The sequence below is a fragment of the Cynocephalus volans genome, chromosome 7 (genome assembly GCF_027409185.1).
Source record: "Cynocephalus volans isolate mCynVol1 chromosome 7, mCynVol1.pri, whole genome shotgun sequence".
NCBI lineage: Eukaryota > Metazoa > Chordata > Mammalia > Dermoptera > Cynocephalidae > Cynocephalus > Cynocephalus volans.
In genome coordinates this window covers 91,857,568-91,991,650 of record NC_084466.1, presented here as the reverse complement: position 1 = coordinate 91,991,650, position 134,083 = coordinate 91,857,568, and the positions used below count along the sequence as shown (strand labels likewise).

At 45.7% G+C, this 134,083-nt stretch overlaps 2 protein-coding genes, 1 long non-coding RNA gene and 1 pseudogene across 4 annotated transcripts; 2 read left to right on the top strand and 2 right to left on the bottom strand.

Moving 5' to 3' along the window:
• Positions 1 to 16,204: 16,204 nt before the first annotated feature.
• Positions 16,205 to 16,659, bottom strand: LOC134381691 (NEDD8-conjugating enzyme UBE2F-like; annotated as a pseudogene).
• Positions 16,660 to 25,938: 9,279 nt separating this feature from the next.
• Positions 25,939 to 68,665, bottom strand: POLR3A (RNA polymerase III subunit A). 2 transcript variants are annotated; one of them, XM_063101937.1, is made up of 31 exons: positions 68,509 to 68,665; positions 65,688 to 65,823; positions 65,274 to 65,411; positions 64,638 to 64,809; positions 64,206 to 64,360; positions 60,393 to 60,632; positions 60,054 to 60,216; positions 59,752 to 59,888; positions 58,527 to 58,630; positions 57,632 to 57,773; positions 55,187 to 55,327; positions 52,835 to 52,904; positions 52,270 to 52,397; positions 51,951 to 52,089; positions 50,466 to 50,630; positions 48,052 to 48,224; positions 45,928 to 46,039; positions 44,952 to 45,070; positions 44,099 to 44,236; positions 42,165 to 42,335; positions 41,138 to 41,251; positions 36,849 to 36,935; positions 36,681 to 36,763; positions 35,911 to 36,081; positions 34,880 to 34,973; positions 34,614 to 34,706; positions 33,207 to 33,371; positions 32,647 to 32,811; positions 32,268 to 32,399; positions 31,021 to 31,153; positions 25,939 to 28,865 (listed from the first exon to the last, which is right to left on the bottom strand). In XM_063101937.1, the coding sequence occupies exons 1-31, from the start codon at positions 68,550 to 68,552 to the stop codon at positions 28,717 to 28,719; spliced, it is 4,173 nt and encodes a 1,390-aa protein (XP_062958007.1). In that variant the 5' UTR covers positions 68,553 to 68,665; the 3' UTR covers positions 25,939 to 28,716. The 2 variants fall into 2 exon arrangements, with proteins under 2 accessions (XP_062958007.1, XP_062958008.1); XM_063101938.1 differs by having other exon boundaries at positions 41,138 to 41,233.
• On the top strand, positions 46,740 to 56,729 carry LOC134381974 (uncharacterized). Its single transcript, XR_010024037.1, has 3 exons — positions 46,740 to 46,820; positions 47,599 to 47,667; positions 56,671 to 56,729. It is a non-coding gene; the product is annotated as an uncharacterized LOC134381974 (long non-coding RNA).
• A 1,918-nt stretch (positions 68,666 to 70,583) lies between the features above and the next one.
• RPS24 (ribosomal protein S24) lies at positions 70,584 to 77,313 on the top strand. The gene is made up of 7 exons (XM_063102104.1): positions 70,584 to 70,602; positions 72,119 to 72,184; positions 72,273 to 72,482; positions 74,218 to 74,328; positions 74,965 to 74,982; positions 76,802 to 76,823; positions 77,229 to 77,313. The coding sequence occupies exons 1-5, from the start codon at positions 70,600 to 70,602 to the stop codon at positions 74,968 to 74,970; spliced, it is 396 nt and encodes a 131-aa protein (XP_062958174.1). The 5' UTR covers positions 70,584 to 70,599; the 3' UTR covers positions 74,971 to 74,982; positions 76,802 to 76,823; positions 77,229 to 77,313.
• Positions 77,314 to 134,083: the final 56,770 nt, after the last annotated feature.

Here is a 134,083-nt window from a genome sequence, read left to right as displayed (position 1 = left end):
GCTGTTTGAAGGCTCTAAGGTTGTGGAAACTTTGTTACAGCAACAATAGAAGGTTAACAATCTTCAATGACTATGACCTCTGCGGGGCAGGAGTGACATTGACTTGTTCAGTGTTGCACCCTGTGTGCCTACAATAGTGCCTTGCACTTGATAGCACTCAAAAAAAAGCCTATGAATGGGTAGAAACCTACCCTCCCACCTTGCTTTGTGGGTAACTACTTATGGCAGAATCTAGTATTCTATCAGTGATTGGAGAGGATGTTTTCAAATAAAGACACCTAGAAGTGGGGCCTTCTCTGCAGGCTGAGTGAGCTGAGGCTCCAGGGGCTTCTGACCCTGGATTTTATGTTCTAATGGATAAGCAACAGCCCTGGAGAAACAGATCCTGGTGCTCTGCTCCAAGTGTGCAGCTCCTTTGGAAATAAACAAGGCTGCCTGCAAGAGTATGTATGCATGGGTGTGCATGGGTGCGTGTGCAGCACTCACAACATGAGTGTGAGGGCATTGTGGGCAGGAGCGTGGGTGTCTGTGAGTGCAAGCTGCATAGGTGTGAGAGTGTGAACACGTGGATGTGTGTGAGCAGAGAAGCAATCCTTTCTAGGGTCAGTTCTCCGTCCCACCTGGTATCTCTTTGACAGAAACCAGTTTGAAGTCACACTTGGAAAGGATCTGACACTATGGGATCATATCTTCCTGGTTGCTTCTCCCAATGGACTGGCAGTTTAACATCAATGGAGCTGAACCTAAGGTCTGATCAGCCTTTTCAGTAGACCCTGGAGGGCCAAACAGATCATCTGTTGACCAGCCTGGTCTTCCATCCATGCTTCACTCATTGCAGGATTCGCCTCTTCGGAACACTGTGCCAACTCCCTCAGTTTCCCAAGTCTTCACTAGCTCCCCATTGCCCACAGGACAAAGTGCAGTTCCTTACATAGACATCCCAGTCTTGCTCTCTTCCAGCTTCATCAGCGCCTGTTATCCCCCTCAACGCTCCAGCGACTGACCCTGTGTCCTCCACCAGCACAACGTTCCCCTCCTCCCCTCGGAGCCCACCCCTTCTGTCTCCTCTTTGCCAGGCCAAACCCCTCTCATTCTTTTATTTATTTATTTATTTTTGGTGGCTGGCCAGTACAGGGATCTGAACCCTTGACATTGGTGTTACCAACACCCTGTTCTAAGCAACTGAGCTAACTGGCCAGCCCTCTCTCATTTTTAGGGCCAGGAAACCCTCCTGATGACCTCACCTTTCACTCCCCAGAAGTCCCCACGTGCTTATGCTCTGAATCTCTTTTCCCCCTTTTGCCATTATCTATTGTCTTGCGTTGTTTGGGAGTTTTCCCTGGGATGTGCTTTGCCTCCAAACACCCTAGGGTCAGGGACCTTGTGCTGTTATTTTTCTCATTTTGCTCACAGTGCCTACAATAGTGGAGACCTGGAGTGGATGCTTCAGAAATATTTGATGGTTGAAAGAACCAATGGGAGGGGAAGTGGGCTAAGGGGAGCTAGCCCTTTTCTGTCCTCTAGGCCTCAGTTTAGTGGTCATTTCTGCAGGAGCCCACCTAGTCCCCACCTCCGTCCAAATGATCAAAATTGGCTTCTGTCTCTTTGAGCAGTCATTTTCCCTTCTGGCTCTCATTACATTTTATACAATTTTTTTTTAATGTAATTCTGTGTTTAGTAACTGCCTCCCCCTGGTCTATAAGCTCCATGGAACACCTGTCCGACTCACCTCTGTATCCCCAGCATCTAGCCTGATGCATGACAGGGGCTCAAAACTATTTGTTGAAAGAGTGAATTATGGAGGGAGAGGAGATTTCCTGTTTCTGGTGCTTGTAATTGCACTCAGGAACTCTCAATAAGAATACCTCCATTTCTCTAGTCTAGACCAGAGACTCAGGTCATAGAGGACCAGTGTCTCTGGAATAAATACTACCCAGCAGCAAAGTCCTTTCAAAGTCCTTCCACACTCCTCCTCTCAAATGTCTCTCCCCTCCACCGTGGAGCAGAAACAATGCCTCTATTCCATGCTGAGGCTCAGAGAAGCAAGTCACCCTGCTCATGATCCAAGCTGGATCCAAGACCACCCAAGCTGGAAAGTGAGGGGATCAACTGTCTTAGGAATAGCTACCCACAGGTGTCAGCAAAGCTACCCCCTGTAAGCAGCAGCTGGAGAAACAGCTGCCAGGTGGGACACTGGCCTTCAGTTTCCAGCCGGGAACCATCAAGCTCTCTGCAGCTTTACTGGGATTTTTCCTTGGAGAGAAAGCTCCTCCACAGGAGGCCTCCCTTAGGCAAAGATAGGCACATAAGGTGCTCCTGCAGCCACAGGTCCCCGCAGAGGTAGCTGCTTGGGTGTAGGACAAAAAAGACCTCTGAAAGACTGAATATACAAATGGACAATGTCCAGACTATATATCAAAGTAGGACTCTGACCCACAGTATGCAGCAACCAGTCCAGGAAGCCAAACAACAACCCCTGTAGCAATCAGCCCCAAATGGCCAGGACTTGATCAATACCTGCCAGCTTGCCTAATTTCTGTCCCCACTTGCAACTTAGAACCAAATGAAAAAAGCCAGGTATGATTCCCTAACCAATTACATAAGATGTCCTGCTTCTGGTAAGCCCAAGGACAGACTCCCCATGCCCACGACCTGCAAACAGGAGCACCTGAGCCTTCCTTTTCTCCACCGTAAAGCTTTCCCACCCACCCCTCGTCTGCCTTTGAGTCTCTGCCAAGAGCAAGTGACAGTGACTGACTTCCTTGCTATAGCAAGCTCGGAATAAATAGCCTTTGCTTGTTCTCATTTGGGTGGTCTTTGTTTATTTCCGTACCTCCTAATTGCCTAAGTGCTTTGTGACTCAGTTTTCTTATCTGTGAAATGGGATAATAATTCTGGGCATAAATCCTTCTGGAGGAAAATGCCTTGGATTGTGAGGCAGCCACCTGATACCTCTCCACTCCCTGGGTCACCTCTGGTCTCAATTCGACTGCCACATAACCCACTTCCCTTTTGTTCTGAGCTCCCCGGGGTATATCCATATGTCTAGTTCCTTCATGTTTTCAGAGGAGGAGCCTAAAGTTCAGGCAGGAAAGTGCTTACTTACCCAACGTCCTCTCCTCCAGAAGTATCTAAGAAGCCAGTCCTGGTCTCCGGTTTCTTCCCTCCTGACTGCCAGGAAAGCAAGCACATGGGCCTTTTCAGGAACTCCACAGGTTAAGGCTCAGATCTATGGTGAAACTGAAAAGGGCTAAAGACAGCAAAAATGGATGCTGGAGTAAGTTACCAGGAGCTGTGGAAGCCTCCCAACTGGGAAAAGCCTGCAGCTGCCTGCACCAGGAGCTCTGCCCTCCACAGGGACTTTTTCCTCCTCAGCTTCAGGGAGTGCAAGCCCCACCCAGCCTCTCTGAGCCTTTTATTCAGGGAGGCTGCTGGCTTGGGAAGAGTCCCTTCTCCTTCCCTGGGCTTGGCTCCACCCAAGACAAGCCCCACCTTCTCACCACAAGGCAAAAGCAAAGGGAAACACAAATGACAGCAGTGACAGTTCCTTGTCACACTGTGCCATGCAGTGTTGTCAGCTCTTCATGCACCAACCCTTTCAATCCTCAAAACAACCCTCTGATGTATGTGTCTTTATTAGCACGTCTATTTAACAAATAGGGAAACTAAGTCACAGATAAGTCAAATGATGTGCCCAAGGTCACACCCAACTAGCAAGCAGAAGAAATGGGGATTAAAATCCAGGTCCAGAAAGGAGCTCTGAACCACCTCACCATATCCCCTCGAAATGTTTTGAAATGAACACGAATCTTTGGGGTGTTCAAAAGTTAGGAGCAGGCTGGCTGGTTGCTCAATTGGTTAGAACATGGTATTATAACATCAAGGTCAAGGGTTCAGATCCCCTTATTGGCCAGCTGCCAAAAATTAAAACAAAGGGTTAGGAGCAAGATTCATTTCCATTTCAGAAAAATGCTGGGTTCTCTCATTTATTCTTAGTTCATTTTGGTTCCACAAACATTGATTGTCCCCCAAGAGAGGTAGTGGGAAGGCGGATGAATAAGGCCTTCTCTACCTCAGACCTCGCACTTTCCTGGGGACAAGGAGGCCACCCTGCTAACCCCCCAACCAGCCACTGCAGGACTTCCCAGATGGTGGAATCCAGCTTACATTCAGAAGAGAACAGAACGTGTGTATCAGTGCATAACACGTGTCACTCTGGAGGGGCTGGCTGGACATCCAGATTCCTGGGCTTCAGCCCAGACCTAACAGCCAGGCCCTCCAGGACCAGGGCCTGGGAACCTGAATTCTTGACTGGTGTCCCAGGTGAAGCTTATCAGTAAGTCTGGGAAACAGTGAACCAGGAAACTCTGAAGTCCCTTCCTAGGGGCAGGCAATGAGGCTGGAGATCTAAACTTGCATTTTAAGCTTGGAGAGCTTCACACTGACTTGCACACGGGCCCTAACTAACACTGGCCGAGCGCCTCCATGGCTGTGCTAGGCAGTGAGGACTACAGAGCTGCAGGAAGTCCAGTCCCGCTCGCAGGTAGACTGGTGCTGCCACCTCTATCAGAACCAGGCCCTAGGGCGCAGGGCCAGATCAGGCCACGTGGCTGCAGACCTGCCTGCCTCCTGCCTAGACTGCGAGCTGCGGGCGGAGAGAGGCCCGGTTTGTTCATCTTTATTGCTTCACTCCCTTCAGTCACCCCTCCCTCCTGCTGACACTTTGAAGACTTTCAGTAATTGTCAGCTGAATGAATAAACTAGTGGCAGAGGGAGACAGACGTGTTAACAGCTAACAGTAATTCAAGCAGACTGGAGTGAGTGAGGAAGGGTGGTGGAATGCGTCACCAGCGCTGACAGGAAAGGAAGGGAAAAGGCTTTCATTCTGTCCCCTCCACTGTCACGACAGCGCCTTCCCTCTTCCTCCCTTCCTGTGTCTCTCACATTCAGAAGAGAGCACAAAACACACGTGTACAGTTTCCAGAACAGTTCCAAAGCAAACACCCATATAGTCACCCCTTCCCGCCTCCTCCATGACAGCACCATCTCCTGTCGTCATCCTACCTCGATCCTGCATCTGGGGGGAATGATTTTCTTGCTTTTTTTTTTAGTCGTCTGGCCATGAATGTCTATGTCACTAGACAGTACATTGTGTAGAATTGCCTGGTTCTGCAAGTTCTGTGACTGCACGTTTTCTTCTGTGCCTTGCTCCTTTTGTGCAACATGATTTTTTGGAGTTTCATCTATACTGATGCTTGTGATAGTCCCTTCATTCTCATCGCTGCGTGGTCGACTCTATTGTGTAAATATGCCACGATTTACTTGGCCATTCTCCTGTGGATGGTCATTTGGATTGTGTCCAGTCTCTGGCGATTACTAAAAGTGCTGCTATATGTGACCCCTAATGTATAAATCTTTTAAAGATATTTAAGAGGAATTGCTGGGCCATGGGGTATACAGGTATGATTTTCAACTTTACCAGGTAATGCCTAACTTTTTTCTGAAGTCATTGCACCTGCTTCTGGGCCCTCTCATGTGGAGTTCATCTCAGTGGCACTAGGGTAGTCCCTCTTAAGTGGTCTGTAACACCAGTTGAACTCCCTTGGTTTGATCAGGGTGAGAGTTTGGGGGACGATGAAGATAAAAATGCACAGAGAGACCACTGATGGGAGTAAGCCCAAGGTTTATTGGCTGCTGCGACGGCTAAAATTATGTGTTGCTGTGAGTGACAGAAACCCCCAAATAACAGTAGATTAAACAAGATGGAAGTGCCTTCCTCTCCCACATACCTGAAGGCCAGAAGTCAGCTACCCAGGTTGGTGTAGTGCTCTGCAGTGTGGCTTCCTTAGATCTTGTTCCACTGTCCCCTGCATGTGCATGGAGCTGCTTGAGCTCCAGCCCTCACATCTATATTCTAGTCAAGAAGAAGAAAAGAGAAAAGAAACTTCTGCCCCTTTCCTTTGAATACACATTCAGAAAGTTGCACACGGCACTTCTTACATCCCAGTGGCCAGAACTTAATGTCACAGATGCAGCTAACTGCAAGCAATACTGGGAAATGTAATCTTTATTCTTGCAGGCTGTATGCCCAGCTAAAATCTGGGAGATCCATCATTAGGGAAGAAGAGAAAGTGGATCTGTGGGACAATGAACCATCTCTGCAGTAGATATCCTTGCTCTGAAGAGCACTTCTAAGCAGCTCTGTGTGATACACTCGCCACACAGACACACACAGATGGTCCCACAACTCAAAATGTTGACGATTTAAATACATATACACTATCTGTTCATTTAGAAAACTGTGGCGCCCACATGGCCAGTATTAAAGAAAGATTCTTCCCCCGTTATTGTCATGTCATCCTCCTCTTTGGGTCTTGCCCTCCTGGTTTTTTAAGAGCATTGCTTTTCTCTTGGTCTCTCCTAAGGAACTAGTACTTACAGCCCCTTTGATACATAAACACCAAATGGAAACCCAGGTGGAATGGCCTAGAAGTCACACGTTCAGCCTGGGTACACATATGAACTGAACTGCAAGCAAATCCATTTCTAACGTCCCAGAAATTCCCTGCCTCAGAAGCCTTCCCAGGCTCCTCCTAACTGCTGGAAAAACATGACCAAACCCTTGGCTGTTCATGTAGGGCACTTTGTAGTCTGACCCATCCTACCTTTTAAGCTTTAGCTATGACCATTGTCTGACATGAACTAACGTATAATAATGATAATAATAATAATATTGGAAGTTACTATCTAAACAAATGTTTATTTTGTGTCTGTTTCTGTGTTAGGCTGTTGACATACATGCTCTCATTTAATCCTCACGGCACCCCTACTATGCTGGTATTTTTGTCATTTTACAGATGAGGAAAGTGAGGCTCAAAGAGGTCAGGGAAGTTTTCCCAAGGTCATAAAACTGTTAAGTGTGAGAACCAGAATTCTCTGGGCTGCTCCAATCTTCTTGTCCTCCAAGGGTGCAGCTCAGATGTCCTTTTCTCTGTAACCCACCTGCTCCCACCCCCGACCAGACGAGATGCTTTGTGCCTCCTTGTTCTGCATTCACTCTTACTTATCTCACTTTCCCACAAGTATCCAACAAATTGACAATTGATGGCTTACTATGTGCCAGGTGTTATGTCGTGTGGCTGTGTTCTCTTTCTCTGCCCAGGTAGATACGGGTATGTCAGTGGAAGAAATTGTGTCCCTCTTTTTTTAAAGGTTTTTAAAATTACTATTCTTATTTTAATTGTGGTAAAGTATACGTAACATAAAATTTACCATCTTGACCATTTGAAAGTGTACGGTTCAGTAATGTTAAGTACATTTGCATTGTTGTGCGGCCAATCTCCGGAGCTCTTTTCATCTTGCAGAACTGAAACTCAGCGCCCATCAAACGCTAACTCCCCATGCCCCCTTCTCCCCAGCCCTTGGAAACCATCATCCTACTTTCTGGGTACCTCATATAAACGGAATCATGTGGTGTTTGTCTTTTTGTAACTAGCTCTTTCACCTAGTATGATGTCCCCAAGGTTCATTTATATTGTAGTATGTATCAGAATTTCCTTATTTTTTAAGGCTGGGTAATATTCCACTGCATGAATACACCACATTTTGTTTCTCCATTCACCCATCGATGGACATTTGGGTTGCTTCTACCTTTTTTTTGACTATTCTGGACAATGCTGCTATGAACATGGATGTCCAAATACTTCTTTGAGACCCTGCTTTCTGTTCTTTTGGGTATACACCATGAAGTGGAATTGCTAGATAATGTGGTAATTCTGTGTTTTAATTTTCTGAGGAACTGTCTATATTATCTCTGAGAGATGGGCATCCTGTCCAAGGTCATGGACCTGAATTTGAATTGTCTGACCACATGGCTGCATGCACTCTATGGAAGAGTGGCTTTCCTCTAGGGCTTGTTCCCACTTGCCAGACCCCAAAGGCCTGGGTGTGTTGTTTCTCCCAATGGGGAGGCAGCTCCTGCCCGGGAGTCACCTCTTCAATCTGGTTCCACCCTATGCAAGGCAAACCAATCCAGGAGAAAGAAACCCATTGGCATGCAAAATCCAAGGACCCCCAAACATCACCAGCCCACCAGGGATGCTCTGGGGGCCAAGTGGGGACAGGAACCCAGCTAGCCCTCCCTCCCACCTAGTGCTCAGTGGGGAAGAACGAGTCACATTTTAGCAACACTTCCAGGCCAACTTGAAAGCTGAAAGGAGCGGCTGTGCTGCCTCGTGAGAACTCCTCCGGATGCCTGCAGGCTTATGCTGGGCTGAGTCACTTCCTCACCTTAATACTCCCCTAATACCTTCCCTTTCTCTGCAGCTTTACTCCCGGCACCACTGTGTGGGTGTGGAATGTCTAGGGAAGTTGTGCAGGTGGGCTGGCTGAGCTGTCTGCTCCGATACTGCAAACACGGCTGGGATAGAGGATGTGGGGGTAAAAGTAGAGCCAGGTTTGTCTGCTGGCTCTGAAGCGCACGCATCCTAATCCCCTCAGCTAGCTCGATCTCTGCAAGCATGAGCACAGGTCAATACCTCTAAGCAGGAGTCCTGAGGGGTGCTGGGAGCAGGAGGCTGGCGGAGGATGGAGCAGAGGACGGAGAGGAACAGGAAAGTTGGAGGGTGGGAGAAGTGGCTGCTTTGGGTTCCAAGGACTCCATCTCATGCCACCTTCCCTGAGGAAGCTCCCACCTCCCATCCCTGGGAGAACAGGCTGCATGCTGGAAGGTCAAGTTCAAGGTTGTTATGTATCATGGCTTCCTGGATGAGGCTAAGGAGGTCTCACTGTTATCCTTGGCCTGCCTATTTCTGGAAGTTCTGCTGTTCTTGCCTGTGTGTACTCTGTCCTTCTCTGTCTACACTAAACTTTCCTCTTAGGATTCTAGATCCTTTGTCTAAACATCTTTAGCATTGCTTCCTGTGTTTGCCTGCCCCAGCTTGTACATTCTGAGATAGAAATCAGGTCAAAGTTTTAATTTTTATTGAAGTTATTCATTCATAGCTTAAAGAGCTAAAGAGTGGTGCAAGACTTATGAAAAAGAGCCTCTGCCTCTCCCTCACCAGAGATATCCACCTTCAATTTTTATAGCTCGTTCTTTTGGCGTTTATCTCCATTTCTCTCAATAATATTTTTTCAGTGCCGCTTCATGACCTTCAGTTGTAGGCACTACATATTACTCTCCAGCAATCCACTCAACCCTCCCCAACCCCATCTTCCCAATATGGTTGTACAATAATCTGGTAAGAGCAATAGTCAGTGTTTATATTACTACCACTATGTAAACACCATTCCCATGTTGGACTAAGACTTTCTTGTTTCATGCAAATTTAAAAAATTTTTCTCTAGAGTTAACAATTATCTTTTTTAACTCCCCCATTCACTTAGTTTTCTATATACTCAATGCCAAACTCTTTCAGTTTTTGAAGTCTTCCCTTAGTACACGCAGATGATATTCTACCAAATTTGTTTTCTTGAAGAAATCTCTCCTGGAACTTTCTGGCCTAATGCAGTCTGGGCTGGCTGCTCTGCAGGACAATCATAATGCTCTCACCCTGCACTCTCTCTCCGCTAACATCCTGGGGGATCCGCTTCATCTCTCTCTTGTGTCGGGTTCCTGTTTTCTGTTGTCTTTCTACTGCTTTAGCACCTTATTTTGGTGAAACACATCCTCCAACAGCCTCCTGATTATACACAAAATTGGGGAGGGAGACTTAAGTCACTAAAAATGCTTCTCTACCATCACACTTGATTGATGATTTGGTTGGGTATAAAATTTTAAGTCGAAGATAATTTTCCTTCAGAATTTTGAAAGCATTGCCTGTCTCCCCCCCCCGACCCCAAGAGATGGGGTTTCCCTCTGTCGCCCAGGCTGGAGTGCGGTGGCTATTCACAGGTGTGACCCCACCACTGATGAGCACGGGAGTTTTGACCTGCTCTGTTTCAACCTGAGCCAGTTCACCCCTCCTTAGGCAATCTGGTGGTCCCCACTCCTGGGAGGTCACCATAATGATGCCGAACTTCGTGCGGTCACCCGATTGGCATAGCACACTATAGCCCAGAACTCCTGGGCTCAAGTGATCCTCCAGCCTCAGCCTCCTGAGTAGCTTAGACTATAGGCATGTGCCATGGTGCCCAGACTGCATTTCTTGTCTTATAACTTCCAGTGTGCCTATCGAGACATTTGAGTCATTCTAATTTCTCATCTGTTCACCCTTCCATTTAGAAACTTCTAGGATCTTCTCTGTGTTCAGTGTTCTGAATTATAATGGTTTGCCTTGATATAGGCCTACAGTCGTGAGTTACTTAATGACAGGAATGTGCTCTGAGACATGCGTCGTAATTGTGTGAACGTCACAGAGTGAGTGCACTTACACAAACCTAGATGGGACAGCCTGCTACACACCTAGGCTGCACACAGCCTGTTGCTCCAACCACCGTCCAATATGCAGTCCGTTATTGCGTGGGTATGTGGGGCATGACCATATTTTTGTCCATTGTGTTGCACACTCAGTGGGCTCTTTTAGTCTGGGAATACCTATCCTTCAGTTTTGGAAAATGTCCTTCAAGTATTTCTTTGATCATTTCTTCCACTCTATTTTCCCTGTTTTTTTTTTCTTTTTCTTTTCTGCAACTCCTAATTAGGCAGAAAGTGGGCCTCCACATCTATGTTTTTGCACTGCCTTTTGAGAGATTTCCTCAACTTCATCTTCCAATCCTTGCATTGAGTTTTTTTGATTTCTGATGTTATATTTTTAATTTTAAAGGCCTCCTTTTTGTCCTTTGAATGTTCCCTTTTAAAAAACGAACAGTTCTTGTATTGTGGTCTTGTCTCAGGTTTGTATGTGCATGTATAGAATGTCCATATAAAATATGTCCATAATGTATTATACGTATTTTTATTTTCATTTTTATTTATTTTTTATTTTTGTCTTTTTCGTGACCGGCACTCAGCCAGTGAGTGCACCGGCCATTCCTATATAGGATCTGAACCCGCGGTGGGAGCGTCGCTGTGCTCCCAGCACCGCACTCTCCCGAGTGCGCCACGGGCTCGGCCCATATTTTTAATAGTATTTCGTTTTGTTCCAGGGATGTATGATATTTTTAAATCTCCCTAAGAAATATTAATGATAGGTTTTTTGTCCTATTCTAAAAATATTTCTTCTCCCTGATAAGCCATTTCCTTCAAGTTGGCTTTTTCTGTTTATTTGAGTCTGTGCCTTTCATGTTAGCAGCTGTGGTCAAATGTCTGATGACTATTGGTTATCCGAGTGGGGGTACTAAAAGGCTGATTGGGTAGTCTGAGTACATGGGTAGAGATTTTTGACTATGATCTTCACTGCAGGGTGATCTGGCTGAGCCATTTCATTGTGAGCATTTTTAGGTCTTCTTCGATTGGGTAAGTCATATTCCCCAAAGTAGAATCACTTGGCGTTATCAATCACTTGGCGTTACAGTGTCCTGGGAGCTGAATGAATGAAGAAGGCTAGGGTTCCACACTATGGCTGTACATGTTTGCTTAACCCTCTGCTTTAAGTCCAGAGCCCCCTTACCAGTTGTATTAGTCTGTTTCTGTTGCTTAACAGAAATACCTGAACTGGGTGATTTATAAGAAATGAGATTTATTTCTTACAGTTTCAGAGGCTGGAAGTCTGAAGTCCAGGGAACATGTCTGGTGAAGGCTTTCTTTGGTGGTGACTTCAGTGGCAGCAGGGTATCACCTTGCAGAATGGCGAAGCAGAGAGAGCCTAACCTCCTCATCCACTCTCCTTTTAATGCCCTCCCAACCACCCTCATGACCACCATTATTAACCCATTCACTACTGCATGGTCCTCCAATCTAATCACCTCTCCAAGTCCCCACCTTTCAATTACCGTAACAGGATTTCCCACCCTCAGCAGTTACAGTGGGGATTAAGTTTTGGGGGGACGTTCAACCCAAGTCACCAGCTGAACCCATATCCCATAATCTAGAGACGCTCTTGGTTTACTTTCTCTAGAGAACAAACTTTTAGTCTTCCACCAATTGTCTAAGTGGTAAAATAAAACAAGGCATGTGGGGTGTCTAATTTCTTCTTAAATTTTCAAACAATTCTCTTGTTCTTAGCTTTACCTTTACCCCTAATTCTGGTGCCACATATTCCTAGCCTTTCGCGATTCCGCAGAGTAAGTCTAGTGGCTTTTAGCGTCTCCCGCTGCCAGCTGAGGATTCGGCTGCCTTGGATCTGCTAACTTAGCTGCCCCTCGTTCGTCTTGCAGCTTCCACAGTTGCGTTATTGCTGTCATCTCCATTCCCAGTCCTCAGGCATGGCCGATTCTGCGTGTGCACGGCCTTCCCAGGGCCTCAGCTGGAAGCCTCAGGTCTTCACCAAGTTCTGTCCACTCTGGCTGGGGCCACACCCGGCTCTCGCAGCACTGGGAAGCCTCTGACATCTCAACTCAGCTGCTTGACTGCAGCGGCTGCTCTCTGCTCGGTCTCTGCTCTCTCTGCTCTCGCCCTGTCTGTGGGGCACTGGGAGTCAGCCAAGCCTCAGGGAGGGGAGTTTTTATTTTCTTTTCATTATTTAAAATTTTATTTAGATAATTGTAGATACCCATGCAGTTGTAAAAAATGATAGCGAGAGATCTCTAGTACACTTTGTCTCATTTCAAGAGGGGAAAATTTTAAATTATCAACTTTATTGATTTAAAATACAATATATTGGAACTTAAAATTAGTAATGCCAATCTCATAACATTTTAGCGTATTATAACCATCACTGTCTTTGTGAAGTTATGGGAAATAGTCAATTTTTTATGTTCATTCAGAGTGTTGGTGATGGTCGATAAGCTTGACAAAGGTATTCCTCAAAAATAAAAACAGGATAAAAATAAATATATTGATTTACTTACCGTAAAATTCACTCATTTTAAGAGCACAGGCCAATGACTTTTGACAAACATAAACACATGTGTAACCATCACCACAATCAAAATATAGAACATCTTCATTGCCTTAAAAGCTTCCTTGCGCCCTCAAGGGGGAATTTTATGTAAAATTTGTGGGTTCTTTCTTCTGCATCTCCTTCTTCTCCCCCACCGTCCCAGCTGCCTCAGCAGCCTTGCTTTAATCCGTTTTCCCTGCCCAGCGAAATTGCCATTCTCACCTTGGACACTATTTCCCTGTTTGGAAAATGTCAAATTATCTCAATGATCAGAGCCACTGGTTGACGTCCCATATCTGCAAAGAGTTGCTTAATATATCTTGTCTAGCTTTCAGAGCTGTTTACAACAGAGGCCAGAAAATGATAAATCTGATACCACCTACCTGGAACTGGAAATTTAAAAATATCTTTTTCAATCAACTACATATCAGACAAGGTCTAATATCCAGAATATATAAGGAACACAAACAACTCAATAGGGAAAAATAAATAAACAAATAATCCAATTAAAAAATGAGCAAAGGACCTCAATAGACATTTCTTAAAAGAAGACATGCAAATGGCCAACAGACACATGAAAAAATGGTCAACATTTTACTAATCATCAGAGAAATGCAAATTAAACCTACAGTGAGACATCAACTCACTCCAGTTAGAACAGCTATTATCAAAAAGACAAAAAATAATAAATGCTGGTAAAGATGCAAAGAAAGAGGAATTCTCCTGCATTGTTGGTGGGAATGTAAATTTTTTCACAGCCATTGTGAAAAAGAGTAGAGGTTCCTCAGAGAAATAAAATAGATCCACCTAGGGCCAGCCTGCGGCTCACTTGGGAGAGTGTGGTGCTGACAACACCAAGTCAAGGGTTAAGATTCCCCTTACTGGGCATCTTTAAAAATAAATAAAAATGAATAAATAAATAAATTAATTAAATAAAAATAAATAAATAAAAATAAATAAATAAATAAATAAATAAAATAAAAATAAAAACAGATCCACCTTATGATTTAGCTATCCCACTACTGGGTATGTACCCAAAGGATATAAAAGCAATATATCAAAAACACACGTGGTACTCCCATGTTTATAGCAGCACCATTCACGATAGCCAAGGGATGGAATCAACCTAACTGTCCATCAATGGAGGAATGGATAAAAAAACATGGTATATATACACAATGAAATACTGTTTAGCTATATAAAATGATATCCTATCATTTTCAGCAACATGAATGGAACTGGAAACCATTATGGTAAGTCAGGCACAAAAAGACAAATGCCACATGATCTCACTCACACGTGGAATCTAAAGAAAAAAAGTGGTTCTCATAGAAGTAGAGACTAGAATAACGGTTACCAGAGGTGGAGAGGAGCTGCAGAGCAGAAGAATAGGTGGACTAATAGGTACAAAACTAAGCTACCTACTCTAACTTAACCGTTGTGCAGTATATGCATGTAGTGAAACAACACACTGTACCCCACAAATATGTACAGGTAAATGTTAAAATATTTTTTGGAGGGGACCTAAAACTGCATGGGCTGTAGGCAAATTTTATTATTTATTTATTTAAAAAAATTTTATTAGCATATTCATTATTACAAATCATACTTATTTTTTATGCACATTATCCAATCTCTCCCTCCCCCTCCCCCACCCCCTCTAATAACCATAGACTTGTTCTCTCCAGCTGATAGACTAATTGTTCCTCTGTTGGTCTGTTGACTAGACGATCCGTCCAGTGCTGAGACAGGTGTGATCAAGTCCTCCCCCAGTATCGTAAGTCAGATGCTTCTTCGATTACTCTGGAGTGGGCTTTGTGGAGTGAGAGGACCTCTTCTTTTTTTTTTTTTTTCGGACTCCACGGGTGCCTCTCCTTGTGTCAATGAGGTTGGGAGTCTGGCGTGCCGTCTGCACAGTGGCTGTGACTGCTGCTGTAGAGCGTCTGCACAGTGGCTGTGGCTGCTGCTGTAGAGCAGTTGCAGTGGTTCTGGTGGGCTATCCGTGTGGAAATGGTGTTTCTGGTGTGCTCTTCACCTGGTGGTGGCTGGGTTCGGCTTACCCTGGCTCCATGCCTCAGGACCCCGGCTGGGGCCCAGGGCAGTGACCTAAAATACTTAGAATAAAAAAAATAATAATAAACTTATTCTTTTTGCCCTAAAATAGATAGATAGATAGGCATTTTATACATTTTCTTGACATGCTGGCTAAAACTGGGAACATGCAAAAAACACCTTGCCAAAGTCTTTTCCCGTGACAATCCGAGGGAGAGTCCTTATGTTTAAATCCCTCCTGGGACCCTGAAGAGAATCCAAAGGTCCTGATAGAATGGATCTGGAGTCAGAAGACAGGGCTGTATTCTGCTACCAGCTCACTTGGTGGCTTTTGGCCACTCCTGGGGAGGAACGGTGTTGTGACTGTAGGACTTTAGAGTTAGGTAAAGCTGCGTTTGCATTTTGGCTCTGATATTTACTGTGTGCCCAGGGAAAGTGACAGAATCACTCTGGTTTTGGTCTTCTTGTAACAAAACAGGGAGAGTAGTACCAATGTCAGAGGATCAGCGTAAGAGCTAATGACACAACATGTAAAATGTTCAGTGGGCGCTTTTTATATAACAAAACCCAGTAAATGGTGGTCATTAATAGCTGTTTTTATGGACATGAAGATGCTTTGTACCCTGTCAAGTACTTCATAAACTTGGTGGGCATTATCTTTTGGACAGCCCACCTTCTAAATCCTTGCCTCCAGTTCCCCAGGACAGGAATGACAGATATTCACTATCCCTGTCCCCTGGTTCCTGGTGGCGAGCAGGGTGGACTGGATTCTCCTGCAAAGGTAGAATGGAGAATCTAATTTTGGCAGTGGAAGCTGTGGCAGCATCAGGCCCACTGGCATAGTGCCCAGTGTCCTAAGCAGACCATGCCTGGGGTGTGACCCAGCTGGATTGTCTGCTGTCAGGCACCCTTGGTTTTTGCCCATTTTCTGATTCTGTGAATGGCCTGATATGCTTTCAAAAACAAAACTTTCCTGCGTCATTAGCGAGATTCTTTTCTCTCTCTTTTTTGTTCTTCACCTTTTCTTTCTGTATTTATGCTGAATTCTCTATCTACAGTGGGCAGTCATGAAGATGGTCTTCCGCAGGACACCATGGTCACAGGACTGGGACAATCTGTGGGACTGGGAGGGAGCGTGAGGACGGGGGCGAGGAGGGGCTACCTCTTGCTGTTTCACGTTAGACACAAACGGTGACACGCAGTGATGGGCCTGCGGTCATCTCCTTCTATCAGCTGGCATAACCCTTGATGCAGTCACCCACTTTATTCTGGAAGTACTGCTTGTCCCGCAGGTGATGTTCTGCAGCTTCAGTGTTCAGTGGATCATCAAAATTCAGAAGATCAGTAAATAAAGAATTTAATCACCAAACAACACCCTTTATTGTTCTCATGGGAGCCCAGCCAGTGCCGTCAATCGAATGTTCTCTCTGAGACTTATGTCCCTTGTCTCTGTGATGTTGGGGTGCCAGATCCTGGTCAAACACTTCATTTTGGGAGGCACCATGTTGTACGCATCGGGAACTTCAGTTTCAAACTGAAATTTTCCACCCTGGAAGTAACCCTCAGCTTTGACTAGCAACTTGTCACTCAAGGAAACCCTCCAAGTGGGGTCAGGTGCCGGGGCTGCTGCCTGAGGCCGTCTGAGACCATCATCCCGCCTCGGTTTGCTTGCCGGCGTTAGCATTGCTGTTACCTTTACCCTGGGCACCCGGAGGCAGGTGAGGCGGGCCCGGTGCCCAACCCCATGCCTGGCCCGGGTGGCAGTGGCGAGACGCAGCCCCTCACAGCCGCACTGGCTCTGGGCAGGGGGCAGATTGTTTTTCCTATTTCTTCTTACCAGGAACTCTGATTAATATACCTGGTGCCAGAAACGATGCAAGTTAACAAAAACAGGACAATGAGGTTTGAAACACCAGTAGGGCTGAGACACCAAGGGAACCCACTTGTCCTGTTCACCCTCTCAGCTTTAAGAGCAGGCAACTCATGGAAAAAAAAATAGCCAACAAAATGTTGAGCCTCAGGAATAAATAAAGAAGTATTCTTTATTTACTCTTTATTCAAAGAGAGAACATTTTTCTCCTGTCACATGAGCAAATGTACATATGTACATATATGTGTGTGTGTATAACGAGATGATTACAAATGGTATGGCAAGAGAGCAAAGTGTCCCACCAGATCACTAGCAGAGAGCCTTGGCCAGTCCCAACGTAATCCAGGTAAGCCTTGGGACCTTATTGTTGGAAAAGCTCTCTTTAAAGATTGCTTCCCATTGCCTAGAGCAGTTTTTCTACTGGAGATGTGCATGGATTTGCTAGGAAGTATGACTCGGCTGTGTCTTCTAAAAGTTGTGATAAAATATACATAACAAAATTTACTGTCTTAATCATTTTTAAGTGGACAGTTCAGTGGCATTAAGACATATTATTGTGCCTCCAATGTCCAGAACACTTTTCATCTTTCACAATTGCCTCTATACCCACTGAACACCGGCTCCCCATCTCCCTCCCCCGGCCCCAGGTGACCCCCATTCTACCTTCCGTGTCTATGAATCTGACTGCTCCAGGCACCTCATGTGAGTGGGATCATGCAGTGTTTGTCCTCTTGTGACTGGCTTACTTCACTTAGCATAATGTCTTCAAGATTCATCCATGCTGTGGCATGTCAGAATTTCCTTCTTTTTTAATAATATTCCATAGGATGCATATACCACATTTTATTTATCCATTCAGCTGTCGATGGACACCTGGGTTGCTTCCACATTTTGACTACTGCGAATAACCCTGCTATGAACACGGGTGTGTACATATCTATTCATTTATAGTCTGGGTGTCAGCTCAGGTCACTTTCCTTTGATAAATAAAAATTAGTTTGAAGTACACTTACAGCACCCCCCACCCCCTGCTGAAACAAAAGAATTGAAACCTTCTTTGAGATCATCACAGTGTCTAGGAGCCATCCCCCAGCCCCCTCCTGCCTCCTGGAGACTATGGTGGCGCCGTTTCTGGAGTGCTGCGCACTGTACCAAGTACTCCCTGATTCTTACCTCTTTGAGTCCTGACAGCAGCCCCATGAGGGGGTGAAGGTGACTGCTGGAAGATACCCATTCTTCCTGGTGGACACACGGCTTGAAAAGCAGAGCAGGGACCAGATTCGAGCTTCCACTTGGCATGGCCCCAATGCATAATGTGCAACCGACACAATTGTATAGGATAGCCCTGAGGCAGGCATGCCTGGTAACCCAGGTTTGTGGGTGAGGAAAGTGAAGTCCTTTTCTGGGTGGGGAGATTGTAAGCTTGGAGCCCAGGCAGGATGAGGCCTCTTTAAAAATGCAGATCTTATTTAGGTATGGTGAGGCCACCAGATTGGAAGATTGCTATTGATCAGATGGTTTGTTGCTAACAATTTCCAAGACGAGGGGGCACCGCACCAGGCAGGGCTACTCGGGGAAGCACCAGCGTTGGTCAGGAGGCAATGGGAGTGTGGGGGAAACGTGGGCCAGAGCCTTTGTTTTGGATTCTGCAGGAAGGAACAGGCGAGGCAAGGTAAGCAGACCTGAGATTTGCTAGTTTAAATAATCTCAGTGGGCTCTGGGGTGCACGGCTGTCTCTAGTTGTCCAGTACCTGGCTCTGCCTGGTTGATTTGTGTGGGGGGAACAGTGGCCAAGGGTGTGAGAACCCTGTAAGAGCCTAGTAATGAAGTGGTTGGAGTGTGGGCCCTGGATTGATTGGTTTGCATATGAAAGGCCCACTTACACGTGAGCCCTTTACTATCTCTAGGAATTGGCTAGCCCTGGAGGGGCAGTCCCTCCAGGTTCAGCAAGGCCCCAAGATGTCAAAGCCTCAGACTAAAAAGACATGCTTACTATGAGGCCAAAGCCCAGGTTCTTAATCACTTTGCCACCCTCTTTAATACCTTCTCTGGTCAGTGGCTTTCAAGCTTCCACTTTTCTTCCCCTCTAGCAGTCTACCTCTTTCTCTAAATGAAATTAGAGGTGGCCCAGTTTGTTACAGAACGCTGCTCTGGCTGAGGGGCATGGGGAGGACAGTGTGACAAAGCCCCCACCACTTGGCACCCATTCGTTTTAGAAGCAGCCTAGGGAGCTGCCCCATGGAGACCCTTCTAGCCGGCCTTAAAAAGAGCAGAAGGTGGTGAAAGGAGGCTGGGCAGAGGACAGGGCACCTTAGAGAGGCCACTCAGTGGTTGTGTGACATTGGGTCTCTCCTTTTAAAAACATGTTTATTGAGACATAAGTCATATAACATGCAATTCACCCATTTAAGGAGTACAATTCACTGGCTTTCAGTATATTTGCATATTTTTGCATCCATCACTACAATTTTAAAACATTTTAATCACCTTAAAAAGAAACTCCTCAGCTGTCCCCTCACCTCCATCCCCCCATTGCCCCCACCCTAGGCAACCATTAATCTACTTTCTGCCTCTATAAATTTCTCTATTCTGGATGTTTCATATAAATGGGATCATTTACCATGTGGTCCTGTGTGGCTTTTAGCGTCTGACTTCCTTCACTTAGCACAATGTGTTCAAGGTCAACCGTGCTGTAGCATGTGTCAGGACTTCCTTCCTTTTTATGGCTGAATAATTTTCCACTGTATGGATGTATCACATTTTGTTTATCCATTCATCAGTTGATGGACATTTAGGTTATTCCCACTTTGGGGGCATTATAAATAATGCTGTTATGAATATTTCTGTACAAGTTTTTACGTGGACTATGTTTTCACTTATTTTGACTGGCATTTCCCTGATGGCTCACCTACCCTCCTCCTACGCTCTCCTCCTCTGCTGCAAGGCAGAATCCTGAGGTTCCCCACAGGGCCCTGAGGGCTGTGGTCACACCCCTTTTTTTCCTGTTCCTCTCCCTGGACCCACCCCCTGATCCCTGCCCACAGCAGTGAATCTTCACCGTTCTGAGGCAAACCCCCAGTGAACTCAGAATGTCAAGCCAAAGGGACCTTTGCCTTCATCCAGTCCAAACTGCCAAACTATTTTACGGGTGAGGAAACTGAGGCCCAGAGGGACGAGGGTTATCTAAAGGTGCTCAGTGTGTTCGTGGCAGAGCTGGGTTGGGATCAGAGAATGCAGACCTGCTCAGAGGAGCCCGACAGCCCCGGGATTATTCCCAGCAATCTGCATGACTGTGGCCACTTTCTGATCCTCTCTGAACAGCAGTTTCCTCATCCGTACAGTGGAGATAATGCCTCCCATATGGAGCTGTTTTGAGGATATAAAATATTTAACATAGTAAATGTTTATAAACAAAATTAATTTTGGTTTTTGGATGTTTATTATTTTTTTGTTTTTGTTCTTTGGCAGCTGGCTAGTCTGGGGATCTGAATCTACGTACTGGGTGTTATATGGCTGCACTCTAACCAACTGAGCTAACCGGCCAGCCCTATTTTTATTTTATCATTACACAATGTAAACACTTTTTGTGCCCTTTACCAAAAAATAATTTTAATTTTGGAATAATCAGTAGTTTGGAATTCTATGACCAAACAATTCAAACAGTATGAAGGAGCCTACAGTGAAAAATAAGTCTCTTTCCTCCACCCCCTTCCTGGGGCCACTGCTATTACCAGTTCCTGGTCTTTCCTTTCAGATCTCTTCTCTGCATGTAACAGAAGTGACTTATCACGGGGGACCCTAGAGCTGGTGGAGATCATTAACTTGCCTGCCTCTCTAAGTCACTCTCTCCCACTTTGCCCCATTCAACCTCCCTTCTCGTGCCAGACCGTGGGGCTCTCTTATTTGCCCAGCTCCCCACTTCCCAAGCTCCTCCACCTGGTAATGATTTCCTAGAAAGTCTCCCAGGGGTTTCCATGGGGACGTTTCCTGCTCCAATCTCCATGGCAACTCTTCAGGTTGCCATGGTGACACATAAGTGATTATTTGGAGACCCTTAAATAAATCACCCGCGGTGGTATATGCTAGAAGCATTTGGCTCTGGCTCTTGTGTTGGGGCCAGGGTTGGGGCCCAGGCCTGCAGGCAGGAGTGGGGGGAGGTGGGGAGCTGGTGGTCAGGTCCGTTGCCCTTGGTCTTGCCCTGCTAGGGGCCCTCTCTGAGCAAAGTAAGAATTGAGCCTTTTGCAAAATGTGAGGACAAGAAGCAGTTGGGCTTATAGAGGCTTTGAATAGGGAGATCCTGCAGCAAGGAGGACACCTTAACCAGACCGTGGGCTCAGGATGAGGGCAACTGTGAGGGGACTATAAAGTGACCAGTCAGGGGCTCCAGTCCAGGCGTGCTGGGCTCCAGGGCCTCACTCCTCACCAATGTTTTTAAAGCAGATATTATGTGCCAGGCACTGGGCTAAGCACTGGGGAGATGGCAGTGAATAAAACAAACAAAAATCCCTGTCTCCATGGAGCTCACATTCTACCAGCAGAGAGACAGACGATTAGCAAAATAAGGAAGTAAAATGTACAGGTTAGATGGTGGCTTCAGTGTCAGGGAAGGGGGCTAGAGAATGCCCGGATCAGACACGACACACATGGACACCAAGGCTGGGGGCCCTAGGCACAGCCGTGGGGCTCAGCTCTGGGACTTGAGTAAGGTGTGAGAAGGGAACCAGCCGAGACGTGAGGCTGCCAGCAGTGACTGGCTCCCTCCACGTGTCTGGCAGCACTGCTGAGTGACAGACAAAACCTTCCAGCTTCTGGGTGCCTCACCAGACGCTCCAAAGCAGATGGCCATTTTACAGACTGGGAAACTGAGACCCAGAAAAAGGGAGGCAGCATGTCCAAGGCAATGCTGCTAGTGATGAGCAGTGTAGTGACTGGAACTTGAGTCTAGTTTCTGCCAGCCCAGCAGGTATATCACAAGTCTGCAGATTCATACCTACCCTGAGTGTGGTCTTACAGAAGGTTGTTACTTGTCTTGGACTGGTGTAGTCTATTTGGGGACAGTTTGTTCTGTTTTATGTCTAGCATCAGCCTTAGGTGATTATGTCACGGCCCCTGACTTGGAACTTCATCACAGTCCACTAGTGCCTAATGTGTGTGATGAATTGGTCAGGCCCATTTCTTGGTGTCAGGACAGACTGAAGGGCAAAGAAACATGGTTCTTCCAACCCCTGACTTCGCCAGCCCACCAGTGGGTACTCTTCCAGGAAATGAAGTTTGGAGGCATAGGCCTAAGGCCTGGGCAACCCAAAAAGCTTCCTAAGGAGGTGGTGAGACTTGAGTCTTTCTACATTGGGCTCTCTCTGACTTTTCTGAGTGTGGATTATTCACCTTTGATCAAGACATGGGTTTGGGGCCAGGTTAAGAGGCAACAGAAAATGCTTTTCTGGTCAGTTTAAGCCCTGAGAAGCATTTACTGGAAATGTCCTTGGATAATGAGTGGAGTTGAGCCACCAAACCTCGGGCCATGTGGCTATTGAGCTTTTGAAACTTGAGATGTGCTGTTAAGTATAAAACATACACTGGATTTTGAAAACTTAGTATGATACCGAGTGTAAAATATCTCATTAGTAATTCTTACGTCAGGGCCGGCCCGTGGCTCACTCGGGAGAGTGTGGTGCTGGTAACACCAAGGCTACTGGTTCGGATCCCTGTATAGGGATGGCCGGTTGCTCACTTCAGAGAGTGTGGTGCTCACAACACCAAGAAGTCAAGGGTTAAGATCCCCTTACAGGTCATCTTTAAAAAAAAAAAAAAAAAGTAATTCTTATGTTGATTATATGTTGAAATGATATTTTGGATATATTGGGTCAAATAAAAGATATTATTAAAATTAATTTCTCCAGTTTTTCTTTTCTTTCTTTTTTGGTGGCTGGCCAGTATCAGATCCCCATACTGGCCAGCCACCAAAAAAAAAACCCGTGGTGTTATGACACCATGCTCTAACCAACCGAGCTAACTGGCCAGCTCTTTTCAATGTGGATACTAGAAAATTGAAAATTACATATGTGACTTGTACTATATTTCTGTTGGACAGTGCTGTCACTGATTAATTCCGCAAGGAAAGGGGCCATGGCAATTTTGGTCACCACTCTGTACCCAGGGCCTGGCTGGGACGTAGCAGGTGAGCAGTAAACAGTGCTATTTGTTGAATGAATGTTTGGCAGTTACATTTTCCATCAGCCCAGAAACATTTTGAACAGCCTGCTAAGGGAATGTGATCTAATGTAAATGTCAGCTTTTAACAAACAAACAGTCATAAATCAGGCATAACATTTGCAAGAAAGGAAAAGAAAAAGGGAGAGTGAAGGGGTCAGAGTCTCAGTTCCTTTTTTTCTGAAGAGATTTTTTTCGGTCTCAGCCCACCCCATCAGCATTCCAGTTCTGAGGGGTTTTAGGAAGATATTCTGACCTTTGTTAAGCCAAAAAAAAAAAAAAAAAAAAAAAAGAAAGAAAAGGTCCTGATTCACCAGAGGCAGAGATATGCTTGTTCCCCAACTTCCCGTTCCCCTGTTTCTTTGCTAACAGAGGCCCCTATTTTTAGCCAGGCACATGGCCACCCAGAGTCCAACATTTTCCAGCCTCCCTGGAGCTGGCTAAGTAAGTTCTGGCTGAGGGGATGTAAACAGAAGTGTCAAGTAACTTCTGGGAACTTTCCTTAAAGGGAAGTGCGATGCCTCTCTTTCCCCTTTCTCCTGGCTGGAATGCCTGGAGCTCCAGCAGCCTCCTCGGACCATGAGGAAGGGACGGGGCCACAGCCACGGGATGGTGGAGTGGAGGACTGGGAGGGGCCTGGGTCCTTCCCCGACAACTCTGTGAAACTGTCCTATCAGCCCCAAACGCCTACTATGGACTTTCTATGTCAGAAAAGAGAGTCTCATGCACGTAAGGCTGTGCTAACTCGGATTCTCTAGTCCTGACTGACAAGAGCACCCCACCTTCCCGAGTAGCTCATGTCTACTGGCTTTGTGTTGCTGCCACTGGAAGGGACCCTCAACTACTTTCAGAACAGAACACTCAAGTACTTTCCAGAACAAGGTCTGTTCCAAGATGACTTGATTTCTTTACCATCAGGTATAAATTAGAAAAAAACAAACAAACAAACCACAATTGGCAAGATCTTCAGAAATACAAAATTAGAAAGGTGCAGTGTAACTCAGAGTGAAAAATAAGCCACTTCCTGCCTCTGTACTTCGGTCACCCAGTTTCTGTTCCCAGAGACAACTATTATTACTGGTTTCTTAATGTACTCTTTGCTGTCAACTTTTAAATGGCAACCTCTCTTCCGAAGTGAGAAAATAACCTTAAGTCCCCCCTCATGAGACACCCTCTAAATAAACGACATCAATATCTATCTCTTTATAAAAAACCTCCGTCTGTATGAAATATTCTGGTCTTACCACCTATGATGGTACATGACCCAAATTAAAATGTGGGAAGGTAAAAAGGTATTAAATTGTAAAAAAGATATGGCTGTAATTTCAATGTTCAAGCCCTCGGATACGACACTGCCAGTCAGTCGCCTTCCCTCTTCCTCCTCCTCCCTGACGAAAGATACTTCCCAGATTTACCGATTGAGCAGACAATGGCATAGGGAGGCCAGATCCCCAAGGCTCCTTGTGTCTAGGGAGGCCAGATCCCCAAGGCTCAAAGGACAGCTCCATCTGGGTGAATTAAAAAGGGCTGAAGGATAGGTTTTTAGTTGTGAATTGACCATGCTTTCCAGTAAAAATCATAATGGTCACCATACTTGCAAACATTTAACATGTACTATATGCCAGGCACTATACTAAGACCTTTCCATGAATAACCACATTTAAACCCCCCAATGACCCTGTGAGTTAGACATTACCAAGAGTATTCCTATCTTATAAATTAGTGACACAAGGAGAGTCATTTGTTCAAGGTCACCAGACAGAAAAGGGGATTGGGATTTGAACCCTGACACTCTGGTTATAGAACACAGGCTCTCAGAGATGACCTTGACCAGATGGTAAACTCCATTTATGCCAGGACCTCCCCTAGGGGCCCAAAATACCGCTCTGGCTCGGAGCAGAAGCTTAACAAATATTCTTGGATTTCAGTGTTCATCCATTGACACTGCAAGTGGGTTGGGGGTGGGGAGAGGATTGTAGCATCTCTTCCCAGTGGCTGCAGGCTTGTGTCTTCAGCTCAGGGCACATGCTCTAGAAGCCAAGCCTAAAGAAAGACAAATTAGAGGCATGAAAGGCCCTGTAGAGAGGAGTGGGACTTGATGTACTTAGCCTGATGTACTTAGCCTGCCCACAGGAGCAGCCCCTCGATTCCGCAGCTTTGACTCTGGAGTGTGCTGTTGTGTTCATTGCAGCATTCCTAATACCTAGAACATTGCCTTGGACATAGCAGGCCCTACATCTTTGTTGAGTGAATGAATGAAAGGTTAAACTAGGTACCTGGCCCTGGCCCGGTGGCGCTTCCAGTGCCGGGCTTCAGAGACTTTCCATCACTTCCTGCTTGGGCTGAATTAGCTCCATGACAGGGGGCAACCTTATCTCCCGCATTTCTGAGTTACAGGGGTGAGGGTGAGTGGGGCGCTCACTACAGAGAGGTGGGCTTGTGGCAGGGGATATTTCTTATTTTCAGAGTTAGAGCTCATACAAATCCCAATCTTCCTGTTTCACAACCTTCAAAGATGATTCTGCTATAGTTTTACATATAGTGAGCTTTTCCTCCTTTGAGTTTTGGTAGAAAAATAAAGAGGTCTGCCAAGAGACAGCAAAAATTCAAGAAAAATAATCATTATACAGTGTCAGGTTCAATCAGACATGAATCAATGTGAATACACACAGATAAATCCTGAAGTAGAAACACGGCACCATAATTTAACTGACACAGACACTGAAAGACTCCAGAATGTCTCTCCCACCCCCAAAGGGCTGAACAAAGCAGGGGGCTGTGGCTGAGTCAATAGCTATTTTAATTCCCCTTGTACAGAAGATGTAAAAAGGGCAAAGGACTGGATAGACCGCTAGTCAGAAATATACAACTGTTCATGGATGAGACAATTTAAATGTTTTTATTTCTTCCAAACAGGCCCAGAGAGTAAAATCTTAAATTTCTATTGAGCTCACTCTTGAGAATACATTGCTATGCTACCCTGTCTTTGAGCTCTGTGCTGGCATAAAGCCCAATGCCAGGGCGAAGCAGATGATCACGAGGGAGACTTTTAACACCCAGAGGCAGGACACAGTGGGGAGCACAGTTGGGCTACCAGGCAGTGCTGCCTATGTCAGTGGACCCAGCCAGGCTGGCAGTACCAAGAGGACGCGAGCCCTTGGGACACAGTGCTCCCCACTGTGATGGGCTCCTTCACGTAAGCATTCTGCTCCAGCATCAGCCTTGTTCCCAGAGTGCCACCACTGATCCGCACCATCCCAAGCACACACGTCTCAAGCACTCAAGCAGGATGGCGCTCCTCAGCGGTGCTGTCTTCGTGACTCCCAGCAGCACATCACTGCCGTGACCTCTCCTCCTCCGTGCCACACGCAGAGGAAAGCGGCCGCTAGTGTCCCTCTGCTGCTCCATCCCACCTTCTCCTTTGTATTCCAGTGGTCCTGGATCTGATCAGCCACCTTTGTATTCCAGTGGTCCTGGATCTGATCAGCCCATGGCTTACTTCCCAGGCAAGTTTTCAGCAAGGAGCTAGGGGCGGGGGTGCTCTGTGCCCCGCTGTGAGGCCTCAAACGGAAACCCTGAATCAGTGTTAACAGCCTTGAACCAGGCTAGCTCAGTTCAAAGATACAAGGGTGCTAAACATTAAGAAAAATGCCATTTCTTTATATCGATATCCCTGATCTTCACCCCAAATTTTAAACCTGAGCATTAGCCAAAAATAACTCAGGTCAAGAACCTCTAATCCAGGAATCACATCAGTATGGGAGAGAAAGGACTTATTCTACCACAGATCTAAGAACCAATGGCTACACTAAGTTATTTTAGCAGCATTAACTTGGAGCTTGGGAAATCAACTAGGGAACATCCAAAAAATGGAGGTACAATTCTATAAAATACGACTTGAATTCTTTGGGCCTCCTCTACTTTTTTCTTTTTTTAAAACCACATCCATCTCTTTAATCATCCAAACCATCATCTCTCTTAACAATAAATTCACATCTCTTTGGTCTGGGCTGTTATTTCTCCCAGCGTTTAATACAATCAGATGGGCTATGTCACTTCAGAAGCAGACCACCTCCAGTGCATGAAGCCAGAAAGCAGGGTCAAATCCTCAGCCTCCACTATCGTCTCAGCCCCAGCTAAGTGGCCTTGGTTTGGCAGGCCCCATCAGGGAGGAAGGCAGAGCCAGAACAATGGGACCTGGTGCTGGGCTGGGCAGGAGGACGGGCTCCAGTGTTCAGAGGGAGGGGAGCTGCGGCCACTGCCACTTCTCCCTGGCCCAGGGCCAACCCCCTGAGCAAATTCAGTACAAAGAACACATTGTCTCCAGGAGCAAACCCTCTTCTAGAAGACGAGCTACTTAATTTCTTTCCTCTGTTGCACGAAACCCCTTCAAAAGCCTTGAAAAACCCACCAGCAATGTGTACTCACTGTGCGGGAGCCTGGCAAATGATTAAATGTGGGTCTTCCTGGATACCCTGCTGGTTTTCTCCTCACAGCTTTGAGGCCTGGTTTCTATTGTCACAAATTTATACTCTTCAAGGAGCCTGCTGTTGCCAACTGGGGCACATCCCCAGCTCTAGTTGGCGCCCCCCTGACGCCCTCCGAGGGCCTCCTCCCTTCCCCTCTGTGGACTTTCTACCCCTTACAGCTGGTGCCTGCCTGTACCCAGGAGTGCCCCTCTCCCACCACTGTTCCAGGGCACTCTTCGGCTCTGGGAGGCAGGGCAAGGGCAAACACACAGACACCTCAGGAGAGGTGTGGATGCCAGCACCAGGCAGTGCAGGCAGCCTGGACCAGCCTTATACGCCATCTCTGTACCGACAGGCTCCAAGCCATCTTGTCCCCACCTCAGCAGGCCCCAAACTCCAGCTTCTGTAGGCCATGAAGAATAGGTCTGGCTCTTGTCACAAGGCAGAGCCCCCATGGGGATAAGAGGTAGATGAAAACATCAGGCTCACTAGGGGTGTCTATGGAAGACGTTTCAGAGCAGTTGGGTCTCGTGACAGTCAGCTAAGTTACGAATCCTAGACGGTCCTATTTGTTAAACTAGTTTTTCCAGTGATACTTCAATGCTGCTTTTCTTGGTTTCTATAGATTCTTGGCTTCAAGAGTAAAACCAAAATAACAACAAAAATTCCAAATCCCTCAAGTGGAACAAATAAATAATAGTAATAATATTTACAAGAGTATGTCACATTGAGAGATTCCAGCATTACCAGAGATTCTGGAAAACCAGAAATGTGTCTTGGCATTTGCGGGGTGTAGACCTGGCTCACGGTCAGGTGTGAAGACACCATTGGGAGCGATGGACAGGATGCAGCAAGGTGGGATGGGCAGTAACGCAAGCCAGGGCCTCCTCTTAATCCAGGGAGGCAGGGGGGCCAGGAGGTGCTCAGTTGTCCACAGATTAGGTTTTAGCCAAACAAACCAACCAACTCTCAGTTCTCCCAAGCAGCGTGGTGCAGTTAGGGTCATGGGTGTGAACTGTTGCCTACTGAAGGAGGAGCCACTCCTGGGGATGCCAGGGGCCTTCTCTGACCGCTGGCCCAGGTGGGGACAGCAGGGCCTCTGTCCAAGGGAGCATAGAGCATAAAGCTCTTCTAAGTCAGCTGCAGATAGGATAAGGAGCTGAGGTCAGGAACGGTCCCCTCTTCCCCGGGACTATGTGACAAGGGGGATGTGGAATTCATTTGTGTCAAAGATCAGAGGCCTCTTGGGAGGGTTTGGGTCCCTGTCAGCCTTGTGGAGCAGCTTGAAGAGTCCAGTTCCAATGTTCATCGGGATTCCCATGATGATGCACTCAGACACCCCTGAAACCAACCAGAACTGAGATCAGAGAGCTTCTAACACAAAGGGGGGTTTTCAGCAGGGATAGACTATTTTGACTTAAGTGTCAGATAATTGGGATTTGAGTCCCAGCTCTACTCCCCATCAACGGGTTGAACTAGGGCAAATCACTTCACCTCCCATCTACGAAAGGGATGGCTGTGAAGCACAGTCTTAGCCTCGCTCCTGGACAGCCGGAGGAAATTCTGTACCTTGGGGAAAGAATAGTGCCCACTCACAGCTTGGCAGCTAATAGGAGACTGAGTCAGCTCAGCCAGTTCTCCTCTGCAATCTGGGCCAAAGACACCCCGGGAGGGCTCTGCCCTTGAGAACACTCAACTTGGACAGCAGAGATACTGAATGATGCTCATAAAACCCTAAGTTTGCTACCCAGTGCTTCCTTAACTTAGAGCCCAGAGAAAAGCAAACACCTGGGGATGAGTCAGCAGACTACAATCCCCTCGGAAACTGCAGCAGACAGTTGATAGCTCTGTTCAGGGGAAGGGGCTGGGCCAGGCCTCACAGCAACCGAGCCTTGGAGATCCACGGCCCTAATCTGAAACGCTTGAACCTATAGAGTTGCAAGAGGAAGGGGGTGGTGCAGTTCCTTCTCCAAGCTCCATTTCAGCTTTTCTAAGATGCAAATGCTAGCTTCGCATCAGGCTTCTGATTCTACAGCAAGCAAGTGGCAGCTATGTTCTAGGCTTTGTGCTAACAAGGAACCAGAGAGGCAAATGACAAAACTAAAAACCAACACGCAGACAGGGCTAACACTGGCTTACAGTGTGCTAAAGGACCAGGAGGAGGGGAGAATTTCACAGTGGGGATGGGCTGGCTGATCAGAAGCGGTGGCAGGTGGGGCCACAGGGCTGCAGCAAAGGCCGTTTCCTGGCGTCAGGGTTGGGGTGCTGGGTCTTAGTCCAACTGTCAAAACTTGCCTTCTTTTTTGCCTTGGCTTCTCCCATGCACCTCCGTTCTCACCCCACCCCAGTCTCTGCTCCTTTTCCTTTCCTTTCACCCTTGTTTATCTTTAAGAATTATGTAATTTCTTTTTCCCTGCATCTCCGATCTTTCAATCTCTACATCCCTTTTGAAAGGAGAAAGAGTTAATCTTAGTGGCAAAAAACAGACATACACTCTGAATGGGGCCCCAGCTGACCGTCACCTGTTTGGCAAATCCTCCAAGAATAGGAGGTGAGTCAGGGAATGGCTACTGGGAAGTAGAGTTCTGGCTTGGGAGCGGCAGCCAGGCTTGGAATCCCTGCCTGGGCCTGACAGGCTGTGACCTGGGGCAGGTAACTGAATCTCCTGAGCCCCAGCCCCTCCACCACTCCCACTTGGGGCCTGCAGGGTCTTGCTGTGGAATCAGAAAGGCTAAAGCAAATCCCAGCAGTCAGCGCTGGCCTCAGGGAAGAGGTGGGTAAGCCTGTTGTGGCGGCAGTTCCCTGACACTCCCTAACTCCCAGGGCAGCACGCCCCCGTGGTGTGGAGAGGGGAGGATGAAGCACAGTGCTAGGTGACACTCCGCACTTGGACCCGATAGCAAGCAAGCTAGTCACTGTGGTCTTCTCACCTGTGAAAGGGTTTAACACCTACCCCTCACAGGGGCTCAAGAAATGTAAACAGCTCGCCTTCTGCCTTTCCCAGGGAGTCCAGATGGCAGGGTGACCCTGCCACTCACTGCTTGATGTGGCCGTGACACTGCCCCTGTCCTGTCCATCTTGGAACACACAAGGGATCAGGATCAGTATGGCCAGAAAAATTCCTCCATGCTCAGGGTCATTCTTTTCTTCTTAGACCAAAACCTGTCTGTACTGACAGAGAGAAGCCTCATTACAGACTAGGGGGTGTGTGTATGTGTGTGTGCAGGATGCCATATCCAGGCTTTGGAGATAAAAGACCAATCAGTTCCAATTCTGTGATCTATGATTTCATTCTTTAAAATATACAAGGGGTCTTCAAAAAGTTCATGGAAAGACCTGTGTTATCTTTTAATTCTAACTTTTTAAATCGCTAACTTTTGAAATGCCTCGTAAAAGCTCTGCCTACTCTGTTTGCTCACCCCAGGAAACCCTAGCCACAGCCTAAGCTGCAAACAATAAAGGTCTTCGGTGCCGCTCCTAGAAACATCAAGCCTACCACACACGGAGTCCTTCTGCCCAAAGTAGGCAGCGTCAAAGAGATGGTCAGCCGTCTTCTCAAAGGAAGCCAGCATCAGCACACTCTCCTTCATCTTGGCCAGGCCAAACCTGGTGATGCCCAGGACTTCGCCCTGCGTCAAGGGAGAAAGAATCAGAGTGGTACTCATGCCACTTAGAGAAGCTCACAACCAAAGCCCTGTGAGTCCCTTCAACAGGATAAACAAACACCAGCCAAACAGAGGTGCAAAGCAGCGCCTCAGGTTTGAAAAGGACCTTAACAGCTACTGGTCCAGCCCATGTGTCCCCCTGTGGTGGCTGGTCACTGACAACATGCAACCTTGCGCTTACTTGCACCTAGATGCCAACAGAACAAAGCGTTAAGAATTGAGAACTAGAATCAACAATCTAGCTTTGAAAAAAGGGAATACTTCTGAGGATGTTTATTACGGCTCAAAGAACTGAAAAATATAAACAATTTAAAAGCCTCAAATAAGAAAAGAGTTAACGAAATTTAGGTACTTCCATTCAAAGGAACATTGTGTCATTACTGAAAAGGCATATTTGTAAAAACTATGAAACAACATGGAAAACATTTGTAATGTTTTATAAAAAGTCAGGATAAAACCTGCATACACACTGTTTACTGCAACTATAGTACAATAGCATATGCATAAAGAATGAGACTGGAAAGGAAGACGTAAAACTGATTGTCTTTTCTTCAGATAGGAAATTGGTTATATCCCCACCTGCTTTCCAAACCAGGTTCTGTAATGCACTACAGGCTTGTTTGGGGAGGTGTCATGAAAACCTGCTGCCCTATGGCACTGCTAGAGGGAAAGAGGGAATACAGTTTCTGGGAAAAGAGAAAAAAGAATAACCAAGCAGCCTCAGCACTGCCTCCCCACTGAACAAGCCTCCCACTTCAGATCATGTTAACTTATTTCCCTGGAAATGGCCATGGCAAAGGTGTGGTAAATGGGTTTAACAGAGAGTAAACACCTCAGCTCGCCATGGGCATCCCTGGGCTTGTGGCAATGGCTAGAGTGGCTCTAGGATAAAACTCAGAAGGGGGACAAAACCCTGCTACATGCTCTCCTCCTCACCACACCTGCTGGGTATGAGTCTGCCCTGAGGTTGCCATCCTCATGTTGGCTTTGACCAGAACACCCAGGTTGACCACCATGCTTTGGTTTGTGGGTGATGTTAACATCCTATTTTCTCTCTGGAGCCACCCCACCCACAAACCTTGTAGGTCATCAGGTCAGAGAGCAGCATCACGTGCCTCCTGTCGATGCTCATGCCGTGGTTGACCATTGTGTACTGGATTTCGTTGATGATAGTTGTGCGGGCAGCCTCAATGCCCAGAGTCTTCTCCACCTATGGAGAGCTAGGGATGAGTGGAAGCAGCCCCTTCCATTGCTACCGCAGCTTCTACTTCCTCTTCTACCCTGCAGGCTCAAAGCAAACCCTGTGCCATCTTCCAGAAATGAATGCTGGGCAATTTTAGTGGTAGACCCAGAGCAAACAGGAGGGTTGGAGAAGTGTGCCAGGAACCAGCCGAAGGCCTACAGGGGACATGAGGGAGACAGCGCAACTCTAAGAAGACCCATGGGGTGAGCGGTACCTCATAGGTGTTATTGGAGGTGGTTCGGGTGCCCTTCACACCGTGGGTGGCCATGACTGCCCGTAGGTTATCGCCTTCCACCAGCAGCTTGTACTTCTCCTTTCCGCTCTGCTCGTCAATGTGGATGACAGCTCTGGACACCTCTGGGATGCCCTGCACCACCACCTGGACTCAGAGACACAGAAGGCTGTGACAACTGGGCATGTCATGCCCCGGGTTTGTTACCTTGATCACCTCAGCTCCTGGCTGTGGCTATGAGTAGCATACTAAACCTAAGAGTGCCTGTGTGCTGTTTTGGGGGCTAGGGGGAAAAGCAAAAGTTAGGGGACCATGCCCCACTCTAACAACAGTTTCATGATAGAGAGGACTCTAACAGGTGGAGCTGGTGAGTGTTAAGAAGAAAAAATTGGATGGATTCCTTACAGATGTGTCAAAGAGGAAATGAAGAAATGGGACGCCATCCTCAGTCTCAGTAGTGACAACGTCTTTAGGGTTCCTGCTTCTGGTGTTTACACTACAGGTTAATGCCATCTCTCCATTAGAAGCAACTTTTATCTCACCTTAGGGAGATCCTCTTTTAGGAACTGCAGCACGTAGTACATGGAGCTCTTGCTGTTCTCTCTGGGGGTGACACACACCACAGCCTCACCATGAACGGCCACGTCACCGGGCTTCACGCGGAGCTTGGACGTGCAGATGGAATACCGCACTGTCTCAGCATTCACCTGCAAGGTGGCATGTGTGGACATTACTGATGGAGGGTTAGAGGCTCCAATCCCAGTGTTTTTCGCCCTTTATTGTTGCCTCTTTTAGAAGCCTTTTTAGTCAATTTTTTCCCCTAATCACCCCCCACCATGATATTTTAATACCACAGATACACTACATAGGATACTTCAAAAAGTTTGTAGGAAAATAGAATTAAAAGACCATATAGATATTTCCACGAACTTCTTGAAGCATGTTCTTAATCTGTTTACATACTATATGTGTATCTGTGCTTTATTCATAAAAAGAGTAGATTCTTTTTATCTCCAAAGAATGAATATTTTCCCTGTTAAAAATCAGTGCTCAATTCATGGCAACACACGCAGCCTCAGTGGGGAGCTCTGGGGAGGCTGGAGACCAGGACGGTTTAAAAGCTTCAGTGGATGCCGCCACAGCTGTCTGTGAGCTACACTCCTGGATGCAACTCAGTTCTGGTAACAGGGCCACAAGGCAGGTGGCAAGAGACAGGCTAGAGACATTCCCAAATTGGAGAACTGGCTGCTAAATTTTGGAGTCAGCTGTCATCTGGGCAACACTTGAATTTGGTACTTGAGAGAATGGGCTGTTAAGTACCCATAAATGCCAGTTTAAGCAGGTTAATCTACCCATCTAAAAATATTGACCAAATTAGCCAGGTGCCATGCTGAGTGCTAGGCCCACAGATGAGTAAGACACAGCTGGCCCTTGGGTCCTGCAGACACTGAGAAGACGGACAAGGAGACCAATAATCCTAGTACCATGTCACACGGAACTGGTATTGTGGTCTGCTCAAAATTTCCTGGTTTCCTGTGTGTCTTTATTTTTTTTTTTTATTTTTATTTTTTTTGTCTTTTTCGTGACCAGCACTCAGCCAGTGAGCGCACTGGTCATTCCTATATGGGATCCGAACCCACGGTGGGAGAGTCGCCGCGCTCCCAGCGCAGCACTCTACCAAGTGCGCCACGGGCTCGGCCCATGTGTCTTTATTTTTTAATTTAGTTAATTAATTATTTTTCCTGTGTGTCTTTAGATGGCCATACCTGTGTTAGGGTCAGGTTTATTAGAAAGAGCAAATGCAAAGGTACGGAAATGCAAACAACAGAAACCGAACAGAAGCCTCTGCAATGCTTTCTCTGTCTTGCTCAGCTCCTGACCTAGTTTATCAGAATCAATCTTGGGACCAACAGGATGACTTCCTCTGCACATTTAATTACGTGACTCACTTCCAGTCTCAGAAGCCTAATCCGCTCCAGGGAGAGCTTGACAAGAATAAAGCAGTCATCAGGAAGAAACACTTCTTCGATATACTCTGAAATCTGTAGTGGTAAAAGATGAGAATGTTAACCAGTCACTTTCTCCTGCCTGCCTTTTTAAAGAGCTGCAGGAGCGTGGCCACTACTGACTGGACAGTCCCCTGCAGCTGGTTGTGACACTGCCTTGCAACACTCCTGATTGTGTTTTCTTGTTATCAACAGCGATTTCTTCTTACCTCCCCCAAGAGGGTTTTCTCAATTCTCCCTTTCACCAGGCGAGCATAATCCGCGTCGTCATCCTTGTCTAGCTGTGCTGTGATAATTGGAGTGCTGTGAGAAGCAGAGGAAAAATGATTACAGCACAACAAATGAGCTTGTTTGAAGACCACTGCTTTGTGACATCTGAGCACTATTTAGAATCGTAGCAACTGCAGTTTACTGAACATTTACCGTGTGTCAAGCACGCTACTAAGGGCTCCACACACATTCTCATTTAGACTTACTATTCTTGGAGCTCCCCAGGCAACCTATTCAATCAGTGAATGAAAAGACTTTCCAAAAAATATTTTTTTCCCTCTCTCACTCCCATCACCTCTTCTCCAGGAATGCCTCCAGCTCCTCTGACCACTGGCTATCAGCCTCCATCCTCACTATTCTGGATGGTGTTTCCTGAATACACACTCCTGGGACTGATCTGACCAGCCCAGAGGCAGCAGGCCGAGCTCTTTCTACCCCGGACGTCTACAGTTGCTATTCTACAGCAAAGTGCAGGTACTTTTCATTTAATGCTATTTATTGTTGTTTTGACAGATTCGGGTCATAGGTGAAATCATGATTTTTGTTACTAAAGGAATGCACTTTTCTTTCTTCCAGCTTCAGATCACCTACAAACCCTATCATGAAATCACCAGGGAAGTCACAGAATATGGCTGCAGGCCTAGCAGTAGACACATCGGACAGGTCTATTTAAGCTGGGAATAATGGCATCAAAAAGAGGAAATCTCCATTGACACACCGCTTCAATTCTCCTAGTCATTTTTTATATTCTCTTTCATGTGACTAATGGCCATAAAAAACCCACTGCTTCCATTTTGACTGTATCCAGTTTAGACTGTTTTTTTCTTCAGTGGCTGTTGTTTTAACTAAAATATAATTAACATAGCACGCATGCCCCCAGAGTTTGAGGCACTGTCTCGTTAGAGGATCACTGTTTCTTAAGGAACATGACAGATGCGTGTGAGAACGAAAGAGAGCCAGAGCCAGACACCTGATGGCTTTGGAAGCATTGATGATCTCTTTTATCCGGGGCACACCCAGTGTGATGTTCATGGAGGCCACGCCTGCAAAATGGAAAGTCTTCAGGGTCATCTGGGTGCCTGGCTCGCCAATGCTTTGGGCACAGAGCGCACCCACTGCAGAACCTGGCTCCATCTGCGCCCTGGAAGGAAAAGGCATTGATGACAATACAAAGTGACAAAGGAAAGTCCAGCAAAACTGCTGGGGACAGGCCTCTGGTTATTGCTTTACAACAGAAAAAATATAGATGCCATTAGGGTCAGGAAAGAACTGGCAACAGACCACGCTCTGTTTGTGACAGAAGAAGGGCCTGGCAGAGGCCAGGAATAGGTGCAGACAGGGGAAAGCGATGGTCACAGCAGGTTGACAATGCAACTGAATTGTGCTTGGCTCCTTGTGGTCAGCATGTGATGGATGGGCCCAACGTCTACTGCCTGGAGATCTAAATGGTCTGCTAACAAATGGTACTGAAAGTGCACAGAGCAGCTGGCAACTGCCATATATATAGTTAGTTTCTCCGTGGGGAGAAGACACTCAAGAAATTTCTTTGCAATTATTTCCACATCTTGGAGCATCCAGCCTAGTGAACTAAGAGTCCCTAAATAAGAGGTGACAAAATCTGCTCAAATACTGGTGGTTAATAAGTGGTGCTGCTACAGGATTTTGTACCCTTGGTGAAATAGGAAGGACGTGACAGACCTATGTGGACACCTGGCCATCGGAGACAATTAGCATCCCTACCTCATGTACTTGTCCCTACAGGTCTCCAGAAACTTTTCTATCTGTGTGGGGGTGATACGGTCCAACTGGTACAGCACACGGGGCTGGAAAAACAAAAGCCAAGTGCAGAGTTAGGGCCGGCAGCACCTGCGAATAACCTCGGTGTTCTAACACTGGGAAGGCCGTTACCTCAGTAGTGCCGTTATCATTGATGCCATATTTATCTCTGGTTTTCTTGATCTTCTCAGAAACCCCCTTAATAAATTTCTTTATTTCCTGAAAGGTTATACAGCAAAATCAGTTGCATGTTTCTCAGTAATTCTGATGACATGATTCAATTCATAAACTTCAGTAGCATATGACGAGTCCATCCTATTTTAGCGGTAGCTAAACAGATCATATAAAGGATACAATATGGATGCTGTACTGTCCAAGGAACACACAGCCACCCACACCCCGACACTCACTCCACTGGTTAAGCTCTTCCTGAGGTCTTTCTGCTCAGTGCACATGGCACTGCTATCCTCGGCCCTTACACAGCATGTGGAGCTTTCCCTACTGCTCCCCAGTACACCACGTGGCCCACATAAACACAGCTCAGAACAGGTATAACTGTACCATTTAGACTTTTCATCTCTGGATTGATTAATTTTGAGGGTTTCTTCTGAAGCCATTATGATCAATTTAAATACCACCAGCTAAAGCATTGCTATGCAGACACTCCATGCATTTCAAACACATGCTTTGAGCTTACCTTCATTTGAGAGAAAACACTCCCCACCCCCAGATTCTCTTTCCTCGTCTGACCCTCGCCTCTGTATCACAATCCAAGCCCGATCCAGCCTCACGCTCCTTTCCCACACACAATTAGAACTTTATGAGGATTCCTGGAAACCAGTCTCAAAAGCCAGATGTGAAACAGAATATACGCTATTTCCACTGTATTTAAGGATAACACTCTAAGCCCCAGAATGACGACAAAATAGAGCAAAGAAGGTGGTGAAAAATATATCACGCGGAGGATCAGCAGGGCGCAGCTAAGGACTACAGACCTGATGCTAAATTTCCTGCTAGCCATTCAAAGGAGAAAACCTGTTTTACAATTTACAGTTTATCCATGGAATAAACCCAGTGCACCATCACTCCTGAAGTGGGACCAGCCAGCACCTTCTCTTGGGGACTACTTCCACAGCAGCAGTAAACGTCCTGCTCATGCCAGGTCAAACATCAAGTGCTACAGGATTGGCTCTTAGCATGCTTCTCAGGGTGAGCTGCTGGAACACACCATGCAGTAGCAACAGCCCTTCAGAGGCCACTTTATCATGGGCCTGGGAGCCGGCAATCGGCTGCTCTGGTTTGACCTGGGGATGTTTTTGAGAATATGAGAAGAGTGGACAGACTGTGCCTCCCTTCAGCAGCCTCTGTACATATCATTTCCCTCAATGACTATGAACAAATCATGGTGGCAGTGAGGGTGAGTGAGCAACTGCAGGTGTCCTGAGCTGCATGGCTGGATGAGGACAGACCTACACACATGGGTGGACAAGTGGGCTGGCGCAAAGGCAGACTGCATACTGTCGTGGCCAAAAAGCCTCATGAGGCCCTGTTCCTTGACCCCAGGGTAACCTGAGGGGCATCCAGGGAGAAGGCCAGCATGCCTGCTCAGAGTCTACTCAAACATAGCTCAAAACACATACGCCTGAACGGGAAGCCCACTTTTGCAAAAATAAAATCCTATAAGGAGCCCCTAGGGAGCTCAAGACTTCCTAGCCCCATTCTCTACTAATCTTGTGAAAATAAATCTCTTTAGTCATAGACAACATTGTAATTTCTAGTTACTACCTTTCCTGAAAGCTAAACACCAGAACTTTACACTTTTATATTTAAGCAGCCTTAGCTCCTATGTCCACATGGGCCATGGCTTACATGCCTTTCCCAGCCACCTACTGCTCCACTTGGCCAGACCTCCCTGAGAGGCAGTGTGGCGTTTAGTCCCATCACCCTCAAGTGGAGAGCACTGAGGTAGGGGCTTGGCCGAGGCAATGGGCCTCTCCACAGTCAGATGCTTTCTCCAAAGTCTGCTCTCTGGGCAGGGGTTTTTGCGATGTCATCTTTGCCCAATGGGAAATTCAGTGTCTCCCAGGAGCCCAGGTGTCCAAGGGGCTACCTGGGAGGTCCATCACACCCAGCTGTTCCTCTTCCACAAACATGGCTTTCTCATGACTGCCCGTGTTGGCCAACTCTCTTCCCATTGAGGAAGTGTGGAGACACACATTACCCTGCAACTCAGCTATTGTTTATTCTACACAATAAGGACATTTATTTAAGAAAGGACTTTAATTTGCAAGACCTTGAAAATTCTCAAGAGTCTCTTTTTAATAAATTCTCAAGACTCACTTATTAATTATGAGTCTGAGAGCATATTTTCAGACACCGTCAGTGACTGCAAACCAGAGGTAAAAAAACAGCTGGAGAGGGCAGCAGAACAATCTCTCCTGGCATGCTCTGCCTAACAGTGGGAAAAATCAAAGGCATGCATACATGCCGCCACTGCATCTTCCCTCTGTGTCATTCAGCGTAAAGGGCCTCTTTTACATTAGTGATTTTTGCCCCCTGCCTGCTTGGCTGGCTGTGGCTGGGTCCTTTAGAGGAAGCTCCTGAAAGCCCACTTGGCCTAGATTTGCCATTTGACTGCTGGTGTTAAAGCCTACCTCACCTGTTGGCACAGGGAAATAGGAGCGAGACCTAAGGCCAAGAGGACCCAGGAGATTTTCATCTGTGAGGAAATCTACACATATAAGCAGTAAAAAGAGCACACACCTAAAACCATTCCCCCCAGTTGAGGCGCTGGCAATGACATCGCTTGGGGCCACCCCCATGGACATGCTTCCAGTGGCTTTGCTAAAAGGAAAGACTTTCCTCATACAGAGGTTAGGGCTGATATTCTGGAAGTTAGGTTTAAAGGAGGAAATGAAAATTGAAACAAGCTACTAAGAATTCAGCTGAATCAATCCATGCATGCTAGAGGGAACTCACAACATAGCAACAGCAGGTAATTAATCACAAGATTAACCAGTAGTTAGACTCTCATACTGCACGGCAAGTCTGTGAGCATGGGCATTGGCCTCTGGCAGGGGCTGCCTCTGTCGCCTCAGGTCTGGTATGGGCTAGAGCCTGAGAACATTTCATGGGCTCAGGCAAACCTACTCTGGCCAGTGGATTTTAAACCCTCTTGGCAAATCTGAATTCATCAGACTGTGAGCTACTGGAGGGTGAGGACATGTTTGTTATCTTTGTGTCCCTGGGATCTGCAGAGTATGTGACATATGGTGAGGGCTGAACCAGCGCTCACTGAATTAACATATACTGCTAGTCAGGAGGTCACCTATTAAATAAACCTTGTCAAAGGCAAGAAAGGAACTGGTCTAAAGAGAAGCCATGTCTGCCAGAACTGAGACAGAAATCTGTTGTCTCTGACGCTGACAAACAGCTGGAGTGCTGCTACAATTAACCCCTTGATGTTCAGCATTCACAGCACGCTGAGAACAGTACCTCGTTACAGTTCTCATGACCTGTCTCAGTTAAGGTCTTTGAGGATAAACAGAAAGATAAATAAGTAAACAAAATCTTGTAGAAAAACCACATCACAATTCTAATTTGTTAGTTTTTTTCTTTTAAAAAGAGGAAGAAAACCTCTGGGGAAGAAAACAAAACAAAGGTACTCAGCCTAGCCATACTATGATTTTAAACATATCAAGATCTAGAAGAGTCTCTACCCCTCAAAACATGATTGGAAGGAGCAAAGAGCTTCCTTAATGAAAACATTCTCATTTAAGTTTCACTTACTGTTTTTATTTTTGACATACTGAAAGGGACACATTCGTCCTTGGCCTGCTGATCTTGCCCTGCCTTTGAAGGAGCTGCTTGAGTAAGTCAGCACAATTAAAAAAACAAAAACTAAATCAACTAAAAAACCTTGAAAGGTTATCAAGGGAACAGCTCCCTGGAAGAATAAGAAAGGCCAACTCAATGGATTTCTGGTCCTAATATGGTGTGAGAACGACCAATTTAAAATAATGGCATTAAAACAATACTATTACTACTACCACCAGTTACTGGGATTAAGAACGACTGAGGGAAGAGTTGGCCTACGGGGTGAGAAAATGGGCAGTAGGCTGGTGATAGGGATAGGGCTTAAGAAAATCAGTTCTCTGACCAAAGTGCTTCTCTTCTAACAGGGAAATGCTTGTGTGAAAGATAATCTAAGAAAGACATGAGATAGATTCTTCATGTTGGCTGATGAGATTTTACCTAGGACATGCTTGAACTTTTTAACAAAGGAACCATCATATGTGTAAAAACAAACAAACCACAGACACAAACCGCGGCTTATAAAAATACACCTGTTTGCACTTGGCAAACCAAGTTCTCTGTGACAGCCCAGCTGGGTGCGACGGCCACCACCTGGAGGAGCTTACCTGCAGAAAGCTGTCCTGGCAGCAGAGGAATTCATTCTTCTTCATGATGGACTCAGTGGTCAGCACCAGCTCGTTTTTACTGAGAGCAGGCTCACTCTGACATGGGAAAACTGCCTTGAGTATCAAAAGGAAACTGAGTTATGTGCGTGCAGGTGATGGAAAAGGGAGCAGTATGAGATGGAAGAATTTATAAGAAAGAAAACAACCTGACCCAGAGTGAGCTTTTAGCAAACTGTGATTTTTCATTCAAAACAAAGTGTGGACTCTCCCTTTCACATGAAGGTAAAAACCAGATAAACGGATCCTCCATCCAGTACAGAGATTTCTGAGCTATTCAGTGGGTGTTGTTCCATTACTCCCCAACCTGCACCCCACCCCAGATTTGCATTAAAAATATAAGTTGTTTAGAAAAAATCCAAACATTTCAAGAGTGAAAATATCCTCCTACTCTTCAAGCCCATTGGATTTCCCAACGTTTTAATGGCTGCTTATCATTCTATTGTATGAACGGACCATAATGTATTTGACCTATTCTCTGCTGCCTCTCTTGTAAACAATCTGGAGAAACATTTTTGGCACATTTAGATCATTTCTGCAGGGCAAATTCCTGTAAGTGGAACTGTTGGATCAAAAGGCACACACACTAAATTCAGATCAATATTGTCAAACTAGCCTCCAAAAAGGTTGTTCCAAATTATATTCCCATTTAAAGTATGTGAAATGTGCCTGCTTTTCAACACCCATGACTTTTAAAACTGGTCTCTAGTATAGTCTACTAGACAAAGAGAGAAACTAAAGCCCTCTTCTGTTTGCATTTGATTACTACCAATACTAGACTTTCAATTGGAAAAAAGTTTTTTCCTTTTAATATTGGATATGCAGTGTAACACAAAGAGAAAAGATACTAATCCAGTATTTGGGTAGATATGACCCAAGTATTAACTGGAGTGATATTCTAAATGGAACCTCCATTCTAAAGAAACACACTTGAAAACACTCTAACCCCAGATATAATGCTAAATCTTACTTTGATGTTGTCCAGAACCCTTTTAAACTCCAAAGGTTCATCTTTTCCCTCCATAGCTGCAGGATCCAAGCCATCTCCCCCGTAAATGAACTGAATGATATCACCCGTAGAGCTTCGGACTGTCAAATCATACTGGGAGCAAAGATCTTCAAGAGATTTTACAAGCCTTCTCTAAAGGAAAAGAAGGAGAAAAAAACACAAGTTCAGTTGCTTTAAGACAACTAGTCACATGTGCAGAAGATGAGATTTGCAACTCAAAGTTTCAAGGTTACAAGCACTTTAATCAAATAAAAACACTATTTTAGAAATCCCTTAAAAAGAGTCCCATCACCACAAGAACAATAAGACCAAGAGTGCCTTGCTAGCCTGTATGGTGGGATTTATAATATGCTCCCACCTCTGGCACTTAGTGTATTTTAGAAACATGCAATTTAAACACCATCACCCCCAAAGGATGCTGCAAACACTGTTCCCCTAGGCTGTTTTGCCTTCACTTTCTTTCTCCCTAAGGTATGAGTTAATGCAATAGCTTTGCATTTCTAAACAGAACTTAAACCAGGATCCTTGCAGACTTCAACTTGAATGATAGCAGATCAGGTGCAGGACCTCTTCTAGGACAGAGGGAGAAGAAGGGAAAACAGCAACAGCACTGAATCTGAAACAGCAGGCAGCAACCACTTCTCAAATCTGCTTAGGGAGAACCATCCATCAGCACAGCACTCCAGCCAGCAAGGCAATGGTGGTTCAGTGAATTCAAGAAAAAGAAATCTTCCAAGCAACTTTGAAAGAAAAATCCCTCGTGGCAGAACTAGACTGTTCTAGGTTAAAACGCTGCTCTAGGAAAGTCATACTCTCTACCTCGAAAAGGGAAAGACAAAAAATAAAGTCAAAACAAGAGAGGTAAAAGCATTTCACAGTCTGTTGGGTTTTTGACAAAAGCAGCATGTTACAAAACTGAAGGGCAATTTCCCATCACAAGATGATTAAAAGTATCAGGTTACGATACTCCAGGTACAGAAGCAGTTATAGAAAGAGGTGTCTACTGACTCCGCTTTCACCCTAATCACCCTTATTGGTTGTGGCCCACCCTTCACATATCTGGTTTGTCAGTCCTGATTTCCCAGCTTGCCAAGGGCCAAGTTTCCACAAGAGGGAGGGAGAGGACAAAAAGCCACATCAAGTTCATGGCCCAGTGGCTTCAAATGTCGACGCTACCTGCTGTTGTAAGTAGTTAAATACATTAAAAAAATTTTTTTCAAACAAACATAGTAGAATTATAGAGTAGAGAGTAGAAATGATAACTAAAGACTGAAAAGAAATTCTTTGCCTGTGGTCTTATGGAAGAACACGGTCGAGATGTATTTCACTCCTCTGCCATTAGGGTAAAGTTTGAGAAGCAAAAGCATAGAGAACCCTCTAGTTTAACCCTGTACCCCAGAGCCTGTTATCCCAGAGCTATGCACTCACTGGAGAAACAACTTTCCCTCTAAGTGTCCAAGCCCTTCAGCGGGCACTGTAATAAGTTACTGGAGCTAATTAGAATGATACCAATGAGTTACATAAACAGTTGCAAAGTGAGAGGCAGAGTCCTCTCAACAACCAATCATCACATTTTCATGTATTAGGGAACAGGCTCAGTGAAGTTAAATGACATGTCCCAGAATATACTTCCAGCCACTGTTCTCCTATAATAGAGTTTTGATACATGCCACTCTGGCCTGGTCTTAATCATTTGAGTAGACAGGATGATGTGGAACATGCTTACTTTTCTTTATTTTTTATTTCCAGGGCAACTACCTTTCTAAATTTTTCTTTTTGAATACCAAGACCAGATAAGGTATAGCTCATGTGCAAACTGTGCAAACACTGAACAGTCAAAACCTGCAGAGCCCTGTCCTGCTCTCTCACCAATGGCCTACATTTCTTCAAGTTACCTGCATGTATCCTGTTTCAGCTGTCTTTACAGCTGTGTCGACTAGACCTTCCCGGCCAGCCATTGTGTGGAAGAAAAACTCGGTTGGTGTCAAACCAGAATAAAAGCTATTAGCCACAAAGCCTTTGGCAGCTGGGAGCTAAAGAGAGAGAGGAAAAAAGAAAAATCAAACAAAAAAGTTCAAGGTCCATAATTCTAAAATCTATTCAAATCAGAAAATGCCCCACCTTTAGGCTATAAATACCTGGCCAATGCATTCTCATGTAACAGTGGGCTTTTTATGCTCTTTCCTAAGGGAGAAATAATTTGGACAAATCACCCTTACCAGAGACAGGAAGGGTGAGGTACCAGCCAGGGCCGGCACTGGTGCCAGTGGTATGCCAACGGCAGGCAAGTGGCTCAGGACAGGGGAACCTAAGCTTGGGCTGTTATCCCTAAAACAGGCAAGCAGTCAGGGACCTCAAAGGGCACCCTGCTGACAGAGGCAGCTTGCTCATTCTCTGGGAAATGACTCCCTTCAAGATGCCCTTCCTGTGGACCAAATCTGCCCACCTCCAAAACATAACTATGTATTGCTAATTTTATGGGGTTGAAACATTGAAAATTTTCTAAAAGTAGATTGTGGGGACAGTTGCACAACTGCGGGTATACTTACAGTCACTGAACTGTATCCTTTAAATGGGTGAATATCATGATATATGAAGTATATCTCAATACAATGGCAAAAAAATATATACATATAAAAATTTTGCATGAAATGGCCCACGGCTTTGGATCTGGATAGGTCTGTGTTCCTTAGAGAACAATCTAGATAAGCAGGCCTTCAAAGTTCTACCTGATCTGTGACTGCTTACCTTTGAGTGTTTTTCAAAGTGAGGCAAGGACCTATTTTCAAAGCCATTTGGCACTCGAGAGCCACTGATGGCTTGCTGTCCCACACAGGCGATCATCTGTGATATGTTAATGAAGGATCCTGGGGAAATGGGGCAGGAATGTACCATTCATTTACTGGAATGACATTAATTGAAGTGCAAGCAGATTAGAGATATATAACAGGAACACAACATAGCACAGGTCCTTATCCTCGATAAGTTCATAGTCAAGGGACAGTAAAGGACAGAGCACAATAAATACAAGGCAGAGCTGTCAGGAACATGAGAAAGGTGAGGTGAGGGCGAGAGGAGCTCAGAAGCACATGTGGGTTTGTGGGAAAGCTGGGGAAGAACCAGGTGAGGCTTCTGGAAGGTGGCAACAACGAGGATGGATATGTGGAGGACATTATGATTTGGACATAGAGAGAGATTGGGGGTTGGTGGGGGAGGAGGAATTGCAAAGTGAGTAGAAGGGTAGGAAGCAAAGACAGAGGAATGGGAAAGCCTAGCTATGTACCAGGAGCAGGAAGTAGGAGAACAATGGGGAAAAAGGCAGCAAAGTTAAAAAGACTGGAGAAAATCTACAGAAATAGAAGCATGGAGGTTTTGAGTTTGAATGTAGTGTCATGAATCCTAATGCTTTAAGGGCCTGAGTAACATCCCTAAATACATTACTAAAAAATCCCTTTCTTTTTATTTTTTTAAAAGATCAAGTTTGCTCAAAGTACACTCAAACTCAGAAATCCACACAGATTGCCAACAAGTTCCTCCAAAGGAGTTAAACTTCGTAAAATACAAATAATTAAGTGTCCCTCTCTGTCTCTCTATGATTTAAAGAGATAAGCCCTAAGAGAAAGGAAATGTCTGTCTGAAGTTACGATTTACATTTTCTGGCACCAGAGCAGCCTGCCCAGATGGAGCACACACTGACAGCAGGCATGGGGACGGGCACACACACCTTTGGAGCCGCACAGAGCCATGGTGAGGGGGCTGTTGCTTTTGTCCAGCTCCCGGAGGCAGGCACTGCCGGCGTGGTCACGGATCACAGACAGCTCCTTCAGGATCAGCGCCTGGTGGGAAAAAAGGAGATCTGTGCAGGAGCGGGCCTCACTGGCTCTGCGGATTACAAATGTTCAACCTGACATGTAAAGAGATCTAAAAGTACTTAAGCAAGATGTCAGATTTTCAATCAATGAAGGTTTCAGAGCCTTAGAGGACCAAGCTATATAAATACCTGCATATTCTGGAAGATTCTAAAACCAGTGCAAAAGGGAAAAATTGGTAACAAAAACTTAAAAAATTCTTTAAACAGCTCAGAAAATAGAAGGTACATGGCTTTGTGTATAGCACCCTATGCAACAAAATATCTGTATATATGCAGCTGTGTGTATATACACACATGCCTCTGTATAAATGTATAAAGTATAAAACAACATGTGCAGTCCTGTGCTGCATAACGTTCCCATGGATGCATATAGGACAGCGGTCCTGTAAGATTATAATGGCTATACCATGTAGTCTAAGTGTGTACTAAAATAGCATCTAGGTTTGTGTAAGTGCACTCCATGATGTTCACACAGTGACAAAATCCCTATGAAATGCATGACTGTAGTACGAAAAGAAAACTGCTTACACTATTTATAAAACTTGACTGTCTACTTTTTCTTGCCAAGCACACATTTGAACTCCCACAACCTAAGCACGTGATGAGGTGACTCTACAGGAATACTCTGGCCCATGAGCTCATCCACAGATTGTCACTCCTCAACTCACAACATAGGATTCCGAATCAGTTAGGAGTCATGGTTCCACTAAAAATTGGTGCTGCTGAGGCCTCAGGTCATTTTTTAGGTAGGTACGACTGAGAAACATCCATTTATCTCCTTTTTTTAAAAAAGACTCAGTGAGATCAAGAATGGACTACTGGTGAATACCTCACACGATTCTGGTTTCTCCCTGCCTCAAAAAATCTATTTCATCAGAAAACTTCTTGATGCTTAAAGACCTCTCTTCCACACTTAGAAGAGTTAAAGCTTGGACCAAAAGCATCGAGGGAGGCTGAGGACAGCCCAGCAAAACCCTGCTGTGCTCAGGCCCCTGAGCTGGCTGCTTGAGAGAGACTTCCAGGCTCAGAGGCTGCTGGTGATTCTGATTTTGAACCATGCTGGTTGAGATCTCAGTTAACCTAGTTTTAAATGTGAGGTGGCAGCAGACTAGGCATATGACTATTAGACATGAATTTGCCCTCTTCTATGGCCAAGTCTCTTTCAAAGACCATCGACTCTGAGAGCTGTGGTGCTGGTTTCTACTCAAAGGATGCTAAAAATAGAAAGGGCAGAAGCACTCAGGTACCAGTTATAGAAGGGGCCTTCTGTGGACTGAATGTTCTCCCAAAACTTACTGAAGCTTGACTCCCATCATAACAGTGCTAATATGGCGGAAAATCCAATTATGGTAATTGAAAGGTGGGGCCTTTAAGAGGTGATTAGATTGTGAGGACTGTGCCCTTGTGAATGGATTGATCCATTCATGGAGCAGTGGGCATGGCTTTAAAAGGACAGCAAGTGGGGTAGGCTCTCTTGCTCAGCCCATTCTTGCCATAGGACAGTGACTCCCTGTGTCATTGCAGAGTCATCACCAAGAAGAAGGCCTTCACCAGATGTGTTCCCTGGACCTTGGACTTCCCAGCCTCCAAACTGTAAGAAATAAATTTCGTTTCTTTGTAATTACCCAGTTTCAGGTATTGTTATAAGCAACAGAAAAGAACTAATATGGGGCCCAAGTGTGATGCCGAAGTGAGCAGCCCCACGTGGCTGAATAAACAGATGGCCATGTTCTTACCACCTAGAACATGAAAACTGGAGGGAACAGAAAGAATCTGATCAAAGGTCCTGCCCTCAGTGAACAAATGAGCACATGCACAGCCAGCACAGGGCCAAGATGGGATGAAAGCCTCTGCCTTTCCTTCCCACTCTCCTTTGCTCCCTTCTCTTCATGGCGTAGGGCACAGCCCAGTAGACACACACCCTTTCAGCTGCTGTGAGCATGAAGTGGCTAACCTGAACCAAAGCGCCAAACTCACCTCCAGAGTCTCCTCGGCAGTGCAGCCAGGCTGCTGCTGCAGCTTGCCCGTGTTCAGGGCTTCAATGTACTCATCGCATTTCTTGTAGCCAGCATTCAGCAACTCATACTTGGCCTTCAGCAGCCCTTGGCCAGGTGTGACATCACCGATTCCAATTGAGAATCCCCGGTTAGCTGCAGATTTGGTGGGCCAAGTAGGATGAGAGAGCCGTAAAATTTACTCAGTAAACCTGCTATGTATAGTTTATACCTACTATATTACAGTTTGTACTATATTATAGTCTATGTATAGTTTGAAGTATAAAAACATTTCTATCTTCACAGAATTTGTCACAATCAATTTAAAAGCTTCCTATCTCAGTCTAAGGCTCGTTGAGTCCTCTCTGAGACCTTACAGACTAGTGGGAATACAATAATATTCCCATGTAACTATAATACAAGGCAGACCACAATTAAATACTAAGGAGTGGCCTGAGAAGGGAGCTATGGAAAGTAACCCATCTGACTTCTGGTCCTAAGATGGCATAGTAGAGGCCAGTCTGCCCCCATTCTTTTCCAGAAATCATTCCCAAACACAGAGAATAAGAAGTAAATGTAAACTCCATCTTTGATGAAAACAGGCACCATCAATAATCCTAACCATAATATGTGAAGAAATAGAGTAGGCGGGTAAGTGGCATGGGCTCAACAGGTAGGGAAGGTGACATCTAAAAGTGTCCTCAGATAGGAGGACCAATGAGCCTGAGAAAGCTCGAAAACCAGATCACCATGTTCTGCTGATGCAGGAGATGATGAATGTTCTGGAAACAAGGAAATCTGGTTGAAAGTCTGTAAAAGGAACAGGCTCCAAGCCCTTAACCCTGTGGGAGAGGGGAGTTTACCCCCTAAGAAATGGAATCAAAGAGGCTCTGGATTCAGGGATACGAGGCATAGGCAGACTGGACGACTGAAAATAAGGGCACTGAGGGAAAGTCTATATATTCTACGAGGGCCCTTAATCCCTTTCCCCATCCAGCTCCCAGAATCCTGGCAGTTAGGATCTTCCTTTTGTAGGAGACTGAGACTGGAAGAGCCGTTTCTGGAGAAATCAAGCTTCCCTTGAGAAGAGTGTTACTGACAGGCTTATGTGATAGTCCCTCAGTGAAAAAGCTGGCTCCTGTCTCAATCAAGGAGCTGAGAGGTCCATCGGCCAGTTAGCTCCATTTCCAATCATTGCTTCAGTGCCTCATGCCTAAAATATGAATGGACAGCCATGGACCACTGGCTATTTGAGGAAAGTTTTTAACATGAAAGAAGACAACAAATACACAGGAAGGAGAAACTAAAAGGAAACAGAAAATTCAGGGAGCAAATACAATAAAACTACGAATATTTTCAGAGTGATCAGAGAAGATATATCCAAGGATCAATAGAAGGAAGCCTTAAGAGAAAAAAGCAAAAACAAAAACTACCTGCAAATAATGAAAAATAGTATTGAAAATTAAATACACGATAGTGAAAAAATTTTAAAAATCAATACAGGTGTTAGGAGATAAAGTGAATTTAGAATAAAATAGAGAAAAGAAGATTCAAAAAATTAGAGAATCAATACAGGAGCTCTAAAATGTAATTAACAAAAGTTCCAAAAAGAAAGAACATAAAAGAGAAAAAAACTATCAAAGAAACACAAGAAAATTTCTAGAACTGAAGCACACAAAGTTGCAGATTAAAAGAGCTTACTGAGTGCTTAGCACAATGAATGAAAAAAGACCCACAACAAGGGTATATTACTGTGACCTTTCAGAACAAGAACAAAGACAAGATTCTCAAAGTTTCCAGAATTAAAAAAAAAATTAAAATACAGAAATTTGTGTATAAGAATGGCGATTCGCTTTAATAGCAACTCTGAAAACTAGAACAGAGTAGAGTAACACCTTTAAAACTCTGTGGGAAAATAATTTTCAATCTAGAATTTTATACCCAGGCAGAGTCAATCAAGTTTGAGAGTAGAACACAGATTCTCTGGGCATGCAAATGTCAGGAAACATGAACAAACAGAGGAAACAGGACAGTGGGGAAATGCTGAGTAATCTGGTGGGGCTGAATCATGGAAGGCCAGAGGGCAACAGTGCTTCCACAGGGACCTTGGAAGCAGCTCAGGAAGGGCCTTCTGTGTAATTCAACCCTATCTGGTAGGCAGTAGGGAGCTACTGCAGATTGAGAAGAGAACTAAAAAGCAAATTCAAATCTGCAAAGAACTCAGTACTGTGTTAATTTCAGTAATAAAACTATTAATGATTTAGCCTGGAACAAGCATCTTTGTTTCTGGTGTGTGTGGTGGAGGGGGAACAAAAAGAACAGTAAAAGAACAAAAGACCATAAACCCCTAAAACTCTAACGACAACAGCCATTAAGTGAGGATGCTGAGATACCCACAGAGGTAGACAGGAGCCAGCCTGGCAAGTCGTGACATTGCATCAGCAGCTTCATTCTGCCCCCAGTCTCGCAGCAAAATGTAAAAAATATTGTTCTTGGATCCTGACCCTAGGGTTCCTTTGTCCATGCTGCCACTCATCAACTCGCTGTTCTGGATGGTCACATCTGGAAGAATAATGATCATGCATTTAGACAATTATTTATTACTTTGCCTCATTCCAAAAGGGAGCTGAAGAAGTTGAAAAAATATGTGCCCGTACTGAAAGTTAAAAGCACAGCAAATAGAAATTCCCTTTAAAGATGCTTTTTGAGAGAAAAAAGGGAATACCAGGATCTTTTGAAAACTATGGAAGCTCCAGTTAGTTAACTGGGGGTCAGTCCTAACCCTGAAATGTACTAGCTGTCTTTTGCTCTCCTCACCCATGAACAGTGAAAGACAATATTAAGCACTTGTTACCTTTATGTCATAGGCTATTCTGAGCATCAGATGAAACCACGTACAGCACAGCAAGGTGCTTTACAAATTGTAAAGTGATTTGTTATTCACCTAAGATATTTAAAACTAACAGTGGCACCATCATGAGCAGCCTATACCACAACAAAATGAAAGTCATACCTAGAAAAAAACAGCACAATTGAAAACAAGAAGCCAAAATATCTTAAAGACCAGAGAGTACATTTTCAAAAAAATAAACCTGAGGAAAATCAATGCCCTTCAAAAACATTTACGCATTAGAAGACACTAGAAATCCTGACCCTCAGAGAAACTCTACAATTCAGCCCTTCAGTACAGAGTCCTGGAGATCCATTTCTAGGCAGAAGACCTTATTCTAAATCAATGCTACTCAAAGTGGCCTGCTGGGGAACTGCCTATGAGTCGTCTGGGGTAAGCTGAGGAGCTCATGTCAGAAAGTAAATCATCGGACAGAGGCTGAAGGACACTGGCCTACCGGCCGTGTTTCAGCTTGCACCGGTTTAGGCTAACTTGGATGACTCACAATTGATTCCCTCCCTGGTACGCCCAATCTTGATGTTACCAAAAATCTCACTGACCAGGCAAGACAGGTAAAAAACATTAGTCTTTTTAGTTATACTTTTTAGTCATGCTTTTAGACAATGAACACAAAATAATACACTACATGCCTTAAATAAGAAGACCCTATGGATGGCAAAAATAAATAAAAACTAAAAGACAAATTGCATTAACTGACAAAAACTAGTTATTTAAGACAAGACGCATTTAGAGAAGACCACCCTAACCATGGGATCATGTATCTACATGATCTAATCTTTTTGAGAAATGGGGGATTACACATGAGAGAAGAAACACCAACTACATTTTCCTGAAGAATAAACTTCCTGCCTAAGGCCTTCTAGAAACATTAGATTTGCTTGCTAAGTGAAGGGACGCAGCGAAGCTAATCACCAGCTATTTGCTTTTCCACCACGACCCTCCTCCTCCCTACCCCAGCCGCTCTAACTCACAGGAGTCATTGGCACAGAGATCTTCTCCTTTGCCGCAGTACTGCTTGCCCTTGGTCCGGAGGTTGGCCCTCACTGGGTTATCGTCACTAGGTCTGAGGATGACACTAAAGATCTGCTTTCCAGTCCACAGGGTGACAGGCTAGAAGAGGAAAGGAAGCCAGAGTCGGGGCTGAGCCTGGTCTCAACCACCCTTCATGGCAAGATGGTCCAGTAATCACACTCAAGCCCAGCACCAACACGATTACACATGCTCCACTGACCCACCCACACAAATACAAACATACACCTGTGCAAGTATGTGTACAGCTCCTGCACATACCTTTAATATGGTAGGGGGTGGGAGGCGAACTTTAATTTTTTCATCCTTGCCAACCAATATTGAAGCAATGATTTGGCAAGCCTTGGCTCGGTCAAAGAACGTGTCCTTAAGAGTGAGGAGATAGGCACCTGAGAATGTTAAAAATCAACACAAAACAAAAGGAATGAAACTGTGAGAAAACCACGAGGGTTCAATTTTAAGATAAATCGGCACTATCACAAACAGGGTGAATTAAAACATACAGCTGCTTATCGGCTCTCTCCTCCAGTCGTCTCTGAACTCCTAGGTAAAGCGACTTGTTCCACCCACTGCTGTGTCCCCAGATACAGGGGGGTAGATTCAGGACCAGATACTTGGCGTAGGAAATGCCCAGTCCACAGGAGAAACTCAGTAATTACTTGTTGAATCAATGAATAACCAACCAATGAAAAATACCTCAAGTAGGATTATCAAACTTAGTAAACAACAGAATTGAAGACAGGCCATTAAATAGCTCTTCAAGCCATCACGAGTCACTGTGTTCCACACTCAAAAGTCTTCTTTCAAGTGAATTTCACAAACCCACCTGTTAGAAAATCCTGAATAGCAGCAATCAGTGGTTCTCCATTCCTTGGCGTTACAAGATTAGCTTTAGTCTGAAGGAAAAACAAACACAACACAGTTAGCCATTCTTGGATGCACTAGGCAGCCTGAAGATCTGCCTCACAAGGTTTTCAAGTTGTTATGAACAAAATAGAGTGCCAAAAAGATGAGGCTGAGAAATGAAAGCCAGGAGTCTTAAACCCAGCTTTGACACTGACTCCTAGTTTCTTCATCTGTCATGGGAGAAAAAAATACCAGCAAGATCGACCTACCAATAACAAAAAGAAATACCCAGTGAAGCTGTTTTGGAGTTCTGTGAAGAACTCTACACATGAAAGACTTTATTGTTATTAACAAACCTCTCCTCCAAAGAAAATTCATTCTGTGAACCACGAAGAGTGCTGTGGTATTTTTGAAGTCAACTGCATACTTCTCTACAACGATGGCAGAACTGTTCAATTTCTCTTGGTTAAGACATTAAATTCTAACAACAATCAATTCAACAACAAAACTTAAGCATTTACTTAGTGCCTGCATTGGGCAAACAAGGGTACTAGCTGGTAATGCATAATTAACACGTTTCAAGAAGGTGCAGTGCATTTGCTCTAATCTTGATGTCCAGCTGCTCATGTGTTTGTGAGTTTTCTGTGCCTCTTCACCCAAAGTGAAAGGTCCTCCGAGGCAGAGACCTGCTGCTGCCCACTTCTGAACCACTACCCAATGCAGTGATCCTTCAACTCGGGTGGGAGCAGCTGTTCATCCAGATGTGACTATTGGTGTTACACTGGCCTGGCTGCTCCCCTCACTTCTGGTTTAGAGAATCTCTCTGAGTGGGATAATGGGTGGTCTGGGGGTAGGAGTGGAGGGCCTGGGGCTGAGATTTGTATATTTTAGCAAAATCTATTGGGTAATTTGGGCCTACATCCAAGCCTAAGCCCTGTGTGCTCCACTGAGAATAGGACTGCTATGTCAGGATAATTTTCTCAAATGAAAACTAGGGGATTTATACAGATGGTAACTAAGGATTCTTCCATGCCAACATCCTCAGAGTCTGTGTTTTACTGTCGTCATTTTTAACCACTGAATTACATTGTTGTCATTTTTTACCAATGAAATATGTTCTAAATGTTATATGAAAATGTCCACAGCATAGATCCTCAATGGCAAAGTGAATGGTGAAGTCTAACTGGTTGGCTGCAAGCTGGTACCTATCATCCCTATAGTAACATTCTAAACATTACTTTTCATTACAAAAATAACATATGTTCATTATAGAAAAAATAAAACCTAAAAATACAGCCAAGTTAAAACCCCAAAACTGTGTATGGAATACTAAAAGCCTAAACCAAAATAGGTTAGAAACATCACATCAGAAATGGTTAACAAGTATTTTTAGAGGCAAGAACACTTACAACCATAATAGTTAATAATGTATGAGACTGGAATATTGATGGGAAAAAGGCCCAAAGCTCTAAAACTCAATAGGTGGGGACCATAATGTTTAGGAGGGAAGAGCCCTATATAGCAGGCACCATGCACCACTGTGCTCTGGCTGGGTTTGGAAGTGAACAATACAAATAGCACAAGTTAGAGCCCAATGATCAGCTCCCTAAGAGGAGGCATATGCCTTACTCATGACTGAACTCCTGCAGCATATAAAGGGTGCTCCTAACTGTTTGTAAAATAAAATAGTGGTAAACGTCATTACAAATGATTGTTTAGTGTGTCCTTTAAAAAGACAAAGATGGGCTGGCTGGTTAGCTCTTTTGGTAGAAGTGTGGTATTATAACACCAAGGTCAAGGGTCTGGGTCCCCATACAGCCAGCCACCGGAAAAAAAAAAAGGGAAGACAGAGAAGCGTGTAACATATATCAGGAAGGTCTCTATTCAGTATGTTCAGTAAAATGTACTGGTGCTTAAAAAATCTTCTGTTGCCCCATTACTGGAAAGTCTACTTATGAAGGACCCACGACAACAAAAATTGGTATTGTTATACTCTTGTCTTTTCATGACTGGTCCTCATGTATATAATTTCTCTCAGAAATCTGAATTATTGGCCAGAAAATACACTCTCCTCTCCATGAGCACCTATTACAGACACTTACTCACTTATGACTATAATTCCCCAGGGAGATTGTTCAAAGGCTCAAAAGAAATCAATGAAAGAAGAGATGAAACAATACAGGCGGTGAGTGGGACATTTAAGAACAGCAAGAGCCTGGCTTCTCTGGCACTGGTAGTCGTGGTAGTGTTTTCAAACAGGATGTGCTCCCCTCCGCATCCCCTTCTTTCATGGAGCTACTGCACAGAAGGTGGGCCACGCTGCCCCACATACCCCCATCAGAACAAGTGCCTCTGCTTTAGCTTCTTCTGTTTGTGGAAGATGAAGGTTCATTTCATCGCCATCAAAGTCGGCATTATAGGGTGTACAAACACACTCATTGAATCTGAAGGTCCGGTGGGGCTTGACCCTGGCCTGTGGAACACAAAACAAAACAGAAAAAGGACTTAGGCACTTACCCAAAAGCTTTTCTGTTTCAAAACATTAAAAGGTGGCTTTCCAGAAAACCAAACACTTTAGATTAAGAAAGTAAATTTCCAGTATGTTCTGTCAAGTGAGGTATATCATTTGTAGGGAAATCATTTAAGAAGCTTTATCAGATCCAACCAAAGCAGTGGATCTGTTTTAATACTATGAGGAAATCCCAACATAGAGTCACTGTGAAGGGGCTCCTGCTGGTCAAGGATATCACTTTTTGAGTATCAAAAAGATTAATAGCAGAAGTTGACTAGAACACAGACAAAAATAAAAACTCAAGAGTTTATAATGACACTGAAAAAAGGGAAAGCCAAAACAAACAAACAACCCAAACCATCTAGTTGGAAGTAACTGACCGCCAACTTCTTACCCCCAAAACTGACAATAAAGGAAAAAGAATTAGCCATTTATGCTGCCTTTCCATCATGAACTGTACTTCTGGGTAAGCAAATAGCCCTAATTAGGAAAAATTTTTCATTATAAGAATTCTGGGTCACAAATATGAAAGAGGTGACAGACTAGAAATTGGGGCTCCATTGTGCAGCTCCAATGAGATAATGTAGGCAACCATCATACATGGACGAACCATTAGAAAAAGGTTGATGAGGAACTTTACAAGGGAGGCATCAAACTGAAGCGCTTGAATCCCCAACCTTCTCAGCACAACCAAAAGTGGGGTAGCCAGATGACACATACCTCCTGAAAGATGAGGGTACTTCAAAAATTCATGGAAAGATCTGCATTATCTGTTTTTGGGGGGTGGAGGGGTGGCTAGCCAGTATGCGGATCTGATCGTATTATCTTTTAATTTTCTTTTCTACGAACTTTTTGAAGTACCCTCATAAGGCAAGAGGAAATAACTAGCACCAGCTATGACTGATTCTCGCTAGAAAGTTGAACCTCAATCTGGTCACACCTTCAGAGCTTAATTTCTGGCTTACAGGAATCAGAGAAAGAGCGAAGAAACAATGCCACACATATACAGACAAACTGAGAACATAGGACATTCGTCGGGGCAAATGATCTGGCTTCTTCAACAATGATGCTGAAATTTAAAAAAGGAGGGGCGACTGCTCTAGATCAACAGACTTAAGACCGTATCAACTAAATGTAAATGTAAAGTGCATACTTTGCATCCTGACTCAAACTAGCTGCAAAAAGACACTTGAGATAATCAGGGAAATCTGAATATGGATGGGGCACTAGCGAATACCAAGAAATGACTATTAGTTGCATTAGGTGTGATTACGGCACTGTGCTTATGTAAGTTTTTCTTATAGATGTAAACTGAATACATATGGAAAAAGACATGGCACGTGGGGTCATTGAAGAAAGAAGGGAAAGATAAACAGGTGTGTCCAAATCTTGAAAATTACTGCATACAGAGAGTAGAAATATGTGAGTTCATTATACTATTCTTTCTACTTTTGTGTATATTTGAAAATTTTCAAACAAAATAAAATCTCTATTTTTAAATGCCCCCAAGGCAAGCAAAAGTTTCCAGAAAGGAAATGCTTTTGTTAACCCTCTAAATTCCCATAGTCATAAGCCCATGATAATAAACTGCTTCTTTGTTATTTGTACTGTTAAGTGAAGAGACTGACATAATGTGTTCATAAACTATCCAAAAATTGAATCTAGAAAAATACTATCATAAGAGCCTGCTTAAACAGTTTGCTCAGATTTAACGGGATTGCGCACAGAATTTATGAATATTTAACAAAATAAAGTTGCATCTCATTTCCATTTTAAATCTCCAGAAAAAAGAACTGCTGCTGTTGCAAAACCAAATCACCAAAAAAATATGGTTTAATGTCTTAGTTGGAAGACTACTGCAAAGAAAAATCTTTTACACATTTTTAGTTCCTTAGTTAATACGCAAAGTTAAATCAAAAGTCAATTTCCTGCCATATCTATTTTACATAAGTTTTTGCGCACAACACATATAAGTGTATATTTGTTTGCAAGTGAAATCATGCTAGTCACTTTCACACTAATTTTCAATTAGATACTCTCTGTTTTATTGTTGTGTATGAATATTACATTTATAAGTATTAAAAAAACTGAAGAGAATCTTGACATTTTTAAAGTTTCACTGAAACAAAAATGTGAGAGAAGAGGGAGATCAAAGGTTATGAAAACTTGAGATTACAGGCAATTTTAACTTTAGGAGTCCAGAATTTAGCACTGAACACTCACAGCAAAGTTCCACGACAGAAAAAGTGGCTGTCTCATACTGACCAGATGAGCCATAATGCTCAGCTTGTGCAGCGAGGGCTGCCGGTTGAACAGCACCACATCCCCATCTATGAGGTGTCTCTCGACAGTGTCGCCATACTTGAGCTCCTGAGCCATCTTTTCCCGATTTCCGTATTTCAAAAACCTGAACACACAACAATAAACGTGACCTGTGAGAACAAAGATCCCTCACCAAGTTTCTCCCTCTTCAGATCAGGACTCGATCTATAGAATGATCACATTTCATCAAATCTAAGATGCCTCCATATCATTAATGTATTACCAAGAAAAAAGCTGCCTATTAAACTATGACAAATTGATTGTAATATATTTCCTAATTTAAAAATGCTAAGACATGAAAAAAGTGTGTCTTAGAATCACAGAAATATGAGGGTACTTCAAAAAAATTCATGGAAAAATAGAATTAAAAGATAATATGAATCATCCTATGGACCTTTTGAAGTACCCTCGTACAGTAATAAATCACCTTCTCCCACAGGGTCCTGTGGATAAAACCCTTTCATGAAATAAGAAGGCACTGGTGGTCAGTTCATCTTGCTGGGAGAGCCAGAGTTGGTGAAATGAGTACCACTGGTTATGAGCAGACCGAGGAAAGCCCTGAGAGCCCAGGTGACACAGAAAATAATCCACGTTTGCATCCCAAGGTATTTGCCCACATGGATCCGATAATGTTATAGGCCAGGAGCAAATGAGCAGTTCATGTACATTGAGTAACTAAGAAGAACAAATGACATATCTCTGCAATTTAAAAAGATATTTCCCATAAGCCAAAATGTCACAGAAATTGTACTCTGGACTGCATTCTGTGGCTGAGCATGGAGACAGTGAACTTTGCATGAGAAGGTAGCTAAATCTGACTAAACTGGAAATGTGTTACCTCTTCATCTGGGTATGTCTCTGCTGAATGAAATTAGCTCCTGGGTGAACTTCAGGGCCATTTTGAACCAGCTTTCTCAAAAAACTGATGTTTGCTTTGTTCACCTGCAGGACAGTAAAAAACAATAAGATCCTCTCGGGTTTCTATAGTTAGCAAACTACTGAATTGTGTCTTTATCTTTGCTTTCCTTATGTAGATTCTAGGAGAAAAAAAGATACACCCAGGCAGCCTGCTGCCCATGGTCTTGAGTGTAATGAGTACAATGGATTGGCAAACAGGAGCACGGGTTTCAGTCTCAACTTTGTCACTCACTTGCTGGGTGACATGGCCAAGTCCTTTCCTGGCCTTTGGTTTCCCTTTCTGTAAAATGAGTGAGCTGGATTGATCTGTAGGGAGGGACCTTCTAGCACATTCTATGATCCCAGAAACAGGTGGCAAAACCATCTGCAATTATTTATAAGGGGCTTCTAGGGTTTAACAGTTATGACACCAGCACCAAAGGCTCTAGGTCTGCCTTGGCCAAGCTCTGTAAGTTCTAGGACAATTGCCTCACGGAGCACCATTTCACAGAAAGAAACTCATGGATCATTAGTAACTTAACTGAGGACACTCTATACAAGTATTACCAGAAATATCTATAATCTGGGTTGATTGTGAATTTCAAAGGTAAAGCCAATCAACCATCCTCTTGTTATCAGGCCCTGCAGTATCTAGACCTCAATAAAAAAAAAAAAAAAGGACTGTATATACCATTTCCAAGTGTGAACTGGTACACCTTTCTCGGTATTCAGCAATATGCCTTAAAATGTTCAAAGTCTTTGACTCAGTGACTCCAAGGTGTTAAAAATAATCACCCATACTACGAAAATTAACCAGGAGAAGTGTTTACCATTTAGTTACTTCAAAATATGAGGTATGAACCAACATAAAAAGGTGTTTACGATGTTATTTATTGGGGGAAAAAGTTAAGGAATAGTATGTATAATGTATTTACACATAAAGCCAGACACAGTTGTGTCTGCATATACTGTAGATATTACCAGTAAATAAGGTTATATATGTACCAAACAAACTGGAAAGATACATATACTCATATAAACCAAACTGTGGGTTGGGTGAGTTACTGGGGACCTTCCACTGCCAGCTGTTTGGAGTCTGAAAATATAACATAAAAGCCTGGATTTAAAATAATATAAAGAATTGAACAGTTTTGAACGGCACTTACCTTCTCAGGAAAAGTTAGAATTTTGGCCACGTGAACTGGTACAGCTACCTCATCAATCCGGAGGTTGGGGTCGGGTGAGATGACTGTTCTGCCAGAAAAATCGACTCTCTTTCCTGAGAGATTGCCTCTAAATCGACCTAAATAAATAAAAATATACCATAGGTCCTCATGGCACACTGTGGTAATGACGAGCACTGACTGAGGAAAGCCTGTGATGTCCAAGTAGATAAGCTAAAAATACACTCCACAAAAAGGTACCAAAGGCAGTGGGCGATTTTCTTCACATTTGGTCAGAAACCTACCCTGTTTTCCCTTTAGGCGCTGGACAAAGCCTCTGGTCCACTTCTTGGGTGCCATGTTGAGGGGGATGCCCGACAGCTCGCTGTTAATGTACAGGGCACACTGAAGCTGCAGGAAATCCCAGTCCTCCATGATCATCTGGGTCTTGGCTCCTGAGATCCGATGCTAAAATGAGCAGAACATGAGTAGGAACAAACCTAGTCAATTTGATTTTTCTTGCATTTCCCTGACTAGAAGTTTTTGACTTCATTATTTCTGTGAGGATTGTGCATCAGTATAACTGACTAGAAGTTTTTGGATGGATATACTAGAAAACTTACAAGCTAATGGGAAGCACTGACCTTTTTAATAACGTCATTTAGGAAAATGATTTCTGTCAATTTCATTGTCAGATCATCTTCGTTGGTGCCAGACTTCAAATCGCTCACGACAGAGGGTCTAATACACAAAGGGGGCACCAAAAGTCGAGTGAGAATCAAATCAGAAGGCTTTCCAGCTTCCGGGTTCATCAGAAGTAGAGGAACGTCTTCAGCTGGGATTCGTTTAAATAAGTTCAGAACTATTAAGGGATTCAAGTTTTCCTATGAAAAGGAGGAAAGGAAGGAATGGAGAGAGCATGTAAGTTTTCTCCAGGCCGGGCAAGGATTTATCTCCCCACACTCCATGCCTCACCCACCACTTGACTCAGGATCGAAGGACAGCTGAGCGCTGTGCTGCAAGAGCCCTGAGGAGGTGCCTTTACTGTAACTACACACGCCCACAATTCCACTTCTCATAATTATTCCAAAGGGTGTAATTCAGAAATGAACACAAAGATTCAGCAACAAGGATGCTCACAAAAGGTGTTCATAACAGTGAAAAGTTGGAAACGGCCTAATGGGTTATTGGCAAGATAAAATCACGGTATACATGGAAAACTATGAAGCCATTAAAAAAAAAAAAAAGATACCAGAGAAATGTAGCTATTGACATAAAAAGTGTTCATAAAATATTAGTAAATAAAATAAGAATGTGTACGTAAGGTCTCGTTTCAGGGGAAAAGTACATCTCTGCAGAGAGGAGACAATGGAAATGTTCACTGAGGGGTTAACAGAGCTGTCTTTAGGTGAGCAGAATTACAATTTTTTTGCTTCTTTTTTAATACTTAAAATTTCCTTTAATGATCCTATATTGCCTTTGTAATAACTTCATTTAATGAAAGTGCTATGCTGTTAACAAGTTACTCATAATACAGGAATGATGTAAATTATCAGAGAGATCCAAGGATCAAAGAAAAGAACGGTCAGCTTGTGTTTTATTGCCTGCTTATGAAGTTTTCTGGGGATCTAAGATAACTGAGAGTGTGTGTTATAAGCAGACTTTGCTATGCATAACTTCACGAGAAGGGGAACAAAGTTAGAAAAGAAATGTTTGAGTAGCTACTGCTTTCAGGACAGTGCAGCGAGAGAAAGTTACTGTGGTCCTGCTCCAGAGGATATCACAGTGTAGGTGGGGAGAAGGAAGGAGGTCTTCTATCCAGGTCATTGCCCAGAGCAGAATTCCCTTCCTTAGCTTCCCTGTCTTCCAGCCATGGGCACCTCACTACCACCTGAGGCAGTTAGATAGGAAATCTGCAAGTGTATTCACAGAACTGTAGGCATAGGACAAAGGCCAGACCTCACCTAGTGTACCACAGTCATTACTACACAATAGATTAAGAATATCATGGAACTGAAGGTCATCCAGAAGGGCACAATGATTGGCAAGAGTCTGGAAACCATTTCTTAGCAAGAGCAGTTACTCAAGAATGATATAAAAACTGCCTCCCAAGAGGCACAAGGGGGGTGCTGGTGACTTTTGCTACGCACCAGGAAGCAGAGACCAGGGACGATGGACACTGCACAGGAGAAGGGCTCAGTCTTCCATGAGGAAGAATAGCCTAACGAGAACTCTCTAGTAATGTAGTGTGGGCTGCCTTGGGTGGTGGTGAGATGACATGGCTGGTAAGGTTCCAGCCAGCACAGCCTGTCACTCTGTCTGCAGGGACATCGTGAAGGCATTTCTACCCAGTAGGGGAGACGGGACTAATGACCTCTATGGAAGGACTCTCGTCTGCAGGCCCACCAACCCTTGAATTTGTGTCAAACACGGATGTGAGTACACAGTAGTCTTCTGAGGATAGGGTCCATAGCTTCTGTCGAATCTCCGAAGGGGGTCTGTGACCCAGAGAAGGTCAAGAACCACTGCTCTGGGATGTCTCTCAACTCGGTCATGCATATTGCCCATAAAGGCATGGGTGCCACGTTCCTGAATATTAAGTGGGCAGGGGAACATGTCAGGACATGGCCGATCCTGAGATTCATCACAGCAGTGGGGCAACATGCCCACGTGTCTGCGTGCTGCCCCTCCCCTCAAAGGTGCATGTACTCAATGGTGCTGCAACCCTTATGTGAGTAAGGGGCCCACTCCGAGGGAGGCTGCCTGGAACTAGACAAATGGTGAATTCGTGTTTTACCCTCCACCCTACGTGGTGTAAGAAGACCCAGGACCAGTTAATGACCACAGAGGACTGGCCACTGCTCCAAGCACCAGGACAGGCATCAGACAAAAATGAATCTTGTCACAGACCAAGCTTAGCAGAAGAAACAAGAAATATACAAGATGGATCACAAGTGACATCAAGTGTCATGTGTGGCACCGACAATGTATACGTGGCTCGGGGAAGGGGGAGATCACAAGAGTTCCAGGTAGCTGAGGAGGCTGCATGAGACCAGCTAAGCAGTGGGGAGGCTTCAAAAGCTGAAGGAGAATGCGAGTACCAGCACCCAAGCAGAGCGGTGGGATGGACCTCATCTCCTTCCAGGATGATTACGATGCGGGGTGGGGCAGTGATAGGGACAACTGCAGCTGGGTACCGTGCTCTAGCACTCACTCTGTGCAGGCACTAGGCTAAGCACTTGGTTTGGGACTCATCTCTTAATCCTCACAGCAGCCCTAAAGCAGAACCCCTCGTAATCCCCGTTTCCTGGATGAGGAAACTGAAGTCCAGGTAGGGTCACAGGCTGGAGGTCACAGTGCTAGCAAGCGGCAGTGCTGGGCTCTACTGTCAGGTCTATCTGACCCCAAAATCAAGGCTCTTAACCACTACTTTAAACCACCTCCAGGCCGTCATCTTGGGTAAACTGGGGTTGGGTGCACAGGGAGGTGGTGGCAGTGGGAGACGCCCTGAGAGCCAAGCTGGATGCACTAGACAGGTGCCTCTTAATCAGGAGGGGGTCCCTCCTGGGCCAAATTATTTAGGAGGCTTTGTGAAACAAAACACCTCTCAGGCACTAGAGGAGAAATCACTGCAACTGCTGAGGGTGTCTGCAGGTCTGTACAAGCAGAGACAGTGCCCACAGGTTGCTGGGCAGAGGACGGGCAGGAGGAAGGTGGTGTTGGGGTGTCAGGGAGGCTGGTCTGGGAGCAGAGCAGAGTGAGAGCAGGGGAGATGCAGGCAAGGCCACAGCCAAGATAGCACATTCCCCTCCTGCACACTACCTGAGGCCACTGCCAGCTTAGAGAACGCCTCACTGCCAGAGCTGCAGAAGGACAGCCCTACGTTCCGAGCCTGCAGCCCTGCAGTCACTTAGTTCTAACTGCCTTAGAGACACTTCACTTGAATCAATTGCTGATGCCCACCCCCCAGTTTTCAAGAGCACCACCCTTTCTCCAGTGCCCCTGTGATCACCTCTGATCTCTCCCTTCTCATGCCCATCTCCACAGGGGCTGCTCATCAATTCCGTCCATTCTTACTGCATGCAATTTTCTTGTACTTCATAATCCACGTGAGAAACAGTATTCCTCACAGTTTATGCCCTGTACAGCTATAATTTTAAAGTCTTTAATAGGAGAAATGTAACATATCTTTTAATTTTTTTTTAAAGATGATCGGTAAGGGGATCCGAACCCATGGCCTTGGTGTTATCAGCACCGCACTCTCCCGAGTGAGCCATGGGCCGGCCGAGAAATATAACATATAACCTGTACAATTAAATATTTGTTACTGTTAAAAAAAAACTAAGGTAAAAACAAAAACAAGTGGAGTTATAAGGCCAGTCCCCATACAGCTTTGTGCCAGATAAACCCTCACAGTCACAGTCACACGAAGCATTCCTGGAGAGCTACCATCTCACCTGTGCCCTTCCCAGCAGGGGCTCTACTTCCTTGTTGTGCTCGATGGCTGTTTCAAAAGACTGGAGGAAATCTGATACAATAGGGTCCACCACTTTTTTGTTGGTCTTGTATTTCTCATGAATTATCTTCAGTAATCCACACTTCTTTACAGTACCTAAAAGAGTTAATTTATTTACCAAAAATAAAAAAATTAGGTTCCTAGTTAGGCTGGCCAGAGGCTGTAGTCTGGTTAACAAAGTTACTGAAATTGCTACAACGATGAAAGATGAGAGGTGCATCTCCTAACAGTGCATCGGCTGCTAGGCTCTTGAGCCTAATTTACAAGGAAAAAAGCTGATGCAAACACTGCATAAAACTGGTAACAACTAATAACTAAACAGAAGAGAGTGGATGTAAAGGGCTATCACTAGCATTTTGGGCATTCCACCCACCATTAAAAGCGCCACAGTGATGGCAAATGGTTTTCTTTCGGCACTTATCAGAGATTTTCTTTTTCAGTCCTCGCTTCTGAAGGTAGGTCAGGCCAGGCCTCTTGAGATAATCCAGAAACTGCTTCTTCTCCTCCTGGGACAGCATGATGTGGCAGCATGTTTTGCAGATCATCTTTTAAAAATTAAGCAAAATAGATAAAAGGAAAAGAGAGGACGGAAAATTCTCCTTTGTAAAATGCCACCCTCTTGTCTAAGCCACTGAACTGAGAGATCACATGCACAGAACCTACACAGACATGCACCAAGAGGCAGTATGTGCTGATCAGAATGTCAGCAGTACTCACAGCTGGTGGCAGGAGATTTCTGTTAACTTTTACTTTTTTCTTTGTGCTGTTCTGCATTGGTTGAATTATTGCTATTGTTCTTATTTTTAACAACATATAGCTACCACCTTCCCAAGGAAAATAAAGAATCCTTGACTAATTTAATATAGATCAAGACGAAAATATTATGTATTTAGTATAAAAATTTCTCCTTGATGTATTCCTCACCACTCATAATCCCTAAGCTCCCTCTGATGTCCCTGACCAGTCACTGCAGAACTTAAGCCTTAGAAATCAGCACCTGTGTGCTTACCTGTAAGATTCCTATGACTGCTCTGAAGTAGCCCACGTGAAAACATGGCAACTCCAGGTCGATGTACCCGTAGTGGCCTAGACAGTCTGCCAAGTTTTTCCCACAGGTTTCACAAGGTCGGTCCTTCTCACTTGTACCCTTTGGAGAAAAACATACCCGACAATCAACAGAGACCCCTGGATAGGAAAGGGGGACCAGTCCTCACACCCAGCAAGGTGACTCAGCATCAGAATCAACTGGGAAGCTGCAGTGTATTCACATTCGGCTGCTGAAGGCTGGAGGGCCTGATTACTCAGTCTGAGATGTGCAGGGGCAGAAGGGAAATAGAAAGAAGCCCTTGCTCCTTCAATCTGGTAGGCCACCAGATTTCTCAGCAAGTTGAGACACAGGAAGTGGAAAGGGGCAGGGCCTTACCATCCTGTGGTCAAGCACCCCATACAGCAAAGGGGCATGGCTGTTGTCCTGGCTGTACAGGTTCTTACTCACAACCTGGATGTGCGCCTGCTGGCGCATCTCCTCAGGTGACTTCATTCCAAAACAGATGTGGCTTCTGGAATGGAAAGAAACAGGAGCAGTTACATCAAAACCTGTTGCCAAAAACAGTGATTACATATGTGGCCCACCATAACCAACCTACCCTTCCAACTCTCTGTACAAGCTCTTCCCCACCAGCATTAGATATATTCAAACCTCTCCCATTTTTCCTTCACAAACTTCCTTTCATCCTAATGGAATCCAGTTTCTACTCTCACCATTAAATGAACAGTGCTCACCAATGTCACCAAAATGACCTGCTTGCTGCTAATTGAATAAGAATGTTCTCTTTTTATTTCTATGTTCCAATGGCAGTCCACCCCCTTTTGCCCCCACCCAGTCTTGAAGTCCTTCCTTCTCTAGGCTTTGGTAACACCATACACCCTCTGAGTTTTCTTCCTGTCTCTGGCTGCGCCTCTTTTAGTCTCTTTTGACTACTCTTCTTCTACTGCCATTCCTTAAATATTGGGGCTCTGCCCTACCTAGAGTTACAACCCTTGTCCTGTTTTCTTTTTTTTGTATGCATTCCTCCTGAGTGATTATCTCACTTGCATAACATTAACATCGGTCTAATCTCTACTTCTACTCAACTGGACACCTGTAAAGACACCTCCTTCTACACAGCTCCACTTGGATATCTCAAAGGCACTTTATACTCGACATATCTAAAACAGACCCCAATACTTTCTCTCCCATATCTGTCCCTTCATTCACTCTTTCAATAAATTGGGTGTTTACTATGTGCCTGGCACCATCCTAGGGTCTGAGGATACAGATCAGATAAGACAGACAAGGTCCCTGCCAACATGGAGCTCACAGTTCAGGGCGGAAAAGACAGACAATAAACAAATAGATACATAAAAATGAATAGATGCAGAGAATTAAAATGACGTGAAGTGGGATAGAGAGTCTGAGGAAGCTCTGTTACGTGGTCAGAAAGTCTCCCTGCAAAACTGACATTTATGATGAATTCTTTATATAAGGGAGCCAGCCATAAGACAATCAGGAAGACGAGCTTTGGAAGTAGAGAGAATGCCTAGGGTAAGGGTCGTAGGGCTAGCACAAGCTTGGTATTTTCAAGGAACCAAACAAAACCAGTATATGGGAGCATAGAAAGCTAACGGTACACGACATCTAGGGCTTGTGTACTATGGTAGGGAATTTAAATGTTAATGCAATGGAAAGCTGCTGGGGGATCTTAAGCTCAAAGTGACATACATCTAATTTGCATTTTAACAGAATACGTGGGCTGCTTTGTGAGAATGTTATATCTGAATGAGGGCAGGTGCTGGGGTGGGTGTGAGGTGCCAGTGTGGATATGGAGATACCAGCTGAGAGGATACCACATTCATCCAGCTCAGATACCTGTTCCAGTGAATGGCAACCATCCACACAGCTGCCCAAATGAGAAATTCTGTATGTCAATCCCATTTCTCCCTTATCTTCATCCCTACCAATCCTTACAATTTTACTCCCTAAGCCTCTCTGAAATCCATTTTTCCCCAGTGACACTACACTAGTGCAAGCCATCATCATCCCCTGTCTGGATCCCTGCAATGGCCTATGAGGTCTCCCTACCTCTAATCCTTTCCCCTGTGAATCAAGAGATCTTTCAGAAGGAAAACTATTGTCAAGACACTCCCGGGCCAGACCATGGCTCACTTGGAAGAGTGTGGTGTTGATAACACCAAGGCCATGAGTTCAGAAACCTATATATGGATGGCCGGATGGTTCACTTGGGAGAGCGTGGTGCTGACAACACCATGCCAAAGGTTAAGATCCTCTTAATGGTCACTTAAAAAAAAAAAAAAAAAAAAGACACTCCCTGTTTAAAGTCGTTCAAAGGTTCCTCACTGCCTGCAAAACGACTCCTTAACATAGATTCAGGCCTCCTGCTTCCTTCTCATCACCCACTCTCTCTCCCTCTAGTATGCTCCTTGAAGTAGGATGTTCGGTCTGGTTTGGTCTGTCTTCTGCCTGGACCTATCAGGTGCTCTCAGAACCCACTATGCCTACCACTGCCGCGGCACTTGTCATACCCAACATTGACTTGTCCACCTTCTCCAACGAGACTAGGCAGCAAAGGTCTTATACATGTAGTATCTTTAGTGCCCAACTCCAGGCCTAGCACACAGTACCCTCCCCAGTGTCTGCTGCAAGAACGACGGATTGATTTTTCTACTGAGAACTCTAAGAAATGGCCACGTCCTAGTAAATAAGCTCCGAAGGAGAACGCCGGGACTAGCAGCTTCATTTTTGAGTGTCATCCATCTGCCCGTCCTACGGCTTTCTAGCTGGCAACCCCGTCCTTTTGGTCAAGGAATACTGCCTCCGTGTCTGGAGTCCCCGCCCCAGGTTGCTCTCCTTGCTGCAGCTGTGGAAAGAGTCGCTGAAAGAGAGGTCATCGGATGACTTCGGGAGAACTCGAGCTTCGGCCCCGCGTGCCCGCTTCGCCAAGGCTCAGGCCTTTCCGCCTCCTCCGCCCACATCCAGGGACCCCCACGGTCTGACATTCCCTTGGCCTGACCACGCCCTCTGACCTACTCAGGTACTTCTGAGCCTTGGTCACACCTTCTGCTGGTTCCTGACCCTCCCTTTCCAATGGTCCCTCACCTCTGACCCTTCGAGATCCGGGACTCCTGATCTCGGACCCCTCTGCCCCTCATTTCTCCACCCTCTGGCCACTCCTGTTCCGTCTTACATTTTCTTGGCCACGTCCGTCTCCCGGAACTGCTCCTTCACCATGGTGACGGCTGCCGGGGCGCCCTCCTCGGGACTCGAGAGGTCGGATTACAGAAACGATGCTTCCCGCACCTCCCGGTGGTGCTTCTTGACTCGGGGGTAACGCATTTACAGCATCCGCTCGGCCACCGTAGGCTATCCCACGTGTCTCCTTCCTCTTCCGCTACTCGCCAGCGCGTCTGTTTGTCAAGAGAGGTTCCGGGCAAGCTGCTGTTTGCCCTCTCCCTACACTGCCACCTGACGGCGCCCGCTTGAAACTGCACCGAGGCCTGCGCTATACTTTAAAAATCCCATTTCTGATCCGTTTCTCCAGGTCTTTAGACACTGGCAGAGAAACTATTGTACAACCCTTTGCCTAAGGGCTTTTAGACAGTCAGAGAGACAAACATTGCATGAAATGTAGAATCGTCATCATCAACATCAATACAATCTAAATTAAGAGCTTCTAAATGCTTAAGGGAAGCGGGAGGCTAAAATGAACCTGCCCAGGGAACAGAGGGCATCATCCGGATGACCTACAAGGGAAATGAACAGGGCAGAAAACACAGCCGCACATGAACCTCCAGTTCATAAAGTTATTTTGGAAAAAAGAAAGAATTACACTTATATTCTTGACTACAAAAACAAGCTGAAAATCTGTCAGTTTAGAGCAAAACCTGAGCCACGATGAGCTAGGGAAACAAGATGAGGGGAAAACGGAAAAGAAGATCATTCATATACTTGTATTGAAGAAATAAATTGCTTGCCTACAGTCTGTGACAACTCGTGGAAGGTGATCCTAGAGTGATAACTTAGTGCACGAGACTGGTAAGGAAATGACACCACTACAGGGTTCAGAGCCTGGAACTAATTCCTCACTATTTGTGAGAAACTCTGAACAGAACCCAACAAAGTGTCTCAACATCTTTGAATTTTAAGAAGGGATGCTATCTCATTTTCAGATGCCAAGGACCCCCACTAGTAAAACACATATGTCACAGACAAAAAACAGCAAAGCAAATCAGGTTTTACTAATCTATTTCAGTAGTCAGTCACTTAAAATCCTTGGAGTAATGTTGGCAATATTATACCAACAAGATTCGGATGAGTGACTTATCTAGAGGTTAAGAGTGAAGGTTCTGGAATCACAACCACTTAAAAGTAGTTACCTTGGGAAAATTATTTAACACCATTGTGTCCTAGTGTCCTCACCTAGAAGAGAAGTAATAGGTAACCCGTTTCTTAGAGTTTGTGGGAAGATTAAATGGCAAAACGAAGGTAAAAGTAATCAGAATGTAACAGGCTCACAGCACTCACTCGATGAATATTAACTATTCTTAAAATTCTGAAGAATACAGGGCAGCTGCCCTCAAAGCCGGCACCTGCTCGTCCACACCACCCCCTGGGAAGTTCTTTCTCATGTTTCTCGTGGAATACGCACACTTACATTCTTTAACTGTACATGTCTGCTTCACTTTAAGCAAACAAAACTTCTGGAACAAGCAAATACCTATGAAAAGCTCATCCTGTGTGAGGGCTAAAACTTGCAGAAAAATACAAGTTAGTTTTAAAAATTTTTAATCAGAGAATCACCATTGAAGTCTCAATAAGTAATACTTACGAATAATAGAATAAAACGGGCAGTGTTGTGTACTTGAAATAACAAAGATTTTGAGTCAGGGTTTGGGCAGTTTCCCGAGCGGTAAAATGAGGAGCCTACTCGAGAGATGAAGGCAATTTAAACTGCAATCTGGTTTGCCAGATTTCTAAGTACGGACAATTCCACAAAACGAATTGAACCGAGATTGAACACGTGCTTGAGTAAACCTAGTTTTGGCCTGGGCTGTTCCGCCTCCGGATAGGCCAGTCCAGAAATCCCAGGGGTGTGGCCAAAGGCCGACGAGGCGTGGTCTTAGACATTTTCAATCAGGCATTGGTGTGGTTACCCTCGCAGCCAGGGCCACGCCCCCACGCCGGCGCTTCCCGGGGTCCTTCCGTGCGCGTTGATATGATTGGCCGGCGAAGAACGGTCCTCTTTTCCTCCTTGACTTCCCGAGCGTAGGCCGCCATCATGGTGAGTCTCCCCGGCCTGGGCAGGCATCCGTCGCATATCAGAGCCATCCATCTCCCCCGGGCCCTGCCGTCTGAGCTACAGCCGCCCGCAGCTCGGTTGCTCTTTGTTGGCCGTGTCTGACGGAGGCCGGTTGTCGAGGGCTCCGGAGCCGCTGGCTGGGTGTCGGGGCTGGCGGGCTGCGCTGCCGACCCGGACACGCCGGGCTTCGGGCTCCAGTGCCTGGGGACTGCGGAGCAGCTGCTGCTCTTGTCTGCCTCGTGGAGCACAGTGGATAGGGTTGGGGTAGACAGTAGGATGCACGTCTCGCCCGCAGTCACAAGTTGGGATGGGCAGTTTGCAGGTGATCGCAGCCCGAGAGCTGAAGAAGGTGCCGGCAGCGCCCGGGCGGGTTGCGGCGAGAACACTTGTCAGCTGAACGGATCCACTTGTTTCAAGTTGGAGAAACTGAGGCCCTGGAAAGGGATGCCACCGACAGGTGGGCGTGTCCTGAGTCACGACTACTTAGCTCCACTCTTAGGGTATCAGCAACCATTTTTCACTCCACTCCACCTGCACGCAATCTTTTCCTTCTTTAGTCTCAAGAATTGAGTACCACCGAAGTGAATTTTATTTATTTATTTAAAAGATGACTGGCCAGGGGATCTTAATCCTTGACTTGGTGTTGTCAGCACCACGCTCTCCCAAGTGAGCCACGGGCCGGCCCCGAAGTGAATTTAATTTGTGTGGTTTCTCAAACTGGAATGTTAAGAAGTCTAGCAAGTCAGGAGCTGCTGTGAAAGCTCCCCCACCCGTTTTGATAAAACGGTTCTGTTTTAACGTAGGCTTGCTTGGTGTTCATATTCCTTGATAGTTGTTGAGTAAAAGAGAGCTGTCGGGTCATTCAGAAGGGAATACCGTTTTCATGTGAACTCTGTTGGCTATTCAAGAAGGGTAGATTACATGCAGGTAGTGAGTGTAACGTTTATTTGTGTTAGATTTGTGCAGAACGTTATAAATGTGGTTCTGTGAGTGTAACGCATGCGCCACAGTAGTTGTACTCCAGAGAAGTGGTTTTCAACTGGGAGTGATTTCGTGCCCTCAGGGGCACAGTTGGTCAAGTCTGGAAACATTTTTCATTGTCACATAGAGTTGTCCAGACCAAAGTAATTAGTAGTGCTGAGGTTGAGAAACCCTGCTCCAGAGTGATACCCATAACTTAGAAAGTGAAGTAAGATTTACTGATTAACACAAAACTGTTGAGTGCATTTTCTTGGTACTTTATGTGTTAGTGTGTCCTGTAAGTTTGGCACTGTGGTAAGTTGGTTGAAGGAGATGGGGATTTGTGCCTTTTCCTTCTTAATGAAGCTATTAGCCGATATGGCTCTTGAACACCTGAAGTGTGGCTACTGCAACTGAAGAATTGCATTTTAAATGTTATTTAATTTTAATTAATTTAATTAGCCACATGGCTGGTGACTACCGAGTTGGACAGGGTAGAGTAGTAGTAGTTTTATTAACTAGTGTGCTATGTTTTCAGAATGACACAGTAACTATCCGGACCAGGAAGTTCATGACCAACCGACTACTTCAGAGGAAACAAATGGTAAGGAAGGGCACATCAAAGTTTGGTCATTGTTTGTTTTAAAGGTATGTTTCATTATAATAACACTAAACTTGATGTTTCTTATTAGGTCATTGACGTTCTTCACCCTGGGAAGGCAACAGTACCTAAGACAGAAATTCGGGAAAAACTAGCCAAAATGTACAAGACCACACCAGATGTCATCTTTGTGTTTGGATTCAGAACACATTTTGGTGGTGGCAAGACAACTGGCTTTGGCATGATTTACGATTCCTTGGATTATGCAAAGAAAAATGAACCTAAACACAGACTCGCAAGAGTAGGTGTTTTTCATTTGTTAAACAGCTGCTGAAGACTTTTTTTGTTTAATAGCAATATATTGTGGGTGTAGTAGAATGTATGTTTGGGGAGGGATAGCATACATTATAGACACATAAGGAACTCTATCGGAGTTAAGAGAAAAGGTTCTTTGATAGGGCCAACCCCGTGGCTCACTCGGCTGAGTGCGGCGCTGGGAGCGCCGAGGCCACCGGTTGGGATGGCCGGTGCCCTCACTGGCTGAGCGCGGTGCAGGCGACACCAAGCCAAGGGTTACGATCCCCTTACCGGTCACAAAAAAAAAAAAAAAAAAAAAAAAAAGGTTCTTTGATAAATGCACACATAGAATATGAGGGTTCAAAATTGGAGTCAGTGGCATTTGAGCTGGGTTCAGAAGGACAGGTAAAATAGTGCTCATGGATAAAGGCTAGGGGTAAGGGTTGTTTTCCAGAGGGCAAGGAGAGGGGTGAGTTTGGAAAGGTAACCTGGCACCAAATTCAGTGAGGTCCTTAAATACCAAATTCTGAGTTTGGATCTAACCCTGTACGTAGCCTGGAACCCCAAAAGGTCTTTGATCTTTTACTGAGTACCAAACACTTAACAGTGAACAACAACAGTGAACTGGGCAAGTTCCCTAGCTTGCATTCTAGTAAACAAATATTATTACCTCGAAATGCTTTCTTTTGTCTTTCCACTTTTCACGCATTTTTACTCCCTGCTGTAAGATTAATCTTACCATACAGTGGCCGTGAGGGAAATTCGGCTGGCGTGGTAGATGGGCTCTGTGCTATTTTTAATTGGGTGTTTTGGGAAGGCCTTTCTGAGGTGACAGTGAAGCTGCAACCTTTGTAAAAATTTGGAAACAGTTTTCTAGGCAGCAGGAACAGCAAGTGCAAAGGTGGGCAGAGTGAAGATGAGTAGGTTGGAATCTCCATGGTGGGGAAGCTCTTGGTAAAGGCTTTTGTCTTTTTTTAACAACAAAATGTGTCAAGCTTTATTAATGGATTTGTGGCCAAATTAAAAAAAAAATAACACTGATGGTCTCTTCTAAAAGGCGTCATGAAGGAGATTACAATAGATTAAAATGAATTAACGCAGACACGTGAAAACAAAGTACATTACATTAAACTGGGTTCATTTATGTTGCCGCTGAGTGTCCAAGGACACGAGCTTCTAAAATTCAAAGATAAAAGGATGGTTCAGATGTCTTTGAAGTGAGTGCTTGCATGGCCCATAAAAAGGGCCTTGACCGGTTATCTGAAGTGAGTACAGCCACGTCTCACAGCATCTGCAATGTATCAGGAACCAGTGTGGAGGATCAGAAAGGGGAGCAGTGAACATGCTGCTCAGCAGAGAGCTGATAGAAGCTTCTCTGTCTTTAGGGAGTAATGGGGAGTTGAAATGGGAAAAGACTCTGAAGGGAAGCCAGTTGGGAGGTATCTTGGTAGTACAAAAAGGAAAAGGGTAGGAACCCAGTGAGCTGTGCACTCAAGGCTAGACAGTAACAGCCAGTCCCCTGAGCTTCCCTTTCAGGGAGCGCCGATTAGACTGTTTCTTGGGACCTTATTCTATATTTAGTATTTCTTGATTTGATGATCCTTTCTGTTCTAGCACAGACAGCCCACATTGTTAAACATTTTGGTGGACAGCTGTGTTTCTTAAGGTCTAACTTGGTTGATTTTCCTACTAAGGTAGTGGGTAATGATGAGTCACCTAGACATTCCTTTCTCCTTCAGCATGGCTTGTATGAGAAGAAAAAGACCTCAAGAAAACAGCGAAAGGAACGCAAGAACAGAATGAAGAAAGTCAGGGGGACTGCAAAGGCCAATGTTGGTGCTGGCAAAAAGGTATAGTTCAAGGAAAATACAGAAATGTCTTCCATTGTAGGTCTTTAGTTTCTAGAAGGGAGGGTTTGTCTTCTTAATAACCCTTCTTAATGTTTCTTCTCTTCCTCCTCCTGGATTACAGAAGGTAATGTGTTTGAGAAGCTATGTAGCATAGTAGTATTTTATCTCCTCAGTAGAGTAGCTTGGCCCACCCCTCAGCAGCTCACAGATTAACAACATGGGGCCACATTGGTGCAGTGATCCTGATGGGTACCTTTCAAGCCCTATCAAAAAGTTTTCCTTTTATTGTTAATTGGCATAGACTATTAAAAGGGGAGCAGGTCTCATTCCCTGAGATTTAACTTATTTTCTTAACATGGACACTGGTTTAAGAGGCAGTTGGATCAATGTGGCCCATGTTTTCCTGGCATCCTGGAGAGGCAGCTGAGATCTCTGAATTGCTCCTCTCTCCAGTTAGCCAAGATTTTAAGTGATTTTAAGTGATTTTAATGGTAAGCTGCTTTTTACCAGCTTTAGTAGCTATAGATAGTTGGATGGAATTAAGGTGTTGGGTTGTTAAATTAACAAATAATAAAGTGTTTTGTGAACTTTTTTTTTGCCTTTTCCCTCTACTTTCTTGGATTTCTTGTTCATCAGAAATGAAGTGTCTAGCAGGTACTGAGATTGTGAGCACGGTGTGGGGATGCATCACCTTCACTGAGTTTGCTTTGATGCTTTGCATGTTGGCTTAGAACAACAGTTTTATAGTATGGTCTATTATAATGCCAGTGCTATGTTTTAAAATAGTGTATTACAAGCAAAGGAGGAAAACTTTTAATCAGGTTTGTTTTGGAAACTCAAAAGTGCATGTTATGTGGTGAAGTGACTCATTGGAGAAAGGTGGGTACTCTACCAAACAGGCACCTTTTAAAATGCACCTGGGAAATGCTGTGTCTCAGAGAATCATGGCTTTAGGCTTTAGTTAACACTGGGCTTGGGAAGGGCCCTATCATCCACTGAGCAGTCTTCCTCTCTGGAACCATGAGACAGTTCCCTGGCAGCTCTGGTAATAAACTGGTCCATGAAATCTGGTAAAGCCTCTGTCCTGGTAGCAGCCACTCAGAGCTGCCTTTTACCATTTCCATTGCTTCTTAATACTTAGTCTCTGGTTTTCTTTTTTTCTTTTTTAATAAAAATTATGGAGATAATTGTATATTCACATCAAAGCCTTTGATAGATAAGACAGAAAAGCATTTCCCTAGCATTTGGTCAGAATGGTCCACTACTGCTTTCTAGACACATTTTGCACATTTGAGTCGTCTAAATCTGTAACTTGTAAAGAAGGCTAAGAGTGGGGTGGTGGGGGGATTAGGATTGTGAGACATTGTGCCCACTGCCCCTGTGGCTTCCTTTTTCAGTGACTTCCTGCCAAGCAAGGCCAGAAACTTGGTATTGCCTGCCCAGGCATCACATTGACGTCCTGGTACCACGTAGTTAGCAGTAATGGGTGAACTGTCAGCGGAACCTCTCACTGCTTAGAACTGCTCCCTGTTTGTGAGGATTATACCTGTTGACAGAAGCTGCAGAAATAGTCAAAATTTGTCCTTTGACCTCGGCCTAAAAGGACATTTAACACATCCATTCTTTTCTTCATTCAGCCCACCTGTTAGTGCTCAGCCTTCAAGTCCATGTGTAGAGGGTCCCCTGTGGGGACCTGAGCCACCATATTCATGCTTCATGTTGCACTGGTGCATCTCACTAGCACTGCTCTGAAAAGCCAGTTGGAAAATGAATGCATAAATGACCACATGTACTCTGTGGCTCCAAAAGAATGTCAGGCATAGTAACGTTCCTTTGAATTCAGTTTTTTCAGGTGTTAGAATTGGTATTTGTTTTCACTTTTTGGGTGCAATGGAGTTTTTTTAACTAAGGCATAAGTAGTCTCATATTTGAAGAGCAATTTTAACATTTTTACTTCAGCTATATTCTGCCTCTTTTTAAATGCTAATTTGTACTACTTTTGTGGCTGTGAATGGTGGCTTTTAAAGTGTTTAGTTGAGACAGCCTTTACAAGACTTGTCTGATCATTTAGAGCTCTCCCATTGAGGTTAAATTAGACTTCAGCATTTGGTGATTCCCAGGTCTGCCAGCAGAAGGGCCGAGGCTCAGGTACGTGCACTTACCTGCACAGTGCAATGGCAGCCTGGACTGGTACCACATTGACATAATGATCTCTTCATTGTACAGTCATGCCACCTTGTTTGCATTAAAACTGCAGTAATCAGGCAAGGTGTTCTCAGAATTTGGAGGAATAAAATCAATGACTGTGTCTAAGGAGTGCTCTGTTTACAATTGCAAAAAAATGGTCATCTTTAAATTATCTGATTGCATGCATCTAAATGCAAATTATTTTGGAGTTTGAAAAGGGACTATTAATGAAGTGTTTCTTTTCCTTTTTTCCTCTTCCTTTTTCCCTTCCGTGCCACTGATTCAGTGAGCTGGAGATTGGATAACAGGTATAATTCAAGCATTTAATTTAGATGACTAGACTGTATGGTCTAATCATGCAATGGTTTAAAAGTAGATCATGTGAAATGTTGGATTTACCAATGCTTTGAGGAGTTGTAACCTCTTAAAATACTAACAGTGATAAGGGTTTTTTTGTTTCTTTGATTGTTTTTTAGAATTTAGTAATATTTAACCTGTTCTTTGTTATATCCCTAACTTGGGTATTCATAAATTTTATTTTTTGTTGTTATATTGTGTTATGCTCACACAAATGTAACTTGATTCTAGGTTACTAATATTTGTTCTGCATGAGTGTCATTAGTTTTGTCAGAGTTTGTTGAACATATTGAAGTTTAATTTTTAAAGAATTTTGAAAGCAGTTGCTGACTAAACTTTTTTCTTCTGATTCACAGAAGGAGTAAAGATTCTGCAATGACTTCATCTGTGATAATTTTGTGATGTTTTCACAAGAGGACTAATAAATTGTAAAAAAACTTTCTTGTGTCTGGTTTGATGTATATTTGAAGTTAACTGGGGTGTGTTATGACATTAGTCTGCTGTTACTGCAGATTTAAATTGCTACCCAAGTTCACATGTTCCATTAAGCATTCAGTGGAAACTTGGTGTAATGGGGTGGTGTTTGCCCTTCCCTGTTATACCTGATGAAGATGTCAGGTATGGGGTATCAGCAATGTGGGAGGGAGCATATAGGGCCAGTCTGGTGTGGTCATGTTAATATTCGCCATCAGTGCAGTTGGTTGGTCTCTAAAAGAGACGCTTGAAATCCGAATCCCTCTTTGGTCTTCCTAGATCTCAACTTAGCTCTTGTTACTTAAAAAGCTGCTTGCTGGCCTCAATGGAAATTAAAAGTGCTTGATCACATTGTCATCATTTACCTGTTATGTATTTCTTAATGTGTGTCGTGGGCTTGTGCCTATAGGGAATGAGTTTTTATGAGTGGGGAATTTGAGAGAGGCTCTAGTCTAATGAATATTTAGGTGTAGTGTATGATTGCTTGGTAAATAGTCATCTGATTGTTCTTGATTTTTATGATACATTGAGGGGTATCTGCTGCTTTTTCATGAAACATTGTAGGTTATCTATGCTGCTTTGTCAAATGCTGATTCTCAGATTGGCTTTTTCAGGCATCAGCGTTAAGAGTCTAAACAATGGGTTGTTGGTCAGTTGTATGGGGTCAGGAGATTTGAGGAGGGCATATTTTAGGATTACTGGGTGGGTAGAAGTGTCTTTCTAGAGAAGGGAGTATGAGTTGGAGTGCTTGAGTATTTGCGGTGGGGATGGGGAGTCATTAATGCCTTATGGGTTTAGGTTACTGTTTCTTTGGTCATGTTTATTTGGTTTGCACCTTAGGTGGGTCCATCTGGAGTCAAGCTTGTAAATCCTACTAAGAACCATGTCTGGATGGAAAGCTGTAGAGCAGTAGGAAACATCTGGTTGGTGGGGCATGAAAGGCCTAGGAAAAAGCAATAATCATGGAAGGAGAAGGGGTATGGGGGTTGCAGTAAGGAAGAGTGGTGGGCCATTTTGGGGAGCATGTGAGAGCCCTTGTCTGAAGAACATACAGGCTGGAGGGCAGGGATGTGGACAGGTAGGTCATGGGGCTAAACCTGCTGGCCCTAGGGTGCTTGGTGGTTACTGTTTGTGGCTCTGCTGAGGCTGCACACTTGGTTTGTGGTACCCATGGCCCTGTGGGGTCTCTTGCTAGGACCAGGAAGTGAAATTGGGTAGCCTACTGGTAAGGAAAGTGGAAGAGTGGGGCATTCGGCCTGTGAGCTTCAGTCTTCCCCAAAGTGGTGGCATGGAGAAGTTGAGGTGATCATTTTCAGATGAGCAGTGCATGGAGGCCAAAGGTCCTCCCTGGAGGCAGCAGAGGTTGCAGCAAGAGATGCGGTCTCCTGTGACTGAGCAAGGGGACGAGCAGAGAAGTCCTTGGGGGGGGGGGGGGGTGGGCAGGATGGGGTGAGGACCTGGGAGTGCTGCTAGGAGAAGTTGGCTTGGGGCTGGCCTGGGACAGGGCCAGGAGGAAGCTCCTTCTGGTCATGAATTTAGGAGCAGGGCCAGTGGAAGCAGTGGAGTGAGAACTGAAGGGTAGAATGTGGTTTTCATGGAGTGGGGTATTGGGCTGACGGAAAGACATAGGGTACAACTGCAGAGAGCTGAGTGGAGTGAAAGTTGGCATCAAGGTCGCAAGACAGGCGTTTCTATTAGGCTGTGCTTAGGGAGGGCAGAGCCAGCAGTCATTCAGCCAGTAGCCACTTTGGAGAAGCGAACTATGATGAGCTTGGGCTGGGCCCATTTTTACAGGGAAACTGATTGGGCTGGAATATTACAGAAGCCAAACTGGCAGTCTTGCCTTTATTAAGCCTAGCATTTGGAAACTTGGCAAATTTTAGGTAAAGATCTGGATTTCCAGCCTCTTGAAATACAAGAAGAAGCGATAGTGGCCCACCTTCCACTGTGATGACAGTTGACAGGGTTAGAATGTTGGATGTGTCCTTCAGGATAGGTGTTCTTTATTCTAACAGCCGGCCTGCACCCTCATCTACTTGCTCTATGGTCTCGTGTCCCCCCCCCCAACCCCCCCCACGCCTGTCTTCCGACTAGTCCATCTGGGTATTTTGGGGGAAGTCACTTGGTCCCTTGTTTGGGTTAACTTCTCTTTAAATTGGCGCTCCCAAGGGTACCTGCCCTGCTGCCCTGACTCAGGCTGTTTTGAGGCTGAGAGGACGTAGCATCTGTGAGGACAGTTTGGAAACTGTAGTGCTAAGTAACTGTGTGACAGGAAGCTAGGACTTGCAGGAACTCGCTTTAAATTGTGGACAATTGTGCTGTTGAACTTGGGGATTCTTGGAGATTCAGCACTTTGAAGGCCCTGACAGTAACCAGACCACACTCTACTGTCAAGAGGCTTTGGAAGAGCCTTCATAAAGATGCAAAGTTGACTTTGCTAAGCAGAATCAACAATGACAGCACATCCTTCCCTCAACTTGGCACTGGTAGAAAGCAGGAATCTTTGAAGGTCTGGCAAGAAGAAAAGCTAAAGGTGGTTCTGGAGGAAGGGCAGTTACAAAGTATCTACAGTGAATATTTTGGGATGCTTCTTTTTAGCTTGCTGTAGCACCGCACTGTTGAGTTCTTTGTAGCTGGATGTGCCAGGTTTTCACTATCAGGCAGGTTTTCACTATCTTCTATTCTCTTCTGGCAAGTCGATTATTATGGGCTGCCCGTAAAGACAGCATCTTATTATTCTCATGGAGCTGAGGCAAATGTTCTAAATTCTCTCTATGAACAATTATCCCCTTTAATCTGTTCAATAACCCTAAGAGGCAGGTCTCACTGGAGCCATGCTGGAGAAGGTATAGAGCAGTTAGCCTACCCAAGGCTTCCAGCTACTAAGTGGTGGGGCTGAGATTGGAATGCATTTGTCTGATTCCAAAGCATTGCTCTGCATTTATTCAGTCACTCAAACTTAACTGAGTAACTGCTTTCTGCTGGGCATATAATGGTGTGCAAGACTTGTGATCTGTATAGTTACTATGTGCTCAGCAAGGTGTCAGTTGCCACGGGATTACTGAATGAGTATTAGATGGTCGACCAAATTACTCATTTACTGAGCTCCTGCTCTGTGGACTGGTCCCTGTTCTGGGAGCTGATAAGATAAAGAAGCTGTCCCTGCCTTTATAGCTAAGAGGAGGCTAAACAACCTACCCACAATCTCATGGTCTGGCTCCTGTTCCTTACGTTGAAGTGGCAGGCAGTGCATGATTGTGTCACGACAGGAATCCAGAGCTAAGAATATCAGTGTAGGAAGACGGTCTTGGAAGGCTTCTGGGAGAAGTAACACCAACTGGGGCAAGAGACAAAATCTGATTTGGATGCACAGGTGCAGGGGACTCAATTGAAGCCGTAAAAGATGGGAAAAGCAGCAGGGAGGGGGAACAAGCAGGCAGCTGTGGGACAAAGCGAGACCAGTCATTCTTTAGGGAGATGCGTGGGGATGGGGTAGGCATTCTCTTCCTGAATCAACGAGTTGGAGGGCCCTGAGTAATGCTGGTGGCTTCCAGCAGAGTTTTGCACAATGCATTTCTGGTAGGAGAAATTCCATTTCAAAAATGGACTTCAGTGGGTTGGCTGGTTAGCTCACTTGGGAGAGCACAGTGCTGATAACACCAAGGTCAAGGGTTTGGGTCCAGTACCAGGCAGCTGCCATAAAAAAAAAAAGACTTCATGTTGGCTGCAATAACACAGAAGTATGACACTTGATTCATTTGTGCTGGCAGCAGAGAGGCTCTCCTGAGTTCTAGAGCTCCGTACACCTCCACACATCTGTCCTTCCCCATCCACTCGAACTTGAACTTTCTGTATGCCAGACATTGTGGGGAGGCAGGAGTGAGATCACAGTCTGGATGGAAGTTAGGGTACAAGTGAGGTCCTGATGGGAAATGAGACTGGAGAGGTCAGCAGGGGACAGATCAGGGAGGACCTCATATGCCAGGCTAAGGATTTCTCTCGTTCAATAGTTTAATCAAATAAAAGAAAACACTGGAGAAGTATATGTTCAGCAGCGGATCAAGTGTCCTTGTCGCATGCTGAGTTCCTCCACACAGGAAGTACTTTTGACAGCTTATCATGCATGTCAGAGAAGGGATTTGTGCAGAAGATTGAGGGTTGATGAGATGGCATCCAAGCAATATAGCTTGGTGGGAAAAAAAACAGATCAAGAGTCAAGAGATCCAGTTCATGATGCCCAGTCAGCCTCCAGCCAGCTGGGGCATGGATGGGCAAAGGACTTCCCTCTTCTGTGCATTCATTTCTCTGTTGCTGTATCAGGGACCAGTGCTAGATGAATAGTTCCCAAGCCTGGCACTTGGGGCTTGTTAAAAATGCGAATGCCCAGGCTCTTGCCCCAGTTTCCAGAGTTGGTAGGTCTGGGGGGCACCCAAGCATCTGAAGTTTTAACAGCTTACCAGGTAATGCTGCTGGTCAGCCAGGTTTAGGAAACTTGGGACCAAATGGTCTCTAGGGTCCCTTCTCCCTCTGAGAATTCTGCCTCTAGTAGGACACACTGTCCTTGTTCTTGAGAAGCTGGCAAATGAACGGTAATCCTATTACTACTGCTAATAAAAGTAATGACAGCAAAATAGCTAACATTTATTAAGTGCGTACCATGTGCCAGGTACTGAGCTAAGTAAGTCCGTGTCACGAATTACCTCATTTACCTTTTACAAACACTGAGGGAGGTTCTACTACCCCCATCTTACATATGAGGAAATTGAAGCTCCAAGAGGTTAAGGAACTTGGTCAAAGTTATTCAGCTCTGACATTTCATGATAAACCTGGAGGCAGTCATGCAACATCTCACTAAGGAGCTAGAGTTTGTGCTGAGCCTTGATGGGTGCATAGGGATTAGCTAAGGCAGTGGTTCTCTGAGTGTTTTCCCATATAGCAGCATCAGCATCACCTGGGAATTTAGAAATGCAAATTCCTGTGCTCCCCTCCAAACTACTGAGTCAGGCCTGGGCCTGTGTTTTAACAAGCCCTCCAGGTGGTTCTGATGCAGGCTGAACTGTGAGAACAACTGAGCTAAGGGGAGGGGAGGACATTCCAGAGGGGGACAGCTGTGGAGACCAGAAAGGACAGTGCTACAGATGCTCTGATCCCTGGACTTCCCTTGGATGTAATAAAGAGGTCTGATGTGCCACGCAGACTCCCACGAGGGGGCACTGTGGGCACAGGCTTGGAAGCTGCCCTCTTTGTTGTCAAGGCCACTACCCTTGTGGAAGCATGAAAAAAGCCTGATGCCAGATCAACTGGAGAGGTCACTCTTTCTTCTCAGAGAAGGTCTAATGGGGGTGGTAATCTTGTTTATAGGATTCGGCCCTTGTAGGGAAGCTGAACCTGGAGGGCTTTCTGCTGTTCACATGTGCATGGTCTATCCATCCATGCTGCAAGGTCTCTGCAGATCCTGTGCAAACAGCATTCCCCTTCTGCAGCTTGCAGGTCCTTTGCGGGGCAGAATGCTAGAACCCCAGCAGCTTGATTCTGGTTCAGCATTCTCCCTACAGTGTTATGCTTTGTTCTTTGACAAGCTTGGGGAGGGGGCAGAGTGCTGGGTCACAGGACCCGTCTTCAAGCCTTAGCTCTGACCCACTAGACTTCATGATCTCAGACATCCCCTTTCTCCTCTGGGCCTCAGTTTCCTACACTGTAACATGAGGGAGTGGTGCTAAGAAGTGGCTCTCAGCAACTCTTTCTCTCCAGATATAAAATCCTGCCCCAGGGAGTTGAGGAAGAGAGTGCCTGTGCTACTTAAAGACCTCAGGTTGCAGGGGAACTGTCAGCCCTGCTACACGACATCCATCTCCTGTATCCGTTTAAGTAAGCGTTTCCAGGGACTTGGTGCAAGGCAGTAAGGTGGAACCTATCAAATTGGATTTTTTAAAAAGTCTAGATCTCCAGACATCCAGGATTTGCCTCTATAGATTTCTATTCTGTGTTGTTTGGGAGAAGGAAATATTTACACTGTATTCTCATCATCTCAGCTGCAGTGTATTTCTTCCAAAAATACATTGCCTCGGAGGGGCTTTGGCATTCACTTCATTAATCCGGGGATTGGCATCCTACGCTCACAGTGACCTCTCCCTGAGCTGGGCTGCCGCTCTGCCTGGGCAGTAAGTCTCTGGAACTGCCCTTTCAGAGTGCTGCGAATGTGCACATCCCAGAGCCACACAAGAATTCAAGAGTGTCTGGTCCAGCCCGCTGCTGGCTCCCACCATTGGTGAAATTCAGAGTTTGGTTAGAAATTGCCCGACCCATATGCAACACCCTTGAGCTGCCGCTCTCCCCAGTAGAGGAAACATGTTAAACAAGACGACACTGTCCGTCAGGCCACGTCGGAGGACAGCAAGTCTCTTCAGCGGATCTGGAATCTCAGCATGCAGGTAGTGTGGGGTTTTCTTCTGTTTGTGGATGAGGCCACTGAGGCACAGAGAGTTTTGATGACTTGCACCAAGTCCCTTAGCTCATTAACGGTGGGGAAAGGAGTGAGCTTCAGGCCTCTCCACCCAGAGCTCACTCCCCTCCTGACAGCAAGTGACTCATTTGCTACTAAGGTGCCATTTCCTTACATTTTTAAGGTTACAAAGCCCTGCAGTGGTGTCCAGGATACCTCTTCCATGCCCTTCAGCTCATTGCCCTGTGCTGTCTCGCAGCATCTGTCACTGGCTCAGACGTGTTCCCTGGGAGGCTGAGGCTCCCTGTGCTGGCTTTGCCATAGGTTTAGATGGTGTGCTAGGCAGGAAGCCCTCAGCTGCACGTAACTGACAGCTCAGCTTAAACTGCTCTGAACAGTGAGGACACTTACTAGCTTATGTCGGAAGCCCTCTAGCTGCCAAAATGACTTCAGGGCTGTGGATGCAGCAGCTTGACAGTGTCATCAAGGACCTAGACATTTCCTTTCTTGGCTTTGCTGTCCAGTGTTGACATCGTTCTGTGGCATGTTTACCAGTCACAGTTGGGCTAACAGTGTTGGGACCGGCGAGACAATGAAGTGCTTAGCATGTGGAATGTAAGGAGGTGTTCTCTCAGGGCGGTATGAGTGCAGGCTCAACACTTCCCTGACCGCAAGGGTGCCTTGCCCTCATCCTGGGGCCCCAGAGAGGCCACCCACTTTCCACACAGTTCTGATCAGAACTCAACCATGTCATTTCTGCGCCTAGTCATTGGCTGGGACTCAGTCTCCTAGTGCACCTAACTAACCTCAAGATAGGCTAGCTCTAGCCCAGGCAAACACGGGGGGAATGGGTTTGGGGGACAACTACCAGTCTTTTCCACAGCAGGAAGAAGAATATGCGTGCTTCTTAGGGGCCTTTTGAACAGAAGCCTCTCAAGCCAAAGAGGGAATTTACCGGAAAGCTGGGAGTTGTCTAACAGAACAGGAAGGTAGTCTGCGCTGGTGGCCTCCCTGGGATTGGGACTGGAAAATCATTCCAGAACAAACCCCCTCTTCCTTCTTCCCTCCTTCCCTCTTCTCCCTCCTTGAGTCCACACCTCTCTCTCTGCAGGCTGGCTGCTCTTCTCTCCTTTCTTTCCCATGGCTACCACAACCAGGCTGCCATTGCTTCCCATCGCAAGTGTCCAACGACGTTAGCAGACCCTGCATCCTCCTTGTCACTGCCCAGGAATGAGACGCAGACTGGCCCAGCCCAGAAGAGGTTTCCTCCCTGGTCCTGCCAGCTCCTGGAGCCCACTCTCCACCTAACTGGCGCTGATGTGTCCACTACAGCCACCACTCATATCGCTAAGACTTCTGTCTTTCTCTCCTGGTCACTCCCAGAACAGTCCAGGTTGCTACTTAAAAAAGAAACAAAAACAGCTTTATGGAGATATAATTCACATACCATAATACTCACCCCTTTCAAGTGTGCAATTCAGTGGGTTTCAATATATTCACAGAGTTGTGCAACCATCACCACTACCTAATTCTTGAACATTTCTATCATGCTAAAAAGAAAACCCCAGACCCATTGGCAGTCACTTGTATTTCCTCCAACCTTTGCCCCCAGCCCTGGGCAACTGCTAATCTACTTTCTATCTCTATCGATTTACCTATTCTGGACATTTCGTATGAATGAAATTGCATAATGTGTGGTCTTTTGTGACTGGGTTATTTCACTCAGCACAACCCCTTCCAGCTTCATCACGTTGTAGCTCGTGTCAGCCGTTTATCCCTCTAATGGTTGATAGTGTTCATTGTATGGATATACCACGTTTTGTTTAGCCATTCATCAGGTGATGGATATTTGGGTTGTTTCTATTTTTCAGCTACTATGAATAATTCTGCAGCTACGTAAATTCATGTGCAAGTTTTTGTGTGGATATGTTTTCATTTCTTTTGGATATATGAGGGTACTTCAAAAAGTTCATGGAAAACATGGAATTAAAGATAATACAAACCTTCCCATGAACTCTTTGGCATACCCTCATATATGTAGCAATGAAATATTGCTAAGGGATGTGGTAACTCTGTGTTTAACATTTTGAGGAGCTGCCAGGCTGCCTAGCACAGAGGCAGCACTATTTTATGTTCCTACAGACATATATGAGAGTCCTAATTTCTCCACATACTCTCCAACACTTGTTATTATCTGTGTTTTTGATTTTTGCCATCCATGTGAGTGTGAAGTGGCATCTCACTGTGGTTTGATTTGCATTTCATAATAACTAATGGTGTTGCGCATCTTTTATGTGCTTATTGGCTGTTTATATGCCTTCTTTAGAAAATGTCTATTCAAGTCCTTTGCCCATTTAAAAATTGGGTTGTCTTTTTATTGTTGAGTTGTAAGTGTTCTTTACATATCCTGGATACAAATCTCCTATCAGATATACGGTTTGCAAATATTTTCTCCCATTCCGTGGATTGTCTTTTTACTTTCTTGATGATGTTCTTCAAAAGACAAATATTTTAAATGCTAATGAATTCCAAATTATTTTTTTTTCTTTTGTCACTTGTGTTTTTTATGTTATGTCTAAGAAACAATTGCCTAACCCAAGGTCACAAAGATGTACCCCTTTGTTTTCTTTTATGAGTTTTATAGTTTTAGCTCTTACATTTAGGTATATGATCCATTTTGAGTTCATTTTTATAGACTGTGTGAGGAAGGGGTGTGACTTCATTTTTTTGCAAGTGGCTGTCTAGTTGTCTTAGCACCATTTGTTGAATAAACTATTTAAATTAAAAAAGGAAAGAAAGAAAAAACTATTTGTCCCCCATTGAATCATATTGGCACCCGTTGAAAAATCAGTGGACTATGTTGTTACTTCCTGGGTTTTCTGTTCTTGGAAACTGCTATCAGGGTTCCCATGAGACTTTAAATGTAACAATAATGCCTTCCTTTTATTGAGCACCTACTAGTTGCCATGCTAGTTATATATTTTATCTTTTGTCCTCATAATAGTTTTGCAAGGTGGGGATTATTGTCCCCATTTCAGAGATAAGCAAACTGAAACTTGGGTTATAAGCCATTTGCTGAGAGTCTCTCAGTAGATGGCAGAGCTGGTCCTTGAACGTAGGTCAGTGTGGCTCCCAGGGCCAGGCTCTGTCCTGTGCCTGTAGGCTTCCGGGACATACCACCCAGTTTGGGTGTCATTCCTGGGGTTCTTTGAGGGTCTTGACCAGCCAGACACATCTGTGACAGGGATTATGGCCTAAAACCTAAATGTAGACTGTATGATTTCACGATGTGATTTCACAGTGTGATGTGGATGCTTAAAAAAAAAAGAAGCAAATATCGTCCCCAGATGCCTCCATAGGAGGTGGGCATCTAGAATACAGGATCTGGGGGTCTTGCTCTGCCCTGTCCTGTTGGACCCCTCTTGGGGGGTATGTTATTTTTGGAAGCTAGGAAGAGGAACACATTGAGAAAAGAATAGCAGGATGGTGGCCTGCCTTCAGATGGTGACATGTGAGGCCTGTTTGAAGGGGCTGGGAGTATTTAGCTGAAAATGAGAAGAGAAAGGTACTGTTGATCAAGGACTATCATGTGGGAAAAGGGTGAGATTTGTCCTGAAGTGTGGAAGGTATGGGGAGATGGGTTTGGCTGAGAGCTGGTGGAAGAAGGCAGGGAATCCTCGGGGAGCAGGGAGCCTCCTGTCACTGGTGGTGTACAATCACAGTCCAGCTGCTTTCTGTGTGGGATTGCCCTAGAGGCTCTTAGAGTCTTCAGTGAGGTGTAGGTCTGGGGGACTTTTAGGCTTTTCTTTTCTTTTTTTTTTTTTAAAAGATGACTGGTAAGGGGATCTTAACCCTTGACTTGGTGTTATCAGCACCACACTCAGCCAGTGAGCGAACCGGCCATCCGTATATGGGATCCGAACCCGGGGCCTTGGTGTTATCAGCACCGCACTCTACCGAGTGAGCCACGGGCCGGCCCTTTTAGGCTTTTCTTTAACCCCCAAAGCCTGCACATCATGGCTTCTGATTTTACAGGGACTTCCTGTCCATGCAGCTGGGATTGCTCCCAGCCCAGATCTGTCATGTCTCACCGATCCCGAGGGCTAAATTTGGAATTTAATAACAACACTTTGGATTTATGTAGCCCGTTTCCTTGGAGGCATTTCATCTGTTATCCCATTAATTCTCATAGTGTTCCTGGGCGGAAGGTGAGGGAGGGTAAGGGAGGAGAAAGAATCTCTCTCTGGCTTCTTCATGTCCTGAAGAAGAGAAGAGATGGCTGGGTAGGTGCAGGCCAGGGGCTGGGGAGTGGCCTGTGTCACAGCTTCTCCCACCCACCCCCCTCACAAGGAACAGGGTGCCACTGGATAAAGGGTTCGTCTCCCAGCAGGACGCTCGGGGCTTGGGCAAGTACATGGGCGGCGATTTGACTCCACAAAGACTTTAAGACACAGCCGCTGTGCATAAGTCTCCAGGGGGACTCTTTTGTGGGGAGTGGGTGGGCGTGAAGGTGAGCGAGGTGAAGCCTGGGCCCCAACATGAGGGAAGACGATGTGCCCACCACTGACTGGCTTGCAGAGGGGAGGGTCTGGAGGCAGCAGGATGGCTTCCCTGGGGGACAGGGGACTTGAGCCGAGTCCTGGAGTGAACCCTGGAGTCCGGTTTCCCTACCTCCTAGTCACGTGAGGTGGGTGAAGCCCTTGACCTCCTGCTCATTTTCCCTAGGGGAGCAGTGGCCCGGGTGCTCTTTAAGATTCTAAGCCTCGACTGGAGTGCTGCTGGGCAGGTGGATGGGGGCCTGGGCATGCAGAGGAGGTGCTGGAACAGGCCACGAAGGAGGAGCAGAAAGGGAAGTGAAGGGTGGCCCTGGCAGAGGGCTCTGCTAGGCCAAAGATAGACTGGTTTTGGGGTTCTCATCTACCCCAGACAACGCTGTTGTCATTCCTACCTCTACTCAGACTGTCACAGGCACCTGGCTTTCGTATCCTCCCGAGCCCTTTCCCTTCAAGCCTTGGCATTTGTATTTCAGGCTGACCCTTGGCAATTGCTCCAGCCCGCAGTGGGGACACTCTGAGATGGGCTCTGACTGCTGCTAATCTTTCCTGGCACCAGGCGAGGGAGGTACAGGAGCCCAGGGCCATGGACTGCAGAATGTTGCCTCTGCAGGGTGCCCTGAAAATCATAGGGGACTACGCTTTCCTTCCCTGCTTTGCAGATGAGGGAATTAGGCTTGGAGTTGCAAGCGTGGGCAAGAATTTTCCAGGAAGAGAGAAGAGCAGGTGCCAAGACCTGAAGGCAGGAGAAAGCCGGTGGCTTTGTGGCAGGTGGAAATACCAGGACAGGGCAGCATATGGAAACGTGGCTGGAGGGGTGGGTGGGGCGGAAGAGTGCAGGGGCTGTAGCAGGTATTTACAGGAGGGAAGAAAAGCAGAGTATGGCGCCATCAGGTGTGCCTTTTACAAAGGGCACTGGTCAGAAACGGAGCCCCGATGTCCCCTGCTTCACCTGCTCCCCATGTCTTCCCCACCCCAGGGACGGCAACTTCCTTGTCCACTTGCTTGGGATGAAAACCTTGCTATCAGCCTTGACTCCTTCTCTCACACCCATGTCCAGTCCATCAACTAGTCTTTTGGCTCTTCCTTCAAAATCAGTCTGGAATCCCACCGCCTGTCAGCACCCCGCGGCTCTCTGGTTCAAGCCACCCCATTTCTCACCCGTGTCCCAGCTGCAGCCGCCTCACTGCGCTCTGGACTCCACCTTCACCCCTTCAGTTTCTTTTCCACGCAGCAGCCGGAGGGGCCCTGTGAAGATGCGGGTCAGGCGACCTGGCGCCCCTGCCCAGAACCCCAGGGGCTTCACACTCACTCACCAGGACGCCCTAAGGCGGCCGTGACCTCACGCACCCCACGAGTGCCCCACGCCCATCTCCCGCCACTGCCACTGCCACTGCCACTGGCTGCCCGCTCTGCTCCAGCTGCTCCTCCAGTGTTTCAGCGTTGTCTTCGTGGCTTTTTTTTTTTTCGTGGCTGCCTGGTGCAGGGATGGAACCCTGGAGGTGGGCGTTGTCAGCACCACGCTCTAACCGAATGAGCTAACTGGCCAGCCTCAGCATTCGCCTTTATTATCTTCTTGTTTGTTGATCGTTCCCACACTAGAAAGGAAGCTTCATGAAGGCAGAGATTTTGTGTGTGTGTGTGTGTGTGTCTAATTTGTCCACTGCTGTGTCCCCAGCACCTGGAGCAATGCCTGGTACACGGTAGAGTAAATAGATCCCTGTTGACGAGTGGCTGGCTGAACGATGGCTGTGTGGGACCAGGCTGGGAGTGGAGGCGGGAGACCAGGGGGGGCTGTCCCAGAGTCCCAGACGAGGGATGGTCTGCAAAGTGCCGGGCCTTCGAAGCTCTTCCCCTGCTGAGTACACAAACTGTTGACTGAGAAGAGCCTTCAGATTTAGCTTGTTCAGTCCCCTCTTTGTCCATGTGGGGGAACAGGGAATTGTCCCCTAAGTCGGGGACAGAGTCCACCGCCCTCGTCTTCCAGACGGGTGTCTTCCTGTTAAACTCTCTTCGCTTTGAGGGGGAACAGGAGAAGCCTCTGGGTGTGTGGCAGTGATGACTGTCAGTGAACTCGGTGGCAGGGTGAGGGTCGTTGTGACTGAGGACACATACAAAGTGCTTTTCTCAGTTGTCACCTTGGGGTTGGTGAGTTTGGGTCGGAAGATGGCTCCTGTTGTAAGGGCCTCACCAATTAGTTTGGAAGCTGAGAAGCCTGCTTAGCAGTTTGTGGAAAGACAGACGTTAGAGGATCTTCTGGTTGCCTCTCCAGTTCATTCTGTCCCCCTAACTCCTCCCCACCCCCTGCCCACCAATTTGCTTTTCTTTAGGGTGGGATGTGGGGGGCGGGATGTGGGGGGGTCTCGATTGGCCTCAGCCAATGAAAGTATGACTTCCACTCCTGCCAGTGATAGCTTGGAAATGAGCAGTGACCCAGACCTAAACCCGCCAGTGCGTGGAATTGCCCCTGGCCAAAGTGACTCTTTGGAGTAGGCCCAACCCGAGTTGGTGAGAAGGCTTGCCTGTGATGCTTGGGAGAGATCTCTCTTGCTCCAGATGCAGTGATGTGCAGATCCGAGGCTTGGAGATGCCACAGACATTTTTTTGCCGTGAGAGAAGCTGAGGGAATAGCAGGGAAACAGCCTGAGTCTTGATCAAACCCTACCTGAAGAATCCATACCCTGGACTCTGGTTACGGGGGGCTAGTAGATGTTGTTTAAGGTAAATAATTGTTAAATAAATTGGTTAAGGTAGTTTGGGTTGTTTTATCTGCCACTTGTATTTGAAAAAATCTTTTTTTTCATTTTAACAAAAAATGTTATTGTATTAAAGATTTCCTATGCAGCAGTTTCTGCAATATAGTAGAGAATAAGACCTATGTTGTCCTTACCCTTCAAAAGCACACATTCTAGAAGCTGTGGAAGGAGAAACACAAATGTCACACATAATTTTAGACACATAGCCAAATTGAGTGAAAACCAAAACCAAAACAAAACAGTCTCTTGGGCTGATCACTGTTCAGGTAAAGATCATTTACTTGCCTGGACTCTGCTCTAAAGATCTGGTTTCATGTTGATTTTTCTCCATGGTACTCATGGATCACAGGAGTTCTGGAAAATTCTCACCTTTCTGTGACCAAGAGTGGGTGCAGCAGTACAAGACCATTCTGAATGTCAGAATGACAGAGCCCAGAGACAGGTCCATCCATATGAAGGGAAGTGACTCGTCGCTGGGTGGCCCCAGGTGTAGTCCTAGCATTGTTAAGGAAGAAATCCTAACTGATATTTGGGTGATGGCCAGTGATGGGGGGGCAGGGGTGTCAGTGAGGGTGGCCAGAGCCAGACGTGGCTCTTGCTGGAAATATGCTACAAAGCCCTGCCCAGTCCCTGCTCCTCTGAGAAGGCTTCTCTCCCCCGGGACTGGAGGGTAAGTGCCAGGAAATGTTCTGAGCTGTTTCTTCCTGAGAGGGCCAGCTTGGGCTGCCAGCACAGCTTCTGGCACCACTGGGACCATGGAGGAAAATCTGTCTTCCTGCAGAGTCACTCATGCTTTATCTTCCTTGCCACCATGGGAACAGCCCTCTTGGGAGGGTCTCACTCAGAGGAGATAGCGCTGCTAACACCTCTGCCAAAGGACCTTGCACATATCTGCAAAGGCATCTGTGAGCAAGCGCTTGCTGGAGCCTCAGGTGGCTTCATGCCTTACTTTGCCCCTTGTCAGGCCGGTGACCAATGGGCCCCTTTCTGCAATATTTATACATATATAAAAGACAGGAGTTCGCAAAGAAAACTCTCTATTCAAGTATACTTAGCAAAATATTTAAACATTTGTGATGAAATAACATAAATTCTTCATTATTAATGCAATAATAACAATGTCTTGTGGTGGGTATAATAACTACTATAATTCAAAGTAGTAACGGAGAGCATAGTGACATTTTGAGATAACTGTAACAGCTGTGATGTTATACTAAAATACCTGTGATTTCTGTTGGCCACAAAGTCACCAGAACTGCTCGAGTTAGGGGGGGTTGTTGTCTACATTCACAACTGAAAAATGTTAGACGTTAGTGAAAATAAAGATGTAATTTTTTTTCCCATCCAAGTTCATGGGCCCCTTGCAGTCGATAGATGGACCCCATGGGGAAGTGTCTGTGAGCCCCACGTTAAGAACCCCTGAGTGACAGATAGTTGTAAAAGCAAAAGCAAAACCACTCCTATACCAGGGTCCAGTGTAGGTGTGTAGGTACATACATCCACATAATTTCAAGTATATGATGTATGTATATATATATATATAAAATATACATATTATATATGTATATTATAATACATATAATTCCGAGGTGGACTTGCTGTGCATGCACACACACGCACAACTACAGGTCTGCTCAAGTGTGTGCACATGCACATCCTACACATGGGACCACGTGTACATATCCCCCCACAGAGGTGCACACACACCTCGCACACCTGCCCCTGGTACTGCAGGGACACATGCTCACACACAGAAGCCTGTGGACACACACACCTGGCTCTGCACCCACGGCTTCCTGTGAACATGCATGCACAATCCAAAGTCCCAGGCAGGGTGGACAGAATCACCAGGCCCAGCTTGGTGGCTGCACAGAAGCTGGCTTGGACAGAGGTCAGATTCGTGCCATCTGCACATTGCCCCCAGGCACCAAGGAGGCCCAGTCCAGGAGGATGAGAATTCTGTCCAATCCACTCTCCCAAGGCACAAACCAAGGAGCCAGTGAAGTCCTAATCTGCCCCCTGATGGGTGACAGGAGTTCGGTTGATGTCACTGTGCCACCATGAGTGGGCCGCCAAAGGAGCCCTCAACTTGGGCCTCTGTGACCTGTGGGGGGAGCATGGCAGTGGGCCCGGCATGGTGCTGGGGAGCCCACAAAAGAAAGCATTCTTCATAGGTAATGAACATTATGTCTGTGGAAACTAATGGCCCAACCTCCTATTCAGTTTATGTAAAATGAAACAGGCCATATGCTGCTGCTTTCGGAGTTTGGGTGTTTAAATTAAATGTTGTTTAATGAATATTCAAACCCATTTGCTCCAAAGTTGTGCTCAATGTGGCGGCGCTTTCATCCCCCTCCTTGCTTGCAGCCCTCCCTGCTCTGGTACCCAGGGTATTAAGCCATTAGGACGGGGTGCGAACATCCAGGCATCTGTCTTCCAACGGAAAGTTGGATATTAAAATGCTGGAGCAGATGACAGTATAAATAAAGACATACAGTGAGAGGCTCGTCTGGTTATTTTTTGTTTGGTAATTAAGACTGAGGAGGTTTTGACTTAAGTTCTAGCTGATTGAGAAATGGAGGTGGGGGGCCGAGACCACCCCTCCGCTTCCCGGTGGCCCAGGAGGCGCTTCCACATTGGTCTCCATGTAACTGGTTTGTGGACAAGTGTCAATATGGTGGTGGAGAGTCGTGAAATGGTTTTATTTTTCTCCAGCCACTTCTTTTGGCTGGACTCTGTCAAATCACACTATCTTAGAGAAGTCCACAGATTTATGGTCATTGCAAGCCCAGTCCGGTTCAAAACTGCAGGACCATCTCTGACTGAAACTCTCTCCTTCCCCATGGGAGGCCAGACCCATACTGGGATGGGGGGAGTGGGGGGTGGCAGTACCTGTTCTCTCCTCCACTGTCAGAGCCAAAGGCCACACTCCTCTGGGATTGGAGGCCAGGCTTCCTGTGGGTGGTGGGAGGAGAAGTGGGTGGCAGACAGCATCTCTCTTCTGGTCCCATCTCATCTATGGCTTGTTGCCTTGGCTGACATGATGGTTTCTGTGTGGATGGAGGACTAGTGTCTTTGGGGCAGGGTCCATCCGGCCTGAGCCAACACCTGTCACTGACAGAGTGATGGGAGGCAGCGTGTCTCCCGTCAGCACCATGAATGGTGCCCGGCCCCAGTATCCTTTCTGTGTATTTCTCCTGGGCTTTCCTGGGGTTCTGGACCATCCTCTGATCTCCACACCTCCACGTGGCTACACAGGAGGGGCTATGAGATCATGGGGGCAGAGGCCCCATACATGTCTTCCTAGGTACTCTGCCCCACAGCCAAACTCTGCTGGTGGTGTGGGCTCCTCCAACAAGCCTCCGCCTTCAGAGATCTCTGGGGAAAGTGGGTGCCATGCCCCATGCTCATGTCTGTTCCCAAGCTCCAGGGGTCCTGGGCCAGCCTCACCCAAGCACTCTCTTCCTGGATTCTGTTTCTCCCCCGCAGCAGTGTGAGGGTGAGCTGCGGACCTGCAGCTCAGCTAGCACCCAGCTGGGGAGGAAAATGCCAGCTTCCCCAGCTCTCAGGAACCCCATTTCTACAAGTGATTCTCCTGGAGCCCCTCTTCTCAAAGGTGCTCTCCACAAGACCAATTTTCCCTTCCCGAGTCTTCCGTGGAGACTGTGAGTGCATGTGTGTGTGCATGCGTGTGTGTGTGAGGGTTTGGGGTGGGGCCTGCTACTAGAGGGGCTGGCTCAGTTTCATCTTGATGAAACACCTGGGGAGACATCTGCTGCAGGTGGCTCTTTACATGTGTGGCAGTAAGCACCTCTTTGCCCTTAGCCACGTGCCCCAGTGCCCAATCCTGGGGCAATAGTAAAAATCCCAATTGACAGGTTTTTCTATGACTGGAACAATTTTAGGAACATCATTGGGTCTTTGTCTTCTTCCCCTTTCCTCCTATCCCCAAGTCACCTCCCAACCCAAAGAGCTTAAATTACTTCCATGCCTCTAATTATCACCACCATGTAGGAGGCCCCCAAGCCTCCCTCACCAGCCCTGAGCTCTCTGCAGCTCTGTCTCCACTTGGACATCTCACCAAATTTCTATCTGCTCATGTTAATCCTCATCATCTCTCCTTCCCTTTCCTCTCCCACAATCCAAGCCAGTGTTTTCTCTATAGTAAGAACTTGCTTCACAGCACTTGACTGAGCAGTTACTATACACCTAGCCCTGTGATAGGTGCTGGGGGTCCAAAGACAACCAAAAATGTTGCTGCCCTCAAGGAGCTCTTGGCCCAGTGGGTGCCACAGACCCAAGGAGAGCCTCTCAGTGTGAAACCGTAAGAGGTAAGGTAAGCACAGGGGATGGACACTCAGCCTTTCCTGGGCACGCAGGAAAGGCTTCCTGGAGGGATGACCTCTGAGCTCACTCTTGCATTGCAATCACTAGCAAGGTAGGAGATGTAAACAGGGAATCTTAGGAAAGGGAACAGCGAGAGCAAAGGCATGGAATAGACTGGATATGCTGAGAACTCGGAGCAGTTCTATGTTCCTGGGCTCTGACATGCAGGAGAGGGAGTGGTAAGGAATGGGCTGGTTTCCATCTCTGTTCCTGGCACCTCTCTCCTCCCAGTCCTTCAGGTGCAAGTGGTGGCTGACTCCTCTTCAGCAAACCTTCACCCCTGCCCTCCATCCGACCACAGGGTGAGCGATGGGGTGGGTGGCTGATTGCACAGTATCTTTCCACTTTGACATCATGTGACCAGTAGGTGGAAACGGTGATATCTCTGCTATTGGAGGTGGCCTGGTGGAACCCTCTGAGGATGGAAGACCATTTGGGGTAAGGCAGCTACCCCAGGGCAGCCCCGCACCCTGACCCTGATCCTTCCTCTAGCTCAGATTTTGTTCTGAATTCCGACTCTCCTTGATCCTTGACTTCCCTTTGCTTTCTTGGTTCATGAGTTTGCTCCAGATCTGGCTTCCAGATTCCATCTGGTCCTTTGAATGGGCAACCTGGTTGGATCCATCTCTGTTGGCATTGACATTTTGCACACGGCAGGACACACCCTCAGGAAAAGGACCCCAAGTTATCCCTATAGGTTCCTGCCTGACCCTGCTCCCCACAGCTCCTGGCCTTTACCCAACTGTCCAGGAGGATTGGGACCTTCTAGGTGAGACCAGCTTGGTGAGTTTCTTCCCTGGCCTAGTTTTGTGTGTGTATGTATGTGTGTGCATTTTAGGAGAGACTGGTGGGGAGCCAGTGTCCCAGCTGAGACACTGTTCTTGGGGCTCAGAGGAAACGCCCACTGGCCCTGGCTCCAGATCTTCTACATGTGCATTATCCACAGTGGGTGTGCTCCATCTCTGTTTGATAGAACTGCTGGTCCCAAGCCCATGCCTAGGCCCCTGGCTCTCCCAGGTGACTGACTGCTGGGAACTCACAGGATGCGTTTTCATGATAACCAGAGCTGCACGTGCTGTAAGAAAACCATTCATCTGTTCCTTCCTTCTTCCAGTCTATGTCAGAGCCTGCACTTGGAACTGGAGGATAGCAGAACGAATAAGACTCAGCTTCTGTTCTCAAGGTGTTTGTGGTCTAGTGGAAGCTGCAAGCAGGCCTGTGATATGCGTGTTTGATGGCACTGGACATGACAGCCAGCCACCTGCACAGGTGAAGGGGGCTGATGTTTGTCGAGCCCTTACCATGCACCTGCCTTGGGCCTGAGCTCACCTCCGAATTATTTCACTTCATCCTCACAACTGCCTGATGAGATTGGTACTATTTCAGCAGAGGAAACATGATCAGGGAGGGTAAGCAAAGTGTCCATTGTCGTACAGCACAGAGTGACAGGGACAAGTGTTAAACATGTTGATCCCGTTCTTAATTCCTGGGTGCTTCCAATCTATGTGTGGTAGAAGGCTGACCAACAGAAATAATTAAGACTATGCATCAGACTATGCATCGGACTGTGGGGTATATAATTCTGGGCCATATTGTGTTACACAGACAGGGTGGGGCACCCCCCAGGATGGGAAGTCTCTGAACTGTGTCCATTTGAGAGAGGATTGGGGTTGGCAGAAATTGTTTCATTGGACAGAGGCACCCAGCCTGGCTTTCTGAGATCTACAGATTTAGGTCCTCCTGGCCCTAGACCTATTCAGGAGCCCACCTCACCATCTGGGGGCAAAAGGAAGCAGCTCCAAGGCTTGGGAACCTCCTTATAGCCCCCAAATCAGAAAAGAGACAGTGCTCAGGACAGGAACAACTGGTCTACCTGAGTCTACTCAGGGTTTCCTCCTGGCACCTCCTGCAAAGGAGAATTGGGTCATCCTGGTGAGGGTAGGAAAAGAAGACCGGGAATCAAATGTTGTATCTGTGAGTTGGGATAGTAGTTGTGTCTCTCCAGAGTGGTTGTGATGAGCACATGAGACATTATTTATGAAAGTGTTGAGAAAAGATCACCTCCTATGAAAGAGTAAGACATTACTCATACTTCTATCTGAATTTCTTTTATTTCAGTGGGTTTCTCCCCTGTCATTAATGGGTTTCTTAAAACCAACCAACCAACCAACCAACCAACCAACCAACCAACCAACCAACCAACCAACCAACCAACCAACCAAACAACCAACCAACCAAACAACTAGCTCAACTTCTCCCCTGCCATCAAAACACTTTATTTTTTTACAAATTAGAAAATATTATTTGCTCTTGTGTAAAGAAAAAATGTTTTATAAAATATATCTCATTGTGCTCTAAATGTGATCTGCCTATTACAACACTTATTTAGTACCTACTGGTTGCTGGTTATTTATAGTGAAAGAAAGGCAGGCAGGTGGACAGACAACCTCTTCCAATATTTTACATTAGATGCATTATTTTGATAAATATTTTCCAAACCATATCATATTCTATCTCCATAAAATATGAGAAATCTGAGCAACAGAGAGGTTAGGTAATTTTCCTGAGGTCACAGAGCTGGTCAGTAGCAGAGCCAGAATTTAAACCCAAGTCTTTTGATTCCAGATGGCCTGCTTGTCTAATAATGCAGTCACCTTGAAATGTTACATTTTTATTTGGTTGAAGAATCTCTTTGAGTTCCAGACAACCAAAACAAACAATCCTTCAAGCTGGATTGAAACTTCTTCAGTGAAGGTCAGTAACTCCAGGCATATTTTAGAGATCTCTTCTCTCATCTTCAAAGACAGTTGTGCCATGACAGCCTGAATTCTGTGGCAGCCTAATCTGCAGACTCACCTAGGAGTTTGGGGAACTCTTTGCAGGCATGTGGGGCTTGGGCCCTTGGGAAGGACATTTAAACAGCGTGGAGTCATATCCCATGTATCAGGGCCAAGAGGTCTTGAAAGATGTACCTGTTCCTTGGGGTAGATGTTCCATGGGAAGCAAAACGCTCATTTTTGTATCTCATACACCAGGGCCAAGAGGCCTTGAAAGATGCACCTATTCCTTGGTAGATACCCCATGGGAAGCACCATGCCCATTGTTGTAGGCGGGGATCATTGGTTGCACAGAACACAACCTGTTTGGGCCAGCTCACGCACTGGGGGTTGGGCAGTGCATGGTTATTGGAGTAGGACAAGGGTCTCTAGATTAAAAGTAAGGCCAGCTGCCTTATGGGAACCAGATTTTGGAGGCCATCAGAGAGTGAGGTAGCTTCTCTCTGTCTCTGTCTTCAGTCTCCCCTCTCTCTTGGGCTGTGTAAACTTTGCTCTTTGCCTCTTTCTGAACCTCTGGCTCATTTTCCTCTCTGCAGGCAGGATTTCTCTGCTTGCTCATGCTTCTCTGCTCTATATGTCCCTTTCTCCAGCTGCTGTTTGCAGTGACTTGGTTTGCTACAGGGCTAGCTGTGGCCAAGACTCCACACAAGCCCAAATGCCCATCACCATCTGTCTTAGCCTGTTTTGTGTTGCGATAACAGAATACCATAGCCTGGGTAATTTATAAAGAAAAGAAATTTATTTCTCATGGTTCCGGAGGCTGGGAAGTCCAAGAGCATGGTGCCAGCATCTGACAAGGGTCCTCCCACGGCAGAAGGGCAGAAGGTGGAATCCAGCATGTGAGACAGAGAGAGAAAATTGGGTGAACTCATCCTTTTATCAGGAACCCACTCCTGTGATAATGACATTAATCTTTTCATGGGGCAGAGCCCTCTTGGCCTAATCACCTCTTATTGGCCCAGCCTCTTAATACTGTTACAATAGCAATTAGGTTTCCAACACATGAACTTTGGGGGACATATTCAAACCACAGCATCTTCTTACTTGGTTCAGATTCCTTTTTTTTCATTCTACATTTTATAATCTTAAACCAGGTAAATTATTCCATAAAACATGTGAAAAAAAGCAAGGAAGTATTCACCACTGAAAGACCCAGGCCTGGGCGAGGGCATGAGGGCACGAGGGACTGGTTCTCAGTAGGCAGCAGCGTTCCTAGGTCAGCGCTAAGGAGCTGCATTTAGGTTAATGGAGTCCCGGTCCAGGGCTGCTGTGATGCGGCCCTCAGCGACACTGGCAGTTGTCTAGAATAGCCCTTGGGACCCAGTCTTTGGAGGGCAGGGCAGGGGCGCTGCCACACAGGGGTGGCTGGCAGAGGATGGGTATAAACACACAGACACACTCAAAGGCATGGAACCATTGGAAGGGGGGTTGGGTGGGTGCCGGTGAGGATCTGACAGTTTCAAATAGTTTTTCTCTAAAACATTTTCTAGGTTTGCAATTTTCTCCTCTTTTTTCTTTTTCCTTTACTTTCATCTTTTAAAAAGAGCTACGAGAATGAGCAGGTGGTCTGTGGTCTCCAGGAATGGTGTCGTTTCATGTTTCTTGTGCTTTTTCCTCTGGATGCAGTGGGCGACCTCGTCATACTTGCTGCCCCCATGTAGTCACAGAAGCAGAACACGTACTTCTTGTACAGGAGGAGGAGGATGGACGTGTCCATGACCACGTGATGCAGATGCTGTCAAACAGCTTCGCACTCTTGAACATGTGGCTCATCTTGGCCACAGCTAGCGCCAGGCTACAGATGCCCACGGCTACAGAAGAGAAAGCAATGGATCAATCCAGCTCAGACCACTGGCTGTCCACAGCAAACATGTTGAAGTGCAGGTTCAGAAGTGTGTCTTCACAATGCCCACAGTCTCCACGGGGGTCTGTAGCGTCCTGTAGTGGGGGGATATGTCTGTCTGAGATGTGCTCAAGGTTGTTCAGGTAGTCAGTGGCTGGGCTGTTGAGTTGGTTGTTCCAGGGTCAGCCCAGAGCCTCTGGATGATGCTGAACAGGTCCTCAGGGAGTAGGCCCTGCCCCTCAGAAGTGCAAGACATCACAACAGCTGCCTGGCATTGTCAGTGTGGGAGGGGTTGGCAGAGTGAATCTGCAGGTTTCCCGTGGCCTTGACGATGGCCGGTGGACTGGTGGTGTTGCAGTAGATGACCACCAGGTACTGCCAGCATTCCTCCTCTGAGTAGCCATCTTCTTGGATAATCTTTGTCTGCTTTTGTGTCCTGAAATCAGGTATCCATCTCTGGTCCAATCGGGGAGAGTGTGTGGTTCAACCAAGGCTACCTAGGGCTGCCCCTTCTGCTGGGGCTGTGGGCAGGGCAAGTACTTCTAAACACATCTGCCATAGACCCAGGGTAGACTGAGGCCGTTCGCCTCACTCCAGACCATGTGCAGGAGGCAGAACTGGCTGCAGGGCTTCCCAGGCTCAGTTTCTTGAGGTCTGATTTTCTCAGACTGGGCAGTTGCCTTGGCTCTGAGCAGAGAGACTGCCTTTGGGGAGGACCAGAAGACCACCACTGGCTGGTGGGTTCCTATCCTGATTCATGCCATTGCGAGCAGAGGGAAGGAGAGCAGTGTGGCAGACACTATCCCCACTAACCAAGAATCTCATAATCCCATTCCCTGAGCACCTCCCACGTGCCAGGCACTGTGCTCAACATTCTACACACGGAATCTCATTTAATCCTCATAACCTTGCCAGGAAAAACGGACCTGATTACTACCATTACACAAATGAAGACACAGTCATTCATTCATCAAGTACTTATTGAGTGCTTACTGGATGCCAAGGCTGTCTTGGGTACTGAGGATAAAATAGGGCACAATGACCACCATTGCTGCAAGCTAAGTCTAGACCAGAGACCACACTAACTAAGGGTTTCATATGTATTTATCCTTTTGAATCCTCAGAACAACCCTATGAGAGAACTTCCTTTTTTAGCCCATTTGACTCATAAGGAAACTGAAGTTCAGAGAGGTTAAGTTTCTTGTAGAAGGTCACCCAGCTAGTAAGTGACGCAATCTGAATTTGAGCCCAGGCCTATTGGTCTCTTTTCATGCAATACAAAAATTCTGGGTAAAAAAGGATCTTTACTGGCTATGGGGTGGTCTCATGTCCTTAGCCTCAGCTGGTTACTTTGAGTCCTGAAAGGGTGGTGGGGAGTGGGGGTCTTGGGCGTGCCCCTCCCTCCTTCCTCCTTCATTTCCAGGGCTTCATTTCTGCTCTGCCAGCAGAGCTCCCAGACACAAACCCAGTGTGACGACGTGGAGGCCAAGTGTCTTTGTGACCCTGAGATGGGGAGCACAGTGCAGGGAGGAGCAGGAGTGAGACCAGGAAGCAGAAACGAAGCCTTAGAAATGAAGGACTTGAAGCAACCCGCAGACAAACGGCTGCCCCTGCCAACTATATCCTCTGTGCTCCGTGGAGTCCTCTCATGTTGTCGGGTCATGTCCTTACTGAAGAACATGCAGTGTGTGTGAGAGAGACAGAGTTAGAGTTAGAGTTAGACAGACTTAGGCCTTTTAGTGGGCAAAGTGACAAGGTGCCCGTCCTTAACTGGCTATCACAATGGTCAGTGGGGTCCTACCCAATCCATACAGGCCTCCTGCTTCCTTGATGGGCAGCTGTGTTGGGACCACATGGCAGCCACGTCTTAGCATTTGGCAGGATCAGGCAGCTGGAGGGGGAGGGACAGCCTTCCTGCTGGCTCCCTGAATCTGGGAGGCTTATAACCCCATCAGGAACCAACTGGCTTGGGCAGCTTTCCAGATCCGGAACCAGGGCGAGAGCCTTCTCCCCTCTGCCTGGCTGCCTTTGTCATGGGTAGAGAAGGAGCTTTTGGCTGCTAGTTTTAAACTCCTAGGTCATCATGAGTAACTCCTCATGTTAGAACGAATCCAGAAACCTCCAGTGAGATTATGTGGTACAGGAGCCAGGCCTGTTTTGGAGAGGTTGGGAGAATGAGAGAAGCCCTCAGGGTCCCCCCTGGCTTGGGATTCCCATTTTGGCTGGGGAGAGAAGACATCAATGTCAGAGCAGAGGAGGTAGCTCTGATGTCACAGAAAGAGCACTAATAGAGGAGTCAGGGGACTTGGAGCAAAGTTCTGCTAAGATAGTAGCTAATAATGACATACTTGTATAGCACTTACTCTTGGCAGGGATTCTTCTGAGCACCTTATATATTTTAATTCATTTAATGTTCACAGTAACCCTATGAAATAGGTACATTATTTCTTCCATTGTATAGTTGATGAAATCGAGGCACAGAGAAGGTAGTGACTTGCATAAGGTCACAGAGTCCATTAGTGGCAGGGCAGACAGTCGAGAGCCACTTACCTGCACACAGGGCCACTGCCCCACATCTGCCCTGCTGTTCTGTGAGGGCCAGGCCTTGGGGGGTGGGGAGCTCTTGACCAGTCTCCCACTGTGATGCCCGCCTGTCACGCTGCAGTTTCGCACAGCAGTCAGGGTGTGGAGCTCTCCCCAGGGTGGGAAGCAGGGAGGGGTGGAGCTTCTCATCCCAGGGACAAAGGAGCTGCCCGATGACGTCAGTGCCAAGCTGCTCAAGCGGCCTTTCCTGGCTGATCCCACCAATCATTAATCCACATGTGAAACACAGTTTGGGACCGGGCTCCAGACCCTGTAGTCTCTGCTGTTTCCACGCGCCTGATAAACGATTCTGCTGCAGAGGCTTGAAGGGCATCTGTGGAAAGAGGTTCTGAGCAAGATTCTTTAAGACCTTTTTACACATTCCCATCCATCCTGAGGCTGCCCTAGGGCCAGAGAAACGAGAACGCTGTCATTGTTGGAAAGCTGCGCTCTAAAGGTCTTTGGTCTGGAGTCACAGGAAGCCTGTAAGACCTTCTCCCAGAAAGGCAGAGTGAGAGCATTTAGTCCACTTTGTTCACGTGCATGGGTTGAGACTCGGGTCCAGACAGAAGAAGGGAGGAGCACAAGGTTGGCCAGCATCAGTCCCAGCGCTGTGACTCATGAGGCCATGCCTGGCCTTTTGGAACACTGTTACTTACATGATAATCGTGTTATCTCATTTTAACCTCCGTGCCAACCCAGGGAGGTGGCTGTTATTAATCCCATTTTACAGATGAGGAAATTTAGGCCCAAGTGGCAGAACCAGGATTTGGCCCCAAGCATATTTTTCCTGTGCTTCTCTTTAATATTGAGACCATGTTTATATGTCTTCCAGAGCCCTTTCTCTTCCATGCATAGGTTGTTTGTCTGATGGCAATAATCCCTGAAACAATTCCTGACAGGATGGCCAGTCCAGCCTCAGACAGCCCAGGGTCAAATCCAGCTCCACCGTTTACTAAGTGTGGCCGTGAGCAAGTCATGCCATTGTGAAAGCCTAGTTTCTACTTTGTAAATTGGGGATGATAATATCTGAATCACAGGGCATTTTTTTTACAATGAAATGACACAATCCTTAGAAGGTACTTATGACATGTATGTAAGCGTTAGCCAGTAAATTACCAATATCTGATGCTGAGTCTTATTCTGAAAATCTGAAATGAAGTTTGTTGTAACTATATGTTATAGCTTTTGGCTAATTTCTAAAGAAGGCATGGCTATTACGATTTCATTTATTAAGGACTGTGGTCGAATATTGGACCACCAAAATATCCCGGTCCTAATTTGGGACCCTGTGGATATGCTCCCTATATGGCAAAAGGGACTACGCGGAGGACGTTTAATTTCAGGATTTTGAGACTGGGAGATTATCCTGGACTGTCTGGGTGGGCCACGATGTAATCACAAGTGTCCTTATAAGAAGGAAGCAAGAAGGACAGAGTTACAGAAGGAGATGTGATGATGGAGGTCAAGGTCAGAGAGAGAGAAAGAGGTTTGAAAATGGTTTGCTGCTGGCTTTGAAGATGGAGGAAGAGGCCATGAACCAAGGAACACAGGCAGCCTCTAGAAGCCAGAAAAGGCAAAGGAACAGAGTCTCCCCCAGAGCTCCTGCAAGGAATGCAGCCTTGCTGACACATATTGGACTTCTGACCTCCAGAACTGTAAGATAATCAATTTGTGGCATTTTTAAGCCACTAAATTTGTGTTAATTTGTTACTGCAGCAGGAGGAAATGAATACAAGATCCTGACTGAATATTTTCTATCCAAATTCCTCAGGCATTTATCAGTACCTCCACCAGGCCAGGTACTGTGCTAAGTTTCCACCTAGATGTTTTTTTGTAAGCAGCAGGATGAGTGGATGCGGAGAGCGTGGGCTTGGAGATAGACAATCCGAGCAGGCATCCCAGCTCTGCTGCTCATCAGCGGTATGATGCTGGGCCAGTCACCTGGCCTTTTCTTCTCTGTAAAGCAGAGAGCTTAACACACAAAGAGTACAATCATGTATTGCTTAATGCTGGGGATACATTCTGAATAATTCGTCATTTCATCGTTGTGAGAACATAATAGAGTGTACTTATGCAAACCTAGGTGGTATAGCCAGCTACACGTCTAGGCTATATGGTACAGCCTATGGCTCCTAGGCTACAAACCTGTGCAGCATGTCACTGTACTGAATACCATATGCAATTGTAACACAGTAGTATTTGTGTATCTAAATATATCTAAACATAGAAAAGGAATTTTTCAGCTCCATTATAATCTTGTGGGACCATCATATATGCTGTTGACCAAAACGTCATTATGGGGCACAAGACTGTAGTTGACACGGCTATCACTCAGTAGATTCTAACCCCATTAATGTTGCTACCTACTTCTACCAGACTGACTGAGATGCACATACCAGGAGAGCCCTTTTGTCTGGTAAAAGCAGACTCTGTGGGTTACGTTCAGGGTCTCTTGCCTCTGGGGCTCTCCTGGGTGCAGCCAGCCTGTCCAGCAGTTTCAAAAACAGAATTAGGACCAGGTAGTGGGGATGAACTCTCTGTCAGCCAGGGCATTCCAGAGGTGCTATCTTCCTCGGTTTGGGGGGCCCAGGTGTATGACCGTCCTCACCTGAGGCCCATCCCACAGGGGAATGGGGGGGACATTTGGTTCAGTCCTCACATTGAAAAGGGCTTCAGATGTGAACTTTCAATGTCATCACCCCATGAGATCACATTTACAGTCACAGAGCCTGTTGGCAGGACTGAAAGAAGGTGTGCACCTTGGGGCTTTAAACTTGAAAGGACGAGTCGACACCAGTTGACGATCCACCAGAGAGAGCTCGTTTATTAGGCAGCACACACACACATATATAGGGCTTTAAAGGGAAAGCTGATTGGCTTAAAATACAATCCCTACTTAGCATACTGCATGGGGTTTGTGGGGAGCTGATTGGTGTGTAATTCGCGCCGGTGGGAAGGAGAATATGAAAGAGAAGGGCAACCAGCGCCATGATGGGGTGTGGCTGAGAAGGGCTTATGTGATTGGGGTGTGATCCCTTGGGGCATTTGGGTCCCTACAAAACTCGTGCCTCAGTGCTGGCCCTCACCACCAATAGCGCCCTTGACAGCCAGCAAAATCGCATTGCATTACACTTTGTTTTGCGTAGGTGGGTTAAAAAGATTTTGGTAAATGTGCCCATTAAAAATTCTCTACTTTTTGTTTGTTTGCATTCTGGCTTTGGCCATTCTTCATTTTTCACTCTACTCAGAGCTTTGGGAAATAGAAGTAGCCTGAGTTGATCACAACCTCATGAAGTCTTTGCCCCAACCTTCATTTTTATCCAAATCTCTCACACTTGAATAGAGACTTCCCACTTTTGAAGCCCTGTTCATTCCTTACCTCCTGTAATGCTCTCAACAGGTCTCTGAGGGAAGCTGTTATTCTGCTGCTCTGTGTAATGTTCAACCAGGACACACAGGCAAGGTCGTTTCCTGCCAGCAACCATGCAGACTGGTCGGGGTCTCTGCTATGCTGATGGTAACTTGTTTAAATAGCACCCCTGCTTATCCCCATTTTACAGATGAGAAAGCTCAACTGTGTGAGGCTGTGTAGCTGAACCCAAACCTGAACCTGGGCACCTGACCCTGACAGCTGTGAGCATTCCCTCTGCCCAAGCTCCTCCTCTTTATGGAAGATTAAATCATGCTGTCTTTAAAGACCCCATTACAATACCTTGGTTTCTTTTCTTTTTACTGCCTTGGATGCGGCTGTGAAAATATTAAAACCAATTGCCATCACCCTTCAGACTGCTGCATTTATGAGATGTAGCTTTCAAATGAATGGAAATAATCGGAAACTCCCTCCCTGTTCCATTCTGTGAGGGCATTTCAGATTTATACAATATTTCTGAAAGCTCTTATAATAGGGTATATGCACTTAGGGCATTAATGAAGTCGGCTCCGTGCTTGCTGGTCTCATTTCACGGAGCTAATTGTTAAGTGTTTTGCATACTTACAATTGAACTAAATTATTCCAAGCTAGCTGGTTTCAGGAAGTGTTAATTATATTTCGGTAAAGGAAAAGCAAGGCTAAAAAATCATCCACTTAGAGCTTATCTATTTATGAACATCTCATTCTTGAGATCTCAAACATATATTTTAACGCCACGTGAATATTGAGATTAATATTTCAAAGAAACCTTTATTCCTTCTTTGAATAGGGCCCCCATTCCATCCTTCCAGTTTTGTTCAGCAGCCTAGTCTGGAAGTTGAAAGAAGCCTTCCTTTGTACTTCTGGCGCCTTGAATCTTTAAGTTGGATGCCAAGAACAGCATTAGCTCCATTCATCTTGAGACCAACTGGCCTTCTGTAAATGATATTAAGTAATTAATTTATGGGTCCTGCACAGGCCATTTAGGACCAAGCACTCCCTTGCTTCTGGGGTTTGAGGAAGCTGTTTGGGATGGGAATTTTTGACTGGGACCGAGGATGGAATGGCTGGGTGGCGAAGGGTTGTCACCCAGGTCTCAGCACCGGGGTGGGGTGGGGGGGGATGGGTGACGAGGTCTGAGTTGGGGACGGGTGTCTATAACACCTCTGTTGTCCTTTCATGCCTTCTCTTCCCCCTCATGGATCAGAAGGTCTGAATGAATGCCTAACAAGAAGTTCTCCGAGTTTCTTTTGTACATTGATGCTCCATTTCTCCCTATTTGTTTCTAGCTTTCTGTGCACTGACGCACGCCTTTGTCCATGGCCTCAGCACATGCACGCCGAGCTGTGGGAGGCCCCTCGCGCGAGAGCACTGGGCTGAGAATGCAGAACCCCCACCTGCAGGACTGTCATAACGCACGTCTAGACCAGGGTGCCAGAAGCACCTGCAAAGCTTGTTATAACACAGGGTGCTGGGCCCCACCCTGGAGTTTCTACTTCAGCAGGTCTGGGAGGGCTGATAATTGGCATGTCTACCAGGTTCCCAGAGAACACTGACGCTCCAGAGTGGACTTTGCATTCTGAGAACCACTGCATGGGCTCGTGGGATTTAGAAGTTTACATCCCCAGGCTGTCTTGATTTGTATCTAAATTTATAAGCACCACTGCCACAGAGTTCTTTCTGGCTGGCATCGACTGAGAGGAGCATTTTTTTCCCCCACAAATAAAGATTTTTTCCCACTAAAAATCACTTTATCTCATAAATAATGACTAAACCAACATGTGTTGAGATGTGGATGTCAAGTGGCCAGTTGGGCTCAGGAATCAGCTGCATACCTCCCCGTGCCCACTAGCCCTCCAGATTCAAAGCCACACCTTGGCCTGTTAAGGGATGCCCCAAACCCTACTGACTTTAACATATGCATTCTGCTTCTGTACAAACCGCTTGCTAAAATAAATGGGGAATCCAGGATGGGGAGGGGCTACAGGGCTAACCGCAAAATTAGCTTATGTATTGCTGGCTTGCTTGCATTGGCTAGATTGTGTCAGTTGCAAAAAACTCCCACCTAGTTAAAAATAAAAGCTGTGAGAGGTTTCAGCTCGGGGCTGTGCACTTCGATTGGCCTGTGTAGCCCTGGCTGCCAGAAATAAACTCTTTTCCTTTTCCTATTACCTGGTTCTTGTGGGCAAATTTCTTTTACCCATCGGACGATGGCCATAACAGGCCAAGTGACAAACTACTCTTTTTCAGAAGCCTCCAGAGATGTATAGGGAACCTTGTGTAGATTTGATATTTAAAAGAGTAGTGTGATATGATGTCACGTCAGTGTTAAGTCTGCACATGTCCAGGACTGGCCAAAGCTTCCACAGGCCTGGGCTTGGTATCTGGGCACTGAGGAAGGTGCGGCCAACCAGGAGGGAAGGGAACGGGGCCAGGGAAAATCACGGGAGGGTGACAATTCATGTGGGGCTTGAAAGATGGTTAGTTTTCTAGCACTGGAGCGAAGGTTTTCTAGCACCCCAGAGGAAACGGTCTCCGCAAGACACAGAGGCAGAGGAGGCCAGGCGGGTTGACAGCAGGGAGAAGGGTGCAGATGTTGCTGCACATCGGTGTGCGGTGGAGATGGAGCAGGATTACCGGAACCTTGACTGGGAGGCTGGAAAGTCGAACTTCGTTCTGAAATACAGGTGGTAGAGGGTCACTTGGTATTTTATATCAGGAAGGAGAGACTCGAGGACTGCTGGGGGGTGGGATGGGATTACAGAAGTCCAGCAGGCTGTGAGACAACTTGGGAGTAAAAGGAATGAAAATAAAATAAAATAAATTAGTTCTTCAGCAGTAGTAGCCACATTTCAGGGGTTCTGCTGCCACATGTAGGTAGTGGCTACCCTTAGATGGTGCACATATGGAACTTCTGTATCACTGCAGAAAGTTCTGTTGGACAGTCCTGGTCTGGAAGGAGACCATGGTCTTTGTGGGCATATCCCCTCCGATCTGTGGATTTGTCACCTCCTGGAGAGGGGTGTGGCCAGAGGAAAACCAAAGCAGAGCATTCTAAAAGTGCAGAACGTGCTGGGTGCCCAAGTTCAAGGACAGTCTGTGGGTGGAGCTGAGTTGGAAGGTCACCGGACTCAGGGATGTAGCCTGAGACTGCCATGTTTAGGTGGCTTTAAAGGCTGTGTACAGGAAGGTGAAAAGCCTGTCTGTGGAGAGAGAGGGCAACAAAGAGAAAGGAAGAGCCCTACACCCTTGAAAGTGACAGAAGCAGAGAGAATAGGGACCTGATCACCTTCCAGGCCCCATGAGACCCTCCTTCCTCTGTAACACCTGGGAGTCTTCACCACAATGCTGCCTCTACTTTTACCCAGGCTTGTTTGACTGGGTTTCTATTTCTTGCAACCAAATGATTTCTAAACACATTGACTCCCCGTCGCCCAGCCCAGGATGGGGCACTTACCACATGCTCAGCCAAAGCTTGTCTTGGTGCTGAGTTAACGTGGGACTGGAACAACTGACAGGCAGAGGAAGGGAGGAGGCCAAAGGTCGCCCCTTCATCTTTCCTGCCACTCCCCGGGATGCAGATGGAAAGACTGGGCCAGGCGCCCAAAAGATGCTTTTTTCTTCCCTCACCCCTTTGGCACCTGGAATATGGAGCCCCCTCCTTCTAGAAGCTACAGTGTGTGTGGCTGGCGCTGTTTCTGATGTCTCCCCTTGCGTCACTATGCTCTCATATCAATTCAGGTGGCAGTTTAGAGCCAATTAAAATTTATAAGACACAGGTAGTGAGTGAAATCCAAAGGATTAATTTGCTCAGTGGAGTATTAATCTGTGTAATGTCATAGGGCTCCTCCAGCAAGCTCAGCAAGGTGGAGCTGGGAAGGTACGTGATCTGCTGTAAATGCTCTAACTGGTCCTGTGGGCTGGGTGGCTGTGGCTCCACCTTCTCTGAGTGCCACGAAAGGGCAGAGTCAGCTCTCTGGGCCCCCAGCTGAGCTGCCCAGAACCCAGACCCCCTCCTTGCTACCTAGCAGGGCCGCCACCCCCTCCCTCCCCTGAGGGGCAGAGACCTACCCTCTCTTTGGCCAGCCCTCCCCTTGCTCTGTGCTTCCTTCTGCACTGCCCCCAGGGCAAGGCAGGGGAAGGCGCAGTCATGCACGCAAATTCAACCAGCCTCCAGGTCTTACTTCCCAGGGTTTCATCATTAGAATCCTTCCCAATTAGGAGGTGGAGTGAATCAGTATCCAAGTAAATAAGATGGCAATGCCCACCTGTCCACCAGCCACCCTGCCTCCACAACTGCCCAAAGAGCAGGAGAAAGGACTTACTAATGATGAGGCTGCAAAATCAGCACTCCCTATTTGGCTGGATGTGAGCTTGTCTTGTGGGCCTTGGTGCTGGGCTTCAGGAGACCTGCATTCTAATTAAATTACTTCCCCCACCAGAGTTTGGCTCCAGAGAGACTTGTCTTGAGGGAACTCGGTTTTCTTCTGGAGAATCTAAACTTCAGTGTTTGCAGTCAGGGTACTCACTTTGCAGCTGGCTAGAGGGGCTTGCATGGCTTGTCCAGAGAGCTGGGCGCTGGCCAACAGTGGGAAGTCATTTCATACGATGGCTAAGAATTCTGGCTTTGGAGTCAGACAGACCTGGATTCAAGTCCTTGCTGTGTACTAGCAGTTGGATGCCCTTAGGCACTTTTCCTAACCTCTCTGAGCTAGTTTCCTTATTACTAGAATGGGGACGAAAATATCTACATTGCAGGGTTGCATGATGTACATGAAGTGTATAGCACAGTACTGGCAAATAGCTGACCCTTGACAAATGGTGGCTTTTATTACTCCTGTTAATGAAAATGATAATAAAAAATACCAAGTGTCCTGAGTTCCAGTCTTCATGCTTTTCTCTCCCTTGGTCTTTCTCAACCTCACCTGCCAATAACAAGGACCTGTCCTGTCTACCTTACATGTGGGTTGGGCCAGTGAGGTTGGATAGTGGATGGGACAGTTAAAACAATGTAACAGGTGCTTAAGCATAAAGTATTACTATAAACAATAAGGTAAATCAAAGGCCCTAGAATCCTCCAGGGATGGTTCCCCCACTCTGATGACATGGGGGTGAACACGGCATTTAGGACAAAAGTTCCTCTCGGCTTCAGTGGACTTTGTGACGTTGGGGTGAGCGTTAGTCCAAGCTCATTGTTGCCAGCAACAGAAATTGACTCTGGCTGATTTAAATATTAAAGGAATTTGCTACTTTAGCAAATAAGTAGCTCAGAGCATCAGTGGAGAAGCCGGGGAACCAGGATGAGGTGGCGAGGCCCCAGGACCACAGTCTGAACCAGCCATGGAGAAGGCTTGGTGTGGAGCTCATGTTAGCTCCATCCTCGCTGGAGGTGCACTGGGGCCACGCCCTGACGCTCTGGGAATATGGGTGTTGCCTCTACTTCTGGGATGCATCCTCTCCTGGCCCTTCCTCTGCATGTGATGCATAAGTCCTGGGTATCTGATTGGGTCTTCCTTGGTGACATGCTAGACTCTAGCCATTAAGAGGAGTAGGGAAATTTCAAACAAGTATCAGGCCTAGATTGTTTTCTGTATTTGGAGGAGGGCGCTGCCTCCTGAAGGCTTATATAATGGGATTAGTACATAGTACAAAGACTCAGATGCAGGGTAGACAAAGAGTGTCTGTGCATAAAAAATAGGAGAGATCTAAAGCATCCCCATTCATGGCTCATGAATGCTGAAACCTTGCCTGGTATATTTCTGGCATATTTCTGAATTGACTGGTACTTCTGTGCCTCCTGTTGTGTTGAGAAAGGGACTTGGACTCCTGGGAGTTGAGGCCCAGATCTTGAGATGGGAACAAAGGGCTGCCTGGGAGAGGGGGTGACGGCTGGACCTATTCCTGACTTTGAAGGCAGCTGGTCAACAAGGTCAGGCCGAGGGCAGAGTCCAGCTGTCAAGGGAGCCAGTGAGTCAGAGCCAGGGTTGCAGGGCAGAGGGAGAGCTGCCATGCTGCCTTTCTGGGTACGCTTGGGTTATGGCATGCCTCTCCACTGGGCCCCACTCTGTATGATGTGGGTATCCAGTGGGGAGAAGAAGGGCTGAGAAGGCCCTTTGCCTGCTCTGACAGTATAGCTCATTTCCAGGGATTTCACCACAGTACATATACTGTGTGGAAATCAGTGTGGAAACGGTATATACCTAAATCTGTATAAATGTAAGGCATCTCTGGCTATAGGCAATGCCTCTTGGAAAGGGCTTCTTAGCGACTAGGGTTAGAGGTGGGTGGGAGCAAGCTCTGCTTTTCAATGTATCTCCTTGGTGCTGTTAGGGTTTTTACTCAAAAAACAAAAGCAAAGCCAAACAACAACAAAGAACCAAAGTCCTGTCTGACCCTCTGATGTTTTGATCCTTGGAATATTGGTAGCCAAGTCTACAAGTACAGGATGAGCCAGGCTCACGTGGTGCCCTGGGAGAGGAGGGGAGAGTGTGTGGTGGCTGATGTGGGTAAAGTTCCCCATGATGCCCTCATGAATGGCCCAGGTCTCCTGGCCTGTCTCTGCACCTTGCAAAGGAAGGGGAGACTCGTAGATGCAGGGGACCCTGGCTCTCAGGCTGTATTTGAGCCGAGGAGGAAGCCGTGCAGCACAGCTCTGTGCCTGCCTGTCAGCGGGGCCTTGGCCTCACTGTGGGCACTAGCTGGGCACTGCCATGACAGAGTGTAGGACCCTAGAGGTGCCAGGGTGGGGGGGTGGGGTGATGCCCAGTGTCACTCTTATTGACAGGGCTGCCCATGCACAGCACCCTTCTCCCTGCGTGATCGCCTCCGTGCCTGTGAGGGGGATTGTATGTGAAAAAATGGCAGCTCTTTTCTTCCAAAACCTGCAGAAGATCACATTGCTGGTAAGTGGCTGAGCCAGGATTATAGAACTCAGTTTGCTGGCTCCAAATCCTGTGCAATGTGAATGGTGGAAAGAGACTGTTGGTTGCTAATTACCTGGGCAGGGAGTGGGCATCACCCTCTGATGGCCTGGAGAGATTTCCTAGATTTCCTTGCCTGACCCAGGCTGAAAGAGTTCAGGGTCCCAGATTTGACATGTGGAATTGTTAGAGCTGGCAATTCTCAGGTAGAACTTCCTTAGGCTGGGGCTGCTGCTACTTCCTTGTTGGGAGGAAGAAGATGCTTCTGGAATGCTGGAGAGGCTCTGCCACGGCCTGGTCCCATTTCCTCTTCTCATTACCAAGTGCCAATCAGGTCAGATAGATGACTGAAAAGCACATCCTCTGCCTATTGAAATCCCATTATTCCTTTAGGTTCAGCTCCAATGCCCCCTCCAATTCCCCCCACCCCCCATGAAGGTTTCCTGGTGGGCGCCAGTGGGCTGGATCTCTATTCTTGCATAGTGCGGTCTCCAGGCAGTGAGATATACTCCCTGCTCGGAGAGGGGAGCCAGGATGTGGGTTCCGTGATACCTCCCACCCCATGGAAAATATAGGTGCCCAGTAATGTTTTGTGAAGGCTGAAAGGTCCTCTGCCCTCATTTTTCCTTACTGCAAATAGAAATAATTCAGGGTGAGGAGTGTCATATGACCAGAACAGGGGCTTTGTGGCAGGGGGTGGCTACAAGACCCTAGATGGGCTCAATGCTGAGCTGGTTAAAGTGAGCTCTCTATCCCCCAGGCCTCGGGGAGACTTTATCCTGGAGGCAGGTGGGAGCTATAGCAGGAGCTGAAACAACCTATGTGGTGGAGTGGTCTCTCTGGCCATGGTCGGGCAGGAAGCTTGGGGCTACAGGTGGAGCCTGGATGGGGACGACTAGGGGACTTAGGATGCTTGATGAGTTTGAATTAGGCACTGGGGGAGGCACAGTGCAGGGGAGGCCAGAGCTGGAATCAGCAGTCAGGGTAGAGAAGGAAGAGGGGGGAGGGGGAGGAGGAGGCAGAAAGGGCAGAGGAGCCCTTACATTGCCTGGTGGCCTCTGATGGGCCAGGCAGTGGGTACTACAGAATCTCAAGTGAAAAGAGGGGTCAGAGGAAACCTCAACAACTGAGGGGCATGCCCTTTTGAAAAGGAGAAGCAGTGGCCAATCTCACAGGCCACAGAGGAGGTCAGTCTGTGCAGGGCAGGGGAGAGGTGGCTGGAGCAAGCAGGAGGAGGCCACTGGCAGCCTGGTGTGATCGTTTTCTGGAGCGTGATGGTGGCAAAGCCAGACTGCAGTGGGAGCCCAGAGCAGAGGTGTTGCTGGCTGCAGAGCGGGCGCCCGGCACAGGCTCACCGCTTGATCGATTCTGCTGCTTGAGCAATACAAGTAGCCAGAAATGTAAACACTGCTGAATCCCGGCACAGCACCCCTTGGCATTGCTAATTAGCCCTGAGATTATTCCTTGCAGGGGAGCAAGGACATCACACCTGAGTCACGGCTGAAATACCAGAGCATGGAGCGGGTTGGGTCCATCAACACATTTCCCCAGGTTTTTCTTCAAAAATGCCCCAAACAATCACCCAGCCCCTGCCTCCTGGTCCTTCCTTTCCAAGGTGCCACAGCTTAGGTCTTATTAGTTAAGAGAGGGGCTGATTTGTATAATGGAAAAGTCACGGAGAGAGAATGTGGTGTAAATGTTAATCGTTTTTTTAACTTCGCATTATGTGATCCGTTAACATTAATATTTAATTTAATGCAGTCAAAAGATTAATGCTTGTGTTTATTTCTAAAAAAGGCAAGGATGCTTCAGGCTGCTTTTCAGCTTGCTTGAGCTGTGGGGAAAAAAAAATAACAACCCACCCAGCACAGAAGAAATGTATTCATGCTGTAATAATACAAATATCCTCTCCCCGACTCACTCTCCCTCCTCAATTCCTAAAAATAAGCCACGGGGTTCTAATGGGGACACTGATTAAATATTCGGCTCTGTAATTTATGCCCAAGTGAATCCCAACAGGAACCAGAGGCCCTGGAAATCTGTTGTGAAATAATTATCCTGAATGACATTGTGGAGATGGTCTGCAAGGGTGCTGTCAATAATGCATTAGCCCGAATCTGTTTGAAATACAGCAAGGAAATTACACTATATTCATGGGAACCTGAAAGAATTATCAGTAAACAAATTTAATCAACTTGATATTATGCATACCACTCAACCTCTTATTATCTGATCATCTAGGTTTAGAACACGCAGGGGGATTGAATGATGTGGGATGTGGGGCTGAGGCTGTGTGTGCATGTGTGCGTGTGCGTGTGCGTGCACGCGTGCTTGGAACCAGGCTCAGGTCTCTGCGTTTCTCCTTCTTAGCTCATTCATTTGCATTTTCTCTAGGCCTGAGTGTTGGTTGCCAGCTCCCTCCCCAGCCTAGCCCTTGAATCTCCTTTATCTCCCCCACTGTCAGAACCCTCTTTAGGAAACTCAGCTGAGCGTCTCCCCCTCCTCCAGATGCTTCTTACTTCTGTTCGGCCTTCCAAAGAAGGGGTCATTGCCCCTGCCCAATAGCTCAGAAGCAAAGAGGTAGGATGGAGAGGAAGGGAGTGCTGTGATCTGGGAAGACGCTTCCTGGCGTAGAAGAAAGAGCCCTGGAACTCTGGGTTCTAAGTGAGGATCTGCCACTAATTTGCTGCGTGATCTTCATTGAGTCCCTTTAGGGAAAATGGAGCTTGGATTAGATGGTCTGCGAGGTTTTATAAAATCTTTGTAGAAGCTCGGTAGCATCTCATTTGCTTGGACTGTTCTTCGTGTCCTCTAGGACCTGATGGGGACTCCTGTGGGAAGGGGCTTCTCAAGACCTTGTGGGGAGTTGGAGGCAGAGTCAGGATGAGAGCCTTCAGACCCCCTTCCCATGACCCCTCTGCCCCCACGTTGGCACATTGCTTTTCCTTTGCACTAAAAGCCATGGGAAGCATTTTTGAGTCTTCATATCAAACGGAGCCCTTGGTTTGGTGTCAGGTGACTTGGGTTGCCCTTCCTGGGTCTGCAAGTTCCTTTCCATTTCCAGGCCTCAGCTTCCCTATCTGGACAACAAAGGGGGTGGATGAGGTGGCTTTTCAGAGGCCTCTTATCGTAGCTTTGGCATTTCACATTATCCTCTACTTTCTGAGTTCCTCAGTTGGCTGTGGCTTTGTGCTTTGAGGAAGGGTCTAGCTTCCATTTCCACACTATAAATGGAACTTTCTACCTTGTTGCCAAGTGAAAGTATATTCTTGCTGAGCACCTGCTGTGGTCAGTGTCCAGGACCAGTACTGTAGTGGGATATGCTCGATGACCACTACTTTGTGCCTAACCCTGGGCCTGGCATTGGCATGACTTGATGGAACTTGGAAGTTCTACCTTGGGGACTAAGTAAAAGCCAATTCATCAAACAAGTTGTTTTTGGGCACCTACTGGGTGTCTGTCCAGACATAGTTGGCATTAGGTAGGATAATAGTAACATTTATGGAATACGGACTGTGTGCTATGCACTGCTAAGCACGTCACATGTTTAAAAGCAAAGTGAACGAGGCTTTCCCATTGCCTGGAATGGGCCATCGGGAAGCAAAGGTAGAGACAAGAAGCAAAGCACCTATGTTATAAAGAACACCCAAAACAAAGAGGTACAGACACACCTCCATAAGCTACCAAATGGGCTCGACTACCTCCAGCCATCACTAAAGCCCAGACCCTGCTATTGAAATTAATTTCACCTTTTTCTTTTTACTTGTTTTAATGTGACTGCTAGAAAATTTAAAATTACACATGTCTTGCATTGCACTTCTGTTGGACAGTGCTGGTTTAGATATTCAAATAATTTATCTTATGGGAGTAGGGAGTCCTGGGAGGGTGGTGATGTGGTTTTCCCCTCTCATTTTTCATGGGGGAGGCTAGAGGGGAGTTTGTCTCCCACCCCATGTAAAGTGTTCGAAGAGAATCACTCATAGAGATGGGGAGAGACTGGATGAAGGAAGACTGGTGTCTTACTTCTTGCTTTAACTTCTCAGGCAGGGCACGTGTTGATCTGCTCCCTGTGTTTATTTGAACAGGGGGAAAAGATAATTGGAGAGTGTGGTAGATAGGGTAATGGCCCCCCAAAGGTGTCTACTTATTAATCCCAGCAACCTGTATATAGGTTACCTTATATGGGAAAAGGGACTTAGCAGATTTGATCAAGGTTAAAGACCTTGAGATGGGTATGTGATTACAAAATAGGAAGCTGAGACTCATGAGGGCGTGAATGAAGGCAGGGCTTAGAAAGAAATAAACTGTTTTTTTATGTGTGGCCCACTAATTTCAGACTCTATTAAACCAGCTACCCATGTGTTTAATTCTCAAAATGTTCCTTTGAAATAATCACTATTATTGCCTTCATTTTACATATGACAGAACCGTGGCTCAGAGAGGTTAAGTAACATGCCCAATGGCATACAGCTCAAGCAGATAACCAGAACTCAAACCCAGATTTATCTGACTCCCAGTATGTGCTCTTAAAAGCTGTCCTTGCTTTCTTATGCCATTACCCTAATATAGGCGACCCTTCTGGAGTAGACAAGGCTTACACTGTGTTATGCCTTTATGGGTAAGAGGGTAGAATTAGACAGATCCTCAGGATGTAGCCAGATGGAACGGACATTTCTGTGGCACCTACCCTGTGCCAGGTCCTGCCAGATGCTTGGTGTGCATTATGCCATTTAACTCCCAGGAAAACAATTCCATCCCAATATTGCAGATAAACAAAACTGAGGCAGGGCATAATGTGACTTGCCCAAGGTCAAGCAACAAGATTTAAACCTAGGTCTACCTGTTTTTGAAAACTCTCCATCCAGCGATAATGTTCTGATGAATGCGTTTTGGAGGCGTTAGATGGGGGAGAGACCTTGTCTGTGGAATAGTCTTGAGGAAGGTCTCTGGGATGGGAGACCTAAATTTTTGTCTAAGAAAAAAGAAATATTAAGTTAGCAGAGTAGAACTGTAGCCTACAGTGGATATTAAAACATGGGAAAAATGCCAGTGAACATTATTGGGCAACAGTGTTTGAATAATGTAACACTGAGATCTGTTAGCAAGGTTAACAGCACCACACAGAATCACGTGTCAAAATTACTGATTCAAGGACATCTTTTGCTTCCAAGACTTGTTATTTCTTGGAACACCACACATAGGATTTGTGTAAAGTATCCATGCATGTCAACATATTAATATTTCCTTTATTTGCAAGAATAACTCACTGTTCACAGAAAAAAGGGCAACAGCTGTGAGTAAGGATGACTGATGCCAGCCTGCACCTCCAACTTTGGATGTCAGCACTTCCTGCTCGTGGTTCTGACTTGACATCAGTGAACTCCTCTGAACCAGCAATGTCTGATAGGCTTTAATGCTCACAGGAGGATCATGATACTTTTTCTTGTTTTCACCAGTGATTTTCTCTGAGAATCAAGATTTAGAAAAACATTTAGACCTCCTGGGAAATTTAAGTTTAGAAAGAAAATTAAAATTTAGAAAGGAATTTCTGAGTGGATACACTAGCCTGGGGAAAGTAAGTATAATTATCTGCTGTAGGAATCATGGTAGACTTCCTGTAGGAACTGGCATTTGAGCTGGGCTGTAAGAGTGAGCGGGACTTAGAGATTGGAGGTGAGGGTAAGAGTAGAGTGAAAGGCATTCCAAGAGGAAGTCACAACTTAAGCAAAGGAAGATTGGGAAGCGAAAATTTGGGGCTATACCAGGAAGTCAGATTCACCTTCAGCAGAGTTTGTGGGGAGGGGCTGACCATACATTTGGAAGGGTAGAGTGGGACTAGATCCTTGAGGGGTAGAATGGGGCTCAAGTACTGCTTGTGCCACCCCACCCTACCAACCAGGTCCTCCAGGGTTATGTTTCCATGCGTAATGAGGAAGTTGAGGCTCACGGGGTAAGGCACTTGCTTAAGGTCACACAGATAATGAATGGTATAAGTTTGGGAACATGAACCCCAAAGAGCCTATGTGCTGTCCTGTCCATTACAGGAACACCTCGGAAGACTGTGGAGTAAAGGAGTTACTGGGGCTTTCTTAAATGTCTGCTGCGTTGAACCAATCTGTATAGATGATAGGGAGACAGATTTTGGTTCAGCACGAACAAACGCCTTCATAAAAACACGGAAAACAGGCTTCAGTAACACGTTGTTTTAACAGCCTTTGTTTGTTATGGATGGATGTATGTATGTATTATCTATCATCTATCTATTTCTACTGATGCTGTGAATTTGTAAGTGATCGTGCTTCCCTCTTCCTTTCGGCCACAAGGAAGTTTAGTGTCAGATCTGTAGCTCCCTAGGATGGGACGATCTGCCTTTCCACATGCTAATCCCACCCTTTGCTTTGTTTTTCTCCTGCCCTTTTGTCCCTCTGTTGTTCATTTTATCCCTTTGTGTGGGTCATATTTATTCAAGCTGCCTTACGTTTGGATATAATTAACTAATTAATTGGGCACAGGCTGAGACATTGTGACAGTCAGATGTGCAAAACAGCGTAATGCGCTGCGTCATGAGGTCATGAGCTTACAGTCACCAGAGGTGTGTAAGAAGAGGTTGGAGGGCCATTTGGCTCAAACGAGATTGCCTAATTATAGAAGCTGAAAATAGGTCCCTTTTTCACTGAGCCCAAAGACGTCCCCCAACAAGCCACACCCTCATGCTCATAATCAAATCCTTATCCTCTCAGGACTGAGGTCCTCTGGCCACACAGGCTAATGAGACTCCGAGGCCCGGGGATGCAGGCGGCCTGGTACTGGGGCGACAGTGCAGATGACAGCAATAGCATGTGACTAGCAGTGGACTGACTGAGTAAGCAGATGTTTACGTTTTGGCTGGTAATGATTCATTACTATTTGGGAAAGACCTGATAGGGATGCGCTCACTCTAAGAATTAATTAGTCCATGCTTCACCAGTCATATTGAGCAGAGTGTGAATGGCCCTTCTGAGTCCAGAGCTCTCTTGCTAGAGGAATTAGCATTCCTTCCATCCAGTGAGACATGGGAGCAGGGAGCTTCCTTCCACGGAGGAGCAGGCAGAGGGGAGGAACGAGGAGGCGCAGCGGGGTGCACACTTGAAGCTGGCCTTCCCAGTACCCATCCCCTTCCTCCTCGGTGCACTCTCAGTCCAGGTGGAGCTCCTGTCCAGCTAGGGTGGGCTTCCTCTCCAGCTCAACTTGGCGGTGGGGGAAGCACGTGACCAAATACGGGCCAATCAGTGCACTGCATTGCCTGGCCACAGTGATTGGTTCAGGAATGCACGTGTGTGATCCAATCAGATACTGTGAGGCTCGGTGGGACATTTGCTGGGAATGTAGGGAAAGCCATTCTCTCACTTCTCCTGAAGGGGATGTGAGGCGGGAGCTGCAGCAGTCATTTTGTGATCACAGCCCCAAGCCATGGGGGCACTCTCAGCTATTTTTTTTCTTTTTTTAATTGAAACATAACTGATTATATATATTCGTGGGGTACCTGTGAACATTATGTGATGATCGTATCAGGATAATTAGTATAATCATCATTCTTTGTGACCCTTAACCAATTTCTCGCTAACACCCCTCCCCCCCCTTTCCTACCTCTAGTAACCACAGTTGTCTCTGTTTGAAAGTTCAACGTAGCATAGTGATTGTTTCTTCCTCCCTCCCTCTCTCTCTCTTCCTTCCTTGCTTCCTTATTTATTTTTTAGCTCCCACTTATGACTGAGAACATGCAGTATTTTTCTTTCTGTGCCTGGCTTATTTCACTTAACATAATTTTGGGAAAAGACTGCCTCTTCAATAGGTGCTTGGAAAACTGGACATCCATATGCAGGAGAATGAAACTAGACCTGTACCTCTCACCATATACTAAAATCAACTCAAAATGGATTAAAGACTTAAATATAAGATCTGAAACTATAAAACTCCTAGAAGAAAACATAGGGGAAACACTTCAGGATGTAGGACTGGCAAAGACTTCATGAATAAGACCTCAAAAACACAGACAACAAAAGAAAAAAATAAACAAATGGGATTATACAAAACTAAAAACTTCTCACAGCAAAGGAAACAACCAACAAAGTGAAATGACATCCTACAGTATGGGAGGGAATATTTTCAAACTATGCACCTGACAAGAGATTAATATCCGGAATATAAAAGGAACTCAAACAACTTGACAGTAAAACAACAAATAATCCGGTTTAAAAAACGGGCAATGGAGCTTAATAGACATACAAATGGCCAACAGGTACCTGAAAAAATGCTCAGCATTACTCAGCATCAGCGAAACGCAAATCGAACTACATGGAGATATCATCTTACCCCAAATAGACTGGCCAGTATTAAAAAGACAGAGAATAGCAAATGCTGGTGAGGATGCGGAGAAAGGGGATCCCTCTTACACTGTTGGTGGGACTGCAAATTAGTGCAGCCACAATGGAAAACAGTATGGGGGTTTCTCAAACAACTACAGATAGATCTTCCACATGATCCAGCAATCCCACTTCTGGGAATATACCCAAAGGAATGGAAATCATCACATTGAAGGGATACCTGAGCCCCATGTTTATCAGCTCTATTTACAATAGCCAAGCTATGGAACCATCCTAAATGCCCATTGACAGATGACTGGATAAAGAAATCTGGTGTATGTACATACACAATGGACTTCTACTCTGCCATAAAAAAGAATGAAATTCTGCCATTCACAGCAACATGGATGAGCTTGGAGAAAAAACTCAGCTTTTGAAACTTCCCAGCTGGTGCCACATGGAGCAGAGATAACTGTCTCCACTGACAGTTTGCAGGTTTGCAAGCAAAAATAAGACTTTTGTTGTTTTCAGCCATTAAGTTTGTGGTGATTTGTTACACAGCACCTGGTAACTGGAACAGTTCATCCCCCACATTTTGAACTCTAGACTAACCTTTCCTTATTGCAAACCTAATCATCTTACTCCTCTGCTTAAGAAATACTCACAAGCCTGCAGGTTAAAGGCCACACACCTTTGTGTGGTATTCAATACCTTTCTGGGTCTGCTTCTGTGATCTCATCTCCCTGCCCTTCCTCTCAGGAATCCTGTCCTTTGGTCACACAGAAATGCTTGTGGCTCCCCAAATAGCTCATGCTCTCTCAGGCCTCTGCATCTCTGCACGTGCTGTTCCCTCCATCTGCAATGCTTGTCCTGTCACTGCCAGATGACACCTCTGTGGTGAAGCGCCTTTCCTCTCTTTTCTCTTTCTCAAGCTCCTAGCAGTCAGATGTCAGACCTCTTAGAAGAATCACTGTGTTCTCTCCTTCAACTGTGTTTGCACATATTCTTTGTTTACTTGATGGAGAATTTCCTTGACTTTGTCTTCCAACTTTTCTTAAGGAAAATCTTATTTTGACAATCTCATTTAAAATTTCCAACAACTTTTCCTTGTTCTGTTTTTCATCATATCTTGTACTTGTTTCATGTCTTATATTTCTTGCTTCACGAGTAAAATATCTTCTCAAATCTCTCTACTTCTCTGTTTGCTGAATTATAGTTTTTTTTTTTTTGACTGGTAAGGGGATTGCAACCCTCGGCAAGGTGTGGTCCACACCGCGCTCAGCCAGTGAGGGCACCGGCCATCCCTCTATAGGATCCAAACCCGCGGCCTCGGTGCTACTAGTGCCGCACTCTCCTGAGGGAGCCACGGGGCTGGCCCTGAATTATAGTTTTTGAGAAAGATTCTTTGCTTGACCAGACTTTACTCAGACTTCTGAAGTTTCTCCTAGGCCCAACTGTGCTCTTCCTTTTAAAATCAAGTTTTAACAAAGAAACTTGCTAAGTCAGTTTAGCAAGAATCTCCCACTCTTGATACGTGGTCACCCTTGGATCTGATCAAAATTCCTCACTTCATACCCTTGGTATCTAATCACCCTGGCCTGCCTTCAGCAGGAATCCTGTTAGGTTGGTTCAGCCAGAATTCCCCCCAGACTTGATGTCCACTCAGTAATTTTCCATCCCCTGACTTCCCTGCTTTTTGGCACTCAATCCCCACTTGTCCCTGACGTATTTGGAATAAAGCCCAGTCCTATACCAGGGTCTCTTTTCCCCTATTGCAATAGTCCTGAATACAATTTGCTTTTACCACTTCAACTCCTGTCTGGCTCTATTTTTTAGGGGGGACACTTTTTCATGGTTCTGTTTTTCTATATTTCTTGGTCTTATGTTAGAGGCTTGCCTCAAATGTCTGCTGATCCTTAGTTGCCCATTTGTGTATAAAAAAGAGGTACTTGGGAACTCTGAGGACATAGGGCCTGCAGGGTTTCTTCATGGTGGGTGAGCAGGAAAGTACTGTTATCCTGGAAGGGTCTCAGTGCCAGAAGGTGGAGTCCACAGTGCCCACACAAGCTGTCTTTGGTCTTCCCAGACAGTTTGTTCCACCTCCTGAGAGTGCACGCTTCCTCTCATTGGGGGACAATGCTTTGATGTGGGGCCACTGGACGTGGGGTGGGTGGCAAGGGTGATGCCCCTGACAAAGACTTCAGACCAACCCCCCCTCTTTTCATCCCCTGTCCTGCCCTCCCACCTTCCTTCCTTCTTGTCATCTTCGAGTCTCAACCTCTCCATGGTTGGACATGGCAGGATGGCTTCCTCACTGGCTGTGACCCCATTCTCGTGTGTTCCGGGCTACCTCTTCTTTCATCCTGTTTCATCAATTTCTAGTCAGTTCCTGTGTTCTAGAAATACACATGAACTCTCTTCTCCACTGATGTCCCACTCCTGTTCTCTTTGCTGTATAGGGTTTATATCTTTTAAATTCCCTCACTGTCATTTTACAGCGGTCTTGTCAGGCAGGGGAGAGAGACGCCTGGTCCACCATAAGAACTGCAGGTTCAAACCAGGCTCTCTGCCTCATTGCCCTGAATAGGACTCTGGAGACCACCGAGTTAATTTGAAATAGGAAACTGAAGTTAGGGTGGGGACAGCAGCTGGCCAAGGGTGAGTGGTCCCATGGGGAGATGGTAGAGTTTATTAGTGTAGAACACAGACTCTGAGGCCCGACAGCCTGGGTCTCACTGCCCACGAGGCCTTGAGAGAAGTACCATCTCCATGCCTCTGTTTTCTCATCTATAAAATGGGATAAGAATATGGACTTACTCCTCAAGCATCTGGACAATGCCTTTTATGTCTCTTTTGCTGCTGTCTTTGCTGAGCTTTAAGTCTGTTAAAAAGCAAACAAACAAAACAAACAGACTTTTCTCCTATCAGTATCTTGGTTCCCATCAAAATGGAGAACTCCCAGGAGTCAAGGACTGTGACTCAGTCATCTCTGCCCCCTCCAGAAAACTAGTGCGATATCACATACTTTAGCAGGAAGTAACATCTTGAAGAGGAGTGGACCCGGCTGAGGTCTCAGCTCCACCAATCAACAGCTGTGTGTCCTCGGGACACTAATTTCTTGGGACCAACACTTCTGCATTTGCCTCTTGAGCCTCAGAGAAGATATGCCAAAGCCTGTACGGCCTAAGGAACTGTGAGAGGAAGGCTGAGGACATGCTGCTGGCGAGGCAAGCTGAGCGGCAGTGTGAGGACAAGGAGAGCTGGAGCTCCAAGATGCACCAGAGAGGACTGGGCAGAGGCCCTGGTGGGATTGCGTGCCTGGGGCAGGTGGGCGGCTGAGAGGACAGGAATTTTGAGTGAAGTTGATTGGGAAGATGATGGTGGATGGCCAGGATGAGAAGGAAGGGTCGGGAGCAAGTTTGGGGGTAGATGAAATGTTAAGTTCCAGAAATGAGAAGTTTGAGGTGGGGTTCACACAAAGACGCCCCACCAGGCAGTAGGAAGTGTGGAACTCCTCTGTAGGAGCAAATCTCGGGTGTCTCCTGTACCGAGCTGATTGCCGGGCCCCTAGCAGAAGAAGCGATGCCTGAGAGAAAGTGCAGGAGGAAGATCAGAGAGCTGAACACAGAGTTTGGGAAAGAGAGACATCTTTTGAAGGTTCAGGCAAGAACTGTAGCCCATGGAAAGGGGAGAACACTGTGACATGTAGCAGGAGACCAGGGGAGCACTGTGCCTAGGAGCTTGTGCTCTCAGAATTTCAGGAATGAGCGTTTACTGTTGACTGGGTGTTTGATGATTAAGAAATTATTGTACTTCTTTTTAGGTGCAATAATGGGATTTGTGTTTAGGTTTTGTGTGAAGTCCCAGGGCTGGCTGGTTAGCTCAGTTGGTAGGAGGTGGTGTTGTAACACCAAGGTCAAGGGTTCAGATCCCCGTACCAAAACCAACAAACAAAACAAAACGTCCCAATCTTTTAGAGATATCCGCTGAAGGATTTATAGATAAAATTATGTGATGTTTGGTATTTGCCTTGAAATAAACTGGTGGGCTGTCTGTAAGAAACACACTTTAGATTCAAAGACTGCCATCGGTTTAAGGTAAAAGGATGGAAAAAGATGTACTGTGCAAACAGTGACCAAAAGAGATCTGGAGTAGGTACAGATCAGAACAAAACAAGAATGCCTCTCTCTACACTTGTACTCAACATTGTTCCAGGGGTTCTAGCCAGTGCAGAAACAAGTAAGTAATAGAAACTCAGCACAGACCGAGGGATTTACTGACTCTTGTAACTGAAAAGTATGAGAGTTCTGGCATTGCTGGATCGAATTTATTATTAGGAATATCTTGAGGCTTTGCTTTACCCTGTGTTGGCTTAGTTCTCAGGCAAACTCTCCAAAGAGTGGCCACTAGCTGCTTGCTCCAGGCTTCCATCCACCAACAGAGCAATACCAGCAGAAGACAGGGCCTCTTCCCTGAAAGCCCTGGCACAGGTCCTGGAGCTGGTTCTTACGGATCTGACTGGTGCTCCCAGCCCATCAGTGATCTCATTACTGTGGTGCCTTTTGGATTCATTTATTGGTTGGCTAGATTTTATCATTAGGAAGTGTCTGGTGCTAAACATCCTAAGAACTTTCCTATTGTGTTTACCTGTGGTGACACTTTGGCTGGGTTCATAACATTCTTGGGTCACATCCTGCCCACCCCAATTCCTGAATTCTGTAAAAGTTGCTCTTCCATCTTTTGACATTGACTATTGCAGAGAGGAACACTGGGGTAGCCTCACTGTGTCCCTTCATAGCTGACTTGATTTCTCTGCCCGGATGCCCTTTGGAGTCTTTACTTCTTGTCTAAATTAGCCTGAGATCACAAATTGCAGTTTTGCAAATTTGACCTGCAGTTTCATGTCTCTCCTTATTTTAGGATGTCGTCTTCTATCATATCTTTGACTATTCTTCTGCTTTACCAGTTCTGTTTTCTCATTCAGGAACACCAGGTAAGTGCTTGTGGGATGTCATTTACCTATCCTTGATATCTGCCATTTTACTGATAGAGAGTATCTCTTTGCTTGTTTGTTTTACTTTGGGTATTTTTCTAGAGTTGTCTTCATGTCTTGATCCTGTTTCTACTTCATGCTGCTTCTAATACAGCTTGTGTTTCTGTAATCAATTTTCTTCCATTTCTTTCCTGAGCTCTGATTTCCTGTCAGACACTTCAGCTCTGTCTTGTTTTTTACAAAGAACTCTTGTTCTTTTTAATTTTTCTGGAAATCTATACAAAGGCTCTTGCCTCTCACTCACGATCAGGGGGAGGGGATCATGTAGAGACCCAGGATGCATGAGAATAGCCCTCACAAGCATTTATTCCTTCAGAAATGGCTCAGAATCATCACTTTTGAACCTAAAGTTTGGTGGACTGAAAAGGTTAACAGTCTTAATAAAGGTTCTATTTTTGATAAGTATTCCCCAAATATTATGGTTGCACTCATCAGGGTTTATTTTGTAAATCAGATCAAGTGACTGGGTGTCTTAGTCTGCCAGGGTTGCCGTAAATACTGTAGACTAAGTGGCTTAAACAACAGGAATTTATCTCTCATAGTTCTGGAGATTGCAAGTCCAAGATCAGGGTGCCAGCAGAGTCGGTGTCTGGTGAGGTTCTCTTGCTGGCTCGCAGGGAGCTGCTATCTTACTGTGTCCTCACGTGGCCTTTCCTTGATGCATGTGAGTGGAGAGAGAGAGAGCAAGCTCCCTGGTGGCTCTCCTTATAAGGGCACTAATCTCATCCTGAGAGCCCCATCCTGATGACCTCATCAAACCCTAATCAACACCTGCCTTGTATTGAAAAAACTTAATCCCCACTGTAACTGTTGTGGGTGGGAAATCCTATTATGGTAATTAAAAGGTGAGGCCTTGAAGAGGTGATTAGATTGGGAAGACTGTACCTTTGTGAATGGATTGATCCATTCTTGGAATAATGGGAGTGGTTCTGGTGGCTTTAAAAGAAGAGTGACTGAGGATGTTAGTGTCTCTCTCTCTCTCTCTCTCTCTCTCTGTGTTCCTCCATTCTGCCATGTGAGACCTCGGTGTCAATGTCATCCACAAAAAGGCCTTCACCAGATGTGTCCCTTGGACTTTGGACTTCCCAGCCTCCAAAACTATAACCAATAAATTGTATTTTCTTACAAATTACCCAGTTTCAGGTAGTTCTGTTATAAGCAACAGAAATGAACTAATACATCTCCCAAAGGCCCCATCTCCAAATACCATCAAATTGGAGGTTAGGGCTTCAACATGTGAATATTGGGGGGAGGGACACAATTCAGTTCTTTGCACTGAGGTGTCATTATTATTACCAGGTGACAATACCTAAATTGTATAGAGAATCTAAAATTACTCACACGGGCATCTGCCTTACTCAGTGTCATAGGTGAATTAGAGAATTCCCCCTTAGTTCCAAGATACTTAGATCAGATTCTTTTTCCTCTAACCAAGTTGGCAATCGCCAAGAGAACACACTTTCCCCAGGTATCACTAAAACAAATGCAAGGAATGATACTTCCTCCTGCTCCCTTAGGTACAGCCGAAGAGGAAGGGAAGGAGACCCACCCTTGGCGAGAGTAAAGGGTTACAAGACCCACTTGTCCCGACAGAGTGTGGTACACTCTGATGGTGGGCATCTGGGGCCTGTCATCCGAGAATGGGGAAGGTCTCTGCAGAGGAAGTGCTGCAGCCACTGTGTGTGCTCCAGGGCAGGAGGGAAATTTCAACTGTGTAACCGCAGCACTCAGACCTGGACTGTGTGTCTGGCTACCTCTGGCTGCCCTGCAGAGCGGTCTGGAGGGAGTACTCTTTTGTGGAGCTACCAAGGAGTAGCCGTGCTCTTATGGAGATAGCTAGGTCTTCACAAGGTAGAGCACCCAGGAGCCAAACCCCTACACTCCTTCAAATTATGTCACTATAGTCCTAACATGCTCATAATTTCATGGTAGCTTTTGCATGTGAGATAAGCCCACTGCACTCTGACGGATGTTTGCTCTTCTGTATCACTTGAGATTAGAGGCTTCAACCTAGGCAGGGGACAGGCTGGTGACCGGAAGGGAAACATCTCATTTAGGGTGGCATTGTTTGGAGGGCCAGTCCTTGCAGAACGGAACCCCTACCATCACACTGCTTCACAGTTGAGCTGTGAAGGTCAAGAGCTCCTGCTAGCTGACGCAGTTCAGGGGCATCTGAGTGCTGGGCACCACGTGTTCTAACGGCATACATTTGCTGTCTCTGTTGGTCTTCACAGCAATTTGTTTACAGTGGAGGTTCAGAGATGTTAGATAACTTTCCCAAGGTCATGCAGCTAGTAAGTAGCAGAGCTAGGGTTCAAATGCAGATCTATCTGACCCCAGAAACCATGCACTGTGTGTTAGGCCAGATAACAGAAGTGCTCAGAAATGCAAAATGATGTTGCTGATCTTATGATTTCCACAGAAGGCTGGACTAGGTCTAATACTCACCCTTGGGCATTGCTGCTGTTGCTCTTAAAGAGGTGGGGCATATTCCGGGCCTTGGTTCCTGGGAGTTTCATCATATTCCTTCTGGAGGCTTCCTCTGGGAACCAGGAGACATGGGCAGCAAAGCTGCTCCTGCCACTCCCAAGTCCGGGTCTTCCTCCCCATGAAGTCAGGTTGTAAAATGACAGAATGTTCTGTGCCTTGACACACTGGCTCTGAGCAGCAGCTCAGAATTGTCATGAAGTGTCTTGCAAAGCCAGTCGCCCTATCGTCTCATTTCCCTGTTTGATGGGGTTCCTGAAACCGGCACCATTATCATGTGTGTTCTTCTTTCCAGGAGTTTTGCTGAAAAGGGAAGGAGAGAAATGGACTGGCAACTGGAGGGAAAAGTGAGGTTAGGAGAGGTTGTTTTTAAAAATAGTAATAATAAAAAGAGCATGTTTGTATGCTGAAAGAAATGATCCAGGGGAGAGGGGCACATGATGACATGGGACAGAGAAGAGAGGTTGCTGAAGCCACGTCCTCAGGGAGGCAAGAGGTAGACCTGACACAAGTGGAAAGTTGGCTGTAATTAGACATTTTGCTGAAATCTGAATATTGCACACTTACTGAATGCTCCAGGTCTCACCCCGGGGAGGGAGGGGAAGGGTCTTGGGAAAGAGCCCTTTGGCCTGGTCTATAGAAAGACTGGATCTCCAGTGGCCTCGTGCTTCCCACTGAGGGGCCAGGGACAGGCTGGGGAACCTCTCTGGGCTTCAGTTTTGGCCTCTTTTGTAAAATGCAGATGATCCTGCCTACTCCACAGAGTTGCGTCCAGCATTAAACAAGGTAATGCAAGCAGCACTCTTGGCATGGAAAATAAAAGTGGTTTCATCATCAAGAGATAACAATATTTACAATTTTAATGTATTTTTGTGCCAGTCTTTTTCTAATTATATAAATACATATTTAAAAATAGTATCATTCTTTACATACTGTTCGGTAACATGTTTTTAGCATTTAAATATATTAAGGACAATTTTCCATGTCATTAAACATTTTTTTATCACATCACTTAAAAAAAAGTTTTCAGATCATTCTAGCAGGTAACCCTATATGCTGTTTTAACCGATTTCTATTGTACATATCATGTAAGTTGTTTATTATTTTCTATTACAAATAGCACTGTCATGAACTTCCTTGTACCTACATTTTATACTCATCCACGGTTATTTCCCTAGGGCAGGTCCCCGGCAATTTCAGCTGAGCTGTGGACAAGCTCTTTTACCTTCCTGCAGATAAAGAAGGGTGGATTTTGGGTGATGGCCCAACCAAAGGGTGCTGATAAGTGGGCTGCTACCATCCTGGAAGCAGGACTCTGGTGGCCAGAGATCAATCTCTACATGTGGCCTGTCCCCTCCAACAATTTAATAGCTGCCCTGGTTGAAGACACGAAGGCAAGCTTATCAAATATGAGGCAGCTGTGAGGTTGAGAGGGGTGTGTTGCATGACAGAGTCAAGACACAAGGAGACCCTGACTGGCTGGGAGAATGGGCTGAAACAAACGGGAGAAATTGAAAAGGGAAAACTGGCATATATCAACAATGGTAACATTTCAAAAATCTAGATCATACACGTGGAATCTAGCGGAGACCTGGCTGGACATCTGGTCATCCAAAAAACACAGGGATTGAAGACATGTGCTTGCTCCTGAAACTCATGCAAAGCATCCAGGAACCTCAGGCTGTATCAGTTTGAGTGTGTGACTATGTGTTGTCAGTGGAGGTTGACAAACTGGAGCTGAGCCAGAAAAAAGGTGATCAAGCTGGTGAATGATCCGGTAGCCAATAATACATTTTAGATAACCCAACATATCCAAAACAATTTCACTTCAGCATGCAATCAGTATAAACACCTTATTGATGAGATTTACATCCTTTTAAAAAGGAATAAGTACTAAGTCTTTGAAATAATGTATTTTACACTTCCAGCACATCTTAATTCAAATGCTAAACTTTCAGTGGTTAAAATGGAATATAGTCCTTCCAAAACAATAAGTTGGGTTTAGTGGAAAAATATTTTATACTGCTTTCGTTTTCTAATTTAAATATTAAATAATTAAAATTTAATACAGTACAAATTTGGTTTCTCAGTTGCACTAACAATACTTCAAGTGTACAGTATCCACATGTAGCCAGGGGCTACCAGTATTGGACTGTGCAGGTCTGTACCCTTGCTGCTCAGAGTGTGGTCCACGGGCCAGCAGCATCTGCACCCCCTAGGAGCTGCTTAGGGATGCAGAATCTCAGGCCCCACTCAGACCTCCTGAGTGAGAATTTGTATTTCAGCAAATTTTCCAGATGATTCCTGTGCTTGTTACGGTTTGAGAGGCCTAGGTTTAGATTTCAGGCCATGATTTGGAGAATGTGTGCAGAAACTGAGTATACTTTTATTTATTTATTTATTTTTATTATTATTTTTAAAATTTTAGATGCCTTTAATTTCACTTAATACTTCTTTTTTAAAAAATATTTTATTTTGCCGATATACAATCTGATTGATTATTGTGACCCATTTACCAAAACCTCTCTCCCTCCTTCTTCTCCCCCCTCCCTCCCAACAATGTCCTTTCTGTTTGCTTTTTGTATCAACTTCAAGGAATTGTAATTGTTATGTCTTCTTCCCCCCTCCCCCCCCCGGTTTCTTTTTGTGTGTGTTTGTGTGATTTTATTTATTTATTTTTAGCTCCCACCAATAAGTGAGAACATGTTGTATTTGTTTATAGTAGTCTCCAACGATTCCTTGTATTTCAGATGAATCAGTTGTAATATCACCTTTTTCATTTCTAATTTTTGTTATTTGAATCTTCTCTCCTTTTTTTTTGTTAGCCATGCTAATGGTTTGTCAATTTTATTTATCTTTTCAAAAAACCAACTTTTTGATTCATTGATCTTTTGTATTGTTTTTTGGGTTTCAATTTCATTAATTTCTGCTCTGATCTTAATGATTTCTTTCCGTCTGCTAACTTTAGGTTTGGATTGTTCTTGTTTTTCTAGTTCTTTAAGGTGAAGTGTTAGGTTGTTCACTTGCCATCTTTCCATTCTTCTGAAGTGAGCGTTTAATGCAATAAATTTCCCCCTTAGTACTGCTTTTGCAGTATCCCACAGGTTTTGGTATGATGTATCATTGTTTTCATTCGTTTCAATAAATTTTTTGATTTCCTGCTTGATTTCTTCTTGGACCCATATGTCATTAAGTAGGATGCTGTTTAATTTCCATGTGTTTGTATAGTTTCCAGAATTTCATTTGTTATTGATTTCTAATTTTAATCCATTGTGGTCTGAGAAAATACATGGGATAATTCCAATTTTTTTGAATTTGTTGAGACTTGATTTGTGACCTAGTATGTGATCTATCCTGGAGAATGATCCATGTGCTGATGAAAAGAATGAATATTCTGAGGTTGTTGGATGGAATGTTCTGTAGATATCTGCTAAGTCCAATTGGTCTAGAGTCTTGTTTAGATCTTGTGTTTCTCTGCTGATTCTTTGCCTAGATGATCTGTCCAATATTGACAGTGGGGTGTTCAGGTCCCCTGCTATTATGGTATTAGTGTCTATTTCCTTCGTTAGGTCTAATAGAATTTGTTTTATAAATCTGGCTGCTCCAACATTGGGTGCGTACATATTTATGATTGTTATGTCTTCTTGATGGATCAGTCCTTTTATCATTACGTAGTGTCCCTCATTGTCTCTTTTTATGGTTTTTAGTTTAAAGTCTATTTTGTCAGATATAAGAATAGCTACTCCAGCTCATTTTTCTTTTCTGTTTGCACGGTAAATCTTTTCCCATCCTTTCACTCTTAGTCTATGTGAGTCTTTATGGGTGAGGTGGGTCTCTTGAAGGCAGCATATAGTTGGGTCCTCCTTTTTAATCCAGTCAGCCCGTCTGTGTCTTTTGATTGGGGAATTTAAGCCTTTTACATTAAGAGTTGTTATTGAAAGGTGTTGATTTATTCCTAGCATTTTATTGGTTGTTTGGTTATCTTAGGTGTCTTTTGTTCCTTGCTTTCTGATTTACTGTTTGATTTCTGTGTTTGTTGGTTCCTTGGGTTGTAAATAGCCTTTTTTTTTGTTTTTTTGTTTGTTTTCTCTTCAGAGATGCCATTTTTATTATACTAGTGGGTTTTGATTTTTCTTGGGTTTTTATGGCAGTGGTAGTTATTTTTCAGGTACCAAACCCAGTAATCCCTTGAGAATTTCTTTTAAGGGTGGTTGTGTGGTGGTGAACTCCCGCAGTTTTTGATTGTCTGAGAAATATACTATTTGCCCTTCATTTTGGAAGGATAGCCTTGCAGGGTAGAGTATTTTTGGCTGGCAATCTCTGTCTTTTAGTATTTTGAATATATCATCCCATTCCTTCCTGGCTTTTACGGTTTGTGATGAAAAGTCTGATGTTAGTCTGATTGGGGCTCCCTTATAGGTGATTTGACGCTTCTTTCTTGCAGCTTTTAAGATTCTCTCTTTGTCTTTGAGTTTTGCCAATTTGACTATGACATGTCTTGGAGAAGGCCTTTTTGGGTTGAATACGTTTGGAGATCATTGAGCTTCCTGGATCTGAAGATCTGTGATTTTTCCTATACCTGGGAAGTTTTCTGCCACTATTTTGTTGAATATGTTTTCAATGGAATCTCCATTTTCCTCCCCTTCTGGAATACCCATGACTCGGATATTTGAGTGCTTAAAGTTGTCTGATATCTCTCTCAGATTTTCTTCAATGTCCTTGATTCTTTTTTCTTTCTTTTTGTCTGCTTGTGTTATTTCAAACAGCCCATCTTCAAGTTCAGAAGTTTTCTCTTCAACTTCAACAAGCCTGCTGGTTAAACTCTCCGTTGTGTTTTTTATTTCGCTGAATAACTTCTTCAGTTCAGCAAGTTCTGCTACATTTTTTTTCAGGACATTGATTTCCTTGTACATTTCCTCTTTCAGATCCTGTATACTTTTCCTCATTTCATCATGATGTCTAGCTGAGTTTTCTTGTATCTCATTCAGTTTCCTTAGAACTATCACTCGAAATTCCTTGTCAGTCATTTCAAGGGCTTCTTGTTCTATAGGATCTAGAGCTTGAGAGTTATTACCCTTTGGTCGTGTACTTTCTTGATTTTTCATATTTCTGGTATCTTTTCT

Excerpts from the sequence above, each read along its gene's own strand:
- RPS24 (XM_063102104.1), top strand. Across the intron at positions 72,185-72,272 it reads TACTTCAGAGGAAACAAATG|GTCATTGACGTTCTTCACCC; the intron begins GTAAGGAAGGGC and ends GTTTCTTATTAG. Across the intron at positions 72,483-74,217 it reads CTAAACACAGACTCGCAAGA|CATGGCTTGTATGAGAAGAA; the intron begins GTAGGTGTTTTT and ends TTTCTCCTTCAG.
- POLR3A (XM_063101937.1), bottom strand. The coding sequence starts at position 68,552 with ATGGTGAAGGAGCAGTTCCGGGAGACGGACGTGGCCAAGAAAAT. Across the intron at positions 41,252-42,164 it reads GGGTTCTGGACAACATCAAA|GCAGTTTTCCCATGTCAGAG; the intron begins GTAAGATTTAGC and ends TTGATACTCAAG. Across the intron at positions 28,866-31,020 it reads GCAGAAGGACTCCGTGTGTG|GGGTGTCTGAGTGCATCATC; the intron begins GTAGGCTTGATG and ends GGTTGGTTTCAG.